Here is a 124,449-nt window from a genome sequence, read left to right as displayed (position 1 = left end):
TTCACAGGCCCTGAGGGATAACATTGCATCGTATTTAAAGGAATAGTTCAACATTTTGTGAACTACACCTCTGAAATTTCTGGCCAATGAGAAGGTTGATCTAAGCAAGTTTTAAAGGTTGCGGTAGGCCTATTTTGGGGTAGAGCAACTCCAATTATCTGATAAATTGCCTCCAGTGATGTCACCAATGTTGTCGCCAGGTTTTGAAAAGGAAGGAGAATGCATTGAATAGGGAATACTTCTGGTTCTGCTCAGTTGATTTGGATTATTTGTTTTTAAATTCCCATAATGAGTCTGACAGTGACAGACTGGACTGCTTTTCAAAACCTGATGCCTACATTACCCATGATGCAATTTAGCCATTAAGTGAATAGACAGGAGGCAATTTATCAGATTACATCCAGCTTTCTCTGGAGCCACAATACTTTTCCAATACTTTTTCCATATGTGAAGTAATTCTCTCCAAGACATGCTTGCTATATGAGTTACACTTCAATGCAAAAAGTAAAAAATGGTCTTTTCTTGAAATGCTGACAGTACATAGAAGTTCATGCAAACTTTAGCAAGTGGTCAAAGTTGAAATGGACACAAAATCGCGAGAAGTACTGCATTTTCTAACAAAACAACAAGCTTGTCAAAAAAGAGAACGTAGATATAGACAACGGATACAATTACAGACAGGACAGTTACAGTTACATTTTATCATAAAAATCTAATATCTCCTTTTAATCCAATCGATTCACCAGAAACAGATGGTCTCTTGTCATTTAATCTTTTATCTGTATATAATGACACAGCTATATAACAATAAATTTACCATAATAACTTCACAGGTCAGTATATTGAACAGTTAGTAATGATGTTGGCATATAACTGGCATCAAAGTGTGTATGCTACTGATCTGGCTCGTGCTGAATCCAAACACCTTCATCTCTCTATAAAAGCAAGGAATCCCTGTCTGTCTGTGTGTGTATGTGTTCCTCAAATATCTCTGTGGATCAGCATCAGACTGACCTGAAGGTGTAAACATGGCTGCTGCGTGGTTCAAGGGTGCGCAATGTTGCATTTGTTTGGACTGCAATGATACCGTTAATAATTTCTTTCATGAATGCTTTACTAATTCCGCTAGCATTGCTAACCAGAGCCAATCACTGCAGAGCTCAAACCCACGACAACAAGCGGATTCACACCTGCAGCGGGGCGAGCTGGACCGGGATTTTGCCGGCGGTCCGGTCCCGTTCTGTTCTGTGCATCTAAACTGACTGTTGTGGATTAATGAGACTAAATGAGTCCGGACCGAGTCTGTTCCAGTCTGAGGAGATCCGGAGACGCGCGGACAACAAAGTGGAATCGGAATCTGTGGATGTTCGTGTGTAGCTAGCTGCTAGCTGCTAGCCCAACCCCACGGCCCACCTCCCCATACGAAGGACGCACCGGCAGGTCCCGAACCGGACTTAGGGTAAATAATGTCTGCCACGCTTTTTCGCGAACATTGCCGTCACGTTTGCTTTGTGTCTGGTGCAGGAAGAAACGGTAAAAACGGCTTTTGTCACGGAAGTGTCTGCAAGCAGCAAGTTTGGTTGTTGTTAAACAGGAACTTGTGGGAGGGACGGAGGCGGATGAATGACAGGCAACGACGGTTGGTGTAGACACAGCCAGTGATGTTGAGAGTTGAGAGATTTGTGACATTTAGCGTGCTTGGAGTGTGTAGTTAGTGTGCTATGTAGTGTTTGGTGTAGTGTGTAGTGGAATCGTTTTTTTGTTTAATGAGTCAAAACAATGAGGAGACGGCTGAATGTGGAGCAGGCAGTGCAGCTTTTCATTCAGCTGGAAGGAGCTCAGACAGACCTGAGCATTTTCTGCATTTAAACGTAAATGGTTACATATAACTTTATAGATTTTAAAAATGTATGCACATATTTAGCAAACAACAATTTATATTTGCATTACAAGTAATAAAAAATTGTTTGTGGTTTTCACAGTAAAACAAAAAAGTAACTTTTTATGTGTTTTTTTTGTTGTTGTTGTGATTTTTGGTCCATTGTGTTAATACAGTATGTCAAAATAAGAAAATAACTGTACAGTCACACATGTGAGGTTGTGCTGAAAATAATGAGACCAAGTCAATAGTTTTTAAGGTAAAATATAATGGCAAAATCAAAAATAGTCAAAAACGGGCAATTATACCCCGGAATATCGGATTTCACAACAAACCTAAACATCCCTGACGTCTCACCTTCAAACACAGCCTCATTTGGCCATCCATGAAAAAGCTACCTCCCACTTCTCTATAGGAATACATATTTCGTACGGGCACTGCACTAGTTGTGTTGATTTTCCAGTGGACAGAATGACGGTGGACGCTCCTCGAGAACCACTGCAGCTCCCCGGATCCTCCTCTGGGACCAGATACATTAGACGACACTTTCTGCGAAGCCTTTTTGGCCGGATTATGGTAGAAACAAACAATAACAAAAACCTTCACATGGCGTGACGGGCCGAGCCCTGCTGCGCTGCATAGTGAAGCCTCCACCACCTCCAGAGGAGGTCACGCGTTATAGATGAAAGTAGACTTTGATAGAGCCCTGCTTAAAAGGACAGCAACTGGATGATTACTGGCTGGATGGCTCTCTCCTTTCATGTGTCTGATGTCCGGGCAGATGAGTTGATGTTAATGGCGTCCTTCTAATCTAACCTAGGAAGAGATTATGAGACTATTCATTAGTGACTCCCAACAATGTTCAGCTGCTGCCCCTAGCAGGTTATTCGCTAATTATTCAGTGAACCTGATTCACTGTGATCTGCCCAGTTCTGTGAGTGAGAGCCTTAGATATTAACACAAGGCAGAATATTTTGTTTTCCTCCTCTTCTTTTGCTGAGGCGAAGCTTTTTGTGTGTTTGATACGGTCAAGGACACACCGCTCCCAAGTATCGAAGCTGCAGAGCAGTCTGAGACGGACTTGCACGGGGAGGGCGCTTGCTTTCTGGCTATTTATGTTTTAAAAAAAAATCCCCGAATCTAACGCTCAATGACCCTTAATTGTTCTGTGTGGCGTGCATGTGATTAGCGGCTTTGTGAGCTCTGTGTTGTACACGTCTCTAGGAGGTAATGAGGAAGCCATCGCCCTGTTTACCATGCGGCATTCTGCAGGCGCCGAGGACGGCACCCACACACACACACACACACACACAAGGCCTTTAATAACGTCCTTAATATGGACCCCAGCAGGAGAATCAGCCCTTAATGCAAAGCACAACCTTCTGCTGAAGGAGAGATTTCAAAGAACTCGCTGCCGAGGTGCAGATTGGATGATATCTCCTTATTGAACCCACTCTTTCTTCCTACACACGGCTGTATCATACTGTATTATTGCCATGTGATGGATTTAATATGTAGATGCTCTGAACACGCTGCATCCCTGCTCCCATGAAAGCTGTGCAGGTGATGAGTGGGGTTCAGCCACACACGTCAAATCCCTGCCGACCCTTCCGTGGCCCGTTGCTGGAGTTCGCCAGGCTCTTTCTCATAATGATAACAGGCAGAGCAGGCTGAGACTCAGGGCCATCCCTCTGCACCAGACAGTCAGCTCACTCCCAGCCTACTACAATGGAACTCGTTCGTGGCCAAGGGCGTCTACGCCTTGATAAATATGCATCCCTGCCTCAGAGAAGAGGTAGTTATTTCCACCGTTTTGTGTGGGAGTGCAAATTTATGTGCGTAATCCCTGTGTACTATATCAATGCTCCTGGTCAAAATGAGAATGAATATTCACACATGCATGCACTTGCACACACACACGCACACATGCACCAGCTCATCCCTCTAAAGTCAATAAACACAGAAATACTGGTATTACCATCTCTGCACATATACGGGGAGCTGCAGATGATGCAGCCTTAGAGCACAGACACATATTTGTAATATGCGTGCTTGCTTCAGATGCAAGATTTTTGAATAGCTAATCACTGCACCATCTTATCCTCATGGATGGATGCGTCTGAATGCTTTGTAAACATTGTGAACTCCAGGACTCTTTTGTTATTCTGTGTCAGGTGCTGCACACGAGAGATTCGGGATAGATATAAATAAACACACGCACACAAAAAAGTTTTTTGTACACCAAAGTCAAAATGTCCCTGTCTAAGACCTGAGCTGGTGATGTCATCAGATATCACAGGTGACCTGACACTGAACTAGAGGCTAAATCTGTGGACATCTTTAAATGTAACTCTGCCAGCTGTGAATCAGAAAACGTCCCTGTGTCCCAGTAAAATGACTGCGGCTGCTGTCGAGGAGTCCCGCAGGAGTTGTTCCATTATTCACCGTCTACGGAGCAGCTCTGGGGTCTGTTCCTGGGTGACATCATCATCACGCCTGTCTGTCTCTGTGCTCTTATAAGAGAGTCGAAGAAAGTCACAGATTTGAACATCACAGGAATGGCCTTCAGTTTAAGGGAGAATTTATAGTCAGGTGTTTGATTTGAAGAAGTTTTGGGGAAGACGTTTTAATCAGAGGGAAAGATCTTCATTGACTGATATTTTTATGCCTAAACAAATTACGTAAACAAGCTCTCTCTCTCTCTCTCTCTCTCTCTCTCTCTCTCTCTCTCTCTCTCTCTCTCTCTCTCTCTCTCTCTCTCTCTCTGAACAAACCGTGTAAACAAACTGACCTTAAAGGACAACACAATTTCATGCTGTCTTACTTTGTTCATATGTGGCGGACCCTGCCACCTTTTGAGCTTCAAACAGTGTTCTTGAGACCTTATTTTCCTCTGAGACCAGCTTTTTTTACTGTTATGTATTATCATTGAATTGATATTGTAAATATTAAAATTCGGAATTTGAATTTCTTCTCCAAAACTATACGGTGCCCCTTCAAAATGTCCGGATTTAGAAAAGTAATGTCTACAGCTGTTTTCAGGCTGCCCTTCTTGCTGACATGAGAAGTCATACACCTGTTAAACACTTTTGAAATACAATTACAAACCTAAAAGCTTGCCTTGTCAGATGTGCCCAGAAGTCCCATAGCTCTATATCTGGATTTGGTGAAGAGGAAACTTCAGTCGAGGCGAGGAGGATATCTGTTTGTTTTGGGTCATTCAGTTGCCGCTAAGACTTTAACATGGATCCTCATGAATCAGGTTGAACCCGTGTGTACATTTCAGGACCGCTTTTTGAATTGAGTGACCCCTTCTCTCAGACTGTTTGGTCAGGCGAATACAAAGATGGATGCACGCAGGTTACAACTCTCATAATCTTATTGGAGATTTCACACCAGCTGTCGGACCCGGTGAGCGTCAAAGGCTGGAAATTACAGCATTTACATTCTGCTCTCAGCTCAGCCTTTAATTTTAGATGGGCCTGACTGCCTGAGTCCCCCCCCCCCCAACCTCCCCGTCGATTTATTTAAACTTTAAACGGTGTTATGCAGAGAATCAGCCCATTTTTCACGTTTAATTCAGATTAACTGGGAAACCTCACTTCATTATTGTAATGTAAAACATTTCATTGCCATGTGAAGTCTGTCAGTACACGCTTCCACCACTCTGTGCAGGCTCGTAATGGTTTTCGTTGCATGTCCTCACCTTGACATTAACTCTTTTCGGCATTTGCATGAATTTCAAGTTCAGCCTCGACTCACTTTTGTCACAACTGGTCACAAGTCTTCATGGACAGACTATTTCTCCCACGTTGTACTGCATCTCATATGATTAAAACCCAATGGAATGTTGTCAAAATAACAAATCAGGCTAACAAAAAAAAATTACTGTACAGATTTGATTACTTGAGTGACTTTATAGTCCATTTTAGTGACAAATTGTCTTGTCTGATATCTACCAAAGCATTGTAAAAGTACACACGACACATTCCACTTCAAGCTATTAAAAACAAACAAAACATACATCATACAGCGAGGCAGCATGTACAGTATGTTGTATCATATTACCAGAGAGCAGATTCATAGTAACACGTGCTGCTAACACAGTCATTCTGTGTTCAATGCCTGTATGACAGAGGGGATAAAAGTCTTCATGTTTATGGTTTGGGCCGGAACTCGGGACGCTGACTGATGACCAGACGGGAGAATCTCAGACTCTGAATGTAGCTGTGTAGTAGTGTGAAGCATCTGCAGTTCTAAGTTTAACCTTCCTGTGGACAGCGACGTCAATGCAAAGCTGTTTTTGCGACTTGAAAATCACCCTCTCTGCAGCGTTTATGAGTCTGGAAAGCTTGTTTTTCTTCTTGACACTCAAGTGGCCGGAGCAAGATATATAATGCATTTGATCATTTAACGTGATTAAACGTATTTGGCTAAGTTGTACACACACTGACCCAGTTATCTGTACTGCAGTGAGTCAACTAGATCTAAAATCACAAAATATGACACAAAAGTTAAAGGAGCTCTGTGGGACTTCTGTCTAGTCAGTCCGGCAGAATTAAACATCTTAAACAGGCCTGCATAGACGACCGAGATAGACAACCCGCTCACATGAATAAAAAAAGTGATTTATACATGTAGATTACTGCACACAGCTTCTTTAACACATATATGTCCAACACTGTAAAACATGAAGTAAAGGCAATGTGTTTACTTCCGTCTTCAGCTATACATCATGGTAGCTTGTTTGGCTGTGCAACAATAAAGGAGGAACACTGCCTACATGAGTCACACACAGCGGAAAATCCTTTCAAACCAGCAACACAGAAACATGGACGGTACGATGAATTAACGTCTGTGTAAAGAACACTTGGAAAGCCTTCAGCTGCCATGGACAGATGTTTGGGCTTGTTAGCGATGCAGTTTCTCTGTAAACACAGAGGTGCAAACAAGTTGTCGCTCTTTATTTCCACTATTTCTAAATTCATGTAAGAGAACGTTGCTTTTAACATTCTATAATAAACTGTGAGTTTGTACGTCATGTTCCTGACAGCATGTACGTGGTGTGTAGGTTTGTCGATTGTACTTAACAAACGTACTGGAATTGTTTTTGCACCGATCAGATGAAAATGATCATTTTTGCAAATGAAAAGTGCTGAATTAAAACTCTTCTGTGTTCAGCACTATAATCAAATATAGTGAATTATCATTAAATACTTCATTTTCGCTGTTACTTGCATTTGATTATTTTTTTTCATTTTAGTTAAATTCTTAATACAGTCATCACAGCAACGTTCACTCATGAGGATGATCTTAATATCTTAAATATCTACTTATTCCGTGCAGCCCAGTCGCCAGATAAAATGTGTCGAAACTTTCCATTTTCTACCACGTGGTCGCTGGAGAAAAATATGTTGATTTCCTTTTGTTTACAGACGATATTTTTAGCCATATGAGATTTGGTGTACGTTTGCTGCAGCACATGTTATGACAGCCTTTATGATAATTACATTATCTCTGGTGATCAATGCTCCGTATTTCCCAGATGATGGATGGCTACCATCTTCAGTGATAATTTGTATAGTTGAGCCTATCATTTCATATCACACTCACGGCGCTGCAGCAGTGATTACCTCTGTTTACTGTAAAGACACAAAGAAACTCTGTAATTAAAGCAGCATGAAAATGTTCTGCTCCTGTCAGCCTTCAGTTTTGTTTTCAACTTGTTGTAATTCAGAGAAGCTGTGAGCCATTTTATCTCTTCTTTAAAAAACATCTGCAACGACGACTGCGGCTGAAAAGGTATTTTGGGAAACGTGGATGTGATTTCTGTTACTATGGAGGCACGATTGAGTCGTGTAAGTTAATAAAATGAATGCTAACCATCTATTTTTGAGGTAATTTGCCGCGTGCGTGTGCAGAGAGTTATGGATACTGCAGATCGAGAGCACAAGTACATGTCGTTGTGCCTGTTTGTATCCATCAACACACAGATCGACTTCAGTAACAGCGAAGACCAATCTGTTTTATTACATATGAAACCGTGGAGCGGCGGAAGAACCGTTTTGGTCACTTTTTTATTAGAGGCAACTAGAACGTATTCACACAAACACGACTGTTACGCATTTTTATTACACAGAGACTTCAGCACCTGTAAAGACCTGAAGAGCCTCAAGATGTCTGAGTATTTAAGTAAAAAAAAAAAACCCTAACCCTAACAGACCAACTGCAACAATACCAGAGCTGAAACAAGACCTTTATTAATCAATAAATCATCAACAAAGAATATAAGATGGTTGGTCGATCATTTGAGCCATTTCTAACCACAATTTCAGTGTCTTAACTGTGAATACTTTATGTTTCTTGGCTTCAGTGGTGATACCCGTGGATTACTGACTGCAGGTCAGAATAAACAAGTTATCTAAAGGTGCAATCTGTAAGAATTCTCCACCTTTTAAAATCAATAATCAAAACAAATAGTGGGCAGAGCGTATCACTGGAGTAACTGCTAACTGCTTGTTAGCTCAGTTAGCTGTGTAGCTAGCGGGAGCTTTGAACTAGGATGTGCCAGGGCTAGCTGGTTAGCATGCTAACCTCACATATCTCTGCAGAATCATGATGTCAAAGCTGTTATTTCTTTAACAATATCTTAAATACATTTTTAAAAAATGTTTTCAAGTAGAAGTCTTACGTATTACACCTTTAAATGTATTCACTTGGGCTTTTGGATGTGTGATGGGAAGGTTTTTTTTGCTGCTTTCTGACATTTTAAGCAGACTTGTGGAGTGACAGACTACATGTAGAGGTGTAACATGATGAATACAAAGAAAAAGGTAACTGCATTTCAGATTTCCTGAAAAAGTAAATAGTCTGTGCACCTGCGCGACCTCACAAGTCTCACACAACATCACTCTGGTTTCCACCGATGACATTTGTGTAATTTTACTAGAGCAAAGTTCTGAAGGCAGGTCCTTTACTTGGAGTGAATTTCATGTGGTATTTTACTTAAATCAGCAGTATGTAACAGTTTCACTTACTGTACTCATAACAGCTCCAAAACCATGTTCACAAACCAAATGATGTGCAATAACCCATATTTCAACTGTTATTATTTATTAAACTGTATATTTAGCTATACTACTACTAGAACGTACATTTCTTACATTTGTATTTTTAGTCTATTTTTAAAAATTCTTGCTCATACATAGTTTTTATTTTTCTGCATATTTTCTAAGACTTCTGAAGGGGAGCAGCTGTAACACAAGCAGTTTCCCCTCGGGGATCAGTGACGTATTTCTGATTCTGAATCTGATGCCGGTGGTTCAGCGTCTTGTAACAGGGCGAACGATGTCTCTGTCACTTGTTTCTGCACAGTGTAACTTCAGTGAGAGGGCAGGATCACAGCAGCACACACACGTTTACTTCAACATACACGTTTTCAACACATAACATTGTTACGATCTGACGAGTTTAGTGTGCAGTCAGCACCTACGTTACATCTGACAGAGCTGAGATTTGTATTCATGACGGTGGTGTTGCACTCAGACACTGTGGGGGGCGCCAAATATCACAGAATGCCAATTTCTACATAACGTTGCTTTAGAGAAAGGAGCAGAATTCTCTTTTCATCAGCCTGTAAACAACTAGAACCATCACACCGAGGGACCAGCAAATTTAATGAATAAATAATTCATCAGTGTTTAAAATGATCAGTCAGTTTTTTTTGTCTATTGATTAATTAATTAATCAATCATTAATTAATCAACTGATCATTTAGCCACTGACTTTCCCAACACCTATATAGGGATGACAGCAGTGGTGTCTGCGTGTAGTCCTCTGATGACCGACGTGTTTACATCATGAGGCTCTCCTGCGACGTAACACCGCAACTTAAGATGATGTGACAGGATCCACTGACTCTGCTGTTATTTTCTCATTCCAATTGTTTGAACGCTTTGAATCAATTATTCACTGATCCCTCACTGATTTCTCTCTTCTTCTGCAGATCCCAATTCATACTGAAAGAGAGAGAGGGTGTTGGGGGGGGGAGAGACTATCCAAATACAACCTCCAGTCCGGCAGCTAAGTGTTATGAGTGGGCCTATCAACCAGCACAGACGTACACGAGTAGCGTATTCATTATTCATGTCATTGCAGTTGCCCTGTTATGATACAGTCCTATTTGGAGTGGGCTACCTGATTTGCTCAGCGCGTCCGTCAAAGCAGTGCGTGGCCCTGCGTCGGCTGGCTGCGCGCTCATAGGTCGGACGGAGAAGAATCGGAGGGTGGGGGGGGGGGAGAGCAGGCAAAGTGCGCGCCTACGAGACTGCGCGCCGCAAGGAGGGGGAGAGGTCCAGCTGCAAAAAAAAAAAAAAAAAAGAAAAAAAAAAAAGAAACAGAAAAAAAAAGAAAAAACAGAGAGAGGAGGAAGAGGAAAAAATACGCGGCGACAATGGCAACATCAAGCATCTCGTGAGAGAAAAGGTAGCGGAGAGGCGAGGGGGCGCCGCGAATCCGGAGTTTTTTTTTTTTTTTTTTTTTTTTGGAGAGGCGACGGCCCCTGTTTGTCCCGAGAAAAGAGGCGACGTTAGGACATGCTGGCTGCCCGATAAGCGCGTTTCCTGGAATACGAATTTCTTCGTAAAAAAAAAAAAAAAAAAAATGGAGCGGCGGGGGAGAGGAGAGTCGCGCTGTCTCCATCATTGAGAGGCGCGTCCACCTGCTATTACTGGAGGCCCGGGCTGCTGCTGCTACCGCTGCCGCTGCTGCTGGTGGTGCTGCTGCTGGTGGTGGTGGTAGTGGTGGTGGTGGTGGCGGGGTGGTGGAGGGTGGGGGGGAAGACATGCAAGGGGAAGTGTTTGCATTTCGGGGGGAAAGACGCATCTCTGGTACCGTCCACAGCGGCTGAGAAGGATCCCATTGCGACGGGGGAAAAAAAACGCAGTTTCGGGCGCACACGCTCTGGAGGTAGGCAGTCAAATCGTTATTATGCTGCTATTCGGCGTGTGTGAATAGGGAGCTCTCTCCCTCTCTCTCTGTGTGTGTCTCTCTCTCCCTCTCTGCGTGTCTCTAAGTATGTGCACATGACAGCTTGATTTACACACACGCTGATTTATATCCATGATTTCGTGTGATCGGACATTTTTTTTATTTATTTATTTTTTGTGATTCCGAGGCGGAGAGAGAGAAAACGCACCAAGCATGCGGTGGTAGTGGCTGCCCTGCCTCCTTGGGACAGCTGTCGTAGCCTACATTCATCCGTCTCTGCTCCATCGATTGCCCGCTCCCTGCGAAAAAGGAAAAAGGGAAAAAAAAAATAAAATAAATGAAATCATGATTCCTCCACTTCTGTGAAAAGCACAGGCACGGAGCGTTTCGCTTTAGGCTCGGGCATCCGCTACATAATACAGATGCCACGTGTGGTTGTTCATATCGAAGCCCCAGTTGCCTTGTTGTTTGTATGTTTTGGGAGACAAACAGTGGCCTGTGTGGACGTCATTTTGAATCAACGTTATGCATCCCGAGCAGTGCTGCTGCCGCTGCTGCCCCCCTAAAAAAAAAAAAAAAAAAAAAAAAAAATGAATAAGATATGAATAAAAGGGGAATAATCTATAGTCCAAACTGATGAATGATTCATGAATGGGCTATTGAAACCCAATGGGATAACACATCATCTTACAGCTAGGCCCCTCCACTGTGATGAGGCGGATAAATGATTCATAAACGGTTTATAAGCACCAAATTCTTGACACACACACGAAATGGCCTAAACATTGTGATGGCAGCACACGCACACAGTCACACACACACACACACACACACACACACACACACACACACACAGGTGCACCAAGGCATGTGTGAATGCCAGCACTGTCGGGTCACTGGATCAGTAGCTTACTGTGTCTGTGCTCCCCCTTTAAGGATGCCTCATGACAGATGTTTACTGGATGTCCCAGTCAGCCACACTGCGAGCCAGACAAGCCATGCAGGGGGAATAATGAGCTGCAGCCCATAATGATGATAATAATAATAATAATAATAACAGCCTCTGTACTGTCCTTTTTTTGTGAGGAGGTGTTGGAATCAGTTGTTAACTTTGTTTCAAATAGGATTTTAATTGGATTACATGTTGAAGGAGCTGCACATTTTGCCTGGCTGATGTTCATTGGAACGACTGGTGAGATGGGGATTTTTCAAAATAGCAACCTGGTGAGTTTATCGCCTTGATTAATGATCGGCTGTTGACCTGTCTTGCCTTGGTTTGATATGTGCTTTGGAGAGTTGATTTGCTGGTTTTTGACACGGTGTTTTGGGACTTTTAAGGATGCACTGGGGATACTAGTTGATAGATATGCTTAAAGATCCCCTCCAATCATGTATTTTCTTTCCTTTTGTGTGCGTCTGACTGAAACAAAGGTATAATTACCACGTTAGGATCCTAAAAATGGCTCCTACTCCTTCCCCCACATTAATTAAAACCCCTAATTTGTGAATATGTAAATGTTGTGGACTGTTGGACACAAGGTGTCTCCAGCTTCACTGTAAAGTTCAGCGTATGTGACCTGGTGGCTTCAAGTTTACGCATCACACTTGTGATGCTCTCACTGCTTGTGATTTCACAAATCATCAAATTATGTTCGTAGCCCCGCCTCTTAAGCTCAGACATTCAAAATGCACACTGTCAGCAGATGAATGTAAAAAATGGCCTTCAGGTGTCAAACTCTGCACAGTGAAGCTCAAAACACTCAACCGTAAGAGCAAGAAGGAAAAACACTTTTAACCGGAGGGGCCTTTAGAATAATGAAATGTAATGTAAAACTGATTGGGCAGTTGTAGTGAGCTGCCTGTCACTGCCCTCTCCTCCTCTAATGTGAAGACAGCAGTGGAAACCAGATGGAAGGCCATGCATCGATTGAGTCAAAGGGAGCCTACGAGGGGGCCAAATTGAGTTGACATGTTGATGTGGGAGTCATTATCACGTGTTGTCATGTGCGTGCCGTCACACCGTCGGGGTGACGTGTCAGGGAGGAGAGGGCTTCCTTGCTTGGCCTTGTTTGCGGAGCGTAGGATAGGTTTGCCTGAGCACCATCCACATCTCGTCCTCCTGGTCCAAGAGCTGCCCTCTGTTCACTCGTAACTGGGTAAGAATTTGAGCCCTGTGACGCTTTTCAGTGCTGTGGCTCTGTTCCACAGTAGCGAGGAGGGTTTTTTTTTTTTTTTTCCTGAAAATGTGTTTAAAATGCTAACTGAGCGTTATGTTGCAGCAATAAAAACCAGCGGCTTGTGTACATAGTCTCTTATCTTCCCCCGGCCTGTGCTCTGTGGCTTCTACTCTGCTTCAGCCCGAGGCGCATGTGTCGGGGCCTCTGCCACCGGTCATAGAGAATGATCTGATCCTCATCAATCACCATTTGTCTCAGCCGTGGAAAACACTTTATTCATGTATGAGGGTCATGTTTTTGATTCACCTTTACGCCCTATTATCAAAGAAAAGGAACTATCATGAGGGATGCAGCAAAAAACAAAACAAAACAAATGCTTCATAGCCGTGCAGCTTGTACTGTAAGTCTGTAGAACACATGCAAGAACGCAAAGAGGGGGCTTCTCCTGCCTCTACGGCGCCCTGCTGGGCTTTATGTCTCTGCTACAGTATGGAAGCACCTCGGCTCTGCCCCAGCCGATGCAGCGGCACGCTGAGCCCATCAGGACCTGCTGTATGTTTAAGCACACTGTGTTTTATGTCAGGCCACTGTATGCAGAGGCCCGCTGCGTCGACCCCCAGCCCTGCGTTTGGGCTGTGGCCCAGCAGAGGCAGTCTTTCTCTGCACTGCCGCCACTGCTGCTGAGTTCTGTAATTAAAGGCAGAGGTAAGTCCAGGGGAGAAGGCTGGGCTCTGATTGTTTTTCATGGCCGCGAGGAGAGAGCTGCAGCGTGTCCTGAGGGACTGAGGCGCTGCTGAGCTCTATGCTGCTCTGCTCTGCTCTGCCCCCCCCAAGATGGGAGCTGTTCCAGGAAGACACACACACACACACATTTGTGGTCGCACAGACTGGCATACTCATACACACACACACACACACACACACACACACACACACACACACACACACACACACACACACACACCCAAACACACAGAGTGGCTGAGCGAAGCAAAAATTACATCTGTAGCTGACAGGCAAACTGTGCTAATCTACTTTAAAGAATGCCCCGTTTTAGAAAATATGTGTCAGTACGAGGCGTGAGGAGGCGCCGAGGCAAAAACTGTAACAGCGCAGTCATGTAATGAATTAAAAACAGCGCGATCAGACAGACATTACGGATCGCTCCCTCGATTGGCTGCCGCTCGGCATTGACAGAGCAGTTGACAGTGTGATTGGGCTGAGTGTAGATGTGAGCAGAGGCTGCCTGTGGTTGTCTTGGACCAGCGCTCTGCAGGGGGAGCTGTGCCTCCCCCTCCCTCCCCTCCCCTCCCTCCCTCCCTAGCAGTAGCCAAACTGACGAGGGCTGCTCTGCACTCTGAGGGCCTGGCAAACATGGACATGCTCACATATAGGATCTGGGTGGGCCCCAGCGCTTTTAGGGGAAAAATGGCCTCAGTGCTCCCCTCTCGTATTTCTCTGAATTCATTCATGACAGCTGGCTGGTTAAAGTACACCGAGGGTTTAAACCATCACATGCCTTACAAGTCCTATCAGAGAGATTCCTGTGAAAGGCAGGAGCACTTTGAGGATAGAGGATTTTTTTTTTTTTTTTTTAAAGAGAGGAAAGCAGTCGGATGCTGTTTGAATGCCAAGTCCAGCCACGTTTTTTTTTTTTTTTTGCGGCGTGTTCATGAATTAGTTCTGCCAGGATAATTAAAGTAATGCATCAGGATTCCTGCCATTAACAAATAAAAGTCCAATTAAGCCGGGGTCTATTAAACCACTCTCCGCATTGCCTACTTGATCTCAATATGTAGGCTGGTGGCCACTGGGACCACAAGCACGCGGGCTTGACGTTCATAGCTCATTTCCTGCTTCCACATCAGACCCTTATATTGCAGATGGATAGATAATGTGAAATTTCCCCCGTTTCTGCTCACGCTCTCTGGGGCCCCCTTGCACTACAACTCGTGGGATTCTTGAGACAGATAGCGAGACGCGATGCTGGGAAATGTTGAGAAAGGAGCCCAAAGAGGTGGGGATTTGCGATGCAGTGGACACAGGTGCACCGACGTGAATGGTGTGAAGGCGACATATTCAACATGACTCGGGAGGGAGGAAGCTATATGACGGGGCTGGATTTTTAATTGGTTTCACACAGCGTGCTCCCATGCATTGTTCCCTTTGTAATGGCAAACACAGTGGCAATACCAGCCCTGTTTTTTTGTTATATAATATCGCTAATAGATTCATTGTACGTTTTTTTTTCGTCGTTTTTTTTAAACATTTTTTTTTATTCCTTATGTTGGAGCCGGAGGAGCCCCATATCCATGTTGCGCTGGACGTGTATATACTGTCAGGGGCTCTGAACGCTGGAATAATAAGCCACCTTCATTAGCCTTATCTTTGATTTGGTGGATGGAAAAAGGGGGGGAAAGAAGGGAGGGTTGATGATGAGAAAAGGAGCAAAACATAGGGTAGGAGGTGCTGTGAGAGAGAGAGAGAGGGAGAGAGGAGGAAAGAGAGGAGCTGCAGAGGAGAGAGAGGGGGGGGTGCACATGGTGGGAAGATTAGAGGAAGGGCTGGACGGACAGAGGGAGAGAAGGGGACAGGAAAAAAAAAAGGGAGAGACGTAGTTACTGTGGGTGGTGGGGGTTCAGGGTGCATCCTCCCAGCACAGCCAGCTGGAACAAACAAACGAGCGTGAGACAGACAGCGTCGTTTCTAATGGGGAGAGAAGCTCGCTGTGCCTTGGATGTTTCCCTGCACCTTTCATTTTCTAAATGCTGTTTTGTCTGTTCACCACTTAACAAGGCACCAGTGCCTCAGAAAGGAACCACGCTTTATTTGCTGCTGTACATAATTACCAGCCATTCAAGACGGGCTTGTTTGCTACTCTAAACGATGTTGTGAATTTATGTACAAATAAGAGACAGGCTATATTTTGCCGTAAATCTTTTTTTCACAGCGAGCGAGTTGAGGGGGGGGGTTTGGAATTTACGGCGATCGCCGGCGTTGGGCCCTAAGATTCGCCCGTAATTCATTCCACTTTAATTGCGCCGCTGTTTGTGGAGCCTGCGCCATTTGTGCCCTAATCAAACATTAGCCCATAATTGAATCGAATAGCTGTTTTATCATACGTTGCGGCCGATGCAGGGAGAGCAGGATACATAAAGCCTGCTGAGCAGTCTTCCCGTCAGATACAGTCAGCTGACGGATGGCGCGTTGCTTTTCCCATTCAGCGTGGCACGCCAGAGGCATAACATAATCCATGCGCGACACATCTAAGCAGAAGTCAAATGAGGAATGTTTCTGAATATCTTAACACAGGGGATGTGAATCAAATTGCATACATGAATTTCAAGTTGGATCTGACCCTGATCTGTTGGATGATGCTGATGATGATACAACAGCATGACTGCCATTCTACTACGAGTAATAATTATAATCATTCACAGCTAGTGGTCCTTGTCACAGGAGTGGGGCACAATGGAAATAATAATTAGGACTTCTCATTTCTGATGCATTGCAGAAGAGTGCATGAAGTGTGCGCCGCAGCTCCCTGACATCTAGGACGTACAGCTGTGTGTATCCTCGCCTGTTTCCCCGTGTGTGTGTGTGTGTGTGTTGGCTCCAGCACACCCCTGTAACAATTTTCTGCTGGCTCTGGGCTTTTCTTCAGCTTTTTGACTCCGTGTTCTTTCACACGCACAGACAAACATGTTTTTGCACGACGACGGTGACCCAGTCTCTCCTGTCGCGTAGAGGCGGCTAATTGTGGCGTAAAGAGACATGAAGGGGCCGGGACGCCTGCTCCACGTTTATTCTGGTCTCGCCCCTGACAGCAGCCCGCGCTCGGTGACGTGCCGAAGCTCCGCCATGCGCAAATAGACATTTTTCAGCCCACTATCTCTCGGTGCTCTTCTAACCCATTTCCCCAAGTCATCATTCAGCGACACTGTCAGGAATACAGCCCACATACATCACAGTTGAGCCAGTAAAATGCTCTCCAGAAGGAGTCAAATATGCACCTCAGCGTAGCCGCCGCTGATAGAAGAGCTAATTCATCATTTAGTCACACAAATCCTCAGAGATTCTTTGTGATATCTTGTATACTGTTCGACTTCAGGAGATCTGGGTTTACTGAATAATTTCCAGGCTCTCTGTGAGAGTGTTTGGTTTTGTTTTCGAATCAAGTACAACATTTGATTTTCAACACACGTATGTTGTATTATTTATGAAATATTTGTATAAACTTTGTATGTTTTGTGAGGCAAAAGGAGTAGAGACAGGGTAGTGGTGATAATGGAGGAGAGTTGATGCTGGTGATTACGCACAGGTGCTCTGTGGATACTTCAGGTGGACTGTGAAGGGCTCACTGCAGGAGTGGTATATAGTCTCAGTTAGACCTGCACAGTTAATTGAATTATTATCGTAATTGCAACGGGGTCAAGTGTAAGATCCAATTTACAGGAGCTCTGTTTTTTTTCTGACAGGTAAAAGTGTCACAACATACTGCAGCATTATTACTGAAGCATTATGGTGCTACAGCCAGGGTTGCAACAGTAAAAGGTAAGCCTGGGTGACATGGTTAAAAAGTCCATCATCAATTATTGACCATTTTTAATGACCAGGCCTGTCTTTCTCATTTTTAAAGAACGGGTTGATTTTAACCTCTTTATTTTGAATTGACCTCTTTATCAAGGCACATGGGTAATACATTTTCTGTTGACGATGAAAAACACACAAATAGAATTACACCAATAAATAAAAGACGTACCTACGAGCTGACCTGCCATTTTTTTGATTTCCTCTGTTAACTGCACGTTCTTCCGTTGTAGTTGTCGTCGTCTCATGGCGTTGGTGCAACCAAACTGCACAACTGTTACATGATTGGCTGTTCGCATGCCACTCATCATACGCTCCGTTCACATCAAGAGATGTGACTGGCTGTTTGTGAGTCGGGGCGTGTTTGCTTTAATGCGCACTCATGACGCTATCAAACTATCTTCTCGATGCTTTCGATGGCACTGATACATGTTGCTATCATTTATAATTGCCCAGGCCTGTTGCAAGGTAAGCTGTGGTGTGGGAATTTAGTGTCATCATACTATCTCAGTTATTGAATTCAAGAATATCAGTGTTATTAAAAATATATTTACTGTAAGTCAACTTTGTATCAAGTGTCATGTCTGTCAGGACAGATTATTTTATAAAACTATATTGATGCGTTTGTTCACCATCTGTTAGTTTAAGTCTTTTAAGGGTCATTCCAACTGATAATCATAATAATAATGATAACTGTGAAACACCACATACAGTAATACCATGAAACTGTGATATTTTCCGAGGCTATTGTGCCATTAAAATCTCATACCATTACAACCCTAGCCCCTGGCTTACAAATCAAATTAGTAAGGAATTAGAAAATGCTTGTTTGGTTCAGACTCCAGCAGAAATCACAGAATCATATTTTTTAAAATTTATTTTCATCAGTGAAAATGGGGAAAAAAACAACAAAAAAACTGTTCCCACTAAAATCATGTTTCTTATTGCGACTGCAATGTCTGTTGAAATGTAACATGAAGGTTAAAAACAAGATGATCAAAAACGTTGCGCGTGACATCAAGTTCGTGTTCATCAGAGTCATTGTCAGCAGAAGCTTACACACACATGCAGTGTGTTGTTGTGTTACACTGGTGAGTTGAGCTGAAGCGTCGTTCTCAGTCCATGTGTAAGCCTACTGGTGAAAAACAAGGGAGTGATGGATAGACGGCAGGAAGAAGGAGGAGGGAGGAGAAGAGGAAAGGGGGAAAGTGTTCTGTTCTCTGATGATGATTATAGTCATCATTACATTATAGTCCCAAATATTATGGTTTGGGATTTTGGAGCGCTGACTCAGCTGTCAAGTATTGAAGGCTGGCACTGTTTGCTTGGTCAGATCCTCAGAGGTGTCAAAATCATGTTGGATCATTCCGGAGCACATTCAAGACTGTAATTTGATGGCGAAAAGTTCTTGTTTGGTTACTTTGCGTCAATGTGACAATGAATCACTTAGTGAGTACAGAAAAAAAATAACCCTTTTTTTTCAGGTTTTAGCACCTCGATTGTGAGGATGCGCTGCTTTTTCTTGTTTGTGGCAAACATTGTCGTAACATTATCTCAAGGTTATAGAGCGTTAGTCGTACAATGAAGACGCCTGTTTTTATGGACCTCATGATTAGATGACTAACTGAGAAAGTAATCATTGATTCAAGCCCTTGTTCAGACAAACAGAAATGCTTCTGAATTTGGGTTCGAGTTGAAGTTTGACCTTTTTTTGAAATAGATAAAAGTGTTTTTTGTCGGAAAAAAAAAAGAAAAACTTTTAATTTTTAATTCCCTCAAAGTGTGGAAAGAAAAAAAAAAACATGATAAGCTTTGTCATTGGCAGCAAAACCTCTGGTCAAAACACAGCTTAACATGATGCCTATGAATATAAAAGAAAGTAGATGCCAGCTCCTCGTCCACAGTGTCCGGTAATCTCGCTGCCAGTGTGAGCGTCTCTTTTTCTGCTGTGTTACGGCGGTGTCTGTCACCAATGGACTAAATACTTCGGGAGCATCACAACACCAGGTATTCTCCTTTTATATTCAAATGACGTTGTGTATAACCTGCTCCTGTGAGATCTGTCTCTGAGGTGTGTATGTGCGCTCGTGTATGAGCGCTGCGATTTTTTTTCTTCTTTTTTTGCCTTTTGTGTGCATTATTTGGGGGATTTGCTTATGGTTTATTTATGCAGGTAATTCCATTGAGAGAAACTCTTTGTCGGGGGAGAGCGAGTGTACAGTTTGCATGCATACTTTATAGCCATATGATCTAATAGGTTTAAAACTCAGTATCAAAGATGTATGTATGCTGCAGTGTTTTGGCTCCAGTGATGAGGCCTCTGGAGATCTGGGGTAAGGTATCTATGTGTTACTGTGTGTGTGTGTGTGTGTGTGTGTGTGTGTGCGTGTGTGTGTGTGAATTGTGTGTTTTGGGGGGCGACCACACTGCTTCTAGAAGCCCCCCCGTGCTGACTGTTAATCCCGAGATGCATCGGGTCCACCTGGACCTAGTAACCTGACAGAAAATTAGCAATAACAAACACCCGTCTGTCTCTCGTTTATACTCTGCCTACAACTCCTGAGACTCCACTGTGAGCGCAGTGACAGCCTGCCAAGCAGAGGAAAACATGAATGTGTACGTACGCATGTGCACATGCCTATTTGTCCCCCTGAGATTTTTACGTGGGCACGGAAGTTTGTTTTTGTGCATGTACGAGTCAGTCGGTGTGAAATAATGAAATTATTTATGTTTTTCACCCCCCCCCCCCCCACTTGCGCTGTGCAAAAATGATAACGAGCGAACGCTGTTATTTGGATAACACAGAGTGCCTACGAGGAACACACATTCGGAGGACAAAGGCTTCATTGTCGGGAGAAAAGTACCACATTTTGTAACGGTTTACACTTTGACTCCATCTCTGGGGGTTTTAGGAAATGTTAATTTAAGTTCCCATTATGAAATGTATTTAAATCAGACTAAGAATTAATTCCATTATTCTTGGAGGCAGCCGGGGCTCCTGGATCCGTCGAGACGGCATGCTGCTCCCTCCTGAGACCTGTGGGTTTTCCCATCACTTTTAAAATCAATTACCTTTTCTACCTCCCTCGCCTCTCCAACTCCCTCTAAGTACTCTCCTCATATTCTTCATTAGAAAACCCACCACTTCACCTATAGCTCGCTATGAACACCTCAACCGGAACTCTGTGTATATTTAAGTGTTCGTGGCACATTTGAGTGCTCTCTCTGATTTATTAACATGTCTAAGGTAGAGCTATGGGCGGGCACAGATTGTTCTCAGTCGTCTCTCTTTTGTTTTTTTTTTTTCTTCACAGTATCTAGACAATGTCGCTGCTTCAGATATAAATAGGTTGGCAATCTGTGGCTGGGTAAGACCTGTTAGCCCTATGTGACACTAAAGCCACAACAAAGACTCTGCTGTACTGCTGCTGAGGAGCGGCTGCAGCCCTCTGGGAGAGATCATGTTATTCTCCCTTGTGCGCCATCTCACAAACATCTCACCGCACTAACTGAGGGGAATAAGCATGGATGGGCTTGACGGCTGCTTCCTATTTTAGTCATCGGCAGGTAGGCGGATGAGTTGAACTGCGGAGGATCTCTGTGCAGCGAAGTCTTCGTCTAATTAGTTTGTCTAATTATGTCTTTGTGCTGGAAATTTCTCAAATTAGTGGTATCGTGCAGAATGTGAGCATGCTCATTATGGTTGTCATGAGAATTGTTGCGGTGGTTGGAGAAGAGAAAAGAAAAGGGAGAGGGAGAGAAAGAGTGTCATTGGAACCAAAAGCTCTCCTTGGTCCAAATCCCTTTATCAAACACGAGTATCTTGTAATGGGAGATGTAGCGCCCAGCTTGGTCCCAGGAAAATGTTACTTCTGCCTGTGAAACACTCTGCGCCGCCCTCCTCCCTCCCTTCCTGTGCAGGAGTGCACCTATTTGTGGCGGACCACAAAAAGGTCCCCTTTGATTCTCCCTCCTCGTGCGTCAGCTGTGAGAGTGTCACAGCATCAGGGATCTAAGTGTCTCACATGGAGACACTTTTTGATTTTCCCTCCTTGTGAGGTACCACAGCACCAGGGATGAAGACCCCCCGCCCCCCCATCCCTTCTGCTCGCCATCGCCCACGACTCTGAGCTTCCTCTCCTGGCCACCTAGTGAGGACAAACCTCCTGAATGGCGTGCCCAGCGGCCCTACCCTCCCTCCTCTCCCCCCTTTCTTTCCCCTTTTCCCTCTCTCCTTACCTCCCCTCCCTACCATCTCTCTTTCTCTCTCCCATTCTCCCTTTTCCTCTCTCTATCGCTCTCCTCTCTCCTTCCCCCACTCCTGGGCCTACAGTAATTGGTATTCCGAGTGGCAGCTGGGATCCATACAAACACAGCAGACAGGGGGAGAGAGAGCGAGCGAGGCAGAGTGTGTGTGTGTGTGTGTGTGTGTGTGTGTGTGTGTGTGTGTGTGTGAGAGAGAGAGAGAGAGAGAGAGCGAGAGAGGGGGAGACATGGAGGCAGAGAGAAAGAGAAAGCCAGCAAGTCAATACGCTGGTTCATTAGAGCACTGAGTCACAGTGGCCGCTGCCTCGTTTGTTTGTGTTTGTCCAATACTCTGCCTTAAGCAGAGCCCACCGCCTCTGTCCGCTCGCACTGGCAAACCTGACAGCAACACACCCCAGGCCGCCTGGCCGCCTGTGATATGGGCTTTTCTGTGCCTGTGAGTATTTGGACATACCGGCTTATGAAATAATTACCAAATCAATAGCTGTGAATTAAGCGAAAGCGAGGTCCCATTCTCGCGATTCTCTCCCAAACACCCGTCCAAGTTCATGCCTAGAACGGGCCGCGGTATGTATGGAAATTGGCATTGGTGCCTGTATGTTATTCCATAACCATGCTGTGATTGAGTTATATTCTCCATGACTAATTATATGTCAGCAATATGTGATATTTTCGACCGGATTAACCGAGGTGTTGATGAGACACGCAGAGACAAAAAATAGCAGTTCTGATTGCGGCGGTGGATGTAAAGAAGACAGGCCGGTTCTGTGGAATGGAATTTAGAGATGAGAGAGGGAGAGACAGCAAAAAAAAAAACTAAAACGAAATACAAAATATAGAGAGAGAGAGAGCGCGGCTCCATTAGGAAACAAAAATAGGATTCTGCAGTTATTGAAAATATGAAAGTGGATGTTCCAAAAAAACAAGAGGGAGGAGTGTTCTCCGGTCACGGCGAGCTGAGAGCAGACCACTTGTCGGGATATTGAAAGAGAAAGGGAGAGAGAGGTAGGTTAAGAGAAAGGGCTGAAATGACCCGCTCCTCTCGTCAAGGCCTGTTTACTTTGGAGGAAATAGTAATATGATGGCGACTGTGTGGTGGTTGTCTGGCAGGGGCCTGCTGGCTACCAAGGGCGCTCATGGTGCACGGTGACCTCTCATTACCACCGCTTGAGGGAGCGTGAAACCAAGGAGATCACTCCAAAGGGCAGCCGCGTAGATGCGCCTAACCTTTTAAACCATCGGAATACGTCAACCATACAAATAACTCATTAACCTTATCCATTTAAATGAAAAGCTCCACTTTTACCCCACGCCCCCGTCTCCTCTACACTATTAGATTTGTTTAATTGGCCATTGCGCATGATGAAAATGGCAAGTCCCTTTGCAACGTGGTGTGGTCAAGGCAAGCCACACAGCAGGGCAGTGGGGATTTGGCCCCCTTTGGCCCCCCCGACACTTAACAAAGCTGGTTTAAGATTTGGAGGGGGAGGGTTGAGGAAGTGATAGTATGTTAGCATGTGTGCGAGTGTGTTGTTAAGGAAGCGGCCTCCGGCTCTGTCCGGCAGCACAGGAGGGCATTGATTGGAGGAGCTCAATAGCACGGGCCTTTTAATCACCTCGCTCAGAGGCTGCATTGTCCCACAGGCCCGGAGAATAAGCGCTGCTAATACCCCTGTGCATATGCACACAACCACTGGCTCCCAGGCTTCTGTGGCCCCTCACAGACCCACACAGCCACTAATCAATAGGCGTGATTACCAACAGGGAGGCAGAGTAGGCTTTGTTCTCGTTTGTCGCCACCTTGCAAGCATCTTGCCAGCTTCCCCCTCGTTCGGCCCCAACATGGTGTCGTGTAAAGACGCCAGCCGAGGCGCTTCCGTGCCTCCTGACCTGCTGCACCTGCAGCTCGATCCGACGCTGTCAAAAGACTAAACGCTCATTCCTCTGAGTCTGGGATAATGTGCCATTGTGACCCAGTTGTAAAGAAAACATTTAGACTTACACATCAGCCCTCTAAAAATGGCATTTCTCTCACTCTCGCTCTCTGCTGCGCACTCTGTCTCCCCCCTCTCTCCTCTCCCTCAATCTGTCTCTCTGCCTCCTTCTTGGCTGTCATATCTCTTTATGCTGTTTAGAAGCGCTGTACATTGTGTTACAGGGTTGTGACTGATAGCCTGCCAATTTCAGCTGTGGCACATCAGAGAGGCACCCCCACCTCTACCGAGCACATAGAGACTCACATTAAAGCCGTGACAGTGTGCTCCTTTTGCCGCTCTCACTGATTCCATACAGCCTGATCAAGTGTTTTGCAGGAAATGCTTGTCTATTTCTTTATTTCTTTATTTATTTTGTGTGTGTTTTCAGCGGCCTTTAACCAGTGCCTCGATGCGGGACAGAAAAAAAAACCATGGGAGACTCCCTCGTGGCGTGGCTGGCGCGGCGCGGATGTGCCGCACACGAGCAACAGACAAGAAATTATTGTTCTCCCTCATCAGAGATTCCGGGGCCATTTATATTTCCATCTGAGCAGCCTATCAATAAGCCTCTAAGCCGGGGTTTCAAAAACTAATAACATCAATGACTTTAAAAGGGGAAAACAAATATCAAAGGGAGGCGGCGTATTAGCACCCAGAGATGGCGGGTGAATATTGAGATTTGAGTTTGCAGACGGTCTGAAGGGCAGAGCGGGGCTGTTGTTTTGTCCTGTGCCCTCCTTGTAATTACCCTCCGACGCATACAGACACATTTTGCACGCGCTCCGTTCTCACAGCCCTCTCTGCATTTTTTTTTCTGTCTTGTCTCTCCGGCCCTTTTCCTCCCCTCTGCCCTCCCTCTCCCATCGCCCCTCTCTCTCTCTCTCTCTCTCTCTCTCTCTCTCTCTCTCCCCCTCTGTATCGCCTTTCTTCTCCTTCTGTCCTCTCGCCGCGCCCCCCCCCCTCCCTCCCTTCCTCCCCCCTCCCCCTCCGCCCCACCTGCCCCTGTCCTTTGGTTTTGAAGCCAAGTAAAGGAGTCGCCTTCTGAAGCGACGGGGAAATAATTTGTGGCTCAGAGAACAAAGGGAAATCTTTACTGCGAGAGTAATGGAATGGATTTTTTGTGATGTGGATGAAAAACGGTCTCCTCGTTTCAGGCTCTCATTTTGAAAAACAAAGTGATGATGAAAGATCGTGATTTAAAGAGAAAGAGAGGGTGATGTTTGATGGATAAAATACATCCATTTCTCAGGGTCCTACTTTGAGATTTAAAAGAGCAACTTATAAAGAAATATGTTTTGCAAAAAAATCCTGCGTGCGCTAATCATTTTTGACTCTTCGTCACCGTCATCGTATTTTGGCAGGGTTTGTGGGAGTTGGTGTATCGCAGCTATGTCGGCTACACGGCTAAAATACAGTTTCAGAAAGTGCCATGTGCCATCCATCACGGTCATGTATTAGGTGGAGATTCCTCGAAGACGTCGGCAGACCTCCACGCTCACTTACCGAGCTCTTATCAATGAGCTGCTTTTGGTCCCGGCTTCAGAGACTCCGGGCGCATCAGCAGGACATTTATAGTGCGGGAAAAGAAGGCGTCAAGCAGCTGATCTTTCCACAGAACACTTGCTCGTCCTCAACAAATATGTTTTTATCGTTTGATGTTGGGATTTCACTTTGTCATCAGTGGCTATTTACATGGTGCACCGAAACTGAAACCAGAGAAGCTTCATCTCTTGAAGAAAAAGAAAGAAATCTCACTGAAATTTCTCAGGTTTTTTTTGTTTTTTTTTTTTTTTTAATTTTAATGAGCCTCCATTATACTTGAATGGACACATCAGCAGATGACCCCTCTGTATTCCAGATTCAGAAAGTAACCTCAAAGTACGTCATTAAGTCATCAAAAAATATTTCGAAAAATAACATTTGCAATTACTTCCAAAGAAAAGTGAAGAAGCGCACTCAAGTAGGATTTAATGACCCTTTTTCAGGTTATTGCCTATTGGATCTGCTGGACGTTCTCGTGATAATGGCTGAGATGTTCTTCATTGAGGAGACAGAATGGAAAGTGTTTTTAGACTTTAGAAAACAACTGGACACGCTGATTGGTGTGAGTGAGAGTGGTTTTAGAGGACACAGATGAAGAGCTGAGATGATTTATGAGACATTATTGATGTTGTGACTTGTCAGCTAGCGTCTGATGCTGTCTCTGCACTGGTGTAGCGTTCATGCTTCATTTAGGCCGTACGGTTACAACACCTGGTTATTCTTTCTCTCAAGCATTCAGCAAATGCCCCGGCCATTTAGTAAAAAATTCAAATGAATAAATACATCCAAAAGACTGACATACATACAATATTATTATTGCCAACACGTTAGTAAACAAATCTATTTTCACCTCCTCCAGACATCTGAGTCTTCATCTGTAGTCATGTTGTAGTCATCAGCTCCTGAGAAAAATGACCTTAGCTCCACTCAAGGCTTGACACTCACCACATTCACCTCTGTCGAGTGTCTAGTGCCACTGAAACATACAATGGTTTCATCAGAGCTTTTTAGCTTGAATAATCTGCCTACGTGGGGTCGGTGGGAGCGACTTCAGCCAAACCATGAAGTTGTTGTGCGAGTAGTAAAACCAAAATAATGTTTATAGAGGCTGAAAAGGTCAGTAGAGCTGCAGTTTGGTGATTAAAGCACCGTTAAGTGAACACAGACTAGTTCGATTCAGCGTGATTCAAAATCAGAATGATGATCAGTGCAGGGTTGAAGATGTTGTGTTCAAAAACAAACTATTCCAGCTCACAATCAACAAGTGAGCAGGGTCATTAGTGTTTGACCATGATTTATGATGTAGCATGAATGATCTCTACTCTTGAAGTCAAAAGCGTCTTGATTAATTCCATACATAGATTTTGATTTCAATAAATATTTGAGTAACTAAAAACTTTTTTTTTTTCTGTAAGATAACCATGAAGTAACTTTTAAACAATGAAAAGTTTTTTTTAAAGTGAGGTATGTAGGCAGATGCTATGCTAGCTGCACAGTTTACAGCTTAGTATGTAAGCATGTAAGTGGAGGCGGTTGGGTAGTGATGATGTTCAGAGATCCTGTATTGGTGAGAGGAGGGTCCACTCATAGAGACAATCCTGAACTGAAATAAACTGATGACATCGCCAAAGATCTTTGATTTGTTTACTTGAGAAGAGGGTTCACTCAGGACAGGCTTGACAAGCCAACATTTGTAACAAACTGAATTTGTATCCTGTGAATCACTGACGGCTGGTTTCTCTTTTTGAATCTTTACTTTTGGTGAATATTATTTTAGCTTCTCTAACCCTAACCAGCAAATGGCACCAGGGTAAAGTCAAACAGTTGTTGCAAGTTACTGCTGAAATTTGAAAAATGTGAATGACAGTTGTTGGGAGCAACAACAGCTTAGCTGTCAGTGCTCTAATTTGTTTGAAAATCGAAAATCTAATTGAATTGTGACCTTAGTCGTGGATTTGGAGAATCGTGACACTCCTATTAGTGGTAATTATAATGCATCTGTGGAATTGTGCATTTTTCTTTACTGTGTTTGTGATTGTTTTGACTGATAACATGATTGCCATATCATTTACAATTAGTATTAAAACCATGATGGCCTGAAGCAAACAAACATTTTATTTTTTTTCATCTGGAGAGCAAGATTTATAGGCGAGAGCATCTCTGCAGCACCCTGACAGATAATATGTATTAGCATGAGTTATTTTTATGTCACTAAACAGTAAAAATCTCACGTATTCAACCTCTAGATGAATTGCTAACAGAGACTCGGGATGCTTTGTGCCGCTGTAATCAGTGCAGCAGCAGCAGCAGTCTGTCCTGCCTCTCTCCTGCAGCCTCCCTCTCCCCTCTGACTCTGGCTTTCACAAAGTTGATAGAGGCGTTTGGGGGGGGGGGGGGGGGGGGGGTGACCTCAGCTTCCTCTCTGGTAGCTGCTGGAGTCGCAGTGTTTGTCATCTTTAATTCCCATCCATCAACACAGTTGTCAGGGGAACCAGACCTTACATTATAACAACTGTACTGTTCTTTTGTCACTGCTTCTGCAGTGATATGTTTCACTGCATTGTTTACAACTCAACAAACGCTACGCAGCTTTAAAATACGAGGCCGTTGTTCTTTCATTTATGATTTTGATATACAGCCAGTCATGATTTAATAAGATTAAGCCTGAAAATATCTTTAGGACAAATAGTAAGTGATATTTAATACACTGGTCAGCTGCAGCTGATCAATGATGAGCAGTAGTTGCTTTAGCGTCCAGCACTTGATTCAGACACTTGCTCACCAAACTGCAATAGCAAAGAAATTCAATGGAGATTTCAGCAGTTTAGTTGTTCTTCACGGTTGTCACCATGATGACAAAACTCCCCTATGTTATCCCAAAACTAGTATTTTATCCCAAACTAGGATATTTCACTTAATCAAGTTGTTTTTGCAGCCCAATCGCCAGAATAAATGTTCTGCAAAATCACAGATAAGTTAAAACTTGATGTTTCATAAGGTTCAATTTTCTGCTTCTATCTTGTCACAACACTGTGATTATGCTCTGATTATATTTGGGCACAAAGCCAATTTGGTTGTACTCAGGAAAACAACATTATTTTTGCCTTAAAATACCTGCCTTGGTCACCGCAAACTTGGCTGGAAGTTACCTGATGTCTTGTTATAGTTTCATTGCCGCACTCACCACTGGAGATGGTCCAACATCCTGTCACAAATACCCAGACGAGTGGTTGTACACATGTACGAATGCTGAAACCACAAGTCCCTCACCTGAAAAATCCAGTAGATTCACTCTTACAAATGCCAAAATTCCGACTTGAACTGCGGTCACCAGCTTGGTACCACTGTTCCATCTCCTGTTGTGAAAGTCAGGTAATAAACATGCAGTGTGGATAAGAAGTGACATGTCTTGTACACATGTCGATGTGGTACATAGCCTGTGACATGCCTGTGGTTTTACAGGGCGACTGGGCTGTGTTTCCGTGACTAAACCTGAACCTTTGACTACAGAGTCGTCACGTTGCGTTTTGAGAAGTCTAACTTTAATTTCGTGTATTTCTCCACAATGATGATGAAAGCAGTTTAGTTTAGGAGTGGAAGACTATGAATATCCAACAGTCTGCTTTTAGCTGCAAATTGAAATTTGGTAATTTTGAGTATTCATGGTATAATGTCTTTTATGGGATGAGACAATTATTGTGACCTTTAGGTTTCTAAAACCATTTCAAAAGCAAGCGGACAGTTTAAAAATGGGGTTGTTTTTCATAAATTGTGAAAGTCTGCCGTGGAGATACATTGTTTTCACATGCGACAAGACGTTAGACTCGTCAAAATGTGTCGTAATACCTAAAATGGCCTGATGTGACCAAGAGCATTTGAACATTTCTGTGTATTGTGACACAAAAAATGAACTAGAAGTGAAAAAGTAACCTTGGATTTTATTGCTGGATGAAGTCAGAGCTACAGTATAATCAATGCAGACTGAAGTTGTTTTTTGGACGAGTCCCAATTTTTGCATCGTCATCCGCTGGTTGAACCGGCACCATAATGGTGACACACTCTTTTTTTTTTTTTCTTTTTTTTGGGGGCCATTAAACGCCAATTTGTCACAGTTGAGGTCCGAGATCAAGCTGGCCATGTCCTAAAGCATCCGACGGGAGCATTCAGACACTCTTCTTCCAATCCCAGCTGTCATTTTCTCCACATCTCTTTCACCATCAGCATGAGGAGCGAGGACATGAAGTGAGGAGGCTGCCCGTGCATACAGCCATTAATCACAGGCCCAGAGGTAGTAAACACTCTTTGATGGTCATTAGAGAACAGTTCTATTACAGAGGTTACTGTGTCTAGCGGTTAACCTTCTACTCTTTGATGTATTGCAGTGTGGGTTTTTTAGAGCGGGTGGGGGGAAGAGGAAAGAGGAGGGCAGGAGGAGGGGGAAGCATCCTCACCTAGGCTGGAATGTCCCCCCTCACCAGCTTTTGAATTGTTGTGCAATCATCGTGCAACCTTTTGTTTCCCTCCCCCTTTTGCACCCTCCCCACACCCCCACCCTCACCATCACCTCCTCCACCACCACCACCACCGCCACTACCACCGCGATCATTCCCGTCCCTTCCTTCCCTTTGCTCCCCCCCCTCCCTCCACCCCTCCCTCCTGTCATCTGAAATGTGCCCTGCATAAGTGGAGGCAGCTGCTTAAGTGCTGAGAGAGGGAGGAGAAGGGGAGAGTGGAAGTGGAAGGAGGGAGGTAAGGGCCGGAGAGAGAGAAAGGAGAGGGAGTCTGACTCACAGTTAGCTTTGCTTTCCCTCCCTGAATGCTGCAGCATCTACTCCTCCCATTGCACTCAAGGTCTCTTTCTCTTTTCTCTCCCTTACACACGCGCGCTCATGTGCACACACACACGTTTGCGAGCATAAATAGGCTGGGTTCAGTGTTTTTACTTGAGGTTTCTGGGTTGTTGAAAATAATTTTGTATTGTGCCGCCTTGGTGCATTATTGACTTGAGAGGCTTTATTGTCATCTTGTTTTTTTGTTATGAAATTTTAATGCGGCCCCTCGTAATTAGGGTGGCTGTATTTGATGCAGCTACCAGCCTTATCTCTCGCTGTTGTGCCTCAGTGTTGGCGGCGGCGTACGCGGGGCTACTGATGCAATACAAGAAATAACACACGGTTGGAATAGTGACAATTGTCTCTGTCAATAAAATGTCAGATGAAATGTTGCTGGAGCTTAAGGGCAATTTGGCGCGGCTTGTGCCTCTGTCTTTAGTGCTCTTGTGGCAGTGGGCTTCATAGCTAAAAGCACACTCCCCTGCAGTGGAATTACATAGTGGTGGTGACGCCAGCAAAAGCCCAGGGCTTTTATCAGCTGTCATTCACACAGGAGAAGCTGGATACGGGCTGCAAGGCCACCGCAGCATGGCACAGGACAAAAGCCTAATACAGGGCTGTAATTGTCAGGAAAAAAGGGGCATCTAACAAGGTCAGAGAGACGCTGTGCTGAAGTTGATGAACTGTTCCAATGACAAAAACGCACTGTAGCCTTGATTTGTATCAGCAAATGCCCTTTCAAAGAAAATGCTGATAATACTCACGGCTCTCACATTGGTTGGTCGATAATGTGAGGACTCATCTCAGATGTACCTTGAGATCTGAATAGAGTATGTGTCTGTGTACATCCAGCAGATTGTCACATAAGTGAGAGATTGTAGTCATAAAACGACATGAAGAGTACCAAACGTATTCCTACTTCATGATTTACTCATTGTCATGTACTTGGATACCTCACCTTACTTTTTTTTTCAGGTTTATAAACCTGATTCATTGTTAGGAGAGCTTTGTCATGGTTACAATACACATGAATAAGGTCTTACAATTTTGCTGAAGCCCAACAGTCCAAAACCAAAAGGCATTCAGTTCATTCTGATAGAAAAACAACATCAGCGTCCCCTGAAACAACTTGTGTAAGCCCTGACCATAAAACACTAAAGTCAAGCTTTCCATCTTTTTTTCATAATGTAAAATAAAACAAAAGAAAACTAAGAAAACCCAAATGTTTGCTTAAAACATGAAATTTATAGCAAAATGTGTTGCTGGTGTTCAACTTGAGTAAAAATTGTTTGAACAAAGAATAAGAAATGGGTCATTGAAATGCACGACAATACAATGTTTATTAGATTGATGATTATTACATTTTATTTTTTTAAAGGAAATGAGGGAAACCGTTGACTTGTGGGTAATGTGCAGTGCATAAACTAGGCATCAACCGATTCATTTTTTCCAGGGCCGATACCGATTGTGTGTTATCAAGGAAACAGCGTAAAGATGCAGTAAAAATAAAAAATGTTCGTGTCAGAATTAAGAAGAACTAGTGATACTAGTGTTATTCTACTTGAGTATTGCCATTTTCTGCTACCTTTTACTTTCACTTCACAACATGTATTTCACAAAGGAGAGAAAGAGAGGAAGAATGCTGCAACTGAACCAAAGTAGTGCATTTTGAAATTTTTGAATATTATGACAATTTGACACACAAAAAAATCAGATTATCAGGAAAAAGCTGAATATTGGATCTGATAATCGGCCAGGGGGATAAGTCATGTCATGTCAAGTCAAGAGAATGAACTGAACACCTTTTGATTTTGGGCTGTTGACCTTTAGAAACTGAAATTGGCAAGATTCACTTTTGTTTTTGACAATTTGTAAAACAAATGAATCAAGAGAATGATCATCTGATGAAGCAGTAATGGAGATAATTGTTAGCTATAGCTGTACAAATGCCCATTGTTCGTTTTCATTAGCATTCTGTGTATCAGGCGATAGCATTGATATCTATATATTACTGTGTCGCACCGCTATTAATTGTATCAGCATCAAACCAACTGAGTGACTCAATCATGTTGTTCCAGCACTCATCAGCAGTTTACTGGAGTCTGAAGAGGTGTTACAGTGTCACATTTGAAGTGAATGCCTCAGACAATGTGCAAGTCATTTATATGTTATTCTTGTCTTCAGTCACGAAGTCAGTCTGACTTGTACAGTATATATTTTAGCGGTGTGATCCTCATCCACGAGCTTGTTTTGAGACCAGACGCTAAGAGGTGTTTCTCTACAAATGTTGATCTTATTCAAAATAATTTGCCGCGGTAGCCCAGAGGTCTGAGAAGCAAGCTTTCGACCAGAGCTGCCAACAGACACGCAGAGCTGCCGGTCTAAAAGCACGGTTGGGGAAACTGCTTTGTGTCAGACTCTCCTCCCTCGCAGCAGTTTCACACAGAACCTCTGTGTTTTTCACAAGATAATGAACACACGCTCCACCTGCGTTTGACCCCCTTAGCCCGCTGATATCCCTGGTTGTCACCGTTCACAGGTCAGCAGCTGTACTTCCATAAATACCACCAGTAAACCGAACAAGTGCGTCGCCCTTTTGTTTCAGCTAATTGGAACTGACGACTTTTACTTCATTAAAAGTTATTGCTGCAAAGTTTACACCACATATTCAACACTGTGTGGAGTCGAATTTCTTTTATTTAGTTTATCCAGCCCGTGACAAGTTAATGTAACAAACAATCCAACAAATACAACAGTCTTCAACTGTGTAGATTTGTATTGAGGGTTGGAGGATATCGGTCCGATACTGCCTCATATAGCTGGACTGAGTCAGGGTGACAGTGGGGCTGGGATGATATAGTTATCTCCTGATTGGATATCGATATCGTTATCTCATGTTGAAGCTGCAAAGAACTTACAATGTGAAGCAAGAAGTTTTTTAGTCCATTTCCAGAGCACAGTAAATACATGATTGATTGCGACTATGAGCAGACATGTTGTTTAATGTTAAGTATGTGAATGGAAACGGTTGTTTCACAAAGACAGTTTGTTGAGGGTTGTGTGGTTGGATTCCATTAGCACGCTAAAGGGAATTCCGATGATGTGTTCGCATCGAGCTAATGGACCAAGAGCTAGCACTGTAAAATCAATGCAGGAGTCTTGAGAAAATTATCAGGATACTTTACCAATATGTCTTCCACCCTCAGTTGACAATTGGATTGATCTACGCGATTCATCTTTTAAATTTATGTAAACGCGCCTCTTCGCACTGACAGAATTCGATTCCTGTCTGGTTGTTGTAACGCAACATTTTGTCCTCGTGAAGTTATTTTTATTGTTTTATACAGGAGATTTTAATTCACCACCATTTTGTTGCTAGATTTAAAGGATTTACACTTGAAGATTGTGTACCAAGCTGCTGGGACACATTTATTTATTTATCATTCAAGTAAGGCATGACAATTCAGTAAATTCACAAAACACAAGCTTGAACACAGAGGGACTAGTTATAAATAGAAATAAAACACAGGTATACACAGAAAAAGGGTGGGAAACAGACAAAGATAGGAAGTGGAAATTCACAATGAGACACATGAGGATGAATATCACAAGATAAAACAGGAAACATCTAAAGCAAAAAAAACAAACGAAAAAAAAACGAAAAAAAAAACCATGACCCCTGCATTATTCTTATTATGTGTTGATGTTGATCCTTTCACACCAGCGTCAGGCTGTGTTGTTGATGATGAAAACTCTGAGTTTATACCAAATCAATGCAACAGTTTGTCTGCAGAGGTTGCACTGAAATCTGTGGTTATAAAACCAGTGAAAAAGTCGATTCTCCTTTTATGAGCACCTTGTAAAAACACCCTACTACTGTTGTAATGAATCATTACTGCTGTTTTATTAAGCTTGTTTGGAGGTGAATCTGAATTGATGGACCAACGTTAACACTGATGCTTTGACCTGAGATGATTAGGGTCACGCTTCATGACTTTGCAGCATTAAATTGAGACATATTCATGGTCTGTGTGATTTTTTTATTATGGATGTCTTTCCTCGCTTCGCCTTCTCATAAATATTCATTGTCAGGGGGCGGGCCTACAGGTCAGTGTGGGCTGCGAGGTTCCTCTGTCAGATCACTTCCAGAGAAAAATCCATGAAGCAGATGGAGGAAACTGTAAATATTCATCCGTGTTTATCGTTTTTACATGCCAAGGACTGTGACACGCAGTCACACACCTCTAAAGTGCAAACTGATTTTTTTTCTTGAACGGCTTCCATTCACGGGTTAATTGTAGGCACAGAAAAATGCAGTTTTGAGCGGCTGCTCAGGATGTTTGAGCAAAAATAAAACAACGGGAGCTGTTTTTTTGTTCTCTCCTCCGAACAACAATAAACTCGGAGAGAACACAAAGATACAAACTGCAGGTATGGGTGTGGCCCAAAATATATCATCAATATGGGTGACTAGAGAGGAACACGACAGGATGATTGTTGATGGGGAATGCACTAAGCAGCAGGGAAGCTTCCCCAATCAAAATCAGCTCCTCTCATCCCATTCAAAAGCAGGGAATGGTTTCCTGAGGACCGTCCAGGTTGGCTCCTCTTATGAGAAAGCTGAGGAACATGCAACATCCTGAATGAACTTCAGAGAACGGAAATGATGAAACGAATTTTGTGAAATGATGACGCTATTATAAAGAGAGGGAAGCCTTCACAGCCTTCTGTTGTGGTTTTTTGATTGCAAAATGATTAATAAGCAGTCAGCGTTCGGTTCCTGGTAGTATTCTGTTTGTTTGTGTTCGGATTCCCTTTAGATTCCGTATCACACCAGCTATTGTTTGTGGGGTTTATGTGAAATATACATAGTGACAAAACAAATCAGCAGCGCTTACGCACAATTACATAATGACGATGACAATACAACAGCTACACCCATATCCTGTGTGTGAGAGCAATCGCCTGGTTTTTAGTTTGCCAGCTTACATGATTGCGTCTCCGCCACTCGTCAGGTCTATTTACATGTTTCAAAATATTATCTCACTCATCTTTAAGAGATTACTTTTGCAGTTTGTGCTGACATTGTTGTGACTCCACAACACTGCTTGTGATTTGTGCCGATAGCTGTGTTGTGCAGAGAAGTGCATACGTTTGTGTTTCATTTTTCCTGGATGGGATGTGTGTACTCGCTCGGGCGCTGTCAAAATATGGAGCCTGTTCCTTAAAAATTTGAGATGAGGTAATGCTCGCACCGGTCCTGCTGACGCCTCGCTGTTGGGATCGAGTAAAAGAAAAAGTCCTCCGTGCTTCCCAGCAGCAGTTAAATGACCTGATCTCACCAGACACCGTGCTATGAATACATTTTTAAAAAAAAGCGTTTTGATAAGCATGTACTGAATTTAAAGGTGCACTATGTAGTTTTTGAATAAACAGAATGGACAAACTGGCCTTAAAGGAGAACATACTGTTTTGCTTTGTTTACATTTGCCGGACCCTGACACCATTTTGGCTTCAAACAGTCTTCTGGGGAACTTATTTACCTCTGAGAGCAGCTTGTTTATTCGGTTATGGAAAAAAAAACAATATTTCTGAGTTGTAAATATAAAAATTCTAAATCTAATCTACATTTAGCCCCTTTAAAGATATAATTCCACGTGTTCCACGTGTTCCCAGTGAAATCTATAATTTTATTGAGGGTAATGTTATGTTTCATTTGGTCGCCTGCCGCTAATACTTGGAGACAGTGAGAGAGTGAGGACTCTGTGAGTGACTGTGACTAAACGTAATGTGAAAAAACAAAACAAAAAAAAACTTCATAACATTATCTCGCCGATGAATGTTCCTGCCTCACTCACATCAGATTTTCATCAGCAGTGGTTGTTTGAGGCAGTAAGTCCCATGATCCCATGATGACATCATCAATTTACATCTTTTGTTTGAATTTTACTTGATTGAGAGATCCCTCGCGGCAGAATGTGCCTTTAAAGATTTTTTTTTGATATGCATAAAATGAGTTTCTGTGATTCTGGAGAGGTTTGCCGGTGCCCCTCTACCGACAAATGCCACAAAAATGGCTCTTTAGCCTCGTGTTAGCAATAGTAATATGACAGAGTGGTCGGAAAAACAAGTGCAAGCGGAAAACGGACCAATAATGCTGGACTTTCTCACTGCACAGTTAGTTACGCTCTGAGATGACATTACTGCCAACTGGCCAGAGCTTTGTACCTTGAAGCTCTTCTGAACGGACTTGCTGTTTTCTGCTCGCCGCTGACCTGTGATGTTATCAGTCAGTAAGTAGTGCAGCTGATTGGAGCAGCTGCTCAGATGCTTCTGGTACACTCTGTGTTTTTTTTTTCTTTTTTTCTGTGGCAATTACTCACACACCACGCAAGCCCGCCGAAGCCAGACACTCCCCTTCTAAACACAACTTCATCCACGTTGTTAACGGTCTCAGGCCCAGTTTACACCTCAGTCACCTGCATTAGTGATGTCCACGACTGGTGTGTCAAATCACCTTCAGCGGCCAATTTAAGGACGACCTTTAAACCAAAACATTGTCTACACTGCAAAGAATCCAGCGAGCACAAACTAGGACTAGGATCTAGCAGACATGTTGCATTAAAATTAATGAAAAGATCAACAAAAAACACATTTAATGCTTTTATCTTTTTCAACCTAATTTGTGAGATGTTTTTCTATTTTGACTTATCTAGCGTTTGTTAGTTGGTTTCTTCATACAGTGTGTGGACATTTACCGTCTCCCAGCCTCACTAGTGCCTGATTTGGCATACCTGTGTTTTTCAGTATGAATTCCAGTCAGGTTACTGTTGGAGCATAGATCTCTTAAAGTTCAAGTAAGTAATTGCATCGTGGAGAAATGAGTTTTCCATTCTCTCTTTCTCTCCCTCTCTCTCTCTCTCTCTCTCTCTCTCTCTCTCTCTCTCTCTCTCTCTCTCTTTTTGTGGATGTCTGCCTGCTGGTGCCTCACAACAATAGGTGCAGATTTTCTCTCAGTTTTTTTTTTTTTTTTTTTTTTTTGAGAAATTGTAAACAAAATGCGGCTTTGAGAAAGAAGGCTGTATTTACATGACTTCACATGCTTCACATGACTTTCAATAATGTTCATGTAATTACAGCGTCTACATGATTGTAGATGATGATCAGGTTCATCCTGATTTCTGGAAACCATGTTGTAACTTAACATTTTTTTTTCCACTTAAGTTTTCAGTTTAATGTTGATTCGTGTTTACAGATGATTGACACCACTGACTGTGTAAAAAGTATAAAATAGTGGGCAGAGCTTCCGTGACGTCACCCACAGGTTTCTGAAGGGACAAATGTGGCCCAACGTAGTCCTCTATCTGGTCATAGTCATCTTGGCAATGCTTAACCCCGCCTAACGTCATGCTAATCAAAAATGCAAGCAAAGAGGTGGACCGTGTTAGTTTAACAAGCCCACCTAACTGTAAGCTGCCAAGATAGCTAAAGCTAAAAAAGCTATCAGTGGTCACACATAAAGAGAAGTCAGTTTCGTCTCACGTTTCTTGCAGTTTGACCTCAGATGTATTTGCCCCAAACCTAAACAATACCGAACAGTACATGAGCTCAAGAGAGCGAACAAGGGTCTGTGTTTGCGTTCAATCTGTGTGTCAATGTAGCAATGAAGTTCACTGAGCGGCCGAACACAAAACTAAAAGATACTTTACCACCGTAACGACAAACTGCAACTTTCTTGACCTGCAAAATCGACTTTCAAAAAGACAAACATCCTACATGTGATTCACGTGATTACATGTGATTACACATCTGTGTCTCTCTTCCTTTCGACTGCTGTACAGATGTTTTTTTTTTAAATAAGGTCCCGTGAGGCAAGCTGGACGGGACTTAGGTGCTCTATACATGTAATGTGACCATGATAGTAGAATTATTATAGACAGTTTCAGATGACACATACAAATTTGAATGCACCTGTGGTTTGCAGGAATGTGAAATGCCAACCGCTTATTCTGCCAAGTCGGGTTTTGGAACAATTAATTGTAGGCTTCAGAAAATATCTTAATAGTACCGCATATTAAGAGAAGAAATAAAGGAGGGTTGTTGTTTTGTTTGTTTTGGTGTTAGTTGATTGTTGGCTGTCACTCAAAAATGTCCAGTATTCCTGCCAGTGCTCATGTGTGGAGAAACACTTTTTCCACAATCGGGCAAAATCAGAAGTTAGAATAAGCTCACAGCGATTCACAAGATTGACATGTAATCCGGGTTAATCAGGTTACTTCTACCTTAACTTGACTAACGTGAGCCGGGGTGTTTACAACGCAGTCAGGATAATTGTAGTGTCACCGTAATCTGTTTATAATGATAATGATAATGGAAGGAGGCTAAGGAGGAGCAATTACCTAGTGCCCTACATTTGAACATGATAATAGCAATAATAGTGAAACGTATATGTTAAAGCAGGAGCCGGAGGTGTGCGCAGGAGGACTCATGACAAATAGTGTCGCAGTGGAGAGAAATGCGAGCCTCTCGTTGAGCGTCTCTACCCCAAGTGTTTTGTTGGTTCTTTTTTTTGGGGGGGGGGGGAACTATTTGGGATATGAGAGTGTATCTGTGCTGCTACTGTGGGGGGGTGAGCGTCTCTGAATGGCTGCCCAGGGCATTGAGCAGAACAAGGCACAGAGTGAGCTGAAGCAAGCAGCTCTGGAGCAACAGCAACACTCTGTTATTCAGCCCTTGGCCTGTGCTCCAGAACATTGTGTGTACATCTGTAATCTTACCTACCCCCTGGGCTCACAGAGAGCCCCCCCCCCCACACACACACACACCCCATCCCCACCTCACTCATCCTTCTCTCTCTCTCTCTCTCTCTCTTTCTCTCTCTCCACCATCACCACCATGTTCTCTCGCTCGCTCCGAGCCCTCGTGTCCGTACTCCTTCTCTGCCTCTCGCTCAGTCGTCGCGTCATTGCCTTTTTTTTTCTCTTACACAAAGATACAGTCAAGCAAATACGCCCACGCACTTTCTCACATTGACACCCATGCACAAACACACCGAGGGCCTTGAAGATACACCCATGTGTGAAGATCGTGCAGTCTTAATGTGTCAGGGCCACTACAGCCTGCACCGTTTTTTGTTTTTTTTTTCCTTTGCTTTTCTTTTTTTCTTTCTTCTATTAATTAAAAATGGAACAATGGCGTAAACCTTTCCATTTTGGGGAGGGGCGGGGGGGGGTCATCCGCGTCTTCGCCTTCGTGTACATTACCCACGTACATATATGCGTGTGTGTTGTTTTTCTTTAAAGCTGAAATTGAACTGGAGCTGCGAGTCTTTAAATATACATGAAGGAAGAGGGGGCTACATGAATGCGATCCCGTCCTGGATGGTGAGCAGTTATGAGCTGTGTCATGTGTCGACGCTTTCGACTGCTCCGCGCGGGGCTTTCATCAGCCTCTGCCTCTGTCACTGAGACGTCCCTCCCTGCCTCCCTCCCTCCCTGCCTCCCAGCTCCACTTCACACACTGTAATAAGGCATTCATACTGTCTCTCTGGTGCCTCGGCTGTTTTGCCGCACCACTACATTGCAGTCCAAGTGTTAAAGCCTGCTGTTGTGTCAGTGAATGCTTTTTGGCTCTTTGATACGCACTGACGTTATTTCGCCCCCCCCCCCTTCAAAATACATGTTAGCCAGTTTACATTTACGGATTGAAGGCGTTCTTTTAGAGCATTTTTTTTTCTTTTTCTTCCGGTCCTCTGCTGCAGCTGTGCAAGGTGATGTGTTGTGCATTGACATGTGATAATTTCATGTGATGCACTGTCTTCATCTGCCGGTTAATATGTACGGCTGTTTCCTTGGGGATCAGAAAGTGGCTGTCGAAGACATCATGAGATCACGCTGCCACCTACACTTTAATAAATCCTTATTGTTTTCATTGCATCGCCAGTCTATCATCATTTGACGCAATTACTCTCCATCATTTTATTTATTTTATTTCAATGTATACTGAGAGTACCATTAACTAATTGTCTGGTTTTAGGGTCTGTGTGTTTATTTCTAATGGGAGGCATTATAAAGCACACCTTTCAAGCTCCCACAGAGTTCAAAACAACAGGGATGTATTTTTCTCTCGCGTCTTTTTCCTTTTCTCAGACGGCAGCAGCTTTCACAATTGAATTTGAATGCCATGCTTTTAGCGCCAGGGTTGTTTGATTATCCACAGACAGGGAGCTGTGCTGGATTCCATTCCTTTCATCATGCTTTAACCAGTGTGAGCTGGCTCCCCTGTCGTATTTTATGAGAGGTGATTTTAGTGCCTCTCCTTTATGCAGATGATTTTGGCTGCCTCTCCCCTAGTCTAGTCTTCAAGAGGTGGATATTGGTTTTGACAGGAGAGCTAACCCCGCTACCTTCGCTCTCACCGGGCTGTCTTCCTGACTGCTTCACCAGGCTGGGTATTCTGGGCCATATGCTAATGCGAATTACGCTTAGTGAAAGGGAGGACGCCGGATGCATCTACAGGTGTTTTCGGGAATTAGACTCAGTGACAGGAATATTACACCGGGCTGGAAACCTCATTGACCCTTCTCACTCCCACAGGGATGAGAGTGTCTTTATACAGTGCTACTGAGCCATATATGCTCTTTATATGCAGTAATACCCCCCGTTAATATCCACCTCAGATGACAGGGGTCCACGTGTGTAGTGTACTCATCTGAATATATGGATTACAGGTTGGCACACAGCCTCCATACGCGATCATGTGCTGTCAGCTACAGGTTTTTTTTAATGCCTCCTCCACTTATAAGTGTCCCTGCTTCTTTCACCTACTGATGTCCAATGAATATGCACACATAACACTATAAAGGGCTTGCTCCTATCAATTATAGCCTCTGGTAAGCTGCTCAGCTCCCTCACATTGGCCCGTCACGATAACCACTTTTTGTTGGATGTTATATTGTCCCCAGAATACATGCGATAAATGATGTTATTGTCCTTCTTAAATCCGTTTTATTCTAATGCTATAATGATGATTAGTGTAATAATGCAAGAGCAGTGAACTTCTTAACAATCAGACATTAGAACTGGAATGTGAAAAAACCCCACAAAATCCTGAATAAATAAAACATAAATGAAACAAAACAATACAACCAAAACAATAAATAACACCCAACAGTTCCCTTTAATCTAAGATTAATCCAATATCAAACTCAATAGCCCTGTAACCATAATTTAGAATCATAATCTCCATTGTGTTGCGGAAGAATGATCGTTTTTATTCGGATCAACATCTTTTTGTACTTACTCATCGTTACCAGCTACCCAAGTATCCCTAAGATCCATACAAATTCCTTGAGAAATTAAAAAGAAATGTTGGATGTGCCTTGCAATGCAAAAGGAAGTGAGAAAAAAAAGAATCCCTGGATCCGTCCCTTCATCTGGACCTGCACCAAAAGTTAATGGGGTCTATTCTGGGCCATAGATTATGTGTAATCCTGTTTACGAACCAACCAACAAACAGACTCCTCGGCTGAGGTGATCACCAAGAGTTACGAAACAGTGGTATATGTTCCTGTAGACGCCCCAAGTCCGTATGATATCAACCTTGTTTTGAGAAAACTGAAAATGTTGTTATCCATGAATTCATAGATAAGTACGACTCTGTGCACTGTCCAAAAGTGTAACAGCGATGTCTCTGATTGGTGAAGCTCGCTGTTACCATGGAAATGTTTACCGCACCTGCGAAAAGTGTCATGCCAGCTGCTACTACTGCCATGATCAGATCGTTTCTGTAGCATTTATCACGGAGCAAACATAATTTCCCTTTTTATTATAGATGAGGACATATATTTTGAAGTATTTTGTCGGTAAATTAGGATATCGGCTGATATATAGCTGTCGGTACTTTTTTACTCCCTAATGACAGTATCGGCATAGGCCCAAAAAAATCCAGTATTGATGGGCTGCTTGTGAGTTGGGGATCTTATTGAGAGAGATCATCTGCGATGGTTTATGGGATGAGTAGTCCGCCGCTCTTCAAGTAATTATGTGCACAGTCTTGTACCTTTGCCTCTTTTTTTTTTTTTTTTAGAGTTTTATGATTTATTGTATGTAAGGATTTTCTGAGACATCAGTAGACTGAATTAATTTATGGAACCGGAGCCCCTCAGGAAGTGGGCCGTCACTGTTGAGCTATATATAATGGTAGCTGAAACCCTGCTGTTAATTCTGGCATCATGTTGGCGCCTAATGTAACAGACAACAAAAAATACTGAGGTCAGCAAAACAATCAAGGTCAAGTATATACATCAGTAAGTCAATAAAATAGGTTATTGATAATATAAGATCCAATAAGTCGATAATATAATTGTGGTGACAGGCCTGCCTTGGTGACAGCAGGCATTCACGTTAAGATATTTCAATGGGATGTTTCTGGTCCTGGCTCAGTTCTGCCGCAGCCTCAGAACACACAGTGCCACATATATAAACTCTGTACTGCAGAGCTTTTGGCTACAATGACTCAGCTTAAAGGTTCATCCAAAATTAGGAAAATTCCTTCAGTGTCTACTCAGAGTCATGACGATGAAAAGTCAGCTGAAGTTCCGTGGTCTGCAAAACATTTCTATAGCTCCAATGCAAAATCGTGTTGCAGTGTTTACAAGATGCCACCATGCAGCCTGGGTGGCATAATCTCCAGAGGCCGGATCCCAAATTAATTTGAAAAGACTTTATTTGCACCCCGTTTTAAATGGAAATCTTCACCATAGCTGCTAAGCTAAAAGCGTTAGCGCACACCATGTCTGTGACGTGGGTGCACAAGCTCGACCACACGTCGAGAGTGTAAATAAGATCTTTTAAAATCAGTTCGGGATCTCGGGGGGGGACAAGGTGTATGGAGCCATTTTATGCTTTTTTTTCTCTTTTCCCCATCTACCTCAGTTTACAGCTCTGTTTTGCTGTGAATCTCCAAGAGTGTTTTGTGGACCACATCTGCATGACAGATGACAGTTTACATTTTTTGGGTGAACTCAACCTTTCCAATATGTTGCTTTATCTTTTATGTCCCAGCATTCACGCGGGAGGGTGTTTTCTGTTTTGACGCCAAAGCTCGAACTGCCGAAGTCAGTCTCTCTCTTGCACTCTCCCTCTTTCCTGTTTCACTAACTAAGTAGAGGGCTTTGCATGATTGCCTGGATGAGTGTTTCCCCTCAACGCTACATTGCTATTGTCCACTTGTCCCTCCTTCATCTGCGTAATTGTATGCATGAAGTTTCGACTGTAAATCCCAGCTGTTGGCAGGTTGTCTGCTCCTGCAGTGCTCTGTGTGCTGGTAAGCCATTGGCTGAGGGCTATTGGTTTTTCTTAAGCTGGCAAACATCATGAAAGATAACACAAAGACGAGCTAGGTAGGTAGGTCGGGTTTATTTCTTTCTGTTTTTTTTTTTTTGTCCTGCTTCTCCAGTTGAATAGACTGGGAGAAAAAAAAAATCAGTTGGTGTTTGTCTCTCCTCTCTCCTCCCTAAAACAGATAGAGTAGCTGTGTGGAATAAAGGAGACGCTTCTCTCTCTATCACACTCCATCAGCATTATTTACCAGACCTGCCAGTTGCTTTGTACGGCACCTCTCCCTGCCAAGTAGGCGACTGGCGTACGACCAGGGGCTAGTGACAACAGGCTACAGTGGAAAGCAAGGAGAGCTGTGTGGACGAGCCAAGTCTATTCATTCCCCTAGGCCGCTGAGTGAAGCACAGAACTCTATCTGCTCTCACTGAGGAGACCACAGCGCTTTATGGATTTTTAAACATTTTTTTTTTCATCATACGCTATGTGAGAAACGATCATAAACCCGGCCTACCTTTTTTTGAAATTGGAGTATAAATGCAACTGAGTGCCGTGTTGTAACATTAATAGGCTTATAATGGCTCTGAATAACCATATTTGTTAACCCCCGAGCTGAAGTTAAAAGGCTCAGAATGACCGCGAGGCTCTGAGTGTGTTAACGCTGACTGTATGTACTGTACGGGGAGGTGAATCACACACGTGCCTGAGAGGCTGCAAAAAACGCATGTTTCGTTTGTCATCCCCAGCCACCCTCCCGTCAGCCCTCCTCACAGAACCTATGGAAACATCAGCACTTGGGGCTTGGAAACAGAAAAGTGATTTTTTTTTTTTTTTCCACTGCGTGTCACAGATGGTGGGAAAGCCTTTGTAATGCTAATATAATATCACACTGTGTCGGCCTAGCACTGCAGTTCGCTCTGCGTGCCAAGCAGCCTGGCTGTGGAGTGATTTACCAGTATGGAGAGAAAAAGACCTCCCTCGGTTTACACTGAAAGGCTGCGTGGTTGGCGGGTCCTGCCGCTCGGCCTGCTGCGACCGGGTCCGCCTTTACTTTATTGATTCCGCGGTCCGTCCAGTGCCGTGGACTGTTAATTAACTCTGTCTGTGAGTGTTTGTCACATTGTGTGTACTTATTAAAAAGGATATTACTAAGAGGGACTGGGTATTAAAAACAGCAGGAAGGATATTGTAAGTGATTTTCTGAATCTGAGGCAAAGGCGCATTTAGCCGTGGTACATTGGGGAAAAAAAACCTGTGCGGCATATTGTAACACAAACACACAAATGTTCTCACATAATATCGAGTTTCCTCATCCTATTTAAACCGGTAGCTTACAGGGGAAAAAAAGGCACCTCATTATTAAAATTGCGCCTCTTACTACCAATGTTGTGCCACCTCCCAACAAAGCAGCCAATGGCAGGCCACTTCCTCCAGTGTTAACCAATGACTTTCTGCCCCCTTTCTGTGGCAGCGAGTCAGCAGCCAGAGAGGAGGAGACGGGGACATTGATGTCTCTCTCTAGAGCCGCCACGTCACATTGTTGTCTATTCGATTTCCAGCCCTCATCCCTGGTATTTGAATCACAAGGGGGAGCGTTTCATATCCTTGCTGGGAGAAGAAGGGTGATCTTGTCTATCTGAAAGAGCATGCTGGATTAAGGGGGTTATTTCCCCAGAGGGGGGGATATGAGAGTGAGTGTCACTCAGACAGCACTCACTCCTCACACTGCCTCTGCCGCTGCATGTTGCCAGGGAGCCCCGGCTTCAACTTCTCCTTCCTCTTCTTCTTCCTCCTCTCCCCCCTTCTCCTCCCCTTCTTGTCTTCCATCATGTAATCCTCAGCTTTTTGCTCTTCCCTCCCTCCCATCTTCCTCCCTCTGTCTCGTACTCTTCCTCATCGTCGCCACCATCTCGTCACGCTTCCTTCCTCCTTCCCCTGCTGGTTCAGTGCTGCCCTACTGGGAATGGAGAATTGCGTGGTTCGGAGGATGGTTGTTATTCCAATCACACCTCCGATGCAGCGAGGGTCTAGTAAAGTACAGAATAATTGGCAGGTTCCACCAGACACAGGCCTTCTATTCTGGTATGTGTGTGTGTGTGTGTGTGTGTGTGTGTGTGTGTGTGTGTGTGTGTGTGTGTGTGTGTGTGTAGCTGTGATGAGAGGGGGCTGCTGTAGGTGCAGCATTCAGAGGTCACTTCATTAATTACTAGCTCTTGTGTTGCGTGCGTGTTCTCACATTCGGTTTGTCAGTCTGTGTAGTGATGACATGTACGTGCTGACAAAAGAGCTCACTGCTGACTAAAAAAAAAAAAAAAAAAAACAAGAAGTATCAACCGAACGACCTGATGTAAAAATTAAACCCACATTTTCACTGTTTCACTAAAGCAGCCAATAACATATTGGGCGGTTGAAAATTTGGCTGCAGTTTTTCGTCTGTTAGTTATCTCGCTCAATATTTAGCCCACCTCTGCGTCATAACTCATTTATAGTATTTGTGTCTGTGCTGTAAATGTGTTTCTATTTTTTTTTTCCTCCACGCTGCAGAGTAATGGCGCACGCAGAGCAGATGCTTGGTAAACACACACGCCTAATTATCTGGGGGTCATCCCAGGTCAGAGTGCGGAGGTCAGGGGTCGCATGTGTTTCCCAACCCCCCTTTCTTGGCCTTCGGAGAGTCACTGACTGATAGGACTCCGGGGGTGACCACTGATACACATCAATGGAGCCAAGCAGGGGCAGCTAATAAAGCAAGTGGGGTACAGGGCTGGGGACAAGCGTCAGGGAAAATAGACCAGTGCTATCTGCTGGCAAACACATTGACCCACGGACTTAATGGAACATGTCTCCCATAGGTACACTGCTCTATTGATTAGCCATTGATGGTAGTTGTAGCCAACACTGATATTGAGTGTGATTTTGCCTTTCTTTCCCCCCAGCGTTAGGCAGGTCTGCTCTTGCAGAGGTTGAAAATATGGGCGAAGAACAAATGTGTTGCTACTGGTGCTGTTCTTTTTTTCTCTCTCTGTGTCGATTGGCTGCCATGGCGGCCAGCAACCCATAACGACCATCATCACTTTTTTTTTCTGATGCCCTTTCCATGTGATCCAGCCTCACCTTTAAGGGCTCCTCATTACGGAGGAGTCTAACTTTAAGTTCTAACATGAGCGCGGTGTTCACATGTACGCACACAAAGACAAGCACATGCGTGGATCAGTACACAAACTGGCACACTCCAGAGCTTATCTGCCCAATACATAACCGGAGCCAAATGCTAGCGCATGTTCGTTTATCGTGGGGGAACACGCAGACGTGCGCATAGGCTCACTTGTGAAGAAAAGAAAGGCAGTGGCCCTGAAAATTGCATAAATGTCAATTATTCTGCAGCTTATTCTGCGCGAGGTAGAACAAAGTGGTGGTAATAAAAAATATTGATCACTTCAACCCATAATGTGTCTGACAGGCATTGTTGTGGCAGAAACAGGCATTGACAGAGTGCCTTTGCAGCCATGTAAACCTGCAGGACATTATGTCACTGTATTAGCACTGATCACTGCGGTGTAATGGCCCCCGGTCCCCTCCCAGCCTGATTTAGATTCAGCAAAGCAAACGAAGCGTAGCTCTAATAAATGCACCTGTTCGAAATATGATAATTGCGTCTCTGATGGCTGACCTTTTTTTTCACTGTTGCAGTAAAGATTATTCGACGCATGCCATGCAAATGTGTTTGTGCGTGTGTGCATGTGCGCACGGCTTTGTGTGTGTCATTCACGATTTTGGAGGCATGGTCATGATTGGTAGTTTTTGGCTCTGTTTCTGGGCGGTGGATGCGTCCTCTGTTTTTATCAGCAGTTACTCATACATCAGCATCTTTTTAACTGTACTGAGTGGGAGAGCTGTGTATGTAATGGGTGTTTATGGGACCGTGCGTGCGGGCTTGTATGCAGAGCCTCATTAGATACGCAATCGTTTCATAAGACTGACCCTTCAAGAGCAGTGGGTGGACCAAACATAGATTTGCAAATGAATCTGTAATGTGAAAGTTTATGGTGCGTTAGCCCGTGTGTGTGTGTGTGTCTCTGTGTGTGTGAAATGGAGTACAGTCGCATGTTAAAACCAAAATTTGCAAATTCTGTGATGGAATAATTTAGCTTTACATGCCTCACCATGTTTTCTTCTGTGCCGGGTGGGCTTGTCGCAGCAACCTCTGGCTGGTCGAAATGCGTTTTTGTTATCGTCACCACATTAACTGGCTACTGGCATGCACTCTGATGAACCATAAGTAGATGGCTGTACATGGGAGCAGGATATATCCATATGTTAGTGAGGATGCCTTCGCCTCTGTCTCATTAGCAGCAGTGCTGAGGCCCTGAGCTGCTGCTTGTGCTCCACTGGGACAGCTGATGAGGCCTGACTATGTGACCTTTAACAACCTAATCAACTTTTAACACCTCGCCTACTGCCTGCCTTATTGCCATTCTTCTCTCTGCCATTCATCGGCAGGGCCCCATCGCCATTTAGGCTCCATCATTTATTGCTTTTCTTTGTTGGTTTTAGGCAGAGTCCTCATTTTTTACTGACCATCTGCACATGTATGAATGAAGCAGCATTGTAAACACATGCAGCAGCACTCTCTGGAGGCATGTGGTGATGTATTGTAATCGGCTGTCTCTCTCCACACTCTTGACCTTCCCTCCGCTCGTTTCTCTCCGCTCCTTATCGCTCTCTGTCCTCCTCTCCTCGCTGTCGAAGAGCTCAGGCTGCACAAAAGATAAACAGAGAAACAGACACAGTTATCAACTGATATATAACAATTTTAGAGTGACACATCATGTCTCATATAATGCCTACATACAATCTCCTAAAGATATAATATGTAACGTGTCTAAAAGCGACTAGACTTTTGTTCTTATACTGTCCTAATTGTTTTCAACAATATTAAAGTCCAGAGGAATCTGTCTTTTATTCAAGATCACAGCGTCTTTTTTCATTCGGTCATCTGCTGCCATAACTTCTACGAGAGAGTCAGACAGTGAGGACGGAAATCAGTGAACGTGACTAAACACAATTTGAATAAAACTTCAACGCATCTCCTCAATCGATTTTCATCAATGCTGGCCGGTTTAACAATGAAGACAATAACATGATCTGACGCTACGTACATCTTTTTTGTTGTTTGTTTTGACTGAGAGACCCCACAGTGGCAGATAATACATACTGTGTGTTTAACTCTGCACACAAACACTAAAAGGTTCTGGGTCATTGAAAATTGTGCTGTATGTAAAGTATAACTTAACTAATCTAATGACACATTAAACCACCACTGTCGTCTGTTAGAAAGTGTATTTTCTATCCTGAACATATGGACTACATAGAAAAAATATCACCATGCGATCGCCAAAAAGAACATATCAGTTTAAAAAAACACAAAAAGATAATATAAAGGAAATCACGTTTTTGTCTGTTAAAGCAACATTATGTAGACATTGGCATTTTGTGAGATATGGCACCCCCCATAGTTTCTGAGTGCAACACCAAACACAAACTAACTACAAACAAAACTCATGACATCATAACAATGTTGTGTGTTCAGAACTTGTATGCTGAAGTGAACATGCCTTCTCACTGAAGTTACATAGTGCAGAAACAAGTGACAGAGACTCCGTTCACCCTGTTACAAGACACTGAACCACCAACACGATTTTGAAGCTGTTATTTTAAGAGAAAAATGTTACATAATGTTTCTTTAAATATTTAATAGTTAACATAGACATCCCTGAAATGGAGGAGTAACCTGAAATGGATCTCTTCCATTAATGTACAATGATTGACACAACTGCACAAACACCTCTAAAATACGGAAAATGTAATGCAATCTAACGCAATGCAGCAACTGTGTGTCATAAGCACTGTTATGAAGACAAAGCAGCAAACGTCTTGCAATGTAATGCAATAAAATACAATGCAGTTCGGCAATTAAAGCTGGTACTTGGAGCTGTAAGTGACATATGAACCACAGGGTCCAACTTTCTTGTTGTTTTTCACAGTGTCCTTAATGGATGCATTTCCCCTCGTTGTCATGGAGATGCCTTAGTTGCTATCCGTAACCCGAGTATGGAATTTTGAAAGGTACCTTTAAAGAAAATGAGTCAAGAGAATGGGCCGAATCACCGTGATGTTGTGCTCACAGCAGTCACCTTGTAATATGTGACATTTGCAGACTTATTTATTTATGTTATAAATGTTATGTTATTTTCAGCAATAATTGTTAAATTAACAGCGACATCTTGGGCTACAGTTATTTGGGGTTAACTCAAACTGTCATTTGTTTGTGGCCCAACATTCTACTACCTAATGTTAGTCAAAGTGTTGCTGCATTCAGTACACTTTGAAAAATATAGTCATGAAAAAAGCCACTTAAATTGAATGCAATTGAGTGTGTGATGCAGGGGCTTTCTACCTGGACGTTATTGTAAACAAACTCTGTGGTTTGTCCTGGGAAATGTGCGGGTACAGAATACCCAAAATTGCAGCACATGCTGTATTTAGGTGTCCTATGTGCATTGTGCATGATTTATAGATCAAATATTTGCTGTAGCTTTCAATAAGTGATCAAAAACATTGACTTGACTCCCATTAAAGGGTAGTGAAATGATCCTTAAGGCAACATTAAATTGAGAAACTTTCAACAAATGTTAGTGAAAAAAAGATAAATTGTATTTAAAATCCACTCATCCCTGAAGACACATACTGAGATAAAATCCTGCCAGAAATGTCAGTCTTCTACTGTATCCCAGCAGAACTATGATCTCGTTAAGAATAAAATACTAATTGACTGTACAGTCTCCTGGGAAAAATCTGGATTTTGGAGATCTATAAAGAAGCCTGCACCTTCTTTCCTGAAGCAGGCAGAGGCCTCAGATGTAATGGTGGTTACAGTTGTCCAGAGCTGGCTCTGCAGGTTGTGCCGTGCTGATAAAGATCCAGCTCTATAATCCCGATTCATAGTGAATCTCTACCTATCAGATGCTTCGCGAGCTCTTCAGCAGCCTGTGATTGACGATGATTATCTTAAGCGGATACCGTATCTCTGCCATCACCGTGGCCATGACAGGGATTTTTAGGTGAGGTTGTGTTATCAAATATAGCACCAAACAGCTGACGGAGGAGACGCACAGTAGCAGAAGCACATGTAGACCGCACCGTTGAATTAAGATACACAGATAGGGCCGAACAAATATTCCCTGACAAGCAGTCCTCATGGCAGAGTCAGCCAATCAGAGCTTTGTATGGAGAAGTGGTTGAGGCAGAACATCAGGAAAACACCTACATGACTATAGATCTGTTTTAGTCCTGACACATTACAGCCACCTCTTTAGCCAGGTGCTACTGTTGTTGTCATTGGTATCTCTGGAAATAAGTTGACTAATTCAATCAGAACAAATAGAAATACATATAACTGAAGCTAATGTTAGCTAGTTAGCTCAGTTAGCTGTGCAGCAAGCGGTCAGAACTGGGGGCTCGGAGTGCTAGGGTAGTGTTGTTGTTTACCTCGTTAGCTAAAGAGCTCTGGACTGAGACGAGCTACGGCTAGCAGGTAATCGTGCTAACTTCAGTAGACATCCCTGCAACACAAAGGCATTACAGTGTCAGATATTTATTATTACATAGTGCACCTTTAAATAATCTAAAGAATTATCAAACCCTACATACAACTAATGTAGTACTCAGTTTACCTGTTGGGCCACTAAATGACTGCCTGGGTTTACACAAAGGGCCATACACAGACATACACAGTAAATCAATGCAAAAAAAAAAAAAAAAATCTCTTAATGATATTGTGCGTTGATTTCACCAGCTTTAACTGCACGTGCTACTTGCACTCACGCAGAGACAGAGCGCACGAGCGTGGCGGCGGTTCTCCAGCTGTCGTCTGCGGTCTGCGTGATGCCTTCAAGTGAAACATTTAATGGACACAAGGTGATGTAAAGCGTTTGATCTGTCAGTGCCACGTCTTTGAGTTTGGTCCATTTGGCGCCCTCAGAAGAGGAGCGCTCTGACATCCCAGTTGTGACGAGGCCAGTTGACCTTCGACAGAACAATGCTCATGTTTGTGCGAGGGGAACAGAAAGGGACGGAGGAGGGGAGGGCTTCTCCTGCAACGGAGACAGCACAGACATGGGCATAGATTTCATGTGGGACACAAGGGACGCTGAGAGCCTTACTGCATTTTATTCCATTGTGTTTTGAAATTGTCATCTGGTTTTCCCTCACACAGATGAAGACATTCCCAGCATAAATGTATGTGTAAAAACGGCACCAGAACTCATCAGAACGGAGAGTTTGGCGCTCAAAATGTCTGCGGAAAAAAAGCAGATATGCCCTCTCCAGTGTTGAAACAGAACCTACGCCCTTGAGCACAGACAATAGCAGGACTATGACGAGAGCTCTACAGTCCACCTATCGCTTAACCGCAGAATGTCAACAGTTATTTAATAGCAGGGATAGAGAGACAAATGATGTGGTAGGATGGCTTAGACAGCTCGTGATATCAAGACAGCAGAGGCCTGTCTGCATGACGTTCAACCCTCGGTCTTTGTTACAGCTGTAGTCTCTGGAATTTTCAGCTTCCTCAGAATAGCAGGCCAGACTAAATTCATGTACTTGATGCGAGAGAGTCTTTAAGGGTGCCTGGACGCTCACTACCATTGTCTTCTTCCCAGATGTGGAAATTCTGGCTTTTAAGACAAGCGCATATACCTGCTAATATGTGTCTGTGAACGCACTGTGTATTTTGTCTGTATTGGATTTGTGTTTCTCTGTACTCCTACCACGTATTGCTGCGAGCTTACAAGCTCAGGAGTATTACGGTGAGTTGCGTGTGAGGCAGGTTGCTCAGTCTGTCTGCAGCCAGCCAGTGAACCTGCTCTGAAACTGTATACCTGTGCTGAAAAGAGGAGTCGCCATTTCAGCGCTGTCTGTTTGGATCACTGTTCCCTGTGGCGCTGTGCCCTCTGTTGGGGATCTATTCCCTGGCCCCTGACGTTTTTTTTCCTCACAATGGGCCCTTTGTACCGACACATACTGCTGCTGCGGGACCTGGCTTCGTATTTTCAGCAATTATACGTGATCCCGCTCCAGCCATGCCTCTTGTTGCTGCTTCATTGGAGAGAAAATGCAATCGAATCGAGGGGAAATGCAGCAAAACGGGGGATGCGGGGAAGAGGCTTGCAGGAATTAGATTGTGGCGTTGATAAGTTTTATATAGAGCGAGCAAACATGTTCTTATCTTGTTATCCAGCTTGCACATTAACACATGGTGTGTGGAGGAGGTGGAGGAGGGCTTAAAAGGATAAATCAAATCCTAATCATTCTGTTTGGCTTTTCCCACTCTCTGCTCTTTGTCTCTATTTCGGTTTTCTCGTCGCGCAAAGGGACCCCGGCGCACGCGCGAGAACAATGGAAGGGTCAGGAGTACGGGCCATTTTCATTGCACCTGCCGAATGCTCCAGAAATGAGTGCACAGTGATTACGTGCCCTAATGTGTGGTATTTAAAGAGCGGTTTCCTGCAGCAGAGTTAAGTGACGGTGCCCTCTGTGAAGTATTAATGATGTGGATGGATGAATCAGGTCGGCGCAAACCTGTTGACGGCAGCCGCGGCGCTCTCTTAAAGCTGCGCCCAGACATCGGGCTTAACCGCTTGGCAAATTGGACATGCTTGTTGGCTGTAGCTCCAATTTATGTGCACTCTCTATTGCAGTTAGTCCATCTTCATTATTGAAATGGCCTCTCGTCAGGTCTTGACAGAGTGGTGGAGACGGTTAAGGGAGGGAGAGGGGCAGCGGTACAGGAGAATCATGAATAATGTGGAAAATAAACACGTTTGGAGGCACCCGAGCCGGCTGGCAGGAGGGGTGTTGGGAGTGTTGTGAAATGCACGGCTTTCTCTCCCTCCCCTCCCTTCATGAGATTGTATGTGCAGCTCCTGCCAGTGGATGCTGATGCTGTGGATCCTCAGCCTTGGGGCTTTGTCTCACACACATGCAATTGGGCATAAACACACACACACGCACACACACACACTCACTCACACATGCTTCTCCCCCGCTACACACCCACGAGCAGCTCTAGGCGCTGAGCTCTGGCAGGACCTCTGTAGCCCCACCAGCATCCCAGCTGTGTGTTTTGTCGCTGCCACTCTTGAGACACGCTGCTTGGTGGCTGTATGCTACGTCTAATAGGCCGCTGCAGTGACTTTCCCTTTTTTTTTATTTTTTTTTTCCTGAGTCCCTGATATTGTTGCATTTGATAAGTCTCGGCTCAGCTCATCTGGGTCCGCCGGTTCAGGCGGAGGTATCCAATTCGAGTTCATCATTTGTCGTGGAGGATGCTTTTGTTATTGCCAGATGTAGAATTTCAATTTTGTCAGTGTGCAGAATTGAAAACAGGACGACCTCAAAAACATCTCTTAGCTCGGTAAATGCCACGTGCTCTTAAGCCCCGGCTTTAGGAGCTACAGCGCTCCTCTGTGAAGAGATGAATGGGGTCTGGCTGGGCCTACCTACAGGGTCCTTGTACGTGCTGCACACACACGAGCAGATGCGATGGCTCACGAGATAATTACCCACTGAGCCGGCGCATATGCAACTGTAACCTGAAGCAGGGGTTCCCTTCAGGTAGCTCTCCTGCTCAGGTCAGCGATCAGCTAATGACATTTAGAAGCAATAGGATGAAAGAGATGGCAGTTGTTTGTAGTCGGCTGCACTCTACCTTTGTCTTATTGTCTTCCGTCTGTCTTAATCTCCCAGCCACCGTTTTCACAGCACAAGGAGATCGTGTTATTAGATCCCCCTCCCTTGGCTCATTTGTCATCCTGCAGCAGTGCTCCTCCAGAGGAGGACTGCGGGAGCAACAAAAAAAAAAAAAAAAAAAGAGAACAATATAAACAGGCAGGAGGCCACGACATCAAATGTTCATCATTTACTGGCCCACAGTCTCTTGTATCATCATTATTCTTTCAGGAATCACGCCGGGTTAATCTGCTTTTTTTTTTTCTTTCCCTTTTTCTTTTCCCTGCCACCTTTTTACAAGAGGCGGGAAAGACTTCATCCTCTCCTCTCGTCGCCTCTCCACCTTTAACGTATTGCTCTGTATTACATCGACTGCATTCTGCTACACGCGCGCTCAATCATCACCCCATAACCCCCCATCTTCGCCGTCACTCACTACGGCAAAAAAGTATTGTCAGTGTTCACAGTTTGCTGTCACCGCCTCAGTCACATCTCTTTAATCTGTCCTCTTTGAGCCGGGTTGTTTTTTTTTTGTTTTTTTTTTCCGTGCACACAGAAGGGAGCGTGTCAGCTAATTACAATAAACAAATATGCTCTGCGACGCCTATGTAAGGTTCCCATAGGTTAACAACTCTGCTATAAATGTTAAATGAAGCTTAAAAATAGGATTGTATGACATACAGTTGCCATAGTGATCTCGGCTGTGATTCTTTGTGTACTTTGTCGGTGGGTAAAGTTTAAAATTAATCTTAGAGACGGAATCTGTGATACAGAGGAGAAATGAGTGATCGTTTGGTGCCCCGAGGGCTTCTTTTGATGCCTCTGTTGTGTTTCGGAGCTTTTTCTACAATTACCGCAACTTTGTGTTTGCATCCAACGTGCTGCTGCTGCTGTTGATGTTGTTGTTCTGCATTTAGACACACGGCCGTCACCCCTTCCACACTCACACATCTTTTTACTCCCTTTTTCCTCCGTCCTTTCTGCTTTCTCTCTCGCTCTCTCTTTCAACAGGTGGGACAGTCAAAATGATGCGTAGGAGGTGAAGCGTTGAGCCGTATTGATGGATGTGTTAACAGACAGCGGTCTCACATTGATCGTGAAGACTCCTGAACCGGAGAATGCAAATGCGGCGGAGAACACAGGTGACAAACTATTCGCTAACTTCTCACATTTATAGATGGCAAACATGATGCTTATTAAATGTAAATTCTTTTTTAAATGAGGAATGCACATACAAATGTTAATACACTGCCCCGGCGACTGTGTGCCAACCGCTCAGAGATGTTTCGTTTGTTGACCTAAGAGCATAAATTTAAATTTTCCCAAGAATAATCAGGCACTTGTTGGAATAAATGAATAATGACTACAACAGTTTCTCTCACAACATCTTAAAAACTTTGAAAAAGACAATTAGTATTAGGACATACCGTGGAAGTAGCTTTCTCGAATTAGCTTTTCACTTTGCCGTTTTTAAGCTCTTTGTCAAGTTATGAGGGAACGTGTAACACATCCTGTCCTTTTTAAATGAAAAGTGGAAGAGAAACATTAAATGAAGCTTTTTAAGCTATTGTTAATCCTCTCTGCTGATGCTTCCACGACTCAGAAGTATGACATCTACCTTGTCTCATAAGAAGGTGCAAATGTGAAACGGGGTGCGAACGTTGATTCTCTCGCACTCATTCCCCTTTATTAGCATAACCAAAAGACTGTGTGTGTATTTCTGTGAGAGTGTGTGTGTGTGTGTGTGTGTCTAAAAATACTATTTATTCTGATGTATTTGTTTATCTATTTCATTTTTATTTCATGTTGCACTTGCTGCCTCCCTTTGAATTTTGGATGACATAAACCGTGCGTCTTAATGATATATCTGTGATGTATGCGCTTCATATTAGAACCTGACTGATGGCATGTTTTTGAGGTTGCTTATATTGATATTATGGAAAATCCAATATCAATATATCTGCCGACACTCACACTTCTGTTGACAGCGATCCCTCAAATGTAGTTGTCATTAATGATTATAAATTGCCCCAAGCTTGTATGCAGTATAATCCCTAAAAAACAGTTTCCATATCAGGTAACACTCACCGATGTCGGTATTTGTGTAATAGGCCAATATCAGCCAATAATACTGGCCAACGAAAACATCAATCGAGCTCTGCTTGATATGAAACCTAAGGTGAGACACTGCAGGTAAAGAGAATAACATGTTTAACTAATAGACATCACCATGACACCACCCCACTTGATTACTTACGTAAAGTTAATTATTATCTATATGCAAGTTTTCTGGAAACATGTTAAAATATTTGAATGAATTCATTCAAAATGCTCCAATTTGCATAACGTTCCAGAGAGTAAATCTGGACATTGGATATAATCGGCTTTAAACTTCTTGTTTCATTTTATTGACATATTAGAGTCAAAGGTTTTTACCTTTGCAGGGAATTTTAGATATCTCTTTTTACCACAAATAAGGTAACACTATCATCTGCCATGTTTTTAATAATGAAATGTTACATCAATCAGGCTATGAATGATATATGAACAAATCCCTCCTCAAAAACTTTCAGAATTTAAATGGGAATTAAACTGGAACGTTTGGTGTATGTAGGTGCAACTGAAGTTGAGATTTCTGACTCTGCAAGGAAATCAAAAAATAGATTCAGGTCTTTAAAAAGTACCGTACATTTTTAAAAGAAAATGGCATAACAGGATAAAGATTTTAACAACTAGATGTCACCATTAAACTAATGTAACACTGGTTGTTCCTTACATTAACACTGAACATTAGTCATATTGAGTTGAACTACATATGTGCTCAGGGTGAAGAAACCACAGGGACAACTTCTCTTCTACCTTTGACATTTTAATGTCCTCGTCTGCAGTAGGATGACATTAGGCACATTATGTGGTTCCTGATATAACTTAATGAAGAGAATACTATATATATATATATATATATATATATATATATATATATATATATATATATATATATATATAGAGAGAGAGAGAGAGAGAGAGAGAGAGAGAGAGAGAGAGAGAGAGAGACATTAGAACAAAATAAGGCAATCCACAAAATACAACACATTTTCACAACAATGAATCTCATCTCACACCTGGACATTCTTTTGGTTTAACAAGTTTTCTGATATCTTAGACAAAGGTGGGTATCTAATTATATTTGCATGAATTTGCAGAAATCTGAACTGAAATCACAAACCCCTAAATGTGTATCGTGGACATTTTCTCTCCAGTAGTCTGAAAGCAGATATATTGTGGAAGCAAAACAGCAAAATCTCAAAATTGACCAGTGCATGAAAGACGTGTTGTTTTTACCTGCAGTGTCTCCTCTTTATTAAAGTTGGTCCAGCTGTGTCTGCAGTGTAGTCACTTCATTTTCCTGCACTGTAAGCTCCACTGATGTTATACTTTTTTTCAAAACTCATTCAGCCACTACCTGCTGCCCCCTAAAGTTTACCTCTACCAAGCGCCACTGATCCTTAGATGAGGTTTATCTTAGTGTTTCAGCTCTGGTCAGGCTCAGCGGGGACTGACCGGCCCCCGCTGTGAGAATCACACAGATTATCCAGTGCTCTAGCCTGTTCCTTCTGAGGCCCCGAGAGGAAAAGAGGCAGAGAGAGAGAGAGAGAGAGAGAGAGAGAGAGAGAGAGAGAGGACAGAGGATGAGAGTAGGAAAAAGAGCGTAAGAGGAAAGGGTGAAAGCGGCTCCAGTGAGCAGCAATAGGGCATCTCTCCGAGGAGGATGGCCATGAATCATTGCTGCAGTTACTCACCACTTATTATGAACATCCTGTACTGGCTGGATTGATTTCCCCCCACCATTCACAAAATGTCATATAGTGAAGATGGAGCAATAGGTAGCAAGTGACTTCTGTGGCTGGCCTACCAGCTGGATGAGTGAACGCCCCGGGTGGCTGAGCTGCAGAACGGCTAGCTCGGCATTTTACGATTGTAAAAGCCTCCATATAACAGGGATAAGGAGCGGAGAGGATTGAAGGGAAGGAGATAGTGAGCAGAAAAGGGTGGAAGAAGGGGATGGGAAGTGGGGGCTGGGAGTGAGGAATTATTTCAAAAAGCCATTAAAAGGAAGAAAAGGCCATGTCAGCTGTTTTCATTTGCATTGTACGTCACATTGTGATATCCGAGCTATTTCATTTCCTCGGCCACACGGAGTAGCGCTTGATTCATGTTAATATCAGGGAAAGAGGGTCGACATTTATAACTATCCTCATACCTTCTTGTTTTGTTTATAAACTGACTGAAATTGGACTGTACGTGAAGGGAGAAAAAGCATGCATGTGCATGTGTGGCCGTGTGTGGCATGTGACACGCTAATAGATGAGGCCACAGTCGCCAACTTGTCTCTCTCCTCATGTCCATGACCCTGTCCCTCGGCATGGGCTCGTCTCCCCGCAGAGCTGCCTGGCACCGAGCAGATCGGGTTTACCTCAGGTGGACGGAGCCCTGAATATCATGGCTAGAATGGATAGACTCTGAGAGCTCCGAGTGCTAACTGGTCTGGTCTGGTCTGGTCTAGTTTGGCGGTGGTCGGGCTGTCTAGCATGGCTGGGCTTGGCAGGGCTGGGGATCAGAAGATCACCACCTCCTGCCAGCAGCCGGGGTCCTTCCATATGCTCGCCGGTGAATGTCCGTGCCAGCTTGCACGAGCTGTGTTAAAACCGGCCTCGGCTTCTATTCGAGGACATCTAATGGTAACACAATTACGAAACCGCAACTGTGGATGATCTCGGAGTGCATGAATCTTGTTTTTTTGATTCGTGTATGAGCGGCTCTTCCTGTAAGCTAGATACTGAATTCCGCCAGCAGTGAGCATTTTGGATGTTTATCTTGTTTACATTTGCCAGCTCAGATGCAGCAGTAACATTATGCTGTACCATATCAGTGAATATGAGGCTGCTGATCCCCCTTTGACCTCTAATGTCAAACTCGATTTGTCATCTACAGTCATCGCTGTGAGACCCTGTGTGTGTGTGTGTGTGTGTGTGTGTGTGTGTGTGTGTGTGTGTGTGTTTGTGTGTTTGTGTGTGTGTGAGAGAGAGTGTGTGTGTTTGTGTACCTGTCTGACTGACTGATCTGTGGCACATTCTGAACAGCTGAAGAGCTAATGGTCCAGCTGGAGACAGATGGCCTCTCGATAACACTATACCCCCAAGCCAATACTCACACTCTATCACTCTCACTCTCAGACACACATGCACATGCATGAACACACACACATACACATGCATCCACACACACACACACACACACACACACACACACGCACACACGCACACACACACACACACACACACACACACACACTCATTCAATATCACATATACACTCACACAAACAATAAAATCACATGCACACACACATTGGATAGGATAGATTGTTAATCCATTATAAACCCTGAGGAAACACATTTTTCAATATGAGTTTAATGTTTCACAGCAATTTTGAACAATCTTTTGGCAATATTAGGTGGCAGCTTAGGTTTCATGCGAGCACGGGGGGATAAAGGAAGTTAATTTCTCCCCTTTTTTGTAATTTTCTTCTTCTGCAGCTTTGCTGCTTTATAGGGCTAATGAAAGAAATAAGTAATCAATTCTTTATATTTGCCTTATCTATGCATGCGCTAGAATTACTTGGAAGATTTCAAACACAGGTGCTGTTTACATGTAATTCCAAAAAAAAAAAAAACAAATGTTGTCGTCTGATGCTTCAAAGCAGATGTCCACACAGTATTTCCCACACATGTGCTTTACTTGAGTAGTCCACCTAGGTATATTATCAGTGGCCCAAATACATTTGGCCACCCATTGTAGCATTTTATACTGTAAATTTTTTTACACGTCCGTGAAAACGATGCCATCCACGAGTGATGTTGATTTCGATCCGCTACATGATTACCAACAAGCTTGCTCCATACACAATATACATGCTGTTATGACAATGAAAGTGCCGATGAAAAAAACCCCCAAACTTAATAATTAACTTACTGCTGATGAAGGAAACTGATAACTTTCCTGGTAGAGGAGAAACAGAAAGGCAAGGGAAGCTAGTGTGGAAAAACAGAACCAATAGGTGATGGTGATATGTTCCGTTCTCTTACGCAGTCTCAGCTCTCCACAGAGAACATGTGTCAGTAACATGCTTTTGCTCTGAGGTCATTCAGCTCACAGATTGGAGGGAACCGATGGCGAAACGTCTCGCTGTGATGCTTCTGCAGCCCCTGACAAGTTGCTGCAGTAACAGTTTTCTGACTCTGAGGGAAAGGGAGAAGAAGACGCATTATTTCTCCTGAGGATTTCTTCATTAAGGATGACAGTAGCGCACTTGTATGCGTTTAGTTGGCGTTATGGCTGCTCCGATGTGTCTCCAGGCTGCAGACCCAGAGAGACCTGCTCTCACAAATTCCATTACCTTGTTGAATCACTCCCCAATCATATCCATATTCAAAGATTTACTCATCATCAATACAGCCACACTGAATGTTGTCAGGCAGTCTTCCCCTCAAGTGTTTATCAGTTCCTCAGTAATGATTAGGCGCATTCCATACTCAAATGGACGATGTTGCTAGTTAACCTCTGTGAACACATTAATCGCTGTGGTTTGTTTTTCAGTTTTAATTTTCTTTATCCTGGCAGGATTTTACAGAATATGTGTGAGGTAGCAGCTTGGGACTGTAGAGGGAGGCAGGTGTAGATGATATTGGTTATACAGTCTCCAGCATATGGGCCTGTCGTGTCCCATGTGTACGTACCTGCCTCGGCTGCTGTCATCTAATTATGCAGAGCAAACAAAGCTATCTGCCTGCTGCTACAAGCCCGCTTCTGTGGGTTTTGATTGTTACTCATCAGATGGATGTCTTCAACTGATTAAGACATTGTCACAATCGACCTGAAGAAAATCACTGAAACCTACTTTCAATTTAGTCATTACCGCTATTGTTGCTGCCAATCTGTGTAATTTTGTGGTATCGTGTTACCTGAGTGCTAAGTTGGATCTAAACAAATGAAATGCTAAAGAGATGGGGACGAAATGCAAGACGGCTGCATTAAATTGGTCTCATATGTTGCTCTTGGATTGGTAAAGGAAAACATATAATACCATAGTATCATTGTTATATATTAGAGAGGACATTGTTTTCAGTAACACAATTAGAAACATTTTGGATTGAATTTTCCTACTCTCTGTCTATGGATAAAAGCTTTATTTAGCATAACATTCAAAGCATTTAGTAACAATGAAATAAAGGTTTCCTAGTTGCAGAAGTCATACCATTGATCACGAACACCCACTTTCAGGACAATCCAGGAGTCATTGTTTTCTGTAAGCATTTGATAAAATTGCTCATTTAGTTATTCTAAATACAACAGCATTTTTTCTTGCTCTTTATCAGTTTCACTTATGCCAACCTGTTAACATAACAGGAAGCAGGGGACTCAGTTTGTGAGTCACCTTCCTTGTGTTTAATGCCTTCTGAGAAATTGTCAAGATTTTTTTTATGGCTGTGTTACTCCCTGCCTTGTCTCCTTTTTTTATATTTGAACATCAAGCAGTAATGGGTAAGAAGTTGTCCTTGCCTAACTTGACAACGCTAATACCTCTTATTCAAGCTAGTACCAAAACTGAATCATTAATGTTTAAGGCTGGCATCACAAAATGACATTTTGAGCTCTAGGGGGTTAATTGACACTAATTGCATTTCAGCAGCCCAGAAGAAATGTCAGTGTAACTACAGAGCAAAAACAATGTAATTTAACTTCAGACTTACAGAGCTGAGAGAGCTGAAATCTTTTCCCTTTTTTTCCCCTCTGCAGGGGTATGTGAGCAGAGTGGCGATCTGAGTCTGTGTGGGCTCGTCGATGCTGCTCTCCCTCCATCCTCACCTCCTCCTGCCGCAGAGACTTCACAACAAGCCTGCCCGACACACCCGAGGACCACACATACATCGCCAACCCTCCCTTTGCCCCTTGGCACTGACTCTACTCTGAGCCTGACAGCGGCCCCCTGCACTCCCTCCGATGACGCTCCGACAGTAGTCCCCCACCTTCAGCACAATCCCACTCCGACATCACTTCCCACCCCACCTGTAAGCTCCTGGGGCCCAACAGGAGACACCCAGAAGAGTTCCCTCCTGCTGCCCGTTGCCCTCCCTCTGTCAGCTTCAATGATGGAGCCCAGCACAGTGTCTGCCCTGACAGAGGAGTGTCTTCTTCAGCCTACCCGCACCTGCCTCGGCTGCTTCATTGAGACCCGTGATGCTACTGATCCTAATTCCATCCCCAGCGCACCCCATGACCCTAACACCAACCCTGACACAGAGACTGGGCTTAGCGTGAGGATAGGGGATGTGAGCCGAGAGGACTTCTCTGACATCAACAACATCAGCATCCAGTGCCTGAGCCATGCGGGGGAGGCAGTGAGTCACTATGGAGAACAACTCCTCTCTGACCAGCTACTTAGCTTTCCTCTGCCGAAAGCCTCAGGTGAGGGCAAGAGAGTGGATGAAAACAAAACAACAGAGGACTGTGAAGACCCAGAGGATGATGCAACCGCTAAGAACTTGTATGATGGACTGTTACTGGACAAAGTGAGCGGAGAGGAGGTTCTGCTTGCTAATGCCAGCCAGGACTGGGGCTACTTTGAATCCTTCATCAGTGAGAGTAAGATGGAACTGCTGGACCTTTGTTCTAAGAATGAACTGTCTGTCAACCTCTTCTCTGAGGAAGACGTTGACAATCTGTTTGATGATGAGGACGATGACTCGACTTTAAGCAGTGATGTCTGTTCGCTTAAGATTCGTTATGAGTCTTTCCAGGACAACATGAGGGAAAAAACAAATGTGCTGCAGGAGGAGACACAGTTCAACTTCTTCCCGAGTGTTCTGGCCAACTGTGCCAAGAAAGAGGAAGGAGCAGGAGTCTTGAGGAGGAGCACTGAGGAGATTCCGCCCAAAACTGATGAGCTCATCCTTGAGGCAGGGCAGGAAGGAAAGGCTGGGGACTGCAGTAGTAGGAGCCCCCTCGATGGGTCACAGGGCTCGCCCATGTCAACTCCCAAAGTCAACTACCTGATGGACTTCAATTCCACAGAGGAGTCAGGCGAATTCAGTGACGACAGCTCCTGCACTGGCTCCTCCTCAGACACCCTGCAGGAGGGCAAGTTTAATAAGGGCCACTCAAAACGATTGCTCAGCCCCTCTAACCCTCTCAACTATGGTCTGCGCTCCAAGAGAAAGGTTCGATACAGTGATGATTACTTATATGATGTTGACTCGCTTGAGAGTGAGAAGAATGCGGAGAAAAAAGAGAAAGCTCCCGCTGGTCAAAAGGAAGAGGAAGATGTTGACTGGTGCCCGAAAAAGCGTCGGAAATCCTGCCGCAAAGAGCCGCCAGTGGTCATCAAGTACATCATCATCAACAGGTTTAAAGGAGAGAGGCTCATGTCAGTGAAATTGGGCAAGTTGGACCCTGTGGATGCTACTGTGAGCTTAAACACAGACACAGTAAGCAAATATGAGACACTGGCTCCTCTGAAGGATTTCTGGCAGGAGAGGCAAAGAGAGAGACAGGAACAGCTTAAGCTGGCTGCCAGAGATAAACAACAACGCGGTTTTCATCTAAACGGACGCCATCATCGCCCTTTTAATTCTAGTCATCCCAAAAGGAAATACAAGATTGCAAACAGGCTTAAGGTTCAGAGGATTCACACTGTGGAGCAATCAGCAACAGCACAAGCCTCCCCTCTCTCTGATCGGGGCCAGGGAGGTGTCACTAAAGAAGAGGCCACCCCCATGGTTGGGGGAATAATAGCAGCCCCCGGCCTCCCAGTGACATTAGACACAAACTCCATCACGCACACAGTTACAGCCAAGAGCCGCTCCCAGGAGAGGGAGGAGAGGGAGGGGAGGAGATTGGGAGGAAATAAAACAGTCAGGATAAGGAAATTCAAAAGCGAAGCCAGGCTGAAGAGCAAGAAAATGAAAGAGGCAGAAGGAGAGGAGGGGAGGAGCGTGACAAATGAAACGGATGCCTGTGTCGCTGCGGCACAGATTGAGGACCCTACTGCTGGGTTAGAAGAGGCAGGCATTAGCTCGACTACAGTCAAACCCCATTTTTCTGACAATGCCACCACCGCTCACACATCTGAGGAGAAATTCCCCTTTGTTTCGTCCACCTGCTCTCCTGACAAAGCTGCCTCCTCAGAGGAGGTGGAGGCGGGTGTCCCTGTCATCCCGGGGGGCTACCTGCAGACCCTGTTAGATGCTACAGACTCCTCTGGTGGGGCAGCTATCTCTTATTTCCCCCAGCAGCCCTCTAGGCAGCAGTATCCTCTGGGGCTATCCCTAGAGGAGAAACAGTTTTCTTCTCTGCAGCTCGCTCAGAGCTGCGTCCTCTCTCCTCCCTCAGAGTCAGAGCTCCAGCAGTCTCCCCAGAACTGCCCCAGCTTCCCCCAGATGTGGCACCCACAGCTCTGTGCAAGTCACAGCCAGAGCTTTGGACCTGAGACCCCTGAAACTCCCATCTTGCCCAACAACTTCCCAGCTGCTGTGCCCCTGAATGACAGCCTGCCAGTGTCTAACTACAGCCAGCTGAGCCCTGAGGCTGACAGGCTACTTTATGAGAAGAGCTACCTGACTGAGGCTGGGCTGCAGCCTGGGGCAGATCTGCAAGTGTGTCAGTCTGCTTGTGTGGAGGGCCAGGTGCAATACCAGAGAGGGTCCCTATGCACAGACAATGGCAGGCTCATCAGCTATGACTCAGTGGGCTCTCTGTCAGCCTCCTCCAGCAATTACAGCTCCCTCAGCCTCAAGTCTTGCGAGCGAGAGGGTGAGGAGGAGGGCCGAGACAGCTTCTTAGCTCATTGCAGTCCTAAAGTGGTGATTCAGCAGAGTGTGGACTCCCTTACCCCACTCAGGGAGTCCTCAGACCTGCTGGACATCTCAAACTTCACCCCTGACAAGTTTAGACACTCATCACTGTCAGAGCTTTCCCCTCCTGAGACCCCCAACCTGTCCCCCCAAGTGGTGGGGCGTGAGATGAAGATGGCGGGGAATGTTGGAGAATACCAGGATGTGAATGATATGAGTATGGACTGCAATAGGGAGGTGAAGTGGAACTGTGATGTCATGCAGCAACAAGAGCACACAGCAAATGCATACCCAGTGGAGGAAGGCCAGTTCCCGCTACACAACTTCAACAATCAGGATGTGTTGTGTTTAGATAAAAAGGAGCTGGGAGGCACAGATTTTGATGAACAGACTGATGAGATGATGGCTGGGTCGAAAAGCATCAAGTCGAAGAGGAAAGGCAATTGCAAACAGACAGCTGCAGGACAGAGCCCAAAGAAAGTCAGGGCTCCCAGAGCTCCCAAGTCCGAAAAGGCCAAGACGCCCAAACAGAACTCACGCTCCACTAAAAAGATCAAGGCCATGCTGGAGGGTAAGGCAGCAAAGAGCCAGGCAGGTGGTTGTGGCACAGGCCTGACTGACAGTAGTAGCACTGGGGACTGGTCTGGCACTGGCTGGTCAGAGAGCAACAGCCTGGTTGGAGATGACCAGAGAGAATTCGAAGAGCCCTCCAATATTCTGTCCAACATTGTATCTGGCATGGCTGAGGTCCAAAGGTTCATGATGGCCTCCATTGAGCCACTTTGGAATCCCATGTCTGAGGCCTGCATGCCCTCTGAGGCCAACAGCCTCAACCTAAAGACCCTCAAAATCTTGGCAGGCACTGAGGCAGACCTGAAGAAAAAAGGAGCCGTGCTAACGGGGGCTGGGAGAGGCAGAAAGGCAGGGGGCAAGGGAGGAAAAAACCAGGCCAAATTCAACCCCTCTCATCCCTTATTCCCTCAACTAGCTCTGGGCTGTAACATGTTTGATAAACCCAACTTTATTAACCCCGGGCCTGCGCACAAAAAGCTGTACCGTCACAAGACCAGTGCAAAGTTTCCTCGGATTGAGACACTGAAGGGGAAGCGAGCTGAGAGAGACCCAAATAAGGACATAGCACTGATGACCTCTTTTGAGAAACTGAGGTAATATTTTGTCAGCTGCTGTTGCACCCCCCTCTCACTTTCCCCCACTACCTGCTCAGCCCTCCCTCCCAAGCATACCTACACTGACGCTATGCCAGAGCTGCATGACTACTACGTTCCCCCTGACTACTCCCACTTCCTTTTAACCCCCCCTGAAGAGGAAATTAATATCTGCATGAAAAACTTCTTGTACTTTGCAAACTACCTATTGAGTGATTGTGTCAAGCTTGATTGAGATTTGAAACGACCATGGCTGCATTTTTTTCTTGCTTTTGTTGTTTCTGCTTTGTTTGTACTTCTTATAGTCGTTTTTGTTTTTACTTTTGTCTGAAAAAAAAAAAAAAGAATAAGCCTTGAAAACAATTCTGTCGCCTTTACGAGGAACTTTGTTTTCGTATTTTCTCAGCAGAACTAGCTCCCCTGAATTATGTATTTATTCCCCTTTTTCCCTAAAGATGTAGCTATATACACAAATGCATTGAGTGACATCTACGCACCTCTCCTCCTCATCTGTTTTTGTATGCAGAATATGGATGTCCTGTTGTTGCTGTCCTTCATACACTGCCTGGCTCATTTCAAGAGGGAAACCTACGATAAATGAGCCCTATTTAAGCCCAAAACATCTTGAAAAGACAAGATGGGACCATTTTGTATTGATGACATATCAGACGTTATCTTTTTTTCTTTTTTTTTTTTTCTCCCCCTCAAGGTTGGAATGACTCCCCATTTCCTTTTATCAAGCATTTCTTTTTTTTTTCTTCTGGAGTTTAGAGGAACTGGTTATCTAAATTTACATTTTTACGCCTTGCAAATTCATAAAAGCTCCACCCTCAGAGTATTTTTGTCAATGTTGTTGTACAGGGACATGCAATATTTGCAAAAAAAGATGATTATAATCTTAAAATCAATGTGCCAAAAGTAACAATGCTGTGTAAATGACCTCTTATATATGTGTGAATATTGGCTGTTCCTCTTTTCTATCCATTGGAGTATTGGCTGCTCGGGTTGGAGACTCCTTACAGACACTTGCCACTACAGGAATTCTTTATTTGGGACTTTTCTCTCTTCTCTGATGAAAGGCACCAACAGCTGGCAGTGGTACACCGCCACTCACTAAACCAAATCAGAAAGACTCTGAATTCTCCTCGTTTCCCCCACTTTGTTTGCCAAATTCAATTTACCTCAACATCGCCTGGCACTGAGAAGCAACAAAAGAGAGGCAAAGGGGAGATCTGCTCTGAAGGCTACTGTAGAGGAAGGAGATGAAAAAAGAGATGTTCAAATGAGCTTTCTCTGGACCAAGGAGAGTTTGTTGCTGATGTTTGAGGGTAAGCAAGGAAATAATCTGTCAGTTGGGGCTGTGCCTCACTGAATAGCTGTTTTTGTACTGGAAATTCATGGCAGTTTGTTACTCACAGAGATTCTGATGCACGCATCAGTCGTGAATGGACATGACATTTTTGCAGTTAGATTTTAATGTGAATGTGAAAACAGTTTTCAGTACAAATGACATCTGTAATCTTGTAAATGAAGGAAAGCATGTCTTTGCATTAGCTCCACGTGGGAATCTTACTTCTATCTTACCTGAAATGGTAACGGAAACAGTAATTCTCTTGACATCATGTCATTTTTTTCTCAACACTGCCATAACTTAGGTTGCACCACAGGTGTTTTCAGTCTCTGGTTATTTTGGGTTTCCTTTTTCACATAATGTCTTAATGTTACTTCTTTATGTTGAAGTCACTTTCTTTTAGATGTTGTCATCTTAGTTTAAATAGGTCAATGTTTTGGCAGAAAATATCACCACCATAAAGTAAAGGCCAAATAAAGGCACAAATTGAAAACAAACAAAAAAAAGTATTGGTGCTATCTGATCCAGTGTAATTCCCCCCAGCTATTTGTATTGATTACTTTGGGCTCATTCACTGCCTCGCTACCCTGAAATAAATCCACCTTAAAACGAACCATACATTCATCTTTAATGGGTTATACAATCATATACAAGAATTTATGTACTAAATGAATTTCAGGAGAAAAGCAGAGCCCCTTCAATTGCTTACAAGAGTGTCTTTTTACAAGTATATACTCAAACATCTCTCTCTTTTGAATGTTAGGTTTTAAGCATAGCAGTAATTACACGAGACTGCGTGGGGATGCGCGGGTAAATTGAAGCTTGATGTAAAAACAGGCCTTGTCACACTGGATATGGTAATTCTGACGCACAGGTGATAGTAATTGATTGCTTGCATATGGCAAGAATCATAATCAATCTTTCTCTGTCTTTTTTTTTCTCTCCTCTCTGCCATGATCCTTTGTTTTGTTTTTTTCTCCAGTGTATCAGGGTTAGGACCAAGACAAGCTGCTGATGGGAAGCTCCACATGGGCTGCAGGCCCATTTAGTCTGCCTTCTCTCATTTCTGCCTATTGTCAAATTGAATGTACTTCTCTGAGTTCATAGATTTCTTTTTTCTTCTTTTTGTTTTAAAAATGTGCCACTGTTGAGCTGCCTCATGTTAATGGTGCTAAGAAAGCTGACAATTGTTTTCCTTTTCTTTCTTTTCTTTTCTTTCTTTTTGTTTTCCCAGAGTTAACAAAAAAAGAAATGCAAAATAGATTAGGTACCTAACCCTCTTTATGAATGTATATTAAAATGTTATGTTTGATGTATTCACTTCATGATTCTTTGACATTGATTGGGATTACTTTTGCTCTTTTCATTAAAAGATTACCGAGCTTTATATAAACTGTCTAGAGTTGTTACCAGAAGGAATCTTAATGAACTCTTGACACTACAAAATCTTGTATATTTTTTGTGTGCCAATTTGTAACATATTTTGTAAGTGTATATTTTTCTTAGAAAGTGCTGTGAAGTATTTGTGTGTGTGAGTAACCTTTTATGCGCCTCTATGGGCAGTGGAAAGGATATACAATGACAAGTTTCTGGTTTTAAAAACCAAAATATGAAAGTATCAACAGAAAAACTAGAAATATTTACATTTTGTTGGGAGTTTTGTAATAAGACCATGATCTTGTTGTGAGAGTGTTGTGTTATTGTGCAAAACACAAATAAGCAAAGAAAAAATATGAAAACCTGGAAAAAAAAATATAATTTGTGAACAATTTGCTGTTTTATAGATTTTCATGTAAATTATTTGAGTATTATTTTGTTTTTTTGTTTTGTTGTAACTGTTGCAAAGGTTTTAAATATTTGTGATCAAGCCTGTATGGTGATAATGTAATATTGGTAACTTGCTGAGTTTTGTAATAATGTTTATGGAGTAAATATACAAATTAAAATAAGATTTTGAATGCTGCTTTCTGAAGAGCGTTGGGTTGTGTTTTTTACCGCCCACCCGTTGCTGTAGTCAGCTAACCACACTATAAACGGGAAACATAAAATCGCCACTCTATTAACTTCTCTGTAAACAAATCCAATCCATTCAAAGAAGAATAATTACACGAGGTTATGGCATGCAGTTAAGGGAAAACCACTTAATTTTACAGCAAGTTATGATGTGAGATGTCAGAAGTGAGGAGGTAATGTATCTGTTAAACAAATCCCTACACCCATCTTTGCTGTACTACTGCAAAAATAGTAACAGTGAAGAATATAGCCCGTTTTATTTAATGTTTGTCCTCGCAAACTGTGTATGTGTAAATACTACCTTAATATTTCCAATTAGCCCGTCCTTATTTGTTATATTGGAAGATTCTTGGACGAAAGGCATTTTAATTTCTGCACAAGTCGGGCTCTGGCTCATGTTATTTTAATGTCATATCTAATTAGCACACAGGGTCAGGCATTGCTAGAGTGACTGCTCATCCATAACTCTGAGCTGGGCTGCTGTGGGCCACACTGCAACTCATTCTGGCATGCTTAATTGGAGCTGGAGATACTGTCTGAGGCCATAAACAGATCCTGTGATGTATGCCTCCAAAATTGTCAGGTGGTATTAGCATTGTTTTTGTTCTTTAGTCACCCATAGCAGATAAGGGAGCGAGCAAATTATACGATGGAATGTCTAATGCAACGGATCAGATACACCTGTGGTTATTAAATCAGATCCTAGCTGTTTTGTCAGTGCGTGCTCACACAGCATGGACAGTCAGAGACTCTCTCATTAGGACAATGGTTTGTCATTAGGGCAAATGTTTGTGTTTGTTCTTACTGAGAAGACTATAGAGTTTTTTTGTTTTTTTTAAATAATCAGCATGTCTATTTCTGTATTTTTTCTAAATGCAGGCGTGCACTTATTGAGTCAGAAGAAACCGCCAACACAATTACTCAACAGCATATCGACACATTTAAAAAAAAAAAAAAAAAATGTTTTTGTTTGTTTGGCTGGAGGATTTGTTCTGAAAATAAGAAACCTCTTTAAATACAACCCTTTATAGACAGATCTGATGTGTTCAATTCAGTAGTAATGTAACAGTTAGGTAAATACCACCCTTTTTTTGTTAGAAAAATAGCATTTAGCCATTTCAACAGCTGCCCTGCAACAGATGGCCTGTAAGTAGATGCCACCTACTATCAAAGGGTCACCACCAGGTCACTTCAGGCATGCTGCAGTACGCTCTCTCACCTCCACCCACACAAAATTGTATTGGCTAGATATAAGCCTGTGGTCAATAAGAATTTATCATTATGATAGATTCAAGTAATACAGTTTGCTGACACACAAAGTAATGACAGAAGGTTTGACATCAAGTGAGTAACATAGTACCCAACTCACTTGGCAAAAATATCATTATTTGGCAATATTTTTATTATTGAAAGGGAAATTACACCTTCATTGCATAAAATAATATTTTAGAAAGAAACTGTATTATGCATTAAACTGTTATTTAAAGAGAATTAAAATGATGTTATTGATTGTGTAACATCTGTAATTTCTGATATAACATCTTAAAAATAATTCCAGAGAAATCCCTAGAAAAAATGTGGGTTATGGTACTTATAGCCTGCCTTACACATACTGTGATTTTTTCATATCGTTCTTTTTCCTTTTTGATTGCACATTCCAGGATAATGTTTTATGAACACTGTTATCTGCTGATGTGTACATGATCACAAATAATATCAATATATCATATTCATCAGTGGACCTCCACAATGCCAATGTCAGCTGTTACTGCAGGCTGAAAAGGAATTCAGCCAAGGTATGAGTGAGTGAGTTTACAGGACACAAAAACATGTGGGCTTCATACAGCATTTCTTTGAGCAATACATACTGTACTACATGCACTGTATCAAACAGCCTGTACAATATACAGTATATACTGTCTGTTATAATGTGTGCATTTGTATAGTATACACAGAACACTGGAGCCTATATGATTACAACAAAATGGTAAAGAAGGATTGAGGTTATTATACTACTTACATTGAGGTAAAAGTAGACAATGCAAATAGTATTCAGGTTGTAGGATAAAGATCTGCAGACAAATTTGTGTGTGTGGAGACCAAATATATATATATATATATATATATATATATATATATATATATATATATATATATATATATATATATATATATATATATATATATATATTTGGTCTGCAGATCTTTGTCCTCAACCTGACCACCAACCTGAATTCTGTCTGCAGAAGGTAAGAGTATTTACATTTACAACCGCATCGTGACGCTACAGCTGAACAGTGCCACACTGTCCAAACAAACACCTTTTTTTATGGCTGTTCCCAGGCAGGCGCGGTGGTCTGTATCCCTGAACGAGGCCTGTCAGGCAGCCACAGCGGAGAGGTTGCGTACAGCTCTCCCCGCCTCGCTCGCTGTGATTGGTGGACACAAACTCAAACCATTTAGACTGTTGTTATTGCAGTGCCTGTGTGCGCCTGAAAGGCTTCACTGAGGGGAAAATGCCGTCAATTTCCTCAGTTTCCGGAAGATCATTGTAGCTATCCTAAAAGAAAGAAAATGGAATCCTGAAATCGTACTTAGCTAAACAGTCAGGCGTTTTGTAGAGAATAAGAAGAACAACTGGGCTGTACGATTACATTGCTACTAACATCACTGAGCAGGTAATGTCACACACATTTGGCGACAGGCTTTATATTCCTCCTGACTGCCTTTGATTTCGTGAGCTAGCTAATTTTAGCTTGTTTGCTCTGGTTAGGTTGTGAACGTCACTGGTTGACGTCGTTAGCTGTGTTAGCTTGCGGTAATGCTAACAGTATCGTCCATGTATTTCTACTGAAACTCACGAGTTTTTACATTAATGTTCAGGAACAATAAACCGCACATATATCCAGATCACGCCATACTCCCCAACATAACCGACATTTTGCCACATGGTTAAGAATTAGTTATTGTTATCTAAGGCATCTATCATGGAGTTACTAGCTTAGTTAGCGTTAGCTAATCTTAGAAATCCCGTTGGTAGAGTATGATGTAGTTAGCCTCTCGGCTAGTTAACATAGAAGCTAAGTAGCACTAGCGTAGTGGAAGCTCATCATCACCGGGGTTGTGTGGTCATTTAAAAAGATTTGTTTTGAGCCGGCGACACAAATGCTATCACCCTCATATCACTATATCACCAGTGACTCATTTACCCTGCGTATTTGTAGACACACACGGGGTCGTACTTTACATCCATGTTAGTAGTGGTTGAAGTTGTCGGTGTTAGCAACCACAGATGATGCTAATAGCTAGTTTGCTAACGTAAGCTTAGCCCGATGATGCCATTTTGTTTGTATCTCGACTTTGACCAACAGACTGCTAGCCCATAGGACTTCAATCGCTCAAATCATCAAATTATCCACATCAGCTGAAGCTACTAAACACTCACTTTTTTACAGTGTATTCAGGAAGGGTACGCTGTACGTAACTAATACGTGGTCGTAAATATAGCTAACAGTAGTTACTGGGTCGATGTTCCTAAATATTGACTGTGTCGCATTGTGATGCTGTATTTTGACCCTTGTTTTCCTATTTCTTCTGGTTGAGAGTATACCGTGTCGACAATTACGCTAAGTTAAAACAGCGGAAATAATTAAAAGGTGTCAGATAAGACATTTATGCTGTTCTACATCTGAGTTTTACCACCTGAAGTCCTGTAATCAGACGAAAAGTGAACAGGTCGGGCATGTCCATCTCTGTATTTGTGTGATTTACATGTTGTGTTTTTATTTTCTGCAGTGGCTGGATCTTGTTGAAGATTGGAGAACATCCCTTGACGTCCCTTCCTTTCTGAATCAATGGAAGGGTCTGACAGTTTAGAGCAAGGTGGAGGTGAGCAGCCGGAGTCACAGCGCAGAAGGCAGCAAGATCGTCTGGGCAGGGAGGAGGCCTTCTATCAGTTTGTCAACAATCTCAGTGATGAGGACTATCGTCTCATGAGAGACAACAATCTTTTGGGCACCCCAGGTAATAATCCAATAGACTAATTACATTGGATTGTGACTGTAATCTTTGACTGTGGAAACACTATTTCTATCATTTCCAGCAACTAAAACGGTGACAGGTTTTAGTATTTAAAAAAGGTAGTTACATTACACAGATGCCTGCCAAAAAGTTCAAGCAACCAATTGCACTTGGTGTGTGTGTGTGTGTGTGTGTGTGTGTAATATAGGATCTGAGCTTTATTGAATTCTATCCCCCGCTTTCAAAGTTTCAAACTGTCTTGCTGACATAAATGTGCAAAAAGTGCTAATATACTTTTAGGCAAAACATGATAAAATTATCAGCTAGTAGTTCAGACATGTCAATATTGTTGATGTAGGGAGCTTTCAGATATAATTATTTTCCTGTACCCGCCCTGTAAGAAATACGTCAAGACGCAAAACAGCAACACTTTTAATCATAATGAACATATCTACGTCTCTTTTTTTTTTTTTTGGTAAATTCTTTGCCCTCCTTCATCTTTGCACATCTTGTACTTGTCCAATATAGTTAAAAGTTATTATAAAACTATGTCACTTTGCTCAAAATGCAACATCCTATGGACTACTGAAGACGCCCAATCCGTTTCTGTCCCAGGACAGTGGGAGGGGGAATGTAAGTTTGGAGCGCCGTTTAGCGGAGCACCCTGCAAGGAGAGGGCATTGAATGGACAGTGGCATGCCCTGGTAAGTCTGGAGGTTTTCAGTATTGTCCTATTGCTGTGTTCAAAGACAACCAAACAGCTCTATGGGCTAATTCAGAACAAAAATTAACACAAGCGCTTTTCTTTTCTGACGTGTATATCATTTCTGCAATATACAACAAGATTTTTTTTTTTACTTGTTCACATTCATTCTCTACCTTTCAGATATGTTGCAGTTACAGTTTGTCCATACTGCAGCCTCTCCTCTTTGTATGCAGTACATCAGAAAATCGGTTCAACTTCTCACACATACAGTACCTGCACTACATTAGTGGTCAGGGTACAGAAGAGGAACTTAACGAAACCTTCAATAAACTACAAGAAAGGAATACCTGGTTTACCAAAAATGTATCTTTGTTTTTAATAATAGACCGTTTTTATTGTTTTGCAATGTGTCTTTCAGGCGAGGTAACAGAGGATGAGCTGTTTAGTAGACTTCAGCAAATCAAAGATGGTCCAGAACCGCAGAACAACACTCCCAGCACTGAAAATGGAGAAGATCCAGTTGGTAAGTGTGCCATTTCTTCTTTTTTTCTTGATTTGTGATTTACCATCAGATTCCAATATAATGTGTCTCTTGTTAACTGCTGATTTTCAGAGCCACCAGAAAGCTCTGAAGATCCTGCCAGTGGTGACAGTCTATTGGACTGGCTGAACACAGTGAGGCGCACTGGCAATACAACCAGAACTGGTCATCGTGGAAACCAGTCATGGCGGGCAGTGAGCCAGACCAACCCAAACAGTGGCGATTTTCGCTTCAGCCTGGAAATCAGTGTGAACCGCAACCTGGCTGAACAGCAAGCCGCTGCTGAAGGAGAGCAGGAGACTTCAGGGCAAGCTCCAGGAGAAGCTCCAGGAGAAGCTCCAGGAGAAGCTCCAGGAGAAGCTCCAGGTGAAGCACCGGGAGAAACTCCGGATGAAGCTCCAGGTGAAGCTATAGATGTGGTGTCCTCAGAGGTGGCTGCAATGGTGTCTTCAGAAGTGGCTGCAATGGTGTCCTCAGAGGTGGCTGCAGCGGTGTCCTCAGAGGTAGTTGCAGATGTGGCTGCAGAGGTGTCCTCGGAGGTGGCAGCGGCCGCGTCCTCGGAGGTGGCAGCGGCCGCGTCCTCGGAGGTGGCAGCGGCCGCGTCCTCGGAGGTGGCAGCGGCCGCGTCCTCGGAGGTGGCAGCGGCCGCGTCCTCGGAGGTGGCTGCCGCGGTGTCCTTGGAGTTGGCTGATGCAGAATCCTCGGAGGTGGCTGCAGCGGCGTCCTCGGAGATGGCTCCAGCTGTGTCCTCGGAGATGGCTCCAGCTGTGTCCTCACAGATGGCTCCAGAGATTTCCTCAGAGGTATCTTCAGAGGGTCAAGATTTGGCGCCAGATGCTGAACCACAGGTCCCCATGGAGACAGAAGTGGTGGAAGAACCAGTTGTAGAAGAGTTGGCAGTCATAGTTGAACCAGAACCTGAACTAGAAGAGGTTGTGTCACAAGAGATTTTAGGGGAACCTCCCAGCTCACCTACTGTTCTGCCAGTACAACCCCCGCCTTCTCCTTCTCCGCGCAGAGGTCAACGGAGACCCCGCAGCCGCAGTCCAGAACCACGCAGGACAAGGGCCCGTACAGCCAGGAGCCGCTCCCCTCTCAGCTTGGATCAACTGGATGGTCTCCCTAATCCACGATATGTTCAGAGCCTTCCAGGGTCCAACTCTGGCCCCAATGCCCTCCCTGTGCCTCAAGTGGAGGGCAGTTCACGGACTCGACAACACATTCTTTCCAGGCAAAGCACTGTTGACAGTGATGTTCAGCCATCTCTGGCTGGTGCAGAATCAGTCCCAGAGGTCCCAAACGTTGGATCTCAGGAAGGAGAAGCTGCTGGGGGTGAAGGGGGTGCAGCGGGGCGGCGCCCCCCTACTATTATGCTTGATCTCCAGGTGCGCCGTGTGCGTCCAGGTGAATATCGCCAAAGAGACAGCATTGCTAGTCGTACCCGCTCACGCTCTCAGAACTCAAATAACACATTTCTTTATGAAAGTGAACGTGGTGGATTTCGTAGGACTTTCTCACGCTCTGAGCGTGCTGGTGTGAGGACCTACGTCAGCACAATTCGCATCCCTATCCGTAGAATCTCTGATGCAGGTCTTGGAGAGGCTACCTCAATGGCTCTCCAATCAATGATTCGGCAGATAATGACTGGTTTTGGTGAACTTGGCTACCTCATGGATTCAGACTCCGATTCTTCAGATTCAAACCGTGGAGCCAACACACCTGCAGATCTGGCTGAAGCCCTCAACAATGCAGACACTACTCCTGCTGCTGCTCCTACTGCTGATGTTGATGAACCACCTGTAGCTGCTGGAGTCAGAGCAAGGACAGCTGAGACTGACGTGGATGAGAGCCTTGCCACTGGTCAGCCTGCCTCTGGTGGCAGGGCCCGACCTAGACCACCTATTAGCCTAGAAGAGCCCAGCTCGCTGCCCTTCTTGAGGCTCGCCCACTTCTTCCTCCTAAATGATGATGACGAGGACCAGCCCCAAGGACTGACCAAAGAGCAGATTGACAACCTCTCCATGCGTAACTTTGGTGAGAGTGATGCCTTGAAGACTTGCAGTGTCTGCATAACAGAGTATGCAGAGGGCAACAAGCTTCGTAAGCTGCCCTGTTCTCACGAGTACCATGTGCACTGCATTGATCGCTGGCTGTCTGAAAACTCGACATGCCCCATCTGCCGCAGGGCTGTCTTGGTATCGGCCAACCGAGAGAGTGTGGTGTAGCTCATGAAAGACTACAGGCCTTTTGTCTCAACCTAAGTAATCCAGTATCCCAAGCCCATAAAAGGCTTTGAGGAAATGTGTTCATTCTTCATACCATTTGTGAGTTTGATCATAATGCAGTCACAGGTTTGATTTGGGGTGCTCCATACAGTGACATCGGGACATTCAGTTTCTAATGAGACATTTATTTTTGCAGTCCAAAGTTGGGCAAATGCAATGCATGCTGTTTGAATCAACCTGTAGTGACCAAGCAGTTCTTTGCATTGTGCCAAGCTCCCTGGCAGACCAGTGTCCATTAAAAAAATCCCTTGGTTATAAATGCTGCACACCTGCAGGTAGTTCAGGCACATGTGCTCTTTGTATTGGCCTCTGAATGGCCCTTTATGTACCAGAAGTTGGGTATGGGACACACCAGACAGTTCTTAGTTACACCAGTTCAAAGTATTAGCTGTAAATAAGCTTGTAAAAATAATTTTGAATCATACTTTGTATCAGTGAATTGGTTTTGGATTGTATGTTATCTCATATGAAGATCAGGGTGGTGTTGGCCACAATCACTCTCTATCAGAGCATCCCTCAATAGGTTTTATGGCTGTACACAATGGAATTATTTCAAGTTTGCGATGTCCAAAGAATATCGGACATTAATGGGTTTGCCAGTTACTGTGTGACTTATAGTCATTCTTTTTCTTCACCTGAAAGAAACAAACATTTGGAGTGGCATTGTACCATGAATATTCTGTGTGCTTAATTGTCTTAAAAATAAAATGTTCAGGTACAAGGGAAAGATTAATCCAACCATGCTACATTTTCAAGTGCAAGTTTATTTTGGAATCATATGGCATCTTTATTGTGATGATCATAAAAATGTATTGCTTACTGTTTATGCCAGAAAGTAGGGATGTCTCGATATTGGTAGAAGAGATTGGGCTGATACAAAGTACTTGGCATGTTAATTTTCCCACCTCAGAAATACTATACTAACAGGCATGACATGTCAAAATTTGAATATGATTGCTGTTGCTTTTTCCCCACATGTAAAATGTCATTTACTTTTTAATGTACAACAATGATTTCATAATTACTTTGTCCTGTCATCCATTAGATACTGGCCTGATTCTTTATTTTGCAATGAACATCTTGGATTGTCTTTTATTACTGACTGGTGTATTACTCTCTCTAAGCAAGTATTGCATATAGTGAAAGGACTGGAAATTGATCTTAAATGAAATGTAGACTTGCCTTCTCAAGATCACTATACCTGTACATGCACCTCATTGTACAAGTGACGACTTAAGTTATTAATCCAAAGGTTTGGCTGTCAGACTTTAACAAAAGCTGAAAAAAAATCCTCATTGTACCTTCTGTCTTAGAAAGGCTCCAGTAGAAAACATGCTTGCCCACTGTACCCTCCTGCCTCATGAGCAGATGCTCCATATCAGAGTGCAATACATGCGAAAATGAAAGTAGGGAAACACAAACAATGATATAAATATATGCTGTTGTTATTAAATATGTTGTTAATGGCTAAAATCTTAAATGAAGACTTATTACCTATTAAAATGTGTTGAAGTTCATTTTATTTTATTTAGAAGTTCTGTAGGTTTTTATAGCACTGTTGATGAACAGGAACACTGACTAGGGATGAGAAGGGCATCACTATCAATGCCATCCTGTCATGTTTCTCGTTTCACTGTTTGATGACTTTGTCACAATTATTACTTCCCTTTGCGGGACATGAACTTTTGAATGCAAGATCTTGTCATTGTTAAATACCATGAAACATGTAAATTAAATGTATGCTCCCTCTTAGGCCATGCTTTAGTTTTGGCCTCGTTCTGTGACCACCCAGTGGAGTATGTTAACTGGGTGTTAGATGAAACTAACCGCTGAATTAAACAAGTTATGCTTCAAAATGTATTGCAGGTATGCAGTCTGTACAGTACTATGCTCTTGGATGCATTTATTTATTCTGCATCTAGGTGCACACTTAATTAGTAACTATTACTTATACCTTATATATTAAACCATACAAATACACTTGTATTTCTATGTTTGCCTTGATCTGACTTTTGCATTACTTGGTCCTCTAAACAACACGTGGAAGTAGAGGAAATATGTGTTTACCTTACCATCAGTGTTACTGGCTTTAAAAATCAGTCCATTGTGCTCTATATCACTCTATACAAGGGAAGGATCATTAATGTTCTATGTGGCAACTGACACCTGCAGGTAGGGGAAGTCATGTGTCATTAGTAGCACCCCCACTGGTAGGATTTTTCTGAATTTCCCTTTCATTTACAGCTGTCCGATAAAAAAACAATTATCTTCATGGTTATTATCTTTGCTAGAACAGTAGGCATTGACATAGTATTGAACAAGAATAGCCATGAGCTAATTTGAAAGCTGATGCACTGTGAAAGGAGCGCAGTTTTGATTGTAATACTACAAGTGACGTTCACTTTGGTTAATGTTGTGAGGTAACGTTACAAACACTGGTGGCATTTTGCAGACGCACCTTTTGCCTTGTTTTGAAAGCTGTGTTCCATTTAGCGTCATTAAACGTAATTTCTGTTTCGACCTGGCTTATGTTGCATGTAGTTCACAGTCAACAGAGCCGGAAAAACAAGGAAGTGCCGGAGTCAGACGACGAAGAGAATGGCGCTCCGGACATCTGGGAATCGACTGTGGTGCTTTCAGAGGGAGTGTTTGAAGGTAAACTAGCCATCTCAATGCTAATTTAGATTAAGCTAACGTTATATTGTCGTTAACACTCGTCTCGGACTTTGTTAAGACTGAAGCCGCACAATGGAACGGCAGTTTAGACTTTCTGTTATTAGAAAACCCGCAACCACGACAGCTTAACTACCGGACTTTAAACATGTGTTCATCCGACAGATCGCTGATCTGTTTATATTTCTGGAACTGTCTGTCGTTGCCAGGCTAACAACGTCTTCGCCTATCGTCATAACGACAAGCTACACGAGAATTCCACCTTTACAGGATGCCGGCACACTTTGTCCACGCAGCGGCGCTGTTGACGCCAGGCACGCTGAATTGAATTGTCTCGTCTCTTGTAGGCCCTCTCCGTCCAAAGACTCGGTGTTGTCAGATTCAAAAGAACCTGTCCAGTTGAGGTGAGCCACTTGGATCATTTGGTCCTCACAGTGAAAAGCGTGCCGGACACCGTCAGCTTTTACACCACAGTCCTCGGCATGGAGGTCATCACTTTCAAGGTATGAGAGGTGCCCCCTCCACGCACACATACACATAGGTCAGTAAAACGCAACATAAAATTTGCACAACCTGGATTTCAACAGAAAAACGTATGGTCACTGGAATAAAATCCTTGAAATGGCTCCCACCCCTTCTGTTATTAAACATTCAGGAATATATTAACATGCAAATATTTTTCATTCCACAAGTTTAACAGCTGAACACAGGATGTGTCTTACTTCACATTAAAGTCCATTCTCAGTGCACTCTCCTCAGTATCAGGGATTATTGGGATATAGATGCATATTATTATTATTGCATGCGTGTGCATGGATTTGCAATACATTTCGAACGAAATTAGCTGCATTATCTTTGGTAACCAAAAATAATCACAAAACACAAAACTTATAAACCCAGATATGTCACAGAATGGACATTTAAATAAAACACTAACATATCCCAGTATCTCTGACTGATTTTGACTACTTTGTGTGCACCGGAGGCTTCATGTTTCCATGTCAAACCTGTGATGAATATTGGACCGGCACTGGCTTCCAAACTATTTGTGATGTCACAAATCATGCTTATAGGCCCACCTCTTGAAAACAGATTTTCATTGTGCACAGTGAAAATTCTTAATTCTACACAATGAATGTGGAAACAGCCAAACTTGCACAAACATTACTCTGCAGAGTCAATCTCAAACATTCAACATTAGAGACTCTGAAGATGGATTTTTTTAATTGATGGGGGTCTTTAAGTATTGCATATGAATTATTTAATAATGACAATAATCTTATCCTCATATGTGCATTATTAACACAGTCAATGTAATTTGAAATGCTCTTGTTATTTTGGTTTGGGAGACCATCCACTAGATGGCAGGCTTTGATCACGTGTCAGCCAAGAGCACCACTCTCCATGCAACACTCACACCTATCATCTCTGCATTTTCAAGGGAAACCGTAAGGCTCTTGGATTCGGACAGCAGAAGTTTAACCTTCACCAGCTGGGTCGGGAGTTTGAGCCCAAAGCCAAGCAGCCGACCTCAGGCTCTGCAGACCTGTGCCTCATCACCAAAACCCCTCTGGCTACAGTAGCTGCACATCTCAAGGTCTTTCACCCATTTCCTCCAGATTGTCTTGAATTGCTAATGTCAGTGTTCATCCAGTAAGATGGCTGCTCTTTTAAAACCACTTGACCTCTAGTCGACTTTGTCACATTTTGTTACCATTTGGTAATTGAGGTGCAGCTGTAATGCTCAGTGTCCGTTCCTGTTGTCTCTTGTCCTCTGCAGGTCTGTGGGGTTGAGATAGAGGAGGGCCCAGTGGAGCGGAGTGGAGCTGTGGGGGCCATCACCTCTCTTTACTTCAGAGATCCAGACCACAACCTCATCGAAGTGTCAAACTATAACCAGTCACCAGAGGGGTCTTCTTGAGTTTTCTTTCACCTTGTTTGAGCACTTAAATGCATCCAGTCATTGCAACAGCCCTTCCTGTTGCACCCACTTTGCACAGTTAGAGTTTTACCTAAGAAGATTTAGGTCCAAAATTACTGTAATTCGCCCATGGTAGATAACATCACTTGGCTGTGCAGAGAGTGTTTCTGTGAAGTTCTGCTGACCAGCGGTTGCTATTTTAATGATGCGAGAAAAGGCTGTGGAGCTTTATGACCAAATGGGTACTCATGATTTTTTTTTTTTAAACTCTGTGTGGAGAAATGAAACACATGTGAGAATAACTGCAGCTTCAGTGGAAAATAAAAGGTTCCTGCGTGTACTAAAGGCTCTCTTATTTCTGCTCTTTAACACAAGAAACAACTGTTTAGATCAGACCTATAACCTGTCTTAATAATGTGATTGCTTTAGCCATTTGTTGTTGCAGTATTTCAGTTTACGTCTCAAATAATATATATGATATATTTACACACACACACACACACACACACATTTTTAGAGAGAGAGAGCGAGCAAAAGTAAGCTGGAAAGTTTCTTCCGAAAAGAGCTTTTGCACATTATTTATAAATCATTGTATGAGTTGAACAGGATCATTTAGCTTCTCTTCCAGTAAAATAGCAAATTCTTACATCCAAATTTTGAGAATGTTAAATGTTCCTCAAAACTTTCTGCTGCTTGGACGCATAATGCCCAGTGCAAAAACATGAAAAACACTCCACATAGTGACAGTACTGATCATTTCCAATAAATGTAGCCTAAGTGTGGGGTCAGAAGGTGCATATTTTCCCTAACCATGCATTTTGTCAGTACTAAATATTGCATCTTCAGTTCACAATTTCCCACAATCGTTGTTCTAAGATTCTCATTGTTTGCGATCTGTTTGTGTCAGCTACAGAATCACACCACTGATCCATCTCTGAAACCTTTGAGAAACTTGTATGACTTATCCTGAGAAGAAAGGGACCATTGCTCCTCCTTTTTCTGACCTTTAACAACAACACGGCCTTTCTGGCACCTGACCAAAGCAACTTGTTCAGCCATTGTTGTGTGGAAACTCCGTCTATGTCACAGCTATAGAGCTGTAGAGAGGCCCGATCCTTCAGATGGGATTGCACATTCTTATTGTGGTGGTAGCCCCTCCTTTGTTGACGGGTGTGTTCCAGTGCAAAAGATTTCTGGATTTTCCTGGAAATGGAACAAATCTGAGGGGCTATTTTTAGCTGCCCCAGGTCTTTTATCTTAAGTCTTTTCTTCTGATAAAACGTAGATATATAGGAAGTTTCCACCATAACTACCATAAATACCAACCGTGAACTTCACCCATAGGCTTAGAAAGATTTATAGGATAAAGAGAGACTTCTTTGTTCACTGGTTACTGAGACATTTGAGTCCCTGCATTTATTGCCCTCTTTATTGCTTGTCTGCATGTCATTGTATTGTGACATAGTTCCAGTCTTTCCTTGTTGCTGCATTTTTGAGGAATGTTTTAATGCACAGTGACACAGTGTACCTTCTCCTAAGGTACAAACATGTCTAGATCATCTTTACCTTTATTTCCTTATTAGTCAATATATCATCAGCCAGTGACGGCATTCTGAAAGACTTTATTGCTTTATTGACCACTTGGGGAAATTTAACCCCAGCCCACTGTAATAGCGTAAACTGAAGTGCATTCCAGTAAAACACAACCTGCATTGTGTTGCTGATCTTTGTATATGATAAAATGTGTGACAACACACATTTCTAATCTAATTTTTTCCATAGGTGATCACCTGCATTCATCCACTCTAGTATTTACATTGTAAATAAGCAACTATTACTCTTTTTTAATATAGAATCTTCATCTCTGAAGCTGTCCTATCAATAAAGCCATACAAATTCCATAATAATAATAATAATAATAATAATAATAATAATAATAATAATAATAATAATAATAATAATAATAATAATAATAATAATAATGATAAAAACTCCGATAAACTAAAGAGAAAAATGTAGCTTTTAGACAACTCTGGTCTTTGCGGCCCTCACTCATCTGTATTAGCTGTAATCAATCTGGCTTCAGAGCGGAAACACTGAACAAAGACCACTAACCACAGTGCAATCTCCGCCACATTGCTCATTTAAGAAATATATTGTCTGCTGTTAACACAGAACATTGTGGTGACCTTTTCTTTGTATCTAAATGCTGTGGATACAGCCATCGATTCCCTGCTTTTAACTAAGCGTTATTGTTAAAGTTCAGTTCAAAGTTTACAGCATCGTCTGATCTGATGCAGCTCCAGCAACGATGTACCTCTTTTACCGTCCTGATCCCAATGGCAGGCATGTCTTTTCATCCAAAATATTTCCAAAGGATGCTGAATAGATAAAGCTGTATTAGAGAGGAGTGTATAAAGTCTGGTGGCCCTCTCTCTGTAAGATATGTCCAGTGTTAATAATTATTACTGTATATTACTCTTACTCTATATTACTCTGGCATCTTCTCAGCCAATCAGGGCTTGTTTTAGACTTTACTCTCCTGATGTCTTGCCACACATTAACTTCAGGACCACACAGTGGAATGAGGAAAACAACGCCATTTCCCAGCATTAAAAGTTTCTGTTGGCACCAGTGTGCTTAAAAGTGACACTGATTACTGTGCAAACTGAGGTGATGTATGTCCTTTATCGTGGGAACTGAGGACAATTATTGTTGAATTTTTATCTTTCTTGGTTTATGTCCAACTTCAGTTCCTCAACAGTCCGATGTCTCTGTTGATGTATTTTGTGCTGCGTAATGCACCACACACTCTTGAGAAAGACATTCTCTGGATGGCAGAATATGTTGCTCTAAAACCTGTATGTACCTTTCAATATGAACGGTGCCTTCACATTTGTGCAGGTTTTGCTACTTATTTCCCTCTGTATTGCTGTGTTACCTGCAAAATTCTCCTGAGGGGCATCAATATCTTACATCTTATCTTATGTTTCAAGTTGCCATGGGCACTAACACATTCCCATAGCATCACAGATGCCGGTGTTTAAACTTTGCAATGGTAGCAATGTGGATCGTTATTTTTTTTTTAAGTCCAGAGGACTTGATATTCCAAAAACAAATTGAAATGTAGACAGAGCACAGGACACTTCGTGATCTAGGGCCCAGAGAGGTCAGCAGCATGCGGTTGATATATGGTGTTTACTTTACATGGTAGATTTGTAGATGCAACAAAGGTAGAGTTGTTTTCTGCTGTGTTTTTGAGCCCACGTAGTACAATCCTTTATACAGCCATGGTGGTTAATTAATGCAGTGCTACATGAGGGATCAAAGGTCACAGGCCTTCAGTGTTGGTTTTCAACCATCCACCTTACGTGGATTACGAGATTTCACTTTGATGACATTATGGATCATAGATGGTAAAATCTTAAGTTACGTGCAGTTATTTACTTATTGTTAATTTCTGGTCTTATCTTTGCATTGCATGTTTTTATTCAACATTATTTTAATGACAGTCTGCCCCAATGATCTTTGAGTTTAATGAAGGTAATTTTAAAAAAAAGTGCATTTAGAGACATTATTCTTTAACTGTTGGACTATTTACCAACACAGTTTATTAAAAGTAGTGAACTTCACCTTGCTTGTGAACAACTGAGACTTTTGATGATGCCCCTTTCATACCCAGTCATGTTAGTAACACCTGTTACTAATCAGCCTGTATACCTGTAAAATGTTCTGGGCAGGAGGTTTTAGAACATTCCAGAGTTTCCAAGGACAACTTCTTATTTTCTCAGATTTTCTTTCGTACAAGTTTTATTAAAACAAAAACACACAAACAAAAATTCTACATTTGTCCGATGAAAGGTTAAAATGTCAAAGAGGAAATTTGAAAGTATTCAAATATGTAAATCTTCCTTCATCTTCCCATAGCAATATAACAAGATGACATTTTACAACTCATTCATTTCTTGGTAATTTTCTTGGTAAAATAAAATATCATATCGTATAAATAATTTAGCACAATTTACATCAGATAAATATCTGCTGCCACAGCTCCGTCAGCACTGGCAAAAGAGGGGGATATGAGTGTAACATCAAGTGCAATTGGTAAACTGCTTTCTTGTGAAATTTTCCTGAACTGATTTGTACACAAATGTATAATTTTCAAAACATTTTACTGTAATTATTTAAGTAAAACCTCTGATAATGTATTTATGTACAATAGGTTGTGTTTGTGTTCACTGCAGCTGTGACAGAAGGGCCCTGCAGTCCCCGAGTCTGTCCAGCTCCTCCACCACATCAATCAGACACTCAACCTTCTCTGAGGCAAGCACCGCTCCGGCGTTGTGTCTGAACTTCTTCCTCAGGCTCTCATTGGTCAGCGGGTTGCGCCAGTGACCGTAGAAGGTGTCGCAGCGTCCCCTCAACATGTCTCCATCGACAAGTGTCACCTGGACTTCCCCATACATGCGGTCGAAATTAGCTGGGTTGTCCTGGGGATGTTCCACCCGAACACAGCTCAGCAGAGCGTGGAGGTCAGGGCGCATCATGGCAGCCGGCGTGAATGACTGCACAGTCACCTCGCCGTCCAGGAGAGCGGTGCAAGCATTGAACTGGAAAGAGTGGCGTGCCTCGTGCTCAGAGTCAGGGAAAGGCCTGTTGATGTACTTTGATTTGGGGACTCTGAGCAGGATGTCTTGGACTTGAGCTGGGGAGACAGTGCCAGGGCCGAACCCCACAAGAATCTTATGGACCGAGGCTGCAGCATCTGCCACCCAGTGCATCCCCAGATGGGCGGGGAAGCGCTTGAAGCCCATGTCCTGCTCCTCTAGCAGGAACATATGGCCATCATCGTGGGGTGATTGTAAAGGCTCTGGCACATAGTCTTCATAAAAAGCACTGAAGCCAGCCACGCCAGCTACGGCATCCAGGACCAGAGGACTCGCCTCCAGGCCTCGGGAGGCCAGCAAAGCAGCCTCCAGTCCCAGACGCGAGGCATTACCAATGTGTAGGGGTTTAGACTGAGTGGCCGCGTTAGCCATCGGGGCTCCAGACAGAGAAGCAGCTATTGCCAAGGCATGACTGCACTGGGAGGGATTCAAAGACAAGAGGCGAGAGCAGGCAGCTGCACTCCCCATGGTCCCCACCACACTGGGAGGGTGAAACCTGGGGACGGAAAAACAGAAGGGAAGAGCCAGAGAGACTTTGGTCAGGTGTTTTGAATGATTTGCTCTTGTGAGGTGTCCGTACAAACAACTACTATTTTACGTGAGTCTCCACATGCTGAGACAGCTTCTTTCAAGGGTGTTCAAGGAAAGCTTTTCATTTCAGTATTTGATAAACAAGCAAGTAATGCGGTGGGACATTTGACGTGGTGTAAACACTTGCCAATGGGAGTCCTGTGTGATATTTACCTCCACATGGCTAATTGTGCAAGCACTACCCACAGAGCCTCTGCTGTCCCTGAGATTAACATAATAACACGCCTTTCACAGCTCATTGACACCACTGAGAGGCTGCACGTTACGCTGCACTGGCCCTCTTGTAAACCACACTGCAGAGATCAGTAGTCAAACACGGATCTCTGTAGACTCGTGTGGATACTTGTCCTCCACATAGAATATAAATAAAACCTCTTCAACAAGGAGCTGGCTTTATACCTATTAAGTGATCACCTGGGGAGATCCAGTGAAGTGCAAAAACCTGCTGCAATGCACTTATTAGCCAATGAATTGCGGTACATACACCTAATTTGACTTCTCTCACCTCTTGGGGATGTTGCGGGCCTCATTAGAGAACCTCATCAGTCTGCCCTGGATTTCAATGCCCACATTGAAAGCCAGCAGGAAGTCCAGGCCACTAGGTTTGCCATTAGCAGGCATCATGTCACTGAGTGCTAGCACAGCAGGAAGGACTGCTCCAGAGGGATGAGTGGCAGGGTGCCATGTATCATCAAAGTCCATGGAGTGAGTCTGCATAAAAGAAGACACATTAATAGTAAGGGCTGCAAGCGAGAACATGTTTCTATGCTTCATGCAATAACACTAGCTGAAAACTGAAAACATGTTTATAATTAGCTGCAATTTAGCTCTCTACGCTCATCTCCTTACTCGACATCCTTTGACTGACATCCTGATGGCTTCTTTAGGGATGGAAGCCAAGCAGTGTTTGTTTACATACTGTTGGAAATTTCCACAGAGGGGTAAAGTGGAGTCGAGTGTTTTGAAGCCCAGACAGTGCCATAGCAGAGCATAAAATAGATGTAGTTTGGCTGTGGTAAAGGGTTCTAAAACTGTCTGGTGCACTGGGGGCAGTGGTGACCCATTCGTTCCACCTAACTCCACTCACCGCCACTCCATTGACGAAGGCCGCCAGTGTTGGGGAGAGCCTTGTGCCCCTGCGTCCATACACAGAGCTGATGTCGTCAGCAGCATACATGAGCTGCAGGGGAAGAGACGGAGACGGGTAAACACAGGGCGTCGTCACAGTGGTGTGTGTGTGTGTGTGTGTGTGTGTGTTTTGTTTTTTTTTACAGATCGTGTCATCAAAAAATGAACTTTAAGCTCTGACATGTCACTCCTCAGGTGAAACATGCCAGACACAGACATTTTGAGAAAAAAGGTCACCGCAGATTCAGTGTAATAATAACCTGTGATCTTTTTTCACCCTCATCTCAGCTGTCCACACACAGCTGTTGCACGACCACTGTTTGTATAAGGTCACGCAATTACTTTCATCTGTCTCATTGCCTCAGATCAAACTGCAGACCGTAGAAAAGTTTTTGGTTTTCTTTTCTTTCCCCGGTGTCACACTCACCTGGCAGTGCTGCAGGGCCAGTTCAAACACGTCTGTCGTGCTGCCGATCAGACCGACTCCGATGCTGTCGAGCACCATTCTCTTGCTGCGCTGGAGCACCAGGGAGGACAAGTGCTGAGGCTTTACTTCACTGATGAACTTCCCATAGCTGGCCGTGACTGTGTCCTCAGGGGCCGGGAGCTTCAGGACTGTAGGTGGAGAGAGCAAGAGGTGAGCGGAAAGAGGGAAGGAGGTCAGGAGTGAGTGGAGGAGAAATGTTGCAACAGCTGAAGCTGAGAGAAATACGTCTTCTTGTGTTCGGACCAGAGGGTGGAATCAAGTTGAGTGTTCCAAAGAGTTAAATTTACCTTCCGCTGCAGATTTATGAAGCCCTCTGACAGCCCACACTGGTCTGATGGTTTTCTGCAGGATAAAAAAAAAAAAAAAAAAAAAATACAGAATATCGTTATTTTCTTTTTTTCTTTTTCTTTTTTTTTTTTTATCTATTTTTAAAATTAATTTTAATCAATCTTAAATGTATTACAGTTAGTGAACACATGCAGTGATTTCTTCCATTTTCTTTGCCAGACTCACATCTAATTAAACCACCCTTTGGTGGGGATTAGATCACTTAAGTCAATGTTACTTAGCATGTTTTTCCCTTTTCAAAGAGCTATTGTGCTGCTGAGGTGGTGCTGTCACGTTTAACAAAAACTCTGTTATAAATTCTTCCATACCACTTCATCAGATAATTCATAACTGACCTACTCCGGCATCGACAAGTTTTATGCCCTTAATTAGAGTCTAAGGTACAAAGAACTATAATAAATAAGTCTTTACCTGTAATGTGGAGATCATGGTGGTAGTCAGTTGTTTCTCTTGTTCTTCCTTTTTCTTTCTCTTCAAGGCAGGAGGCTTGCAGTCAACAGGCTGTGAAGGATGCTGATGCTTTGATTCAGAGTACCTGACTTTATATAGTCAAGGACACACAATGGCTGCTGATACTGACCTGGGAGGAACAGGGAAGAACATAAATATTCAAAAAGGCATATCAGATTAAGGAGGGATTTCCAGAGCGGTCATCGTCAACATCATCTTTGGCATTACCAGCATCACGTCCGTCACAACGGGAGGAGGAAGGAGTGGTGACTTGTTTTCTCAGGTAGGGAGTGGTGATGTCACCTCTCAGGTTGCACTCTATAAAGATAATGTGGGGGAATTTTCAACTCCTCCTACACCCACCACTCTGGCCTTATTTATGACAAACTTTCATCCCCGCTTCAGAGCAACAGTTCATCTGTCGGAGCGTCTTCACCAGGTAAGACCCTTCAATTTTCTTTATTACTAACTGGCAAAAAAGACTTTGTGACCAGAGCCTTTGAAATGCTTCACAATCAACTGATGGCGATAATATGTTTTTTTTTTTGTTTTTTTTTTAATGTGGGCTTAATATCTACAAGTAGCTGAAAGATACTCTGTAATACATTGTAAAGGTATTTATGAGATCTGTTCAACATCGGAGCAGGAGAGTTGAATACAGCTACCCTGCTGTGTCTCCTGATTCTGTGTGAACCTTTGACTGGGCAGGGCTGAATCCTCTCAGCTGTGAATGCTTAAAGATGTGAGACAGAAAAGAGCCCGACCACACAACAGCCCTCTGCGCTTTATGGCGTATTTATAGTCCTTAAAGGTGTTTTGTACAATGCCCTACAAATAAAAAGCACTAAGGCTACTTTGCTGCATGTGGTCAGCTTTCAGGAGACAAGGTTGTGCTCTCCATCCACAAACAGTGACTTCTTTGTCTGCATACAACTTGAGTGATGTATTGCATTCATAATTTAGCAACACTGTAATTTTTATACATTCAATACACTGTATTCTATTTTTTTTGGGGGGGGGGGGGCATTTTAGTAAAAAAAAAAAATGTTTTTCCACAACTTTCCTCTGTCCCAGCTTATTTGAAATGTGCTGGTATTTAATTCAGAATTAGCATATATTTGAAAAAAAATCAATAAAGTTTATGAGCTACAACATTAAACATTTTGTCTTTCCGCTGTTTTCAATTGACTATGTGTCAAAAAGGTATAGAAAGTGATCACATTCAGTTCTTATGTATGTTTTACACAGCCTCTTAGGGGTTGTACATGTACGTTTGCATTCATTCTCATGTTTTCTGTGTCATTTGTTTCAGTGTCTCAGTGAAACTACATACCGACAACAAAGATACAATGGCAACTTTGGATGGGTTTCCAGCCAGTTTCTATGGTGAACCAGGAGTGTTAGGCATTCTGTCCAATGGGATCAGTGCATTCCTTGTGCTTCTACAGAACTTCAATACCGCACGCACTGGTATTGCACCAGTGGGCGTGGAGAACATACTTGCAGGTAAAACTTTTAAGGTGTCTGCTAAACTAATGTGGTAAAATGTAATATAGAATTGTCTTAGTAATTTAAATTCCATGTTTTTTTTTTTATAGGTGTTCATCTCATCCTGATCGGTGGCATATGCCAACTGGTGGCTGGACTGCTTTCCTTTAGAAAATATGATCACCTGAGTGGCACTGCCTTCATCGGCTATGCGGCTCTGTGGGGCAGTTTTGGTGCCACCCGAATCTACTTCGGTGCCTTAACTGAAACTCCTATCACAGTGTTTATGCCACATCAGATGGTGAACAATTTGTCCCTGTCCACAAACATGACCAGCAACATATCTTCGAATGCCACCGCAGAGATCTCAATTAGCCATTTATTCCTGTCCTTGAAAGAGTCTGCGATCGCTGGTCTGGTCCCCTATATCTTCCTCTCCTTTCTGCTCGCCTTCTGCTCTGCCACGGTCAACTACATCATGCCGTTTGTCTTTGGGGCCATCACAGCCACCTTAATTTTTGAAGCAGTGGGTCTGGTAGCTAGCTCCTGGGCTCTCGTGGTCTCTGGAGTTCTTGAGTTGCTCATTCTGCTTTTTGCCGTCTATGGTTCAGCTGCGTTGCTCACCAAAGGTCTGACTCAGCGTCTAATCCTCAAAGGCTTCGGTACCCCACTCTTTAATGTGCTCCTGCTAGGGACCCCCAACTCAGGTAGCGCCCAGAGCATTGGCCAAGAGAAGAAGAAAAACACAAAGTACGCAGAGCCCATGGCCTTAGGTTTCTTCTCTGACACCATTGCTGCCTTCATCTTTGCGTTCTACAGTTTTGGGTACATGAAGTCCTTTGGGTTGGGAGCTGCATGGGTCTCCATCATTGCGGCTGCCCAGCTGTTCTCCAGCTACTACGCCCATCTGCGCCAAGATTGCTACCACACCACTAAGTTTGGCCTTCATGCCACGTATTGGCTCATCAAGGCTTGGGATGAGTTTGTGCTATCTGTTCTGCTCGTGGAGGACAGTGAATTGGTCTCAGGCAGGAAAGCAATGGTGGGAGATTGGTTCTTTGTGACCGCCGGCTTGGTGCTCTGTGTCGGAAGCCTGAACACAGATGTCCTGGAACTGATCCACAACATGCTGTTTGTTCTGCTCACAGTCTCAACAGTCCCCCAGATCCCTCTCCAGGGATACTACATCTTCTTTGGTGTAGCTTGCTCCCTGTTCACTGCAGCCTCTCTGTATGGTACCTTCTCACGTCTTATCAACACCATAGCAGAGAAGTCTCTAATCCATGTGGGACCGCAGCCCGTCTCTACAGAGCACTTGAGGAAGGTTTTGAGCTGCAGCAGGGCCAAGCAACGAGACCAGAATGCTCTGCCCCAAACTGACCAAGCTTCAGACGCCCTGTTCTACCTTACAAATGGGGTTGCGGCTCTCTCAGCTCTCCATGCAAGATTATTCAGTTTGAATCCTGCCTTCCTTCATCTGACTGTCCCTTGGGTCCTCATCTCTGGAGCCATCATCCAGGCCTATGTCAGCCGGCTGCAAGTCACAGGAGGAGGCCGGTTTGGGTCAGTCATCTCATCCATCTATGTAGCAGTATGGGCAACCTGGACCTGGTTTAGGTTTGCAGGTATGTCAGCACAAACATGTTTCAAATGGAGACTTGTACTGAGTGAATTACACAAAAGACTGATCTCAGGTTTTCTCTTTAGGGAACCTGCTTCAGATTTCTACCGAGGCAGCCTATGCTTTCACTGCAGGGGCCATTGCTCTCCTGGTCATTAATGCGTTCCTTATGTTGATCGGTAAGACTGACAAGATTACTTTTACATCAGCATAGATTTTATTATGTTTGTTTTTGAGCTTGTTCTCATTTCATTTTCATTCTTTCCATTGTTTATGTCAGCTGCGTACAGGAACCTGGTTCTGCTATTTCTAACAGTGGTCATGGAGGTTGTTCTGGTTTGCTTCCTGCTTTCCACTCTGCAGCGACTGCCGTATGAACTAGAGAGTAAGTACACAAAGGGCCTCTTGGGTCGCACTTTAAAAAGAACAAAAAGAAAACTTAAAGGTGCAACATGTCACCAGAGTATCTGCTAACTGCTGCTAACTGTATTCTGTTTATGTATCCATGACTGTAGCTGCTGTTAGCTTGTTAGCTCAGTTAACTGTGCGGCTAGCTGGACTACTGGCAGTGTGTTGGCTAGCTGATTAGCATGCTAACTTTAGTAGATGTCTCTGCAACACAACACACTGAAGTCTTCAACATAATATGAAACTGTTATTTTTGTTATTTCATTTTTCTTTTTTTTTTTTCATTTCGGTTATAATAATAAAAAAAAACTAATATATTGCACCTTAAATTAGAAATAAAATCTGTTCTTTGAAAAATCTTTGCAATTACTGAAAGATTTTCTCATGATTTTCTTTTCAGTGGCCATGCTTGCACTACTGTCTATAATTTGCATATATGGAGCTCTTGCATCACTGGTGAACTGCATCTTCTCACAGAGACTCCTGCCTATGGGCCCTCCTATAATAAAGGTAACCAATCTGGAAATGCCTCTTGCATTCCTCTGTCAGTTCTACAGAAGAAGCCATTGTGTTAAGTAATGAGTTTTCCCTCCCCCTGTGTGGCCCATCTCAGGAGAAAGTGAAACAGGATTCTGCTCCAGAGCCACCTTGTCCTGCAGTTGATTCACGACTCACCAGTAGTCTCCTGAAGATTGCTCGCCTTCTGGACGAAGGGACAGTGTGTGGTATTCCCACAGACACTGTGTATGCCCTGGCTGCCTCCTGCAAGAATCCTCAAGCTATAGAGAAAATCTACAATATTAAAGTAAGACAAAAAAAAAAAAGATCATGAAAAGCTGATAAAAATCATCTTTGTTGTGAAACTCACTGACCTGCCATCTGTGACCTCATCCAGGACAGACCAGCAGAGAAGCCTGTCTGTATTTGCATCTCCAGTGTGGAGCAGCTGGTGGCAGCAAAGCCTCCCTTTAGTCCTCTGCTCTGGGAGTTCATGAGGAATGTGTATCCAGGAGGCATCAGCTGCATCGTCCGCAAAGGAGACTGGCTCCTCAATCTAGGTAAACTGCTCACAGCAGCTTAAAATCAGTGTTACTGGAGTCAATTTACAACTGGTTCAGCTTATCTTACATAAATATCATTGACATATTCACCTTACCCTTTCATTTATGCGCTGTAGGAGTGGGTCCAGCTTACGACCGTGTTGGTACCACGGACAGCATCATGATCCGCGTCCCTGACCATACAGTGACCGGCCACCTGTGTAATATCACTGGACCCCTCGCCATTACCTCAGCCAATCCCAGCGGCGAGCCAGACAGCACCCACCACAGCATGGTCATCAAGTAAGTGTCATCTATCACAATACATGTTGCTAACTGGTGGCGACTACATGCGCATAAAGTCACACACCCTCTCCTACCATCTCCTTTGCCACAGTCGACTGGGACACAAGATCCAAGGTGTTCTGTGTGATGGGAACTCAAATGAAGTTGTTGCTTCCACCGTGGTCAACTGCCTGAAGATTGATGAAGGTAAAATGCAAAAATATCCCCATAACATTCTCTCTTTTTAAGTTTTAACAGAATCCAACTCAAGCCTATCACCCTCTTTTCACAGGAACCATCACCATTGTGAGGGAAGGCTGTGTCCCTGCAGTAAAGGTCCAACAGATCTTTGACAGAGTGAAAAGCACCATGGTGTGATTGTCTCGTACCTCGTTTCTGCAGAGAGCCTCTTCGGGCACAGTTCCCTAAAAGATTGGCCTCCTCTGCTCTCTCAATGAGCTCAGGGACACTTTATGAACAAGATGAGAAAAACAGAATGAAAGCTAGTGAATTAGTGTTTGTCAGTGTGTATAACTGTGGAGGTTTTGGCAAATGTTACAGCAGAATAACAAAAACAAAACCTTTTGGATTTATGTGTAGTTATATGAAGATCCAAATATCTTTATGAAATGACTTGTACATAGTAAATGATTGTATCAATATGTATCTATTCATTTAAATTATACTGTGTATTAACATTTATTTTAGCCTTTATGCTCATTTTAAGGTGGAACACAAAACAAGTCCTCTGTTACTGTATGTATTTAAACAATCTTGTGCTGAATAAATCTGTGAAAAGAAACAATGAATTTTGACTGATGTTGTGTATGAAAGCAAAACAATCACCAGTAATGTAAGTTTTAATAGATACGATGGAAGATTAGCATTCAAAAGTTGACAATTGATAGGTTCAGGAAACAAAGGGAGACAGAGGGAAGGAAAAACAAAACAACTGAGCAGCTAACGTGACCTCATGTGTACTGTAATTTCAATCTTGAGCTTGAAGTTTGCAGCTACACTAGTGGCTCTGTGAGGCTGCACTTGAGCCCAGCAATGCTTTGAGCTAAATGCTAACATCAGCATAGCCACATGCTCACAGTGACAAAGTTTAAACAGGGATGTTTAATGTTCACCGTTTTCGCAGGTCTTAGTTTTGCACGTGAGCATGTTGCTAAGTAGCACTAAACACATTATTAAGGCTGGTGGGAGTGTCACTAGATTGACTAACAGATTTTAATCAGTGTAATATTAGTAGTATTTAAAAGTTCATAACTAGTCATTCTTTTCCACATCTGATCCCGGACTGCATTACAGGCACAGGGCCACAGGCAGCAGAGAGGCCGATGATAGGGGAAGCAAATACTTGACCAGCGACGATCCTCTTTTTTTTTAAAGACCACAGAGGGCATTGTTTTTATGTTCAAAACTCAACTGACATCAGACAGCACACCAGCACAGTTCGTATGATGTGCACAAAACTCACTTGGTTCGGGTGTCACCGATGGACCTGACAGTTTCTTTTAAGAAAAAAAATCGCTCTGCATAAAATCGCACAGAGGATGCCCCCACAGTAGCTGCTGCTAGAGGATCGCGAATTAATTAAGGCGAACTTGTGTTTTCCTCATTAAAGATGTAGTATTGCACCCACTTCTCGTTGCAGCTGCACTACGGATAAAACTAATTCAGTTTCTGGCATTTTCATATCCGACATCAGAACATTATTACAAATGCGCTGTTCTGTGATTATGCATATGCAACAAATTGACTTTCAATTGTTGCATTTTGAATGCACTCTGTTATTATTGTCGTAGCACAAAGCACAATAAAAAACTCAATATTTCCAAATAAAGTAACTCCCCCCGCGACCCTGCAGAGGATTAAGCGGCGTACATATAATGTACAGATAATGGATGGATGGATGGATAAAGTAACTCTGAAGTCATTCAAATTGACTATTTTCTGAGCCCCCCCACGTGTTGGTCACCCACCTCAGTGCTCGCAGGGAAAAAATCCTGGTGCAGTTCATGATAGTTACCTTTTTTATTTGATATATTGGCTTTTGCTATAATGTCTACCATTTTCATTAGTCTTAATTTTGCATGTAAACATACTAACATTTGCTTATCAGCACTAAGCTCATCTCTAAGGGGAATGTCATCAGTTTTCCAGGTGTGTGGTGAAATGCACACTGATGGACCGTTCCACTGTTGCACTTTTGGTCACCATGTTGTGAGACTTCGTGCCTAGCAGTGATGTTCTGTTCACCTGGCACAAACATGGATCCCTCCAATGAAATCTTGCTAGTGCTGACTGTGTATTCAAGCTCCTGATTGTGATATGGTTGCTTTGGGTTTCCAAGTGCCTTGGGGTTGTAGGTTGGTTTGGCCTTTGTCTAAAAGTAAATCGCTGTGTTTTATTTTTGTGCCCGAAAGCCTGACACAGTAATTCTTGAGGAATTGAGGAAGCTCAGTTTTCATGTGTCTTCCGTGAGATTTGAGTTTCTGGGTAACAATGCGGTGGATTAAATAACACATCTCTTTTGACAGTTGATCTGAGTAAACTTCCATGGTATGTTTATTTTGTTATGGTTGAGTGACTGCTGCAACAAGCGCTTCCTCACATAACTGTGACATAACTAACAATGACAAGATGTCACATGAATTGAACAGTTGTTTTATAACAGACAGTATCTCTGGTCACTGTCCATGGAGAATGTACATTTGCTGTATCCCATGAATCTTAGAGGGACCTCTGCCCTCTCTTTTGATGAAGTTTTATACAAGATTTCTGTGTACTAATCTTTTTTGTTCAATATAATGGTCCATGGTATAATGCCTTCCATTTTCCCCAATCTTACTTTTGCACGTTAGCAACATCTGCTAATTGGCACTAACAGGTAGCATGGCTGATGGGATTGTCATTAGTTTAGGAAGGTGTTTGATTTAAAACTACTGTGTTGGACTGACTGACTGACTCACACTGTCGTCCCCAGTCATCCAAGTTAACAAGTAAAAAATAAAATTGCTCAGTTGTTGCAAAGTAATTATGTAAGTAGACAACCTGATGACAGCCGACATAAGTTTCAAGTCAGTCTTCTTCTGTGGTGACATTTGCTTTCCTTTCTAAGAAACGTTATGTCTTGTATTGTGAGGCTAGGTTCAGATTAGGAGCTGCAATTCTGAACAAGTGTTTGGAAACCTGAAATGATCAAACGTCATGGTGACACTAACTAAAGGGTGACATTATGTAACTGAGGAAATTCTTCTGATTGGAATTTCTTTTTACAAAGGAAGCTCAGTTTTCACACTTGATGTGATAGATTTGAGTTTCCGAGTAATGGTGCGGCAGATTAAATTACACATCTGTTATGATAGCCAATCAGAGAACTTCCTTGAGACGTGTTTTATTATCAGAACTGAGACAGTATAGCAACAGGTGACTCCTTACTTAACATGTTATGTAAGAAAAATGAACTGTGCTGTTCTTTGCTCTTCTTTCAAATAAATATACTCTCCAGTTCTGATACAACTGATGCTATAGAAGCTAGATAAACCCTCGTGAGGAGCCACCACTATTGTTTTAAAATGACCAGTGGCTTCTCTTGCTGGTTGTCACACCTGTGCCAACCCTGCAACTGCTGTTGTAAGAGAGTGATACTGTCACTTTGGGTTCCAAACTCATCGAATACTGATGCTTTGGGATTGTAGGTCAGCTCGGCCTCTGTCTGAAAATGATGGTATTGGACGAGTTGAGAATGAGACTTAAAAATCAAGTTTCATATTAGTTTTATTTTTCAAAGGTGAGCTTATGTAAGTGTCGGACATCCGGACATTATAATTCTTGAGGAATTGAGGAAGGACTCAATGGTCATGTTTCCTCCAAGAGATTTGAGTTTCTGGGTAATGATGCGGTGGACTAAACAACACTCTCTTTTGATAGCTGATCTGTGTGAACATCAGTGGGACGTTTTTTTCCTTAAAGTTGAGTGACTATTGCAACAGGTGCTTCCTCACATAACGGTGACATAACTTTGAATGACAAGGTGTCACATGTCACTTTAGTTTTATTTTTCAAAGGTGATTTTACGTAAGTGCCGGACATCCGGACATTGTAATTCTTGAGGAATTGAGGAAGCTCAATTTTCATGTGTCTTCCCTGAGATTTGAGTTTCTGGGTAATGATGCGGTGGATTAAATAACACAGCACATTTGACACCTGATCTGAGTAAATTTCAGTAATATGTTTATTTTGTTACAGTTGAGTAACTACTGCAACAGGTGCTTCCTCACATAACTGTGACATAACTAACAATGACAAGATGTCACATGAATAAAACAATTGTTTTATAACAGACAGTATCTCTGGTCACTGTCCATGGAGAATCTACATTTGCTGTATTCCATGTATCTTACTGGGACCTCTGCCCTCTCTTTAAAGTTTTATATAGGAGATCTGTGTACTAATCTTTTTTTATCTGATATAGTGCACGTTAGCAACATCTGCTAATTGGCACTAAACAGGTAGCATGGCTGATGGGAATCTCATTAGTTTAGTAAAGTGTTTGTTTTTTGGACTGACTGACTGACTCACACTGTGGTCCCCAGTCATTCAAATTAACAAGCAAAAAGGAAAATTGCACAGTTGTCACAAAGTAATTACGTAAATAGACAACCTGATGAAAGCTGACATGAGTTTCGAGTCAATCTTCTTCTGTGGTGACATTTGCTTTCCTTTCTAAGAAACGTTATGTCTTGTATTGTGAGGCTAGGTTCAGATTAGGAGCTGCAATTCTGAACGAGCGGTTGGAAACCTGAAATGATCAAACGTCATGGTGACACTAACTAAAGGGTGACATTATGTAACTGAGGAAATTCTTTTAATTGTAATTTCTTTTTACAAAGGAAGCTCAGTTTTCACACTTGATGTGATAGATTTGAGTTTCCGAGTAATGGTGCGGCAGATTAAATTACACATCTGTTATGATAGCCAATCAGAGAACTTCCTTGAGACGTGTTTTATTATCAGAACTGAGACAGTATAGCAACAGGTGACTCCTTACTTAACATGTTATGTAAGAAAAATGAACTGTGCTGTTCTTTGCTCTTCTTTCAAATAAATATACTCCCCAGTTCTGATACAACTGATGCTATAGAAGCTAGATAAACCCTCGTGAGGAGCCACCACTATTGTTTTAAAATGACCAGTGGCTTCTCTTGCTGGTTGTCACACCTGTGCCAACCCTGCAACTGCTGTTGTAAGAGAGTGATACTGTCACTTTGGGTTCCAAACTCATCGAATACTGATGCTTTGGGATTGTAGGTCAGCTCGGCCTCTGTCTGAAAATGATGGTATTGGACGAGTTGAGAATGAGACTTAAAAATCAAGTTTTATATTAGTTTTATTTTTCAAAGGTGAGCTTATGTAAGTGTCGGACATCCGGACATTATAATTCTTGAGGAATTGAGGAAGGACTCAATGGTCATGTTTCCTCCAAGAGATTTGAGTTTCTGGGTAATGATGCGGTGGACTAAACAACACTCTCTTTTGATAGCTGATCTGTGTGAACATCAGTGGGACGTTTTTTTCCTTAAAGTTGAGTGACTATTGCAACAGGTGCTTCCTCACATAACGGTGACATAACTTTGAATGACAAGGTGTCACATGTCACTTTAGTTTTATTTTTCAAAGGTGATTTTACGTAAGTGCCGGACATCCGGACATTGTAATTCTTGAGGAATTGAGGAAGCTCAATTTTCATGTGTCTTCCCTGAGATTTGAGTTTCTGGGTAATGATGCGGTGGATTAAATAACACAGCACATTTGACACCTGATCTGAGTAAATTTCAGTAATATGTTTATTTTGTTACAGTTGAGTAACTACTGCAACAGGTGCTTCCTCACATAACTGTGACATAACTAACAATGACAAGATGTCACATGAATAAAACAATTGTTTTATAACAGACAGTATCTCTGGTCACTGTCCATGGAGAATCTACATTTGCTGTATTCCATGTATCTTACTGGGACCTCTGCCCTCTCTTTAAAGTTTTATATAGGAGATCTGTGTACTAATCTTTTTTTATCTGATATAGTGCACGTTAGCAACATCTGCTAATTGGCACTAAACAGGTAGCATGGCTGATGGGAATCTCATTAGTTTAGTAAAGTGTTTGTTTTTTGGACTGACTGACTGACTCACACTGTGGTCCCCAGTCATTCAAATTAACAAGCAAAAAGGAAAATTGCACAGTTGTCACAAAGTAATTACGTAAATAGACAACCTGATGAAAGCTGACATGAGTTTCGAGTCAATCTTCTTCTGTGGTGACATTTGCTTTCCTTTCTAAGAAACGTTATGTCTTGTATTGTGAGGCTAGGTTCAGATTAGGAGCTGCAATTCTGAACGAGCGGTTGGAAACCTGAAATGATCAAACGTCATGGTGACACTAACTAAAGGGTGACATTATGTAACTGAGGAAATTCTTTTAATTGTAATTTCTTTTTACAAAGGAAGCTCAGTTTTCACACTTGATGTGATAGATTTGAGTTTCCGAGTAATGGTGCGGCAGATTAAATTACACATCTGTTATGATAGCCAATCAGAGAACTTCCTTGAGACGTGTTTTATTATCAGAACTGAGACAGTATAGCAACAGGTGACTCCTTACTTAACATGTTATGTAAGAAAAATGAACTGTGCTGTTCTTTGCTCTTCTTTCAAATAAATATACTCTCCAGTTCTGATACAACTGATGCTATAGAAGCTAGATAAACCCTCGTGAGGAGCCACCACTATTGTTTTAAAATGACCAGTGGCTTCTCTTGCTGGTTGTCACACCTGTGCCAACCCTGCAACTGCTGTTGTAAGAGAGTGATACTGTCACTTTGGGTTCCAAACTCATCGAATACTGATGCTTTGGGATTGTAGGTCAGCTCGGCCTCTGTCTGAAAATGATGGTATTGGACGAGTTGAGAATGAGACTTAAAAATCAAGTTTTATATTAGTTTTATTTTTCAAAGGTGAGCTTATGTAAGTGTCGGACACCCGGACATTATAATTCTTGAGGAATTGAGGAAGGACTCAATGGTCATGTTTCCTCCAAGAGATTTGAGTTTCTGGGTAATGATGCGGTGGACTAAACAACACTCTCTTTTGATAGCTGATCTGTGTGAACATCAGTGGGATGTTTTTTTCCTTAAAGTTGAGTGACTATTGCAACAGGTGCTTCCTCACATAACGGTGACATAACTTTGAATCACAAGGTGTCACATGTCACTTTAGTTTTATTTTTCAAAGGTGAGTTTATGTAAGTGCCGGACATCCGGACATTGTAATTCTTGAGGAATTGAGGAAGGACTCAATTTTCATGTTTCCTCCGAGAGATTTGAGTTTCTGGGTAATGATGCGGTGGATCATGTAACACAGCACGTTTGACAGCTCACCTGACTAAACTTAAGTGATATGTTTATTTTGTTACAGTTGAGTGACTGTTGCAACAAGCACTTCCTCACATAACTGTGACATAACAAACAATGACAAGATGACACATGAATAGAACAATTGTTTCATAACAGACAGTATCTCAGGTCACCATACATGGAGAATCTACATTTGCAGTATCCCATGAATCTTACAGGGACCTCTGCCCTCTCTTTTGATGAAGTTTTATATAAGAGTTCTGTGTACTAATCTTTTTTATTTAATACAGTGGTTCATGGTATAATGCCTTCCATTTTCCCTAATCAGAGTTTGCACTTTAGCAACATCTGCTAATTGGCACTAAACAGGTAGCATGGCTGATGGGAATGTCATTAATTTAGGAAGGTGTTTGGTTTAAAACTGCAGTGTCAGACTGACTGACTGACTCACACTGCTGTCCCTAGATCCCCACAAATGAACAAAATTGCAAGTTTACAAGTATATTGACATCTTGATGAGCACTGACACAATGATTTCTATGCTAGGAAGCTTCATGTCTTGCAGTATGAGTCAGGGTTCAGATCAGGAGCTGCAATCCTGGAAGAGAGGTTATAAACCTGACGTAATTCAGCATCACGGTGACAGAAAACCAGTGACATCTTGTAAGGTGTGTGGAAAGTCCAAAAATAGATTTTCTTGTAAAGGAAGCTCAGTTTTCAGGCTCCCTCTGGGAGATCTTAGTTTCTGGGTAATGAGGTGGTGGATTAAATGACACATCTCTTTGGACTGCTTATCCATGTAAACTTGTTTCATTATGAAAGATGAGTACCTTTATTCATTGGCTGCTCTTTACATAATGTGTTGTGAAACTACCAATAGAGATTTGAGACTGAGAAGGTAAGTCATTGTCCATGGCGTGTGTCAGAATCCAAATGTGCCCAGTTCATAACTGGATACAAAGAGACCGCTTTAAATTGAAATTGTTGCAGAAGGTTCTGTGTTGTAATCTCTTTGACTTTATAATTTATTTGAGGCTCCATCATATTCAATTCAACAGGTCCTGAAAGCTGTAAACAGGGAAGCAGAGCTTTGTATGAGGCTCTGATGACATTACAACATTTACCATCGATACCTGATCAAATTAACCCAAAATAAAATAACAAAAAAGATCTCAATTGATCCAATCAAAGGATTTCACGAAATCCTTAAAAATGTGTGATTATATATTGTAGTGTCACTCTTACTGCAGAGAATACAGCACTAGAAAGAAATGTTATCTGGGAATGTATATTTAATGAAGAGACATATTCTTGAAGTTTTCCCAAACAGAACAAGGAAACTTTTTATTGGAGTGACTCATTCTCCAGACACCAACATCCATCCAGCAATGAGGAACCATCCCTGTTTTTCCCAGTTGTTAGTTATTTATTAGTATTACCATGAAGATAAGCAAAGTAAACACAGAATGTGAAACTTAGGCTGTCTACAATCCTCGGGTTGGGATATTCCCTGATGAAGAATCAACATAGGTACGTGATGAAACATAAAAGAGAGCTCTTAAAGAGTAACTCATTACCAGGAACTGTTTTTACACCAGCTGATTGTGAAGTGTTGAACAATACATTTCAGATTAGTTCATTGCTGCTAGAGAGACTATCAGTCCTCTCACCAGGTTCATAAGGCTTCAAACAATAGATATGATATAATGTTGAGTGTTGTTTTATCTTGCACTTCCTGAAGTTGGCATGCTGCAGGCCCACGCAAAACTCACTTGGACTTGAAAATGCTCGGTCGTGTTCTGTTGGCAGCGCAACGACGAACCTGCACACAGTCTGAAAATGTAAGAGCTGGTGGGACAGTCAACACACACACACACAAATATTTACACATGCATGACAAGTGCTGACACACGTCTACATAAACACGGTAAGCCCATCTGAGAGAGTCACTGTTGTGTCAGGCTACAGTCTGAGGTTGTGAGTGCTGATGTCTTCTTGCCCTGCGCCGCCCCCCGTGAACAGTGTGCAAAGGACACACTGCAGCCTTCTGCTCAGACAGGCTGCTTACACAACAGCTCCCCAAGAGAGGAAATAATAACTTCCTGAAAGACACATCCTTGCACAGAAAATGGTCTGAAATATTTAGAGAATGGTTTCTCTGCATAGAAGGAGGAAGAATGTGATGTTTTCTCAGGGTTTCTACATAAGGAAACAAAATGGAGTGATTAGGTTGCATTATTTTTATTGTATTGTAGGTGTTTCTTCTGGGAACACCTACTGACTTTCAGTCAGATGATACGATATGTGATAATCACGTATCATTTGATAATAGACACCTGTTTTATGTAATCGGGTTTTTGTACCAATGACGCAACTGAGTTTCCACCTTAATTGTAAATAGTCGACACCCTCTTCACCATCTTAAAGCCAGTTTATGGACACACAGGGCTAAATGATTAAAGCATGATTAAAGCAAACAATGCAAGATCCTGATCCTTGGCGGTATCTAGCTGTGTGGTTGCAACATGAAATCAAAAGATGAAGACGCCCTCTAGAATCAGTGTTTTATTTGTCTGAGTCAATCAACAACCTTCATCCTAATCTACGTCATTGATATGCCCGTTCAAACAAAAGGTCGCACGCTCTAATATTTTGTTGACCGTCTTTAGCTGTGTTGTATGCTTTCGCTTTTGCCACGGTATCATGGTATTTCGATAAGCTTATGCAGTGTTACAGCATGTTTTTCTGTCCAGAGTTGCAAACATTTCTCGCCAAGATCTTGTATTGATGATGGGGGTGTCAGGACGCTGGAAAAGACTTTCTGTAATCCAAAAGATTCTGAGCAGGGTTACGGTCGTGACTCTGTGGTGTCACCGTCACACCGTGATGTGTGAAAATTATGTCCCATGCTCCCTGAAGCACTCTTGCATGATTTGAGCCCAATGGATCGTGGCATTGTCATCTTGGGATATGTCCGTGCCATCAGGAAAGAAAAAAAATTCCATGGATGGAAAAACCTGGTTATTCAGTATATTCAGGTAGTCGTCAGTTTTTGGGCACATAACGTTGATGAACCTAGACCTGACCAACTGAAGCAACCCCAGATCATGACACTGCCCCCACAGGCATGTACGGTAGGCCTAAGCATGATGGGTGCTGGGTGGGTCGATCCCGTCCCTTTGAAACGCGGTAAATCTAGACTCATCAGACCACATGACCTTTTTCCATTGCTCCTGAGGCAAATTGAAAGCTTTTCTTTTTTTACAATAAGCCTCACTGATAAATGATGGTTTTCTTAGGGCTACACAGCTTTTTGGTCCCAATCTCTGGAGTACTCGTCACATTGTGCCCATGGAAACTGCTCTTACTTTCACTATCAAGCATGGCTGTGAGTTTTACTTGTTAGTTCTTTTACGACGTGATTTCACCAACTGCTTAAGTGCTCTGCCATCACGATCATTCAAGATTTTATTTTTGACCACATTTCTTCCTCGATGATGCCGCTTCACCACTATCCCTCCTTTTTAATAATGTGTTGGACAGTTCTTAACCTGATTTTTAGTGGTTTCAGCAATCTCCTTCATTGTTTTCTTTGGTTGATGCAGGACAATTATCCTTCTAAAACAGAGTAACATCTTTTACAAGACCACAGGATATGTCTTTTGTTGTTTACAAAATGAGAAGCTACTGCATCAGTTATCGAGTTAGCTGTTGCAAGCTAAGAGTAGTGCAGTAATCATCCAATGGAAGGCTCCTAGCATGAGAACACGAGAAACAAACATATTTCACTGTGACCGAGAGGTGAATGACTAGGCAGCATGTGTCAAGGTGATCCTTCGAAATACTTTCCAAATTGAGCATCTTTACGAGGACTTTTTAAATACCCCGTTGATCTTATATCTGGTCATTATTTTCATTATTATGAGTTCACAGGCCGACCAAAGAATTACATTTTTACACTGATGACAGGCATACAATACTACCGCAAAACTAATATAGTGCACGTGCTCTAGAAGTGGATGCTGAAAAACGACTTTCTGTAATTCAAAAGATTCTGAGCAGGGTTACGGTCGTGACTCTGTGGTGTCACCGTCACACCGTAATGTGTGAAAATTATGTCCCATGCTCCCTGAAGCACTCTTGCATGATTTGAGCCCAATGGATCGTGGCATTGTCATCTTGGAATATGTCCGTGCCATCAGGAAAGAAAAAAAATTCCATGGATGTAGAAACTTGTTTTAATAAATCTTTTTTTTTAAATTTTTTTTTTTTAATGTGCCTCTCATTTTGGAAGTGTAATATAAACTTCACGTGGCTGCGCATCAGCTCCTTTCAACTGACAAATTTTCACATAATATGCATCTACAGTGCAATATTTAATGTTTATATTGGGCAATTATTAAAAAAACAGTGGAAATTACATATTCAATGATATATTAACAGCATTGTATAAATAATTGTAATTTTAATGTATATTTTTTCATGAAAAATATATACAAAACAGAGACATATTCAAAATACTGCAATTTCCAGACAAAGAGGGCAGACGATGTAAAAAAATACAATTTATAATTTACAATATATTGCACATATATTGCATGAAATATAAATTAATTGCATTCAGATAGTGATTACAGTGCTTTGTAGTCTTATAATTCCACAGAAAGAAATTCCACACCAATATAAGTTTAACTCTTCCAAAAATAATTTAGATAAACAGACAAACATGCTGAAAACATCAAGACATAAAGGGCTTGTGGGGTCATCCTTACATATGGTGGACCAAACACCAGTGTGGAAACTATTACATCTGTGTGTAGATATTTCATTGAACAATCGCCTTTAGTGTGTATTTGAATTCATGTTACATTCTTTTTAAACAGTACATTAATTCTATGAGCCGTTTCTGAGGACTGGACTCTGTTGAGGCGAAGCTGTGGATGGTGTTGTGTCTCCGCTTCCTCTTCCCGACTCTGATTCATCGGAATTTCTTTCCCTTTGGGTGTTTGGCGGATCGAGATCATACTCAAAAGCAGGATTCGTCTGCCCCTGTCTGTGCCGCATCTGAACCTCCTCGAAGATTTGAAGAACCTTCAAGGCAAACAAACAAAAGCAGCAGGTTGAAGTGTAAGCACACACTGAACTGAAATTCTTTATTAAGAGCAAACAGAACAAGAAGGGACATTTATATTACCTTAGATTTAGGAATGAGACCCACTCTGAAGAATCCAATATGCCCTGTTTCGATCTTTGTGCAGTCGACCACAGTAGATGCGATGTTCTCAGGAGAGGCTCCGTCACATAGCACCCCATCCACCTAACCCAATGAAATGCACATGTAGTTTACACATAAAAGTGAGAACAACAGTGCCTCTTGTGTTTAATAAAACCAAAAAATTGTGCTCACCTTGTTGCCAAGTTTGGCATAAACTTGGTTGTGGTGAGTCGTGTCTGCCTCGCCTGTGGGGTTGGCTGAGGTTACAGCGATGGGCCCCACCTGTGAGAAAATTTGGTTGTTGTATTTAATAAAAGAAGTCTGCTATATAGTTTCACTCACTTTAAAGGAGACTTTGAGGAGTCTTCATTTTTTCCCTTTCCTTGAGTGTTTTATTTTATTGTGCATGTAAGAGTTAAAAAGGTCAAAGTCCACACCAACAGAAGCTCCTCCTTCCTGCAGAGAATGCCTCGTCAATAGTCCCTACGTTAATTCTGCGACTTTGTGACATTACATCACCATGTGATACATTTGCAAGACTTATGACTGGCTGTTACTATGGCACGAAATATATATTTTAGCACAGCTGCTCTGTTGTTAATAGCGGTACTGTCTCAGGCATGTGTGAGCTGACCAATCGGAGCAGACTGGGCATTCAGGAGCAGGGACTTAAAGAGACAGAAGCTACAGCAGAGCATTTCAGACAGGGGGCTGCCCGCTGGACAGTATGTGGAAACTGGTGTTTTATTAGTATTAAAGCATTTAAACCTATAGCAGTAGGAGCACACACTTGTAAATGAAAATGTGTTTCCCTTGGGGCTTGGAAGTAAGTACCAGATTAATGAGGTGCGTGGCCACAGAACAGTCTGGGTTTCTGATGGCAATGCTCTGTGGAGTCCCTATGTGTTTGGCAGCATCTCCTAAACCAAAGGTGTCCAGCCACGGGCCTGTAGGAAGACAAGAAATCAACATAATGCTCATGAAAGCCCATTCAAGCAACAGCAGGCACCAAAAAATTTACATGCACAAATGCACACCTACCTCTGGGTATCACCATGCTAATGGAGGAGGGCCAGGCAGCCTCCATGAAGTCCAGGAGCAGAGGGCTCAGCAGGTGTCGCACCGGCTCTAGCTGCTTGATGGAGGAGATCCACAGTGACATGGGTCGGTCCTGCGCCTGCTTCTTCACCCTTGAACACATCAGTAAGAGAGTGATGAGACTGAATCGATAAACAGATATTGATGAAGCTGGCACGCTCTTGAAATGGAAACTCACTTGTAAGCTTTGACAACCGCATCAGGCCTGTTGCAAGCTGCCACCAGCACATAGACAGTGTCAGTGGGCATTCCACATATGCCACCATTTTTCATGATTTCTGCAGGTGCAAGAAGACGAAGACAAATGAAACTCATGTTGAGGATGTCAGCATCTGTGTATTCTCAAAAACCAACATGGATTTCTTTAACGGATTCTTACCTGCAATCTGGTGGACGGACGTGGCCTTGCGTGCAGGTAGGTGTGGACAGATATCTGCACCTCCCCCGACCCCACTCAGCTTTATCAGAGGTTTTCCTAAGGGGATCTGCGGGGACTGGAAGGTGCTGTTGAAAATGTGTGCCAGGAAACAGTAAAAACTAACAAGACCAAAGATGATGGTGACTCCTATATCATAACCAAAAGGCAGGGCGCCCACTGCATCCAGCAGGAAGCTGATAAGAATGAGCTGGAAGGTGAAGGAGTAAGCGAACCAGGCGACATTTAAAAACAACGCTGCAACTGTCACCAGACCATTAAACAGCATGAAACTGATGATCCCAACAGCCACATCGAAGCTTCTGGTCTGCCCATAAAGGCCGCCGTATCGTGTCAGCCCCCACACTGTCCACATCACCCCGTAGAGAATAAAAACTGTGCTCTCAAAGGTTTTACCTCGGGCGAAAGCTACTGAGCCGCAGAGCAGCGTGAGTGCCCCTCCGGCCACCACCACCCAGGGCAGAATCAGCACAGACAGAGGATCTCTGCCCCCCACTGTGGCCGTGATGGCAAAGGCAGCCAGCACACTGCAGGCGTGGCCCAACACCTCTGCATCTGCATACTTGGAGTAACCCAGGTGAGGTGAATGGAGCTCTTTATCGTGGGCTCTGAGGGTGAGACGCCGCATCCTGGTGACCAAAGCCTTAAAGTAACCCTGCCCTGTGGGAATCGTTGTCTTGGAGACCATATTGAATGTGGTGACGAAAAGCATGCCGGCAGAGACTACAAATATTGCTGCCTGTACACCCTGTGTGCCCCCTTGGAAGAAGCCTTGAGGCTGGGCTGCAATAGCAATGGAATAAGCTACAAAGAAAAGCTGATAGAGCCCCTCCAGCAAGCTCTTCTGACAACTGAACAGAGCCAGGACGAAGAAAAGCACTGAGAAGACGACAGGGAAGGGAACGGGGGAGTAAGGCTGAATGGAGTAGAACGACAGGAGAGCGCTGTAGCCTTCCGCAAACCTCAGAAGGGCAGTGAAGCCGTAAAAAGTGGCGGCTAGTGTGTCCATGGCCCGGTAGAAGAGGACACACATGCCGAGCTGGAAGACTCCAGCGGTCCACAGCCACGGCACGTGACCGACGAAGAGCTGGGGGACCACACCTAACAGAGGACAGGCCAGCACAGAGGCAGACAGCAGGTTCATCACCAGACCTACCGACAGTGCATCAGTGCCGCCCCGATTCTGCTCTGCTGTCACCTCAGCTTTGGCCTTCAGGACTGTTCCTGGAGGCTCCACTTTACCTCGAGTGATGGTGGACAGCAGGCGTCCAGCACCAAAGTAAACACCCACCACGCAGACAAGAAGGTAGTTGGCAGCTGTGGCAGACTGACCGAAACCTACAGCGGACAAACCTGCGATTTGATGGGCACACGCTAAGCTAATGCCAACAGCTATGACAGATAGAACAGCTTTCTTCACCAGGACCGCTACGCTGCCTATGATGAGCAGGGCTAAGGTGAATGCTGCCAGGCCTGGGACCAGAGAGGCTCTCAGCTCCGAGGGCTGCAGCACACCCTGCCCCACCAGGATGTACACCAGACCTGAACCACACCACAGGGCGGAGACAGTGAGACACAGAGTGGAGAAGAGCTGGGCATGGGACAGACTGCGACGGATACCTGCGAGTAAACAGAGGAAAGGGGGGGGGGGGATTAAGGATTTTTTTTTTTTTACTCACATTAAACAAAACCTATGACACACATTCATCAAAACCAACCTGCATAAGCTAGGAGGGCTGCAATGATGAGGAGCAGAACCCCCAGTGCAGTGTAGGGAATTAAGTTTCTTTCAGGTGAGCTGGCATAGTCGTTCACCAACAGCAGGAGAGAACCTACAAGTCAGACAGAACAGATAAACATGACCACGCTAGAACAGTTTCGCTGTTTTTTAGATTACTATTAAGACAGAAAGAGCAGGTGTCAGCCTCAAGCATGATGAACTGAGAAGTTTTCATCAGAAAAAAGGAAACACAAGTGCTTACATCAGGCACTGGGTCTTCATCAGGAATCACAACTAACTGACATTTTTTTCATTTATCATTTTTATACTCTGATGTGTCCAAACAAAAAACAGTCTTTGGTACGAGTGTGCCTGAAGTAAGCCCATGTGCTACCTCTCTCTAAGTTTATCAGTTTGACTTGCATTCACACAGTATTGTCTCTTTAGTGTATTTAAGTAGGGACAGTTCAAATTAATAAAACAGATGATACAAATCAATAAAACACATGATAATACATTTATCTGGTGTCCCCTGACCATGGTGCTAAAAAGACCACTTAATATGACAAAGCACGAAAAAAAACAAAAAAACAAGCAGAGCAAAACTTTCTTTTTTTAAATTTTATTGCTGACATGTATATGTATTAATCATTAACCTTAATCTTATATTATTATTATTATTATTATTATTATTATTATTATTATTATTATTATTATTATTGTTATTATTATAGTGTAAAGTATTCTGTTTTAACTTCATCACATGAATACACGTTTTATTAAGCTTATTATTAATTGAATTAAAAAAGGAAGTTTTTACAGTTTAAAACATATATTACATGCCACTTAAAATGCGATACCATTATTATTATAACATGTCACTTTAATTCTCATATATCATCATAACATTTAATTATTATGAAGAAAGAGATCTGGGCTCTAATATTAGTGATCTTAGATAAAATCAGATAGTTAAAAATGAAAATAACATAATTTGGGGAAATTACAACGAACTTCAAATAATAACAAACAACACACACAATAAACAGAAAAGAACGAATCAATCAATAGATCATAAACCAAAAGTATTTAAAAAAAAGGAAAAAGAAAAAATAAATTTTCAAGACACTGTTGACACCAAAACGAAGGACTGAACTTTTTAAAAAAGCATATTCATGCTGAAATTATAAAACCAATACATAAATAACAGCAGAAGGTAGAATACAAAAATATACATCTCACAATATCGTAACCGAGACACGAAATTAAAATCTTACCGCCAGAGATGCTCAGAATACCGACGGACACATGCAGAGACTGCAGCTGAGCCATAGCGGCAGGAGATGTATGCGGGCGCGAGGCGGCATTGTCTTTATACGGCTGCGTGTGACGTCAGCACGCAGGTGAAACCTGAGCCGAGAGGCTGAGCAGCTGCTGCTGCTACTGCGCCTTCACTGGGGAAAACCCTCCTGCTCGTCCACAGCAGGAAAGAAAAGGAGCTGTAAAAAGGATCCTGCACGTAGGCAGCGTGTCTGAGAGGTGAACTCCACTCCAGGTCGATAATATACAGGCAGATATATTACGTAGATCGTAATATAATACACCTGATAAGACATATTTCTATCGCAACTTAGTCTAAATGTCGCTAATTGTTCTTGTGAAATGCTGAATAGATTATACTTTCACTGTATGTTTCAACTCAATTGGAATAACACATATAACGTGATTTATGTAGTTTATATCTTCTATATCTTTTTCCTTCAACAGTGCTCCATTAAATGCAATGAATAATAATAAAAAATATGATACTTACATGATCATTTTCTCAGTATTTATTCTAAATGATTGCATGTGTCCTTATCTATCAAATTATTCCAAAGTAAACTATGTGTCTGTAAATGTGTTACATTAAATAAATAAGTCATTGAGGCCATGTCTGCATCTTTCCTCATTGCGTCACGTTTATTGACGAGTGATAACTAACTTATTGTGCGGAGTGACTCAGCGTTTCACCTCAACAGAGTTCCTGGTGACCGTTAAGGTGGATGATGTCAGCGATTTTGGACAACAGGTTGTGGGTGGAGACAGAGAGGCAGGCAGGGTTATAAAAGAGTCCCTCTCAGAGCTCAGCAGGCACACCTCCACCTCTGCTGAGCAGCTCCATCACACACACTCACACACCGAGTCAAGCCAGGTGATATATACAGGTGAGATCTGTCTGTTTTATTCCCTAAACTTATGATGCTTCTTGTCTTGATGCTTTAGGAACACATGTTGATTTTAGGCACAAGGTCTGAGATGAAGTTGAGCAGACTATAAACACTTCCTGTAGTTTCTCCTCACTGGTGTCGAATGTGTTACCTGGCAGCAGCTTCGCTCCTCGCACTCCTCCGTCCCCTGGCACTGTAAATATTTAATGTAAACATGTGCAACAGGAGCAGCGATCCACATATCTGATAGGGAAACGGATAGGGGGGTAAACACCTCCTGATATCAAATTGAAGAAAAGCTCTGTTACCGAGGAAACTGTAGGTAAACATAATGTGCTTTGTGTGTGTGATATTTTTGTAGGAAACCATGGTGAAGCGTGTCGCAGTTATTCTCGCAGGCTGTGGAGTGTATGATGGCACAGAGATCCACGAGGCCTCCGCCGTCCTCGTCCATCTGAGTCGGGCGGAAGCAAAGGTAAGAAAAGTAAACTTATGACATTTATCTGGTGTTATATGTCAAATATCTGGATCCAGAACCACATGGAGGGATGCAGCAACACTTCTGCCCTAAACAAACAGTCCTAATAGCTACAGAAGTTGATCTGATACGGAAGGTTTCACATTTCAGGTGCAGATGTTTGCTCCGAACGCAGACCACATGCATGTTGTTAACCACTGCGAGGGGAAACCCACCGAGGAGAAAAGAAACGTCCTGCAGGAAAGCGCCCGAATCGCCAGGGGTGAAGTGACCGATCTGGCCAATTTGGACGTGTCAGCATTTGACGCCGCCATCATCCCAGGTTAGGATTCCTCCAGCCGTAAAGAGCAAGACGTTCCGTGTCTTTCTCTTTTTTTTTGTCACCTCCACTTTTGTGATAAGCTGAACATATCCTTTGTGTGCGCTCCCATTCAGGGGGCTTCGGTGTGGCGAAGAACCTGAGCGACTGGGCGGTGAAGAATAAGGACTGCACCATCCAGCCGCAGCTGGAGAAGATCATCAAGGATTTCCACAAAGCCGGAAAGCCGCTGGGAATGTGCTGCATCTCCCCCGTGCTCGCCGCCAAAATCCTGCCCGGCTGCGAGGTCACCGTGGGACAGGACAAAGAGTGTGGCAAGTGTGTGACACATCACATCCAATCATCAGATGTTTGTCACTGTGAAGAAAATATCTCTAACTCCCAGCTCTCTCTTTGTCCTCAGGTGGCCCTACGCTCAGACTGCAGGCGTCATGAAGGAGATGGGCTGCAAGCATGTCAACACAGATGTGGACAAAGCACACGTTGATGTCAAAAACAAGCTGGTCACCACCTCTGCATTCATGTGCAATGCTCCCATCCACAAGGTCTTCGACGGAGTAGGAGTCATGGTCAAGGAGACACTGAAACTGGCTTAAGAAGTCTCTCATTTCGCGCTGGGTGTTTGTATTTATTCACTTCAAGACAAACATGTCTGTGATTTCAGTGTTTGGTGTTAATATCAAATTAAGATAACAATCTCTCAGCATTCATCTGATGTTATATCCTCAATGTGTTGTTTCGAGATTCAAATAAAAGTTTTCCTACAAATAATACTTTTGCTGTTTTTTATTACTCACCGCAAAAATAAATCTTACCATAAGTGCATTTGTTTAATTTCTTGTCAAAAATATTCCATTTAATTTAATAAAAGACACATTAATCTAGAAAGCAGCTTTTTTTTTTTTTCAACTTATTTCTAGCAAAATGTCATTTTGAATTCACGTTTTCTGGTGTTAATGAAAATAAAACAAGGAAAATCATAAGAAAAACAATATAATTACTGTGGCATAATATTCTAATACAATCATATATACAGAATTTTGGGCCTCCATCTAAAATGGCGGTGACTGAAAAAGTTTATCACACAGAGCAGATGATTTTTGAGTCTCCTGAAAGGTTCAACAGGCCAAATTCAAAATCCACAGGACAATTAACCCTCTTAGTCATACCAGATAACCCCTGGTATTGTTAGAATGTATACTGAATCTTCCTACTGAAGACATCTGAATATCATACAGTACATTTTGCTTTATTTGGACACATTTTGTGTGCAAGAAGACAACCTTCAAGTGGGACAATGCTTTGGGTAAGAAACTGGACTTCTTTCAATTCCAGTCTAAATAACACATGAGTGAATCATGAAACTAATATGTTACAGTCTCTAATCACTTTAATTGCTCTTTTAAAAGCAGATGTTTGTCAGATTTCACACCTCCGAGGTGTGCATGAGGTATGGTGACCAAACCCCCAAATCATAATTAACATCCTCACAACGTGAAATTCTAACAAAACCAGATATTGATGTTTTGTTGATTTTAAGTCATGGTGCTCATTATCCAAAATTCAATCCAAAGTTGGAAAATGATGTCGAGTCGACCTTGAGTTTTGACACCAACCTAATTTTCTTTTCGGAGGAAGGATAGTCTGTTTTTGTGCTTAAATTACAGCGAAGTTGGATTTTGAGTATTTTTTTTTTACCAACTTTTAGACAATATTTCTATTTTTCTGTAGTGTACCATGACTAAATCCCTGAATATTTTACACATTTTAAGTAAACCAATGACCACTGTCAGGTTATATTGACAATTTATTGATGGTTTAAACACAATCCAGTTAGATCTCTAAATGACACAATAAAATCTCAAAACAGTTTGGACATTAAAACAACATTTTATTAATCAACCACTGATTCACAGGTGAGCTATATCAATATTTTATAGTAAAAACAAGACAACAAACACGTATATCCTAGAAACTTATATTATGAATAAACAAAGAGTGTATATATGGTCTGAAGATGAGATATATCCCTGTAAAGTGTGCAAGTAACTGGTAAGTATGAGGGAAGTTCTCAAATGGTTTAATTGGAGAAATTGTTGAACTGATCTGTTCCACAGGCCAACTCTGCTGCTTGGAACTTCCTAGGACGATCAGGATCCTATCAGCAACAGAAAGAATCAGGATTAATACTGTGAAATTATAACTGGCATTAAACAAAGTGATACATCAGTATTCCTGTTCGCCTCACCTCTGTGGGATATGCACAGGTGGGTACATAACGGATCACAAAGCCACAGCGCCTCTTCTGGGATGTGTTGGCGTCACTGGCATGGACAAGAAGTCCGTCATGAATCTGTGAAAACAAATACAAAATACTAATTCACTCACCCATTCTTGCACTCATACCAGTTCTAAACAAAAACATGTGACGTTTCGCAAAAGAGAAAATAAACTCACAGACATCTGCCCGGCTAACAGCGGGCAAAGCACAGATTCATCAGCCTTCACAAGCTCCTCCGGGATCTCCTGGTTGACCGTCAGCATGTTTCCCGGGCGGATGGCTTGGTGATGGGGCAACATGCCAGCACAGTGGCTACCTGCAGGACAACGAAAAGTCAATATATGTAAAAACACTCAAGGGGACTCAAGAGGAAAAGCTTTTGATATCTGCTTGTATTGAGCTAAGGTCCAGCCAGGACAATGGTTGAAGGCCTGAGTAGCTGATGTACCTGGGATGACCCGAAGGGCGCCGTTCTCCTCCAGTGAGTCATCGAAAGCGAGCCACACGGAGAGAACAGGGCCACCATCAATACCCCAGTACCTGAGAACAAAACAATTACACTTAGACACAGACAAAACAAAACAAACATTTAAGGTATTTTTTTTTTACCTTTAGAGTGCAAATCTACCTCATATCCTGATGCCAGGCCACGTACGGAAGTCCATTCTCTCCACCGCTGCCATCAGGCTTGAGTGTTGGGTATTTACAGATGAAGCGGGAGTCGAGCAGGATGACGTCGGGGCCCAGGATGGCTTTGACCACTTGTAAGATTTGCGGGTGTTTTGTCAGATCGCTCACCCACGGATACTGAAGGTGAACGTTGTGGAGGCTGTACTGGGTGTACTCCTCACCTGAAAAGATGGACACACTTGTTCCTTTAACAAGGATTTCAAATTAAACCATACAAGTTTATCAGCATTGTTTCTAAAAGTGTTACAGACACCTTAATTGAGTAACTGTTAGCGTCATTCTTAAAACTTGCACTGGGCTTTATTTAGATTAAGATGTTTACATGCTTTGTCATGCTTTTTAAAAATTTCTATTTTATTTTTTTTATCCAGATCAAAAAACCTTTTCCAATATCCTCTAGGAATCCCATACATTTCTAAAACTCCTTAAAGAATATTACAGGAACAAAAATTAGCTGCTATATTCATTAACTGCGCACTGAATCTTCGGTTATTCACTTATTAAAAGCATCTTAAAGGACTCTTATGAGGCCCTTATTATCTATCAACTAATGCTCATTAGCCTGTCTAATATGTGTCTCTGTTCACCCCTTCCCTCCTCATCCTCCTCACTCCTTGAGTGGCACTTACCAAATTCCCTCTCCAGCTCAGAAAAGGCATGCTTGGCCTCCCTCAGCTCGATGTCACTTAACACAGGCAGCGCTGAGAGGAAGCCCTGCTGGTTGTAGATGTGCTGCAGTTTAACCGTGGATGTAGACATCTCTCTTGAATGATTCCTCTGGCCTTCGGCTTCAAGAATTTACCACTGTAGAGTCTGTTTGCAACAGAGTTGGAGGTTAGGGGGCAGAAATAAATTCCCTCTAAGATTGTGTTTCCCATCTAGCTGAGTTTTAGATGTTTATGCAGACATGAAAAGAGAGAGAGAGAGAGAGAGAGAGAGAGAGAGAGAGAGAGCATGCGCTGACCCGATGGGGAAAACATCTGACCACATTTAGGTGAGTCGCACTGAGCACCACCTTGTTCCACCTGCTCTATGAGACCAATATAACCCTGGTGACAACACCTCACTGCCTGTGTGAAGCAGTCTATTGTCCGTGTTAAGAGTCTCCTTTGTTAAGGTATAAGATCTGCTGGAAAACAGGTCTAAAACAGGTCAGGAAAAGAGAGTTTCATTCAACACAATGGACAAAGCAAAGACAGGGAGCTGTCCTGTAGCCTTCATGAAGATGTGAAATATCAACATTCAACTTGCATATTTATAACAAAAACCTCAAAACCACAGTGAAGAAACAGATATATTTACCAGTCATAACCTACTTGATTTAAAAAACAAACAAACAAAAAAAAACACAGCAACACAGTAATATGTGTAAAAAAAAAAAAAAAAGCTTTAAAAGACAAGCGGTATTTAGACTTTGATCGAGTCCAGATAGTGTCACCTCTAATGACACTTTATAAATAGTGTTGGTATCAGTTGTTTGTATTGAGTCCTGTGAAAGCTCACAAGTGTAGTAATTATTGCAGTAAGTATTATATTGTCTCCATACCTGTCTGCTGTTAAATCTTCCTCTCCTCTCTCTGTGAGTCCTGGCTCCTGGATACTGCTCAAGCTGTTCTCAGGTAGAGATTATATACTGCACAGAGCACCTTCTCACTCCACTCCCTTTGTCTGTATCTTTCGACTAATCCGTCAACTTAAATTATGGGGTTTTACGTCTTGATTAAAGGACAACCCATGACTCAGTGATGGTCGCCACATGTACACTGGGAACTTCTCATTTCTCTGGAAACGTCTTTCTTTGTTTCCTCTCCGCTAACATGGTTCCCGCCTGCATCTCCATAGCTCATTGGTGTGGAGTGGGTAGCATCATTTCTTTGCCCAGGTATGACCCTGGAATTTACAGCTATTTACAAAAGCAACCTGAAACCTTTTCCTCTCAGGAGCTACGTGGTAATCTTATGTTACATCTCAGGGCTAACGTCATGCTTTACCACCAGGAAACAGACAGTGATTTATATTGAGGGCTATTTTTAGAGCCATCTTTCAATCTGAAATGACTTCACAGCAGCTTGTTACTCAGTAACTCAACATTCCAGATCATCACAACCTCATAATCAGCGTCTCTGTTCCTTGTCAGGAACTCAGGGAGTGAAGCAACGGCGATTCTCAGTATTTATGCCTGGGTGTGTGAACAGGGCCTCTAAGAGGATTATTAATGGGAGGGGAAAATCCTATTCTTGCTGTTGTGGACATCATTGTAACTACGTGTCTTTATCTTATATTCCATTTTAAATGCATAAAAGATTTGTTTGTGTCGTTCTCTGTGAATTGTGTCAAAACAAAAGTGAACACAGCGTTAGTCACCTGAAAGGGGATGAAATGGGGAACTGAATGTTGCATTTTACTCAAACAGAAAGAAAAAGGCCCTCCGGATTATCAGCATCTATACTGGCAAATTACTTTATTTGAGTTTAAGTTTTATTTTTGTTTTTTTTAAAAAGTCAGTTTTCTTTGTAAAGGATAGCTTTCACCAACCTTCACAGAGTAGCACAACAAAAATGTGCTGTAATGAAGATAAAGAAAAAGAGAACTGTATGTTTTACCATTGTCATATGATTTTTACAGGTTTTATGTGTCTTAAGATGAACAGAGACTCAAGGTATCCAAGATATTTGTTTCTGCAATAAAAAAAATAATAAAACAAACAAACAAATATATAAATAGTAAAGTAAATAAATATCTGTGGATCCTCTCCCTGCCTTAGAAAAACATAGCAGTTGTCCAAACACAATATCTCGTAACGAAAAATAATGAATAGTGAAAATAAAGACCATGAAAAAAATATCTAAATCTGGAGTGAAAATTAAAAAAAACAACAACAAAAAAACCCTCACCTGCTCTACCAACAAATGTACATTTCCCTTCCTAGAACAACTATAAAAAAAAAAACCAAACAAACCATATAACCCTTTCTGATCCCTTTTCAAAGCTAATCATTTTGACACAGTTCATAATAGTCTCTGGTTACTCATTTCTGTGCGCTTTTATTTTGTTCTACAGACACAAATACTTCCTTCCCTGAAAACTTTGTGAGAGAACCGATGTTTTGAGGTTGCACAAGAAAAAAGTCAGGTTCACATCTTCACTTCCTTCACAGCAGCTGGGAACTTGTGATATTGTGGTGGTGATTTTAGTCACCCAGCTGCTGAAACATGACATCACTGTCACTTGAAACTGTATGACCAAGGACATAAACGACAAAAACAACAAAAAACATAAACCACCTGTTATAGTTTGCCTCGTACTTTGATACAAAAGACAGGCTATTCATTTACAGCCTCTAAGAGGAACTGTCCTAGGATTCTGATAAAAATAGCAGGAAAATCCCGGCTCACCCACTGCTCCCATCTCGCCTGATGTGTGTCAGTAGGTTCAGTTCAGATGCGGAGAAGTGACCCGGAAAAAACGAGAATCATTACAGGACGGACACCCAACCAAATAACTTCCTTATCTGATCGTTCTATGTCTCTGCAAACACATTTTATTGTCTTTTGCTGTGCGGTAAACTGTTTAATAAGCCAAGGCTTAATGAGAAGACATTCTTTTAGAGACCTTAACGTAATATACCCCATGAAAAATAAATAATTAAAAAGAGAGTCAGCATTAATAAGCAGACAACTGTGGATAGTCTCAACGAAGCACAAGGACAATTAGCTCAGTTATAATCATGTATTTTATTAGTTTGACTATTTATAGTTTTCTTACAAAGTGAACAAACTTTAGGGAAAGAGACATACTAAAAAGATCATCTAAAGAGAATATATATCAGATATATTAAATTATATAAAGGTACAAAATTGCCTCTGTAACGTTACATACAGTAAAAACACTGCAGACTATAATCTACAATATAACTGTAACTGTTCTTTATTCAGAACAAGCTGAACCATAACAGAGCAAACAAGATGTTTGACTCCAGACTCGTCCACATGATATTTCCACCTGCACACTATTTCTGTCTGTTATGTGGATAAAAGTGCTCATAGTGAGTTTGACAAGGTGCTAAAATTGCACGTAGGGTAAATTTTACTTGTGGTTTAGATTCACTGGAGCGCCTCTGTGATGGTGACCAGAGTAAAACCTGTTGCATGACCGGGTGGAAACATTAAAAAAAAACAACAAAAAAAAAAAAAACAACATATTTACTGCGTCTGTAATGATGATTTTCTTGTTTTTCTCGAGCTCTCAGTCTGACTCTTTGTCCCTGTTTGGGTGCTTGGGGCAGAGTGGGTAGTGCTGTTTCCTCTTCTCTCCACTTTGTGTCCTCTTGTCGCCCCCGGGTGGCTGCTGCTCGTTATTGCAGCGGTGGACGAGCACGGGGTCCTTGTTCTGAGGCGTTTTCTTCAACAGCAGCCGCTGCAGCATCTGTTTGTCGGATCGCTCCCGACGGAAATCATCCTCGTAAACCTTGAGCTGTACAGCAAAACGGTAAAATCAGAGAAGAGAAAACACTAGATTCTGGTGAGAGACTCATCTATGGGAGGTTCAGGGAGCAGCTCCAAGTGGATTCACCCCCACATTTAATCAAAACTGGTTCATTTAAACCCTTGAGGGCAGATGTGGAGATGTGAAATATCTCATCAAAACCTTTTTTTCAATATTGATTTTATCATATAGTTGTTACCGTGTGTTTAACTTATGCATATTTAACTTACTCTCCACCAATCCAACAAGGCACTGAGTCTACAAAATGATTGAAGTCTCAGTTGCTTAAGCACATAATTATTGTGTTGAATCGTGTGTGTGTGTGTATGTGTGTGTGACTGTATGCACGTCCACAGGCGACTGAAACACTACCTGCTCCTGCAGTAGTGCCACCTGTTGGCGCATCTCCTCCCTCTTCTTCCTCAGCCTCCGGTTCTCCTGCAGTGTGTTCTTGTGGTCGTTGTGCTCCGTCTCATATTCTGCTTCATAAATCTGAGTCTGCTGACACAAGACATCAATATGGCAGTGAGCCGACATCAGAGCCATATCTTGTGCGATCTGCAGATACTCCTTAATAATAATAATAAAAAAAACACTGTGAACACAGAGCGGAGCAGCACAGAGCCACCACTTGGTGGTGCAGTTCACCATCTAACTCAAGTTTAAAAGCAGCAAGCGAATCTTCCCCTGGCAACAGTGAGTTGACATCAGTTCTGCTCAAATCAGTACGGAAATGGGAGCAGGTTTTTGATGCTGTGCTGAAGAGAGCAGCCCACCTGACATCTCAGCGCCTCCAGCTGCTCTTTTAGATCGTGCACCTCTTGTCGGGAGTCTCCCAGAGCTCCAGGTGGGGCACTGCTGCTCTGGCTCTTTCCCCGCCGCCCTGTCTCTGGGCCAGGAGGAGCTGGGAAAAAGGAGGGTGAGGGGTTGTACCCGTGATCGGGCAACAGGTTGGGAGCACCAGGGGGATTACTGGAGGGGCACGAGACAGGACCACATATCACAGCGCTGAAGCTGCCCTTTAGGAAAGACACAAGGCAAACTGATGAGTGATACTGCAGATCAGAGAATCCTGACAGCAATGGAAAACTGAGAGGTGTGATACCTGTTTGGCAGGCGTGCAGTCTTTGTCCGGGTGGTGCATCCTGCTCTCCAGCAGTCTGATGTATTCCTGCAGCTCCTGGTTCTTCTTCAGCTCCTGCATCAACGCCTGCTCGTAGTACTCCTTCGCACTCTGCAACCCCCAAACATAAAGCAGTAAACCTCAAACATGTAAACCACTTGTAATATTTACCACCATCCACACCTGACTCACCACAACCCACAGTTTAGGAAACCCCCCCCCCCCCACGAAACTGTAACTACACCCACTTAGGCCCTCAGTGCAGGGAACTGTGTGCCATATGCAGACTTGAAATGCGGCCGTGTGTTTACCTGCTGGTGCTCGACTTTGAGCAGCAGCCTGCTGTTGAGCTGTTTGATGGCGGCATTCTCCAGCTCCAAAGCCTCCAGCCTGTGCTGTAGGCTGAGCGTGGCACTGCGGTACACCTGGTCCCAGTCCTCGTTCAGCTTCATCAGCTGTAAAAACACCCCCACCCCCACCGTCACCATCGTTATCATAACCGCGGCTTCTACTGCGGCCATCGACTCATGACATTACTGCAGGCGTCGTTCTAACCCCGTCTCCAAAACAAAGTGAGCATCAGGAAGTGAATTTAGGTCAGCAAGGTGAGACTTCTCCTTCCTCACTCTAAATGCATCCCAGTTTAGAGAAGTTGAGAGAATCATTGCATCTATCTCTTTTTATGAAGCAGCCCCTAATTAAAAATCAAGAAGCAAAGGTTGTATAATTGTGAAAAATGTAACCCTAATGATCATTCTTCACAGCTTAGCAGCAGTTTTCACACGACGCCCACACTCCTCCTCTGGTTTTCAGAGAGAGAGCCGAATGTAATTGCCAACATCAGCAATACAAATGTGGACCTGTGGAGGATCTGCACCAGTTAAAGGTGATGCTGTACCTCTTTGTTCACCCTGCGCAGCTCAGTGTTCTTGTTGAGCAGCAGCAGTTTCTCCTGGTCAGTGGAGGTGACAGTCATACTCTCTGTGATCAGGGTGACCTGCTCCTCCGTGGACAGCAGCCTGTCACCCACGGGACCCACATCCTCCGTCCTGCACGCAAACACACACACACACACACACAAAGATACCGATCACACATGCACAGCTAGGCAGAGAATATGTGCCATAAATAAAGTCACGATGAAGAACATTAGCAGAGGATTTCCATTAATAAGCAAACACATATGCGCACAAAAGAACGTCAGAGTACTTTTGAACACCCACTCGCACAGAGTGCACTTACAGAGAATCGAATCGGAGCTATTATGCACACCCACGCACACACATGCATGCACAGTCACATTATGCACTCAAGACACGCAGACACACACACACACACACACACACACACACACACACACACACACACACACACACACACACACTCAGAGCGGTGCATCTTTCTGCAGTCCTGGCCAATCAAAATCTCTGTTTACTATCAGATGTGTTTGCATATCGATAGCCTCTGGAAACAATGTGGGTGATGATCCCTGTAAAATGTTGATTTCTATTGGAGAACTTGGAGAAAAATATTTGCAAAGATTAATTAGTCAGACTAGCTTCCCTTCCAGCAGCTCTGCTGTGAGGTCTCGTCTAAAAGGGATATGTGACAGGGAGGCTGCCGAGATCTAAAGCCCAGGAGGGATCTGCTGCGAGAAGAACACACAGCTCCTCGTGTAGCCCCCGGGGCTTCTCCACACAAACACGGCGTAGATCCGCTGTAACCTCGAGAGCTAAATACTATAAAGGCTGACAATCTGCGATCACCTCTCATCCCCCTTAAGGCTAAACTCCCCCACAAACATACAGCTTTCATCCACTTACACTGCTATGTCCTGCTATGTGAAAGCCAGCGCTGCACACTTTTATAGAGTTGTGCTGTCAGGTCGAGGCATTGCAAATGGGAAGATGCTCAGATGCCCAGATGACAAACAATTGGCTGAAAGGACACGGATGTGTGAAGAAAACTTTGTACCATCCAGTTTAGCAGTTTTCACAGCACATAGTCTCTTGTGAGATTATATGAATTTGAAAATAAGGAATACAAGACTTTGCTCTCTCAAGCTTAAATAATAGTTTGGGGGAAATATGCTTATGTGAGTTTTTTTTTGGTTTTTTTTGCCAAGAGGTAAATGGGAAGATTGACTCCACAAACACCCCCCAAAAAAAGAAAAAGAAAAAAATCCCCCAACAAGTTGTGGCTTTACAGGGGATTATGTGTGGGACCATTTCCTGCCCGGATCAATGAGTTACTGGGGTTTTTGCTGGCTGACTGTTTTCTGTCTTTGTTTCTTTGTTTTGTCAATTAGTTCCCAATGAGGTGCTCATAGGTGAGTTTTGCTACCTTTGGCCAGAGCCAGACTAGTTGTTTGTCCCTGTTTCCAGTCTTTATGCTGAGCGAAACTGACCTGCTGTCAGCTGTAGCGTCACATCATTTATGTAGAATAATATCTGTACCATTAATGTTTAGCAGTTTTCACAACATAAAGTCACTTGTGAG

General features: G+C 42.9%; 9 protein-coding genes across 12 annotated transcripts in view; 5 read left to right on the top strand and 4 right to left on the bottom strand.

Moving 5' to 3' along the window:
* The first annotated feature begins 10,705 nt into the window (after positions 1 to 10,705).
* On the top strand, positions 10,706 to 69,773 carry nexmifb (neurite extension and migration factor b). Its single transcript, XM_037076813.1, has 3 exons — positions 10,706 to 10,846; positions 55,387 to 55,517; positions 62,232 to 69,773. The coding sequence occupies exons 2-3, from the start codon at positions 55,436 to 55,438 to the stop codon at positions 66,452 to 66,454; spliced, it is 4,305 nt and encodes a 1,434-aa protein (XP_036932708.1). The 5' UTR covers positions 10,706 to 10,846; positions 55,387 to 55,435; the 3' UTR covers positions 66,455 to 69,773.
* Positions 69,774 to 72,336: 2,563 nt separating this feature from the next.
* On the top strand, positions 72,337 to 79,220 carry rlim (ring finger protein, LIM domain interacting). 2 transcript variants are annotated; one of them, XM_037076815.1, is made up of 5 exons: positions 72,337 to 72,492; positions 73,610 to 73,837; positions 74,959 to 75,063; positions 75,154 to 75,620; positions 75,669 to 79,220. In XM_037076815.1, the coding sequence occupies exons 2-5, from the start codon at positions 73,669 to 73,671 to the stop codon at positions 77,304 to 77,306; spliced, it is 2,379 nt and encodes a 792-aa protein (XP_036932710.1). In that variant the 5' UTR covers positions 72,337 to 72,492; positions 73,610 to 73,668; the 3' UTR covers positions 77,307 to 79,220. The 2 variants fall into 2 exon arrangements, with proteins under 2 accessions (XP_036932710.1, XP_036932709.1); XM_037076814.1 differs by having other exon boundaries at positions 75,154 to 79,220.
* Positions 79,221 to 79,376: 156 nt separating this feature from the next.
* glod5 (glyoxalase domain containing 5) lies at positions 79,377 to 82,300 on the top strand. 3 transcript variants are annotated; one of them, XM_037076821.1, is made up of 5 exons: positions 79,377 to 79,538; positions 79,908 to 80,021; positions 80,387 to 80,542; positions 81,481 to 81,636; positions 81,820 to 82,300. In XM_037076821.1, exons 2-5 carry the CDS (start codon positions 79,965 to 79,967, stop codon positions 81,958 to 81,960), a joined length of 510 nt encoding a protein of 169 aa, XP_036932716.1. In that variant the 5' UTR covers positions 79,377 to 79,538; positions 79,908 to 79,964; the 3' UTR covers positions 81,961 to 82,300. The 3 variants fall into 3 exon arrangements, with proteins under 3 accessions (XP_036932716.1, XP_036932714.1, XP_036932715.1); XM_037076819.1 differs by lacking the exon at positions 79,377 to 79,538 and adding an exon at positions 79,558 to 79,576; XM_037076820.1 differs by lacking the exon at positions 79,377 to 79,538 and adding an exon at positions 79,609 to 79,786.
* A 3,303-nt stretch (positions 82,301 to 85,603) lies between these two features.
* On the bottom strand, positions 85,604 to 89,729 carry irg1l (immunoresponsive gene 1, like). Its single transcript, XM_037076030.1, has 6 exons — positions 89,593 to 89,729; positions 89,121 to 89,175; positions 88,774 to 88,961; positions 88,306 to 88,398; positions 87,724 to 87,929; positions 85,604 to 87,123 (listed from the first exon to the last, which is right to left on the bottom strand). Exons 1-6 carry the CDS (start codon positions 89,608 to 89,610, stop codon positions 86,196 to 86,198), a joined length of 1,488 nt encoding a protein of 495 aa, XP_036931925.1. The 5' UTR covers positions 89,611 to 89,729; the 3' UTR covers positions 85,604 to 86,195.
* Positions 89,730 to 89,812: 83 nt separating this feature from the next.
* si:ch211-153b23.3 lies at positions 89,813 to 95,282 on the top strand. The gene is made up of 12 exons (XM_037076029.1): positions 89,813 to 89,914; positions 90,037 to 90,070; positions 90,944 to 91,137; positions 91,230 to 92,744; positions 92,827 to 92,919; positions 93,021 to 93,125; positions 93,549 to 93,658; positions 93,762 to 93,953; positions 94,044 to 94,206; positions 94,326 to 94,491; positions 94,586 to 94,680; positions 94,766 to 95,282. The coding sequence occupies exons 3-12, from the start codon at positions 90,981 to 90,983 to the stop codon at positions 94,849 to 94,851; spliced, it is 2,682 nt and encodes an 893-aa protein (XP_036931924.1). The 5' UTR covers positions 89,813 to 89,914; positions 90,037 to 90,070; positions 90,944 to 90,980; the 3' UTR covers positions 94,852 to 95,282.
* An 11,061-nt stretch (positions 95,283 to 106,343) lies between these two features.
* si:ch211-153b23.4 (uncharacterized protein LOC335392 homolog) lies at positions 106,344 to 111,805 on the bottom strand. Its single transcript, XM_037078237.1, has 9 exons — positions 111,642 to 111,805; positions 110,363 to 110,476; positions 108,588 to 110,264; positions 108,387 to 108,486; positions 108,152 to 108,300; positions 107,945 to 108,057; positions 107,303 to 107,392; positions 107,090 to 107,212; positions 106,344 to 106,986 (listed from the first exon to the last, which is right to left on the bottom strand). The coding sequence occupies exons 1-9, from the start codon at positions 111,694 to 111,696 to the stop codon at positions 106,789 to 106,791; spliced, it is 2,619 nt and encodes an 872-aa protein (XP_036934132.1). The 5' UTR covers positions 111,697 to 111,805; the 3' UTR covers positions 106,344 to 106,788.
* si:ch211-153b23.5 (uncharacterized protein LOC321177 homolog) lies at positions 111,789 to 114,144 on the top strand. Its single transcript, XM_037078238.1, has 6 exons — positions 111,789 to 111,903; positions 112,386 to 112,571; positions 112,936 to 113,049; positions 113,203 to 113,374; positions 113,488 to 113,689; positions 113,775 to 114,144. The coding sequence occupies exons 3-6, from the start codon at positions 112,942 to 112,944 to the stop codon at positions 113,965 to 113,967; spliced, it is 675 nt and encodes a 224-aa protein (XP_036934133.1). The 5' UTR covers positions 111,789 to 111,903; positions 112,386 to 112,571; positions 112,936 to 112,941; the 3' UTR covers positions 113,968 to 114,144.
* Positions 114,145 to 115,192: 1,048 nt separating this feature from the next.
* Positions 115,193 to 118,199, bottom strand: zgc:174917 (uncharacterized protein LOC565650 homolog). Its single transcript, XM_037077322.1, has 7 exons — positions 117,889 to 118,199; positions 116,972 to 117,155; positions 116,281 to 116,503; positions 116,101 to 116,192; positions 115,829 to 115,968; positions 115,620 to 115,724; positions 115,193 to 115,529 (listed from the first exon to the last, which is right to left on the bottom strand). Exons 2-7 carry the CDS (start codon positions 117,099 to 117,101, stop codon positions 115,452 to 115,454), a joined length of 768 nt encoding a protein of 255 aa, XP_036933217.1. The 5' UTR covers positions 117,102 to 117,155; positions 117,889 to 118,199; the 3' UTR covers positions 115,193 to 115,451.
* A 1,843-nt stretch (positions 118,200 to 120,042) lies between these two features.
* si:ch211-153b23.7 overlaps positions 120,043 to 124,449 on the bottom strand; it is a 6,612-nt gene continuing 2,205 nt past the window's right edge. Inside the window, exons 2-7 of the mRNA XM_037078269.1 lie at positions 122,849 to 122,999; positions 122,262 to 122,405; positions 121,933 to 122,061; positions 121,604 to 121,846; positions 121,200 to 121,325; positions 120,043 to 120,815 (exon numbers count right to left, since the gene is read on the bottom strand). Of these exons, the coding sequence (XP_036934164.1) occupies positions 120,588 to 120,815; positions 121,200 to 121,325; positions 121,604 to 121,846; positions 121,933 to 122,061; positions 122,262 to 122,405; positions 122,849 to 122,999 (1,021 nt within the window). The 3' untranslated portion in view covers positions 120,043 to 120,587. The remainder of the gene's footprint in view (positions 120,816 to 121,199; positions 121,326 to 121,603; positions 121,847 to 121,932; positions 122,062 to 122,261; positions 122,406 to 122,848; positions 123,000 to 124,449) is intronic.

The sequence above is a fragment of the Acanthopagrus latus genome, chromosome 18, assembly GCF_904848185.1.
Source record: "Acanthopagrus latus isolate v.2019 chromosome 18, fAcaLat1.1, whole genome shotgun sequence".
NCBI classification, from domain to species: Eukaryota; Metazoa; Chordata; class Actinopteri; order Spariformes; family Sparidae; genus Acanthopagrus; species Acanthopagrus latus.
Note: the sequence above shows the minus strand (reverse complement) of the source record. Positions and strands in the feature narration are given on the sequence as shown.

Excerpts from the sequence above, each read along its gene's own strand:
- nexmifb (XM_037076813.1), top strand. The coding sequence starts at position 55,436 with ATGGATGTGTTAACAGACAGCGGTCTCACATTGATCGTGAAGACTCCT. Across the intron at positions 55,518-62,231 it reads AAATGCGGCGGAGAACACAG|GGGTATGTGAGCAGAGTGGC; the intron begins GTGACAAACTAT and ends TCCCCTCTGCAG.
- rlim (XM_037076814.1), top strand. The coding sequence starts at position 73,669 with ATGGAAGGGTCTGACAGTTTAGAGCAAGGTGGAGGTGAGCAGCCGGAG. Across the intron at positions 73,838-74,958 it reads CAATCTTTTGGGCACCCCAG|GCGAGGTAACAGAGGATGAG; the intron begins GTAATAATCCAA and ends TGTGTCTTTCAG. Across the intron at positions 75,064-75,153 it reads AAATGGAGAAGATCCAGTTG|AGCCACCAGAAAGCTCTGAA; the intron begins GTAAGTGTGCCA and ends GCTGATTTTCAG.
- glod5 (XM_037076821.1), top strand. The coding sequence starts at position 79,965 with ATGGCGCTCCGGACATCTGGGAATCGACTGTGGTGCTTTCAGAGGGAG. Across the intron at positions 80,022-80,386 it reads TTCAGAGGGAGTGTTTGAAG|GCCCTCTCCGTCCAAAGACT; the intron begins GTAAACTAGCCA and ends CGTCTCTTGTAG. Across the intron at positions 81,637-81,819 it reads CAGTAGCTGCACATCTCAAG|GTCTGTGGGGTTGAGATAGA; the intron begins GTCTTTCACCCA and ends TGTCCTCTGCAG.
- irg1l (XM_037076030.1), bottom strand. Across the intron at positions 87,930-88,305 it reads CCTTCGTCAATGGAGTGGCG|ACTCACTCCATGGACTTTGA; the intron begins GTGAGTGGAGTT and ends TCTTTTATGCAG. Across the intron at positions 87,124-87,723 it reads GCCCGCAACATCCCCAAGAG|GTTTCACCCTCCCAGTGTGG; the intron begins GTGAGAGAAGTC and ends TTCCGTCCCCAG.
- si:ch211-153b23.3 (XM_037076029.1), top strand. The coding sequence starts at position 90,981 with ATGGCAACTTTGGATGGGTTTCCAGCCAGTTTCTATGGTGAACCAGGA. Across the intron at positions 92,745-92,826 it reads GACCTGGTTTAGGTTTGCAG|GGAACCTGCTTCAGATTTCT; the intron begins GTATGTCAGCAC and ends TTTTCTCTTTAG. Across the intron at positions 94,492-94,585 it reads CACCACAGCATGGTCATCAA|TCGACTGGGACACAAGATCC; the intron begins GTAAGTGTCATC and ends CCTTTGCCACAG.
- si:ch211-153b23.4 (XM_037078237.1), bottom strand. The coding sequence starts at position 111,696 with ATGGCTCAGCTGCAGTCTCTGCATGTGTCCGTCGGTATTCTGAGCATC. Across the intron at positions 107,213-107,302 it reads ATGCCAAACTTGGCAACAAG|GTGGATGGGGTGCTATGTGA; the intron begins GTGAGCACAATT and ends TCATTGGGTTAG. Across the intron at positions 106,987-107,089 it reads GTCTCATTCCTAAATCTAAG|GTTCTTCAAATCTTCGAGGA; the intron begins GTAATATAAATG and ends TTTGCCTTGAAG.
- si:ch211-153b23.5 (XM_037078238.1), top strand. The coding sequence starts at position 112,942 with ATGGTGAAGCGTGTCGCAGTTATTCTCGCAGGCTGTGGAGTGTATGAT. Across the intron at positions 113,050-113,202 it reads TGAGTCGGGCGGAAGCAAAG|GTGCAGATGTTTGCTCCGAA; the intron begins GTAAGAAAAGTA and ends TTCACATTTCAG. Across the intron at positions 113,375-113,487 it reads TGACGCCGCCATCATCCCAG|GGGGCTTCGGTGTGGCGAAG; the intron begins GTTAGGATTCCT and ends GCTCCCATTCAG.
- zgc:174917 (XM_037077322.1), bottom strand. The coding sequence starts at position 117,101 with ATGTCTACATCCACGGTTAAACTGCAGCACATCTACAACCAGCAGGGC. Across the intron at positions 116,504-116,971 it reads TGAGCTGGAGAGGGAATTTG|GTGAGGAGTACACCCAGTAC; the intron begins GTAAGTGCCACT and ends CCATCTTTTCAG. Across the intron at positions 115,725-115,828 it reads TGTTAGCCGGGCAGATGTCT|ATTCATGACGGACTTCTTGT; the intron begins GTGAGTTTATTT and ends TTGTTTTCACAG.